Here is a 144,179-nt window from a genome sequence, read left to right as displayed (position 1 = left end):
CCAAACAGGAGGGTTAGTTTGGGTTAGATCCAACTAACCCACCCAAGAGGTGCTTATTTGAGTTAGTTCTTCTTGGGACCATTAAAAACACATTTTTCTCTCGCTCTTCCCGTGGCAGATCCTGTTGGGGAACGTAGCAGAAATTCAAAATTTTCTACGCATCACCAAGATTAATCTATGGAGTAATCTAGCAACGAGGGGAAGGAGAGTGCATCTACATACCCTTGTAGATCGCTAAGCGGAAGCGTTCAAGTGAACGGGATTGATGGAGTCGTACTCGTCGTGATTCAAATCACCGATGATCCTAGTGCCGAACGGACGACACCTCCGTGTTCAACACACGTACAGCCCGGTGACGTCTCCTACGCCCTGATCCAGCAAGGGGAGAAGGAGAGGTTGGGGAAGACTCCATCCAGCAGCAGCACGATGGCGTGGTGGTGGTGGAGGAGCGTGGTACTCTAGCAGGGCTTCGCCAAGCACCGCAAGAGACGAGGAGGGAGAGGGGTAGGGCTGCGCCAAGAAGGAGATTGAATCGTGTGTCTTGGGCAGCCCAAACCTCAAGTATATATAGGGGAAGGGGAGGAGCTGCGCCCCCACCTAGGGTTCCCTCCCTAGGGGTGGCGGCAGCCCCCATATCCCATCTGGGTGGCGGCCACAAGGGTGAGAGGGGGAGGCGCACCTGGGGTGGGCCTTAGGGCCCATTTGCCCTAGGGTTTGCCCCCTTCCCCTCTTGGAGGCGCCTTGGGCCTTGGTGGGGGGCGCACCAGCCCACCTGGGGCTGGTCCCCTCCCACACTTGGCCCATGCAGCCCTCCGGGGCTGGTGGCCCCACTTGGTGGACCCCCGGACCCCTCCGGTGGTCCCGGTACACTACTGGTGATGCCCGGAACACTTCCGGTGGCCAAAACCATACTTCCTATATATCAATCTTTACCTCCGGACCATTCCGGAACTCCTCGTGACGTCCGGGATCTCATCCGGGACTCCGAACAACATTCGGTAACCGCGTACATACTTTCCCTGTAACCCTAGCATCATCGAACCGTAAGTGTGTAGACCCTACGGGTTCGGAAGTCATGTAGACATGGCCGAGACAACTCTTCGGTCAATAACCAACAACAGGATCTGGATACCCATGTTGGCTCCCACATGCTCCACGATGATCTCACCGGATGAACCACGATGTCAAGGACTTAATCAATCCCGTATACAATTCCCTTTGTCTAGCGGTACGATACTTGCCCGAGATTTGATCGTCGGTATCCCGATACCTTGTTCAGCCTCATTACCGGCAAGTCTCTTTTACTCTTTCCGTAACACATCATCTCGTGATCAACTCCTTGATCACATTGTGCACATTATGATGATGTCCTACCGAGTGGGCCCAGAGATACCTCTCCGTTTACACGTAGTGACAAATCCCAGTCTCGATTCATGCCAAACCAACAGACACTTTTGGAGATACCTGTAGTGTACCTTTATAGCCACCCAGTTACGTTGTGACGTTTGGCACACCCAAAGCACCCCTACGGTATCCGGGAGTTGCACAATCTCATGGTCTAAGGAAATGATACTTGACATTAGAAAAGCTTTAGCATACGAACTACATGATCTTGTGCTAGGCTTAGGATTGGGTCTTGTCCATCACATCATTCTCCTAATGATGTGATCATGTTATCAACGACATCCAATGTCCATGGTCAGGAAACCGTAACCATCTATTGATCAACGAGCTAGTCAACTAGAGGCTTACTAGGGGCATGGTGTTGTCTGTGTATCCACACATGTATCTGAGTTTCCTATCAATACAATTCTAGCATGGATAATAAACGATTATCATGAACAAGGAAATATAATAATAACCAATTTATTATTGCCTCTAGGGCATATTTCCAACACTCTCCACTTGCACTAGAGTCAATAATCTAGTTCACATCGCCATGTGATTAACACTCACATGTCACATCGCCATGTGACCAACATCCAAAGAGTTTACTAGAGTCAATAATCTAGTTCACATCACTATGTGATTAACACTCAATGAGTTCTGGGTTTGATCATGTTATGCTTGTGAGAGAGGTTTTAGTCAACGGGTCTGCAACATTCAGATCCGTATGTACTTCGCAAATCTCTACGCTATATTTGGAGCCATTTCAAATAACTGTTCTACTTGGAGCTATTCTAAATTGTTGCTCCATTATACGTATCTGGTATCTCTACTCAGAGCTATCCGGATAGGTGTTAAGCTTGCATTGATGTAACTCTTTACGTCGAACTCTTTATCACCTCCATAACCGAGAAACATATCCTTATTCCTCTAAGGATAATTTTGACCGCTATCTGGTGATCTACTCCTAGATCACCTTTGTACCCTCTTGCCAGATATGTGGCAAGGCACACATCAGGTGCGGTACTCAGCATGGCATACCGTATAGAGCCTATGACAAAAGCATAGGGGATGACCTTCGTCCTTCCTCTTTCTTCTGCCATGGTCGAGCTTTAAGTCTTAACTTCATACCTTACCACTCAGGCAAGAACTCCTTCTTTGACTGATCCATCTTGAACACCTTCAAGATCATGTCAAGGTATGTGCTCATTTGAAAGTACCATTAAGCGTTTTGATCTATCCTTATAGATCTTGATGCTCAATGTTCAAGTAGCTTAATCCAGGCTTTCCATTGAAAAACACTTTCCAAATAACCCTATATGCTTTCCAGAAATTCTACGTCATTTCTGATCAACAATATGTCAACAACATATATTCATCAGAAATTCTATAGTGCTCCCACTCACTTCTTTGGAAATACAAGTTTCTCATAAACTTTGTATACACCCAAAAATCTTTGATCATCTCATCAAAGCATACATTCCAACTCTGAGATGCATACTCCAGTCCTTAGAAGGATTGCTGGAGCTTTGCATACTTATCAGCATCTTTCAGGATTGACAAAACCTTCCGGTTGTATCACATACGACCTTTCCTCAAGAAAATCGTCGAGGAAACAATGTTTTGACATCCTATCTGCAAGATTTCATAAATAATGCAGTAATCGCTAATATAATTCCAACAGACTCTTAGCATCGCTACGAGTGAGAAAGTCTCATCGTAGTCAACTCCTTGAACTTGTTGGAAAAAAACATCTTAATGACAAGTCGAGCTTTCTTAATGGTGATACTTACCATCATTGTCCGTCTTCCTTTTAAAATCCATATGTACCTAACAGCCTTATGACCATCAAGTAGTTCTTCCAAAGTCTACACTTTGTTCTCTCGAATTATATGGCCTCGAGCCATTTTGGAATCCAGGCCCACCATCGCTTCTCCATAGCTCGTAGGTTCATTGTTGTCTAGCAACATGACTTCCAAGACAGGATTACGTACCATTCTGAAGTAGTACGCATCCTTGTCATCCCATGAGGTTTGGTAGTGACTTGATCTGAAGTTTCATGATCACTATCATAAGCTTCCACTTCAATTGGTGTAGGTGCCACAGGAACAACTCCTTGTGCCCTGCCACACACTAGTTGAAGAGACGGTTCAATAACCTCATCAAGTCTCCACCATCCTCCCACTCAATTCTTTCGAGAGAAACTTTTCCTCGAGAAAGGACCCAATTCTAGAAACAATCCCTTATTGCTTTCGGATCTAAGACAGGAGGTATACCCAACTGTTTTGGGTGTCCTATGAAGATGCATTTATCCGCTTTAGGTTCGAGCTTATCAGCCTGAAACTTTTTCACATAAGCGTCGCACGCCCAAACTTTTAAGAAATGACATCTTAGGTTTCTCTAAACCATAGTTTATACGGTGTCATCTCATCGGAATTACGTGGTGCCCTATTTGAAGTGAATGTGGTTGTCTCTAATGCCTAACCCATAAACTATCGTGGTAATTCGATAAGAGACATCATGGTATGCATCATATCCAATAGGGTGCAGTTATGATGTTCGGACACACCATCACACTATGGTGTTCCAGGCTGTATTAGTTGTGAAACAATTTCCACAATGTCTTAATACTGTGCCAAACTCGTAATTCAGATATTCATCTCTATGATCATATCATAGATATTTTATCCTCTTGTCACGATGATCTCTCACCTTCACCCTGAAATTACTTGAACCTTTCAATAATTCAGACTCGTGATTCATCAAGTAAATGTACTCAACATCTACTCAAATCATCTGTGAAGTAAGAACATAACGATATCCACTACACGCCTCAGCACTCATTGGACTGCACACATCAAAATGTATTACTTCCAACAAGTTGCTTTCTAGTTCCATTTTACTGAAAACGAGGCTTTCAATCATCTTGCCCATGTGGTATGATTTGCATGTCTCAAGTGATTCAAAATCAAGTGAGTCCAAACGGTCCATTTGCATGGAGTTTCTTCATGCATATACACCAATAGACATGGTTCGCATGTCTCAAACTTTTCAAAATGAGTGAGCCCAAAGATCCATCAACATGGAGCTTCTTCATGCATTTTATACCAATATGACTTACGTGGCAGTGCCACAAGTAGGTGGTACTATCATTACTATCTTATATCTTTTGGCATGAACATGTGTATCACTACGATCGAGATTCAATAAACCATTCATTTTAGGTGCAAGACCATTGAAGGTATTATTCAAATAAACAGAGTAACCATTATTCTCCTTAAATGAATAACCGTATTGCGATAGACATAATCCAATCATGTCTATGCTCAACTCAAACAGCAATCTCGATGGTAGAGGGAGCGTGCGATGCTTGATCACATCAAGCTTGGAAAAACTTCCAACACATATTGCCAGCTCACCTTTAGCTAGTCTCTGTTTACTCCGTAGCCTTTTATTTCGAGTTTACTAACATTTAGCAACCGAACCGGTATCTAATACCATGGTGCTACTAGGAGTACTAGTAAAGTACACATTAACACAATGTATATCCAATATACTTCTATCGACCTTGCCAGCCTTCTCATCTACCAAGTATCTAGGGTAATTCTGCTCCAGTGGCTGTTTCCCTTATTACAGAAGCACTTAGTCTCGGGTTTGGGTTCAACCTTGGGTTTCTTCACTAGAGCAGCAGCTGATTTGCCGTTTCATGAAGTATCCCTTTTTTTCCTTGCCCTTCTTGAAACTAGTGGTTTCACCAACCATCAACAATTGATGCTCCTTCTTGATTTCTACTTTTGTGGTGTCAAACATCGCGAATATCTCAAGGATCATCATATATGTCCCTGATATATTATAGTTCATCACGAAGCTCTAGCAGCTTGGTGGTAATGACTTTGGAGAAACATCACTATCTCATCTGGAAGATCAACTCCCACTCGATTCAAATGATTGTTGTACTCAGACAATCTGAGCACAAGCTCAACAATTGAGCTTTTCTCCCTTAGTTTACAGGCTAAGAAAATCGTCGGAGGTCTTATACCTCTTGACGTGGGCACGAGCCTGAAATCCCAATTTCAGCCCTCGAAACATCTCATATGTTTCGCGACGTTTCAAAACGTCTTCGGTACCTCAACTCTAAACCGTTTAACTGAACTATCACGTAGTTATCAAAATGTGTATGTCAGATGTTCGCAACATCCACAGACGACGTTCGAGGTCCAGAACACTGAGCGGTGCATTAAGGACATAAGCCTTCTATGAAGCAATGAGGACAATCCTCAGTTTACGGACCTAGTCCATTGCTACTATCATCTTTCAACTAAATTTTCTCTAGGAACATATCTAAACAGTAGAACTGAAGCGCGAGCTACGACATAATTTGCGAAGACCTTTTGACTATGTTCAGGATAATTAAGTTCATCTTATGAACTCCCACTCAGATAGACATCCCTCTAATCATCTAAGTGATTACATGATCCGAGTTAACTAGGCCGTGTCCGATCATCACGTGAGACGGACTAGTCATCATCGGTGAACATCTTCATGTTGATCGTATCTACCATACGACTCATGCTCGACCTTTTGGTCTCTTGTGTTCCGAGGCCATGTCTGTACATGCTAGGCTCATCAAGTCAACCTAAGTGTTTCGCGTGTGTAAATCTGGCTTACACCCGTTGTATGTGAACGTAAGAATCTATCACACCCGATCATCACGTGGTGCTTCGAAACGACGAACTTTCGCAATGGTGCACAGTTAGGGGGAACACTTTCTTGAAATTTTAATGAGGGATCATCTTATTTACTACCGTCGTTCTAAGCAAATAAGATGTATAAACATGATAAACATCTCATGCAATCAAATAGTGACATGATATGGCCAATATCATATTGCTCCTTTTGATCTCCATCTTCGGGGCTCCATGATCATCATTGTCGTCGGCATGACACCATGATCTCCATCATCATGATCCCCATCATTGTGTCTCCATGAAGTTGTCTCGCCAACTTATTACTTCTACTACTATGGCTACCGGTTAGCAATAAAGTAAAGTAATTACATGGCGTTGATATTGACATGCAGGTCATAAATAAATTAAGACAACTCCTATGGCTCCTGCCGGTTGTCATACTCATCGACATGCAAGTCATGATTCCTATTACAAGAACATGATCATCTCATACATCACATATATCATTCATCACATCCTTTTGGCCATATCACATCACAAGGCATATGCTGCAATAACAAGTTAGACGTCCTCTAATTGTTGTTGCAAGTTTTTTACGTGGCTGCTATAGGTTGCTAGCAAGAACGTTTCTTACCTACGCCAAAACCACAACGTGAATTGCCAATTTCTATTTACCCTTCATAAGGACCCTGTTCATCGAATCCGATCTGACTAAAGTGGGAGAGATAGACACCCGCCAGCCACCTTATGCAACTAGTGCATGTCAGTCGGTGGAACTGGTCTCACGTAAGCGTACGTGTAAGGTTGGTCCGGGCCGCTTCATCCCACAATGCTGCCGAATCAAGATAAGACTAGTAACGACAAGATAATTGACAATATCGACGCCCACAACTACTTTGTGTTCTACTCGTGCATAGTAACTACGCATAGACCTAGCTCATGATGCCACTGTTGGGGAACGTAGCAGAAATTCAAAATTTTCTACGCATCACCAAGATCAATCTATGGAGTAATCTAGCAACGAGGGGAAGGAGAGTGCATCTACATACCCTTGTAGATCGCTAAGCGGAAGCGTTCAAGTGAACGGGGTTGATGGAGTCATACTCATCGTGATTCAAATCACCGACGATCCTAGTGCCGAACGGACGGCACCTCCGTGTTCAACACACGTACAACCCGGTGACGTCTCCTATGCCTTGATCCAGCAAGGGGAGAAGGAGAGGTTGGGGAAGACTCCATCCAGCAGCAGCACGACGGCGTGGTGGTGGTGGAGGAGCGCGGTACTCCAGCAGGGCTTTGCCAAGCACCGCAAGAGACGAGGAGGGAGAGGGGTAGGGCTGCGCCAAGAAGGAGATTGAATCGTGTGTCTTGGGCAGCCCAAACCTCAAGTATATATAGGGGAAGGGGAGGAGCTGCGCCCCCACCTAGGGTTCCCTCCCTAGGGGTGGCGGCAGCCCCCAGATCCCATCTGGGTGGCGGCCACAAGGGGGAGAGGGGGAGGCACACCTGGGGTGGGCCTTAGGGCCCATCTTCCCTAGGGTTTGCCCCCTACCCCTCTTGGAGGCGCCTTGGGCCTTGGTGGGGGGGTGCAACAGCCCACCTGGGGCTGGTCCCCTCCCACACTTGGCCCATGCAGCCCTCCGGGGCTGGTGGCCCCACTTGGTGGACCCCCGGACCCCTCCGGTGGTCCCGGTACACTACCGGTGATGCCCGGAACACTTCCGGTGGCCAAAACCATACTTCCTATATATCAATCTTTACCTCCGGACCATTCCGGAACTCCTCATGATGTCCGAGATCTCATCCGGGACTCCGAACAACATTCGGTAACCGCGTGCATACTTTCCCTATAGCCCTAGCATCATCGAACCTTAAGTGTGTAGACCCTACGGGTTCGGAAGTCATGTAGACATGGCCGAGACAACTCTCCGGTCAATAACCAACAGCGGGATCTGGATACCCATGTTGGCTCCCACATGCTCCACGATGATCTCATCGGATGAACCACGATGTCAAGGACTTAATCAATCCCGTATACAATTCCCTTTGTCTAGCGGTACGATACTTGCCCGAGATTCGATCGTCGGTATCCCGATACCTTGTTCAGTCTCGTTATCGGCAAGTCTCTTTTACTCGTTCCATAACACATCATCCCGTGATCAACTCCTTGATCACATTGTGCACATTATGATGATGTCCTACCGAGTGGGCCCAGAGATACCTCTCCGTTTACACGGAGTGACAAATCCCAGTCTCGATTCGTGCCAACCCAACAGACACTTTCGGAGATACCTGTAGTGTAACTTTATAGCCACCCAGTTACGTTGTGACGTTTGCACACCCAAAGCACCCCTACGGTATCCGGGAGTTGCACAATCTCATGGTCTAAGGAAATGATACTTGACATTAGAAAAGCTTTAGCATACGAACTACATGATCTTGTGCTAGGCTTAGGATTGGGTCTTGTCCATCACATCATTCTCCTAATGATGTGATCCCGTTATCAACGACATCCAATGTCCATGGTCAGGAAACCGTAACCATCTATTGATCAACGAGCTAGTCAACTAGAGGCTTACTAGGGACATGGTGTTGTCTATGTATACACACATGTATCTGAGTTTCCTATCAATACAATTCTAGCATGGATAATAAACGATTATCATGAACAAGGAAATATAATAATAACCAATTTATTATTGCCTCTAGGGCATATTTCCAACAAATCCTACCCCACTTCCTCGAAGCTTCTCGTCCTCTTCCTCCCTCCCTCTCGCACCGCTCATGAAGGCGCCTCGTCGTATCTGCGCTCCATCTAACCCTGCCATCCAAACATCTTTTTGGTTAGAGTTAGTTCAGAGCTAGTTCAAGGTTAGAATCTAACTCTAACCTCTAACTGAGTTAGAGTATCCAAACAGGGCCCGTGTCTACGTGGTGTTTGGACATGGGCGACAACCTCAACGCCAACGGTGCTGCTCCCGTTGCACCGTATGTGTTTTTGTTCTTCCTGTTCGAAATCATGGTAGAATTCATGTTTCTACTCTGTATCCTACTACTATGCTAGTCCACACAATTAGTTTCATCTCTATTATAACCGTCATGATTTCTTTTGTGCTTATTCGGATTAAATCTCGTAGTAACTTGCTCATATATTCAACCGGCGCAACGTCCCCTACAGCCACTCCCGTTTCATGGACGGCCTGGTCGATGCCTCCAAGGAGCCCTTCATCCACTACTATGAGTGCCCGATGCCGGTTTTTGGCTCGCCGGCGGACATGGTGCATCACCTCACAGATGCCTGCAGCGGTCACTGCTGGCCCTTGGCGGAGAACATCAAGTACGAGATGTGCTACCCGTTCACCATGCTGGAGTCGCTGGAGGATCACCGCCGCCTGCTAGTCTCGGAGGAGGACGGCAGCGTCTTCCTCTTGATCATGGGCACCAGCGAGGCCCGCGCAGGCCACCGCCCCGTCTTCGTAATGTGCGTCAGGGGCGACGTCGCTGACGCTGACACTTACACGAGGCCGATGTATGGGTGCATGGTCAGTGTTACTACCCCTCCGGGTCGCGTGGGCGGCGACACCGGCCTCGTCAAACGGACTTGGACTCTGGGGAGCTGGGACTATCCCGCCAATGTGGACTTGGAAAACCCATGGCATCCTTTACCCGCTGACGCGGTGCGGGGACTCCAAGGAGGTTCATCTGGACATACGCATTATCAAGTTAAATGTTGATCATTAGTCTTCGCTCAATGTAATCCGTTGTCTAAGCATGTGGAGACTTCCATGCAGGACCTTGCTCTATTGGAGTATCGCGCATGAATAAAAGTGTATCCATTTATGGTTTAGTCCAGAATCTTCCATGTATGAATTTTTACTACAGTACTGGTGAAAGACTTACGATGAACCATTTCTTACATCTCCTCTGCCCGCTTGCAAGTCATCCTGATTTAATCCCTCCGTCTAGGTGTATAAGGGCATGGTTAATATTACTTAATAGTATAGCCAACTGTTGACTGTAAGAAAGTGTCATGTCATCTGTAGCCAACATGTATAACAATCAATACTCAAAAACTAATTCTTACTAGTGTGTATGCACATGCAATGCACATCTTAACAGTATGGTGTGATTCCACCCAAAAAATACTTTGAAAAATGAATTCCGAGCAAAAAAAATATTGTTGATGCACACGAAATAGAGTTTAGAAATTTACTAATTGGTAGTACAAAATGCAACTACTGCCTGCGGTCATCCAGAAATTTTCGAAGAATATATAAAAAAAGTACGTGGTGGAACCCACAAATTGTTTACTTCAACTTTAGTTTCTCCTCCAGACCATCTCACATCGGCTCACAACCAAGTCTTTTTTTACTCGTCACAACCTGACAATTGCAGCATAGTAGAGGAGGCATAGGTCTTCTTTTCAGGAAGGTATGACACGGTGCAGCGATGGTTCCAGAACCAAGTAGATTCAGCTGCAGGCACTGTTCACTGCGAATCCCTCCAATATCAGCCGTTAGATTTAGGAGATGAGTGACTAGGATTGATGCTCTAGGTGCAATCCAGGACTCGTATACTATATGGTAGAATATATAGTATAGAAAAGGTCATTTCTTGCAAAGCACAATAAGTGTTATTTCTTCACAAGTTTTGGATGCAGGTTGAACAGTTGAACGCTTTTGTTTGCAAAAGATACCTTTTTATCTATTTCACCCTGATGTTTGTGAGCTCTAGAGATGAAATAATATCCGAAGAAACCTATCGATACCCGTTACACATGAGATGACCCCCACATCCTTTGTCAAAATAAACAACTCCCCGATCAATGCATTTCACTCTTCGGTGCAACGCACGAGCACCTTACTACTATAGATTAGTACGACCAAAAATTGAACTAACATTATATATAGTACGATAAATGCTGATGCGTGTCACCTAAAATTATATCATTCAAAACTATGTTCAAATACGAATCCAAATATAGTTTTTGTTGACATGCACTAACATTTTGCCAGTTAAATCTTTAGTCAAATTCAATGGGGGACTAATAAACCACGACCGATGTAGTTCAAGTGTAGAGGGCGGTGCTGCACGGGAGTCTCACCTCTCACCTCGCTCGTGGTGCCGCAGTAAAGCCGTCATATCACAAAACCCAACCACTCCCAGTAATAAGTGGCTTGGTAAATAAACGGACAAGCAACCATCACATCCCTCCGTCTTTTTTGCATTTCATCTCTCTGCATTTACTTTCTTCGGTTCATCTCGCACACTCGATCCCTAGCTACTACTCCTAGGGCCAGTTCTTTTGGCGGCTTCCTCAACTTTTCCCACAAGACTAGTCATAGTGGAGAGTAACAATAAGGCCCTCACTCATTTATTTGGGCTTCTAAACTACTACTCTATCCTGGTTTATTCCTCACCATTGTAATTTGTGCTAACTTTTGACCAAAGATTTAACTGGTTTATTCCTCACCATTGTAATCCCTTCGTCTAGGTGTGTAAGTCATCTTACGAAAACCAAATAATCCCAAAACACTTAGGCATGGTGCATTAAATTCTACCTCGTTTCTTGTTTCTTGACATATCAACCAATAAGAGATAAAGAGTGTGCATGCTTTTAATGACTTGAGATATCAAACACGACATGCAGTGGTTAGTTCATTGCATGCAATACTATTGATTAGCAAATAAACATTAATGTTTCTCGTTTTTTCCTCCTCCTTGGTCACGGTGCACAACCTAAGAGCAAGTACAATAGAGACTAGTCAGCAGGCTATATCATCTTCCACATCAGCAAAATCATAGCTAGAGGAGAGAGAAGTGAGAAGAAAGGACCAAGCGGGTGCTTCGCGAGTCACCGGGCGATAGCACAAGCAACGAGGAAAAGGAGCCTGCATGCAGCCCATGCGAGCGCTACGGTCAGTGTTCAGCTCCCCCAGCCAATCCTGTCACTTTCCTTTGCCTAGCACAACATGCATGCATTAAATGTATAGCCAACACTACAACCATTCTACTATATGAACTTTTTCAAATACAGGCTACAGGTGACATGGCTCTACTATAGAGCCGGCAGTAGGCTTTACTATTAACCTTGCTCTAAGATGACTTACTCACCTAGACGGATGGGTAGTGCATGTGACATGCACTAACATTTCATTAGTTAAATTTATGATCAAAATTTGACACAGATTACAATGGGGACCAATAAACCAGGACGAAGGTAGTAGTTATGGGATTACTAATCTAGAAGCCTAAAAGAACTGGCGCCTGGTACTCCTACTTGTAGTAGTACTCAAGTTGGAATTCGAATTGCACGGCACAACTTGTTAGGCAAAAAATTTGATATAGGGTGTAGGAAGCGGTTTTGGAATTTGCATGCCTTTCCAACCAGTGAGATAGTCCGTACAAAGTACGACAGAGAAATAACCACAGAGAAGGAAGCTAAAAGTAAACAATCAAATGAGCATTTTTGCATTTGTTTTGCATTGAATCGTTTCACAAGCTTGACTAGTGCTGTTTTTCTACTTTTACAAAAACCGCATCGTAATGTTAAAACATGCATTTGCACGTACATAAGTAATAGTAGTACTCCCTCCGTCTAGGTGTATAAGTCTTCCCTCCTTCTTGGTCACGGTGCACAACCAAAGATGACTTATTGACCTGGATGGAGGGAGTAGCACAGTCTGCAAGCATATATCGAGAGAGACGTGTAGTGCGACAGTATATAGTAAGGTTTGTGCTATATGCACGTACTTGCAAAATGCGCACGAATACACAATGTTTCCAAACTTTCCCTTTTACATACTTAATTAAGGACGCTAAAAATTCCTGAACGTTTGAGATTTATCATTTGCGTTCCAAAACTAATGAGATCGCCTTACGAAACAAAGATTATACTCCTCCTAAAAGCCACGACGCTCGCAGGAGCGCTTGCGGCGCGCCACGAGTGCCCTGGTGCGCGGCCGTTTCCCAGCGCGCCGACACAACGCCTCTTCCTCAGCCTCGCAACTCGCGAGGTGCTGATTGGCGGCTTGTCGGCGGGCGAGCGCGATCTCACTGGTGTGGTGATCCGGCGCCAACAGGTACTCCTCCTCACTGGAAGCATACACCCGGTCCACGTACCGCCAAGCGTAGATGAGGCGCTTGGGCCCGACTGCACTCAGGGCGTCGGCACAGGCGTCCTCCGCCACCCTCACGGCCCTCGCACGAGACTTCTGCCAAAGAGCCAATTGCCTGACTCTCTCGGACGCGACATAGGCCTCCCAGGCAGCTTGTTCCGCGGTGCGCTTCTCTTCCTCGGCCTTCTTCTCCGTCTCTATTTTGGCGCGCTCTGCTGGAGGCAAAGCCTCCCACAAGGCGACATCCATTTCTTTCCAAAGCTCCTCAAGGCTGGGGGGCTCGGCGGGCGGCGTGGCATTCTCCTCATAGCGGGGAGCCGACGCGTCCTCCAGCGCGCGTGCTGGCGAGATTGGAAACACTGACGCGTCCACCTCGACGCGTCGCGGTGAGGAGCGGAACGCCGACGTGTCCTCCTCGACTAGTGGCGGCGAGGAACGGAACGGCGACGCGTCGCGTCGCGGTGAGGAGCGGAACGCCGACGCGTCCTCCTCGACTAGTGGCGGCGAGGAACAGAACGGCGACGCGTCGCGTAGCGGCGAGGAGCGGAACACCAACGCGTCCTCCTCGACTAGTGGCGGCGAGGAATGGAACGGCGACGCGTGACCGTCCTCGCGGTGCAGCGAGGGGCTCCTAGGGCTTGGGAGGGGCGATGCCATGGTGGTCGACGTGAGAGGGAGGGGGAGGAGATAGCGATGAACGTGAACGTGAGTGGGAGGAGACAGCGATGTCATGGGAGGCGCAGTATTTATAGCGAGCAATGGCACACCTACATAAGATATGGACTGAGCTGCACTGACTTAACTGCAGGTCCAGTTGCATCACTGTCAGTGACCCAATGCACCTGCAGTTAAGTAACAGCTACGTGGGCATATTTGTTGGAGTAAATTACGGGGGAGCGAAGGGGTGGGAATATTGCTGGTCACAACGAATTGGACGAGCGTGGGGGGAGGAGAGTCATGCATGCAGATTTTTTCACACGGGGTGGAGTGGTGGGACCGCCGGAGGGAGAAGGGGAGTTTGGCAGGCATATTGTTTCCACAGATGGAGAGGAAAAGATTTGGAGACGAACGGGCTTCCTATAGGTATGGGGAACGATGCATAATAAGTCATCTTGCATGCCAGGCTAGGTATAGTCTCAAGTCATTAAAAACATACACGCCCCACACATGTTCATATTTCAAGGTGCACTAAATTATTGCATGCGATGATTAAGGCTCGCCATAATGGTGGTATCTTAGCTGGTATCATGCACACGGGAATAGCAAACATGCTGATGTGGCAAAGAATTAAAGAAGAGAGGGGGGTTAGAGTAACTAGTGTTCATGCATGCATCTCGTTTTCCAATCACATTTTACAAGTAAAGTTCGTGGACAAACTTTGACCCAAATTACGATGGGGACTAGTAAACCAGAATGGAGGTAGTAGTTTTTTTAATCGAAGAAGGGTTTCCCCTTCTGATTTTCATTACTGAAAACCAACATCTAAATCTAAACCATAGTATTTGCCCTAGAACTACCAGGTTCAACATCTCGCAACATAAACCCACACAACCTCCATCGCAAAAAAACCATACAACCATACGCCAAGGAGGTACGTAGTACTATGAATTCCATTTTCGCTCCATACCAATCGTTCTAAAAACTACTTACTACTTATAACGCGACATTGAAAATCGGAACTCTTAACCCCGCTAAAAACGATATTTTAAACGTGGCTACTCGATCTGTGGCAACTGGTGAGCCACCGCGCTCCAAGTTGTTCACATGTGGTCCCGACCATCAACTCCTACGGATCAAATTATCACGCGAGCTGACTATTCCTACAAAGGTGCTCCACCACGTACCCAGTACCCGCGAATGCAGCAATCGTGCACCGAGGGTTTTAGGGTTTATTTGTTAACGTCGCCTTTACGTAACACTCATGTGTGCGAGACAGCGAGAGGCTGACTGCATGCGTGCGCCTCTTCTCTTCGTATATGTACTCCACCATTTCTCTGGTGTCCAAAAAATTATAATAACTACTAGCAATGTGCCAATGTGTTGCCACACGATCAAAGTAGATTAATACATATTCACCGATTTGATATAAAAAAGTCTAGTTTTGAAATACGTATATCACTAAAAATATGTTATGTTTCACTTAAAATATATTCCTTTGGCGGTTTTGATGAGATAAGGGAGGAATGTTGTTGGTTTCAAGATTCGAGAAGTGGTATATGTCTAATTTCTACTCTTACTAGCAAGATGCCCGTGCGTTGCACGGAACATCAAGATCTTGCGGGAGAAAAGGATGAACGAGGGAAGGCCCTATCTGCAAATGTGGTGAAGAGTGCGGGTAAATTTCCATATTTTCCTTCCTATCCATCAGATATAAATCGGACGACCTACATTGCAGGATGGCAGGCCCACCATCATCACCAACTCTATTTTTTATCCCTACTCTTATAAAAAGCATTGTCGGTGATGATCGTGTGCCTGCCATCCTACAATATAGGCCGTCCGATCTATATCTGACGGATAGGAAGGAAACTATGGCAATTTTGCAAAAATATACCCACACCCCTCTCCACATTTGCAAATAAGGCCTTCCCTCGTTCATCCTTTTCCCCCACAAGATAAACTACTCATACAAATGCATCTTGATGTTCCGTGCAACGCATGGGCATCTTGCTAGTTGTTGCAAAAAGCCCATGTGTGTGTGAGAGAGAGAGGGAGAGTGGAGGAGGACGGAGTGCATGTGTGACAAAGACACAAGGAGTGTGTGTGCGATAGGTATCAGCTTAAAATGAGGCGATAGTGTGTGTGTGCACGATCGAGAGGGCGTGTCTCAAGAAGGGAAGAAAAATCTACATAGATACAAGGAGCGGGAGAGAGACATGTATGCGATGGTGGAAGCACGAGTGTGCGGGTGTATAAACCTATCTAGAGGCTATCTAGTCGATAAATGTTTGTGAGAGAAATACGAGTCGGGGTGCGAAAGCGGGAGTTTTGTGTGTGAGAGAGAGAGACGGTAGTCGGGAAGGGGAGTGGAAGCAGGAGTTGTGTGTGTGTGTGTCTGAGAGAGAGAGGAGACGGTAGTCGGGGTTGTCTGATCGGTAAATAAATGAATAATGTTAGTCTGGGATGGAGACGAAAAGGAGACCACAACAAATATTGTGTCTACAGGAGAGAGAGAGAGAGAGAGAGAGAGAGAGTAATTTTAGTGGTATGAGTCATATGTAGAGACATATAGGGTGTCTGAGAGAATCTCATAGAGAGAAAGACAAAGTGAAAGACGAGTGGAGACTGTGTGTGTGGCGGTGAAAAAGAAAGCTTAGGTGCCGAGTGATACCAGAGAACAGTAGAGACATGAGAGATAATGAAAACCGTGTAATGTATAATGATAGGGAGAGTGTGACACTTCTCAAGGGAGACGTCGAGAGACCATGTTTGCGAGGATAGGAGAAACATGAAGTGAGCGTGCGAGTGAGCTAGGGAAAAGAGAGTGATAGCTACCTGAAGGAGCATGCATGCGAGAGAGATGGGCGTGAAAGGAGTGAACAAAAAAGGAATTCAAATATTTGAATTCGAGATGATGATACATCTAATCCATACTCGAACCAAAATTGATCTATCAAACATACATACTCATATGAATTCACACACATCTATGTTATTTAATATGTAGATATTACTGATCCATACATTTTAGTAAAACATAATTTGGTTATTTTTTTTTGAATTCAACCTTAAGATTTCGAGATCGTTGTATTTGTAAATCATATTATACATATAAAGGAGCAGAATTCTTTGTTGTGCTTTTGAAAGTATATATAGAAAAATGATGTATATAGAATGTAATTCCAATTGAAAATGGATCCCGCCCGAAAAAAATAGAATACAAACGGGATTCGAATTGAGTTGGCACGGTAAACATGCACTCTGCAAAATTTGAACGAAGCAGGGAAGGTCGCAGTAACCTCCCAAAACCAAAATCTGCGAGATGGAAATCATTATTGCCTATCCCTGCCACGCAAAGCCTATCTGCTGGATTTCTATAGGTTTCGATAGGGGTAGGTTTGTAATTTCACCCAAACGTGACGTAACCGCCTCTCACCCGGATTCATACACGGTGGGTGCCAAAACACAGTGTGTCCTCAGCCGAAATCGACTCCCTCCCCGATTCATATTCATACACGGTAGGCACTAAAAACAAACTCTCGTCGGCAAATATTCGGTGTATGTGAGATTACCGTCCTATCCCCAACCGACTAATGTTGCTGTGATGTAGTAGAAATTTGAAACGGGGGCTAAGTTTGTAAATTTCCTCGCATTTGAGACAAGCACGTCCTGAATACATGGCTCCCCCTTCCTCTCTACCTCCCTTTTCCCCATTCGTACTCCGTGGGCACCAAAACACCCTATCCACCCCACCCTCCTCCGTCCGCCGCCATCCGCCACCCCATCCACCGCCGTCCTCCTCCACCATGTTGGAGCTGATACCCTGATGCCACCGTCCATTACAAGAGATCGACCTCTCTCATCCACGGCTTCGGACCGGGATCCTTGCATCCCGTCCTCTCGCTTCATCCCCGCCGTCGTCCACCTTGCCGGCACCGCTCCTACGACTGTCTTGTCCACCGCGCCCTGCCGCCACCGTCTACCCTCCTAGATCTGCTTCCACACTGCCGACAGCCATTGCTATCGCAGCACCGTCAAATTCTCAGCAGATGCGTACAGGGCGCCGCACCAGAGGCGGTACTCTTTCGTATCTGCTCAACTTATTTATCATAGCAAGAAAATATATCGTCACTGCTTTACTCTGATTTCTTATCTTGGTTGCGAAGTTGCCTTTGTCCGGTTTGCACCTTCAGACCCACCATGGCACGCTCAACACTATACTCCCAATGCTTATGGTTTTCCCCTTTTATATTCCACACTAGTTAAATTACAGTAGACTAAATTTCAAAATTGGGTCAGTTGATTTTTCAGAGCTCGTCGGAGTTCGCCGGTGCGATCGAAGGGGCTCGGGTGGTTGTGGGGCCTCGCCGAATGAAGAAAACTCGACGCGGGTGGGGGTTGGGGCGGGGGTGGGGGAACACAGGTGGTGGGGGCCGGTGGTCCGGCCGGCGGCCCGTGCGGTGTTCTGTATGGGAAGAATCAGAGACGAGGAAGAAGAAGGGTTAGGAGACGTAGGATCTTCATCCAACCGCCTGAAATGGTCGAGAGACAGCTGGGAGTTGCATTCTTAATGCGCTCTGGTTCTGTAACGCCCCGGATATAACTTTCCCAATTTGTACTCCAACTCTTGCCGTTTCCGGCGTTAAGTTATATTTATTTCCTTGGGTTTGGGTCTTTGTCTTCGTGTGTTGTTGTCGTTGTCATGCATCTCATAACATGTCATCATGTGCATTGCATTTGCATACGTGTTCATCTCATGCATCCGAGCATTTTCCCCGTTGTCCGTTTTGCATTCCGGCGCTTCGTTCTCCTCCGGTGGTCATTTCAACCTTTCTTTCGTGTGTGGGGATTAAACATTTCCAAATTGGACCGAGACTTGTCAAGCGGCCTTGGTTTACTACCGGTAGACCACCTGTCAAGTTTCGTACCATTTGGACTTCGTTTGATACTCCAACGGTTATACGAGGGACTGAAAAGGCCTCGCGTGTGTTTCAGCCCAACACCCCTCCAATTTGGCCCAAAACCCACCTAACTCTGCTCCATCACCTAGAGCGTTCGATCACGATCGCGTGGCCGAAAACTGCACCTCATTTGGACTCTCCTAGCTCCCCCTATGCCTATATATACACCCCCATTCCAAATTCGCGGGTCCTCTCCCCCCTAACCCTAACAAAATCCGTCTCCGCCGCCGCCGGACGTGTCCGGACGGAGCTGGACAACGTCTGGATCCCACCGCCACCAACCACGCAGTGCCACGTGGCACCCCGGCGAACCGCCGCCGCCTGAGGCCCGCAAGCCCGCCGCGGGCCCTCCCCGGCCCGAAGCCGCCTCGCCGCCCGCGCCCGAGTTCCTCGCCGCGCCGCCTTCTACCTCGTCGCCGGGCCACGCGCGCCGCCGCCGGCGACATCGCCTCCCGCGCGCCTCCCGGTCCCGGCACCGCCGCCGCGCCTTCCCGCGCCCAGAGCCGCCGCCTCCTCGACGCCGGCGTTCGCCGCCGGCCACCGCCGCCCCACGCCCGGTCCTCTCCCGGCGGCGCTCCCGCCTGTCCTCCTCTAGCCGCAGTCTTCTTCCCCGTCAAGTCCGGTGACAAGCTCCGGCCGTCAAACCTCGATCCTCGCGCCGCACAGTAACGACGATCTGGATCTAGATGACGGTGACTTTTTCTTCCGAAACCCTAGCTCCCATGTGCCCTTCTTCATCATGCTATGATCTCCGCATCCGTAGCTCCGTTTTGGGCATATAGCATATCCAAAATGTTTGTCTCAGAGAGTTACATCATTTCATTTCCATTGCATCATTTCATTAGAGTTCATCTTGATGCCCGAAATGCTGTTAGAAGAGGGCTACTTGAGTTAATTGTCAGATCTGCTACTTCATCTTAGACATTCGTCTTTTTTGCCATGATTAACGTGTGCATGCTATGACCTGATGCTCTACATATGTTTTGTTAAGGGTTTTGTCATCTTTCCAGAGGTGCAACCCATGTATTTTTGTGATGTGTGTGGTAACTAGTGCAAGCTTGCAAAGTGAGGCACCCGGTAATTCTGTTTTCAGGGACTTAGTAATTTCACTGTCCTGGGATTGTTTAGTTCACGATGCCATATGTTCATGCTGTTTCCTAGTGATCCGTGCCTCTTTTGAGGATGATCGGTAAAGGAGTTTTGTTAATATTGTAGTGCTCTATCCATCCATGTCTTTGCTTGCAATTATGGAGCACCCTAGCTTGAGTCAATAGAGCTCTACTTTTGCTTCGTTGTGAATCTGGGCAGATTGTCAACTCGTTTGCAATTTTGCCGGTGATGTTGTAGTTGATCCGTGCATGCTATGCTATTGTTCTTGCCATGTCTAGCTTGCATTTTGTGCCTTCTTGATGGGTGTATGCTTAGTTTGTCCATGACTTTCACCTGTAGTGAGTGCATCGAGCTTGTAACAATGCCTACTTGATATCTGTTCAGCATGCTCCAGATTTCACTAAGTCTGAAAACTGATTATGTTTTTGCCATGTTCACATGCTTGCAATATATTTTCTGATCCCTTTTTGGCTCAAGGTCACTAAGGGACTTTTGTTAAGATCTTTGAGTAGCTCCATGCCATGCTTTACTTTGCCATGTTCAGGTCCTGTAGCATGTAGTTTTCATTGCTCCAAGAGTGGCTACCTGATCTGAAATTCCAGACAAGTGTTGATTTCACTAAGTCTGAGAATCTGTTTACCATTGCATTTTTGCCATGCTTGTTGAACCTGTTAATGGATGAATTGGTCCGTAGCGCACTGCTAGACTTTTGTTAAGCATCTTGAATGGCTCCCTGCCATGTATTTTGTTGCCATGTTTGAGTGCTGTAGCATGTTCATTTCATTGCATTTAGATGCCTACTTGCTGTAAATCGCAGACCGGTGCCAATTTTGAATCGCTTGCCATTTCCAAACCGTAACTCCGATTCCGGCGATCTTTATATCGTTTTCAAGCGATTTCATCTCATCTTTCCAGTGGCACACTTGGTTTCCAAGTTGAGGCCAGGTTCATGCATTTCCTGTCATATCTTGCATTTGCATCCCGCATCGCATCCCGCATAGCATACCATCATCGCATCTATTGTTTGAGCTTGCGCGTGGTTGATTCTATCCTTGTTGCTTGTTTGTCTTGTTTGGGTAGAGCCGGGAGACGAGTTCGCTAACGAGGAGCCCGTTGAGTTTGCTTTCGAGGATCCAGTCAACTCTGACAGCTTTGCAGGCAAGATGATCATACCCTCGAAATCACTACTATCTTTGCTATGCTAGTTTGCTCGCTCTTTTGCTATGCCAATGCTACGATGCCTACCATTTGCTTGTCAGCCTCCCAATTGCCATGTCAAACCTCTAACCCACCATGTCCTAGCAAACCGTTGATTGGCTATGTTACCGCTTTGCTCAGCCCCTCTTATAGCGTTGCTAGTTGCAGGTGAAGATTGGAGCCGTTCCTTGTTGGAACATTTATTTACTTGTTGGGATATCATTATATTGCTATGTTATCTTAATGCATCTATATACTTGGTAAAGGGTGGAAGGCTCGGCCTCTCGCCTAGTGTTTTGTTCCACTCTTGCCGCCCTAGTTTCCGTCATATCGGTGTTATGTTCCCGGATTTTGCGTTCCTTACGCGGTTGGGTTATAATGGGAACCCCTTGATAGTTCGCCTTGATTAAAACTTTTCCAGCAATGCCCAACCTTGGTTTTACCATTCGCCACCTAGCCCCTTTTCCCTTGGGTTTCCGGAGCCCGAGGGTCATCTTATTTTAGCCCCCCCCCTGGGCCAGTGCTCCTCTGAGTGTTGGTCCGAACCAGGCAGCCTGCGGGGCCACCTCGAGGAAACTCGAGGGTTGGTTTTACTTGTAGCTTGACCTATCTGAGTGTGCCCTGAGAACGAGATATGTGCAGCTCCTATCGGGATTTGTCGGCACATTCGGGCGGTGTTGCTGGTCTTGTTTTAACCTTTCAAAATGTCTTGTCGTACCGGGATACCGAGTCTGATCGGAATGTCTCGGGTGGAGGTCTATTCCTTCGTTGACCGTGAGAGCTTGTCATAGGCTAAGTTGGGACTCCCCTGCAGGGATTGAACTTTTGAAAGCCGTGCCCGTGGTTATGGGCAGATGGGAATTTGTTAATGTCCGGTTGTAGATAACTTGAACCTTAATTTAATTAAAATGAATCAACCGTGTGTGTTACCGTGACGGCCTCTTCTCGGCGGGGTCCGGGAACTGGACACGGTGTTGGAGTAATATTTGCGCAGGTTGCTCTCTAGTTTCTCACTCGCGCTTTGCCTCCTCTTCTCGCTCTCTTTTGCGAATAAGTTAGCCACCATATATGCTAGTCGCTTGCTACAGCTCCACATATATTTACCTTACCCTACCTAGAAGCTTAAATAGTCTTGATCGCGAGGGTGCGAGATTGCTGAGTCCCTGTGGCTCACAGATTACTATTACACCAGATGCAGGTCCAGGTGATTCCGCTCCAGGTGACGCGTACGAGCTCAAGTGGGAGTTCGACGAGGACTCTCAGCGATACTATGTGTCCTTTCCTGATGATCAGTAGTGGTGCCCAGTTGGGGGTGATTGGGACTGTGTCGCATGTTGGGTTTTCTCTATTTTGGCGCCGTAGTCGGGCCATGAGTGTTTGGTTGATGTATGTTATTTATGTACTTGATTGACGTAGCGAGTGTAAGCCAACTATGTTATCCCTTTCCTTTATCTATATTACATGGGATGTTTGTGATGATTACCTGACTTGCGACATATGCCTTCAATGCGATTATGCCTCTAAGTCGTGCCTCGACACGTGGGAGATATAGTCGCATCGAGGGTGTTACAAGTTGGTAATCAGAGCCTTCCCCGACCTTAGGAGCCCCATTGCTTGATCGTTTTTAGCGGCCGAGTTGTGTCTAGAAAAATGTTTTGAGTCATTTAGGAATTATATATCGGAGAGTTTAGGAATTCTTTTTACTTCCCACTCTCCTCATCACTCTAGTAAGGCATCCTGACGTAGAGTTTTGACTCTTCTCTTCTCAAATTTCACTAAAAAAAATTTAGGATCACGCGGGTATCTTGGAATCGTTTCGATGGTTTTATGATGAGAACATTGTCTTGGTGCCTCCTGTCAGGGGTTTAGTGGAAGTGTCCCGGGGAGTTGAGCTCTGAGGTGTTGTCATCATAATTTTATCGTTGCAGTTCTGGAATACCTGAGTTTAGTACGCCGACATCGAAAATCTCTTTATGCAGTTCGTTGGTGAGATAACCTCGACGCCACCCAGTACTGGGGCGGGAGTTCGGGAGTATCGCCATAACTTGTATAACGGATGCTTTTCGAAGGTTGAGGTAGATGGTTTCCGAAGGTTTCTTGGTTATGTGTTGAAGGATGGATACAACTGGATGTAGGATTTGCTAGTTTGGGTGAGATATTATGCTTCCCCTGTATCCCCAACACCTGATTGCATAACCAGAAAGGTTCGAGAGTTTCATAGGTGGGAATTCTTGTAGCTCTAGTTCTTCTTCCACGGATATTGGTTTGAGATTGGGATTTCTTACCGATTATTCGTTCTTGATCCGTACCTTGTTGATTTATTTCTCTACCTTAATTCTACGTGGCTTCACAATTTATGGATATGTGACCATTTCAAGAGAAATGCATTCGTTCATTTTGTTCGGATGTGAAGACTTTATGTTGCAATTTTCATTTCGTTGGTTTCAGCTTCATTTATCTGTCTATGTGCTAACGGTGGTCAACCACTTTAGGATGGCTCCCGCTAAGAGCACCAGTCAGAATCAAAATCAAGATCCGCCACCACCTCCACCTCCTCCGGAGGCATGGCAAGCTGTGATGGCCGCAACCAATGCAAACACACAGTTGATCATGCAAATCCTCCAAGAGCGCAATCAAGGCAGTCAAGGGAATCAAGGCAGCAATCAGAATCATTTTTCTACACTGAACCAGTTCCTTGCTAATGGGCCAAAGACGTTCAGCAATTGTGTTGAGGCATCCGATGATGACGATTGGCTTGTGGATCTGTGTAAGCATTTTGAGTGCAGCAACGTCAGGCCTGAAGATTTCATCAAGTTCGCTTCCTTCCAACTCAAAGATCAAGCTGCAGAATGGTTCCAGCAATACAAGGATTCCAGAGGTGGACGTGTGATCACTTGGGATGATTTCCGTCAAGATTTCCGAGCTCATCACATCCCTTAAAGTGTGGTTGAAAGTAAGCGTCAGGAATTCCGCAACTTGAAGCAAGGCTCTTTGTCTGTCTATGACTACAACAAGTTGTTTCAGAAGCTCGCCCGCTTTGCCAAGCAGGACGTGCCTGATGAGAAGAGCATGATATACCAGTTCAGGGGTGGTCTCAGAGAAGAAATTCAGCTCGCTCTTGTCCTCTTTGAGCCGTTGAGATACGATGAGTTCTACAACATGGCACTGAAGCAAGAGGCTACTCAGTTGAGGTGTGATGCTTCCAAGAAGCGAGTCAGAGATGCTACTCCTTCTTCCTCTACTCAAGTGGCCAAGCAGCAGAAGTATTGGCTTCCTCCTCCTCCGTTCCGTCAGCCGTATCAGCAGAAGAGCAAAGGTGGCAGTGGTTCTTCCCACCCACCCAACCCTGGCTTTCAGAACAAGTCTTCGTATCAACCTCCAAGATCGAGTGCTCCGTACCACCGTCCGCTTTCAGAGGTCACGTGCAACAAGTGCCAAGAAAAGGGTCACTATGCCAACAAGTGTTTCAACCAGAGGCATCTTCCTCCTCCTCCTGTGAGATCGGCAAGTACAGCTGTGGCAAGCATAACCCCAAGCACGCCAAGGTCAACTTGATGAATGCAGCTCAGGCAGAGGACTCATCAGATGTCATCATGGGTAACCTTCCTGTTAATGATATTCCTGCAAAAGTTCTTTTTGACACTGGTGCATCGCATTGTTTCATGTCAAAGCCATTTTTTACCAAGCATGAGTTTGTTTCTTCTCATTTGGGTAAACAAATGGATATCGTTTCTCCTGGCAAACGTTTGAGTGCAAGTCTGGAGGTGCCAGATGTTACTATCACATTGGGCGACTACAAGTTTCTTTCTTCCCCAATGGTTCTTGGTAACTCGGATATTGATCTTATTCTCGGAATGGATTGGCTTTCTAAGCACAAGGCTCAGCTTGATTGTGCAGCCAGGCAGATTCAATTGACTCATTCGTCTGAGGATGTAATTGTCTTTGCCGCTCGTGATGATACCATCCGTCTGTTTTCTCTTAATGAGAAGGGTGAACTGGATGCTATCTCGCAAATTCCAGTCGTTTGCGAATATCAAGACGTCTTTCCAGAAGAGCTTCCAGGAATGCCTCCGCACCGGCCAGTTGAATTCGTTATTGATCTTGAGCCTGGTACGGAACCTGTGTGCAAACGTCCTTACAAGCTCGGACCTGAAGAGTTGAAGGAGCTGAAGAAGCAACTCGATGAGCAAGAAAGAATGGGTCTCATCCTGCCTAGTTCTTCTCCGTGGGGTTGTGGTGTTCTTTTTGTGAAGAAGAAGGATGGAACGGACCGACTTTGTGTTGATTACCGTCCATTGAACAAGAAGACCATAAAGAACAAATACCCACTTCCCAACATCAATGAGCTGTTCGAACAACTCAAAGGTGCTCAAGTATTCTCCAAGCTTGATCTCCTTATGGGTTATCATCAGATTCGTATCCGTGAGCAAAATATTCCCAAGACGGCTTTCAGGACTAGCTTTGGTTCATATGAATACACTGTCATGTCTTTTGGTCTCGTCAACGCTCCTCCGACGTTCTGTCGCATGATGAATTTCATCTTCAACGCCTACACCAATGACTTCGTTTTGGTCTATCTCGACGACATTCTGGTTTTCTCGAAGAACAAGGAAGATCATGCCAAACACTTGCGTTTGGTGCTTGATAAGCTCAGAGAACATCAGTTCTACGCCAAGTTCTCCAAGTGTGAATTTTGGCTCGATGAGGTTCTTTATCTTGGTCATATCATCTCTGCCAAGGGCATTGCCGTGAATCCTGAGAAGGTGTCTGCAATTGTGAATTGGGAACCTCCTCATAATGTGAAGCAACTCCGTAGCTTCCTCGGTCTCGCAAGCTATTGCCGAAGATTCCTTGAAAACTTTTCTAAGATCGCGAAGCCTCTCTCAAATCTTCTTCAGAAGCACGTCAAGTACGTTTGGTCTTCGGAGTGTGATATTGCTTTCAACACTTTGAAAGAGAAATTGATCACTGCTCCAGTTTTGACTCCGCCTGATGAATCCAAGCCGTATGAGGTCTTTTGTGATGCCTCTCTCCAAGGTCTTGGCGCAGTATTGATGCAAGAGAAGAAAGTTGTTGCTTATACATCTCGCCAGTTGAAGCCTAATGAGAAGAACTACCCCACTCATGATCTCGAGTTGGCGGCAGTTGTGCATGCTCTTTTGACTTCTAGACATCTTCTATTGGGAAGAAAAGTGGACATTTTCACTGATCATAAGAGTCTCAAGTACATCTTCACTCAGCCTAATCTCAACCTCAGGCAAACTCGATGGGTCGAAATGATTCAAGAGTATAATCCGAGTATCGAGTATACTCCAGGCAAGGCCAATGTGATTGCTGACGCATTGAGCAGAAAAGCGTATTGCAATAGTTTGATTCTTAAGCCTTATCAACCCGAGCTTTGTGAAGCTTTCCGCAAACTTAATCTGCAAATTGTTCCTCAAGGTGTCCTCGCCAACCTTCAAGTCTCTCCTACCTTGGAAGACCAGATTCACCAAGCCCAGCTTCTTGATGCTATGGTGAAGAAGGTGAAGATTGGGATTGCCAAGAGTCAACCCAAGTACAAGTGCTACCGCCTTGATGACAAGGACACTCTCTTCTTTGAGGATCGAATTGTTGTACCCAAAGGTGAACTTCGTAAAGTGATCATGAACGAGGCTCACAATTCTCTCCTCTCCATCCACCCTGGGAGCACGAAGATGTATCAGGACCTCAAGCAAGCTTATTGGTGGACTCGAATGAAGCGCGAGATCGCTCAATTCGTGAATGAATGTGATGTCTGCAGAAGGGTGAAGGTAGAACACCAAAGGCCAGCTGGTCTCCTCCAACCTCTTGCCATTCCAGAATGGAAGTTTGACCACATTGAAATGGACTTCGTGACTGGGTTTCCAAAGTCCAAGCGTGGCAATGATGCTATATTCGTTGGCATTGACAAACTCACCAAAGTGGCTCACTTTCTGCCTATCAAAGAGTCGATCACTGCAGCTCAATTAGCGGAACTCTATACCTCTCGAATTGTCTCTCTGCACGGCATCCCTCTGTTGGGTTTCGTAGTAATTTCAAAAAATTTCCTACGCACACGCAAGATCATGTGATGCATAGCAACGAGGGGAGAGTGTTGTCTACGTACCCAACGCAGACCGACTGCGGAAGCGATGACACGACGTAGAGGAAGTAGTCGTACGTCTTCACGATCCAACCGATCAAGCACCGGAACTACGGCACCTCCGAGTTTGAGCACACGTTCAGCTCGATGACGATCCCCGGACTCCGATCCAGCAAAGTGTCGGGGAAGAGTTCCGTCAGCACGACGGCGTGGTGACGATCTTGATGAACTACAGCAGCAGGGCTTCGCCTAAACTCCGCTACAGTATTATCGAGGAATATGGTGGCAGGGGGCACCGCACACGGCTAAGGAATCGATCACGTGGATCAACTTGTGTCAACTTGTGTGTTTAGAGGTGCCCCTGCCTCCGTATATAAAGGAGGAGAGGAGGGGAGGCTGGCCGGCCAAGGGGGGAGGCGCAGGAGAGTCCTACTCCCTCTGGGAGTAGGATTCCCCCTCCAATCCTAGTCCAACTAGGATTCCTCGGAGGGGAAAAGAGGAGGAGGGGGCCGGCCACCTCTCCTAGTCCTAATAGGACTAGGGGAAGGGGGTGGCGCGCAGCCCATCTAGGGCAGCCCCTTCTCTTTTCCACTAAGGCCCACTATGGCCCAAATAGCTCCCGGGGGGTTCCGGTAACCCTCTCGGTATTCCGGTAAAATCCCGATTTCACCCGGAACACTTCCGATATCCAAATATAGGCTTCCAATATATCAATCTTTACGTCTCGACCATTTCGAGACTCCTCGTCATGTCCGTGATCACATCCGGGACTCCGAACAACCTTCGGTACATCAAAATGCATAAACTCATAATATAACTGTCATCGTAACCTTAAGCGTGCGGACCCTACGGGTTCGAGAACAATGTAGACATGACCGAGACACGTCTCTGGTCAATAACCAATAGCGGGACCTGGATGCCCATATTGGCTCCTACATATTCTACGAAGATCTTTATCGGTCAGACCGCATAACAACATACGTTGTTCCCTTTGTCATCGGTATGTTACTTGCCCGAGATTCGATCGTCGGTATCCAATACCTAGTTCAATCTCGTTACCGGCAAGTCTCTTTACTCGTTCCGTAATACATCATCTCACAACTAACATATTAGTTGTAATGCTTGCAAGGCTTATGTGATGTGTATTACCGAGAGGGCCCAGAGATACCTCTCCGACAATCGGAGTGACAAATCCTAATCTCGAAATACGCCAACCCAACATCGACCATTGGAGACACCTGTAGTACTCCTTTATAATCACCCAGTTACGTTGTGACGTTTGGTAGTACCCAAAGTGTTCCTCCGGTAAACGGGAGTTGCATAATCTCATAGTCATAGGAACATGTATAAGTCATGAAGAAAGCAATAGCAACATACTAAACGATCGGGTGCTAAGCTAATGGAATGGGTCATGTCAATCAGATCATTCTACTAATGATGTGACCTCGTTAATCAAATAACAACTCATTGTTCATGGTTAGGAAACATAACCATCTTTGATTAACGAGCTAGTCAAGTAGAGGCATACTAGTGACACTCTGTTTGTCTATGTATTCACACATGTATTATGTTTCCGGTAAATACAATTCTAGCATGAATAATAAACATTTATCATGATTATAAGGAAATAAATAATAACTTTATTATTGCCTCTAGGGCATATTTCCTTCAGTCTCCCACTTGCACTAGAGTCAATAATCTAGATTACACTGTAATGATTCTAACACCCATGGAGCCTTGGTGCTGATCATGTTTTGCTCGTGGAAGAGGCTTAGTCAACGGGTCTGCAACATTCAGATCCGTATGTATCTTGCAAATCTCTATGTCTCCCACCTGGACTAGATCCCGGATGGAGTTGAAGCGTCTCTTGATGTGTTTGGTCCTTTTGTGAAATCTGGATTCCTTTGCTAAGGCAATTGCACCAGTATTGTCACAAAAGATTTTCATTGGACCCGATGCACTAGGTATGACACCTAGATCGGATATGAACTCCTTCATCCAGACTCCTTCATTTGCTGCTTCCGAAGCAGCTATGTATTCCGCTTCACATGTAGATCCCGCTACAACGCTTTGTTTAGAACTGCACCAACTGACAGCTCCACCGTTTAATGTAAACACGTATCCGGTTTGCGATTTAGAATCGTCCGGATCAGTGTCAAAGCTTGCATCAACGTAACCTTTTACGGTGAGCTCTTTGTCACCTCCATATACGAGAAACATATCCTTAGTCCTTTTCAGGTATTTCAGGATGTTCTTGACCGCTGTCCAGTGATCCACTCCTGGATTACTTTGGTACCTCCCTGCTAAACTTATAGCAAGGCACACATCAGGTCTGGTACACAGCATTGCATACATGATAGAGCCTATGGCAGATGCATAGGGAACATCTTTCATATTCTCTCTATCTTCTGCAGTGGTCGGGCATTGAGTCTTACTCAATTTCACACCTTGTAACACAGGCAAGAACCCTTTCTTCGCTTGATCCATTTTGAATTTCTTCAAAATTTTGTCAAGGTATGTGCTTTGTGAAAGTCCAATTAAGCGTCTTGATCTATCTCTATAGATCTTAATGCCTAATATGTAAGCAGCTTCACCGAGGTCTTTCATTGAAAAACTTTTATTCAAGTATCCCTTTATGCTATCCAGAAATTCTATATCATTTCCAATCAGTAATATGTCATCCACATATAATATCAGAAATGCTACAGAGCTCCCACTCACTTTCTTGTAAATACAGGCTTCTCCGAAAGTCTGTATAAAACCAAATGCTTTGATCACACTATCAAAACGTTTATTCCAACTCCGAGAGGCTTGCACCAGTCCATAAATGGATCGCTGGAGCTTGCACACTTTGTTAGCTCCCTTTGGATCGACAAAACCTTCTGGTTGCATCATATACAACTCTTCTTCCAGAAATCCATTCAGGAATGCAGTTTTGACATCCATCTGCCAAATTTCATAATCATAAAATGCGGCAATCGCTAACATGATTCGGACGGACTTAAGCATCGCTACGGGTGAGAAGGTCTCATCGTAGTCAATCCCTTGAACTTGTCGAAAACCTTTTGCGACAAGTCGAGCTTTGTAGACAGTAACATTACCATCAGCGTCAGTCTTCTTCTTAAAGATCCATTTATTCTCAATTGCTTGCCGATCATCGGGCAAGTCAACCAAAGTCCATACTTTGTTCTCATACATGGATCCCATCTCAGATTTCATGGCTTCAAGCCACTTTGCGGAATCTGGGCTCACCATCGCTTCTTCATAGTTCGTAGGTTCATCATGATCTAGTAGCATGACTTCCAGAACAGGATTTCCGTACCACTCTGGCGCGGATCTTACTCTGGTTGATCTACGTGGTTCAGTAGTATCTTGATCTGAAGTTTCATGATCATTATCATTGGCTTCCTCACTAACCGGTGTAGGTGTCACTGAAACAGTTTTCTGTGATGAACTACTCTCCAGTAAGGGAGCAGGTACAGTTACCTCGTCAAGTTCTACTTTCCTCCCACTCACTTCTTTCGAGAGAAACTCCTTCTCTAGAAATGATCCATTCTTAGCAACGAATGTTTTGCCTTCGGATCTGTGATAGAAGGTGTACCCAACAGTTTCCTTTGGGTATCCTATGAATACACATTTCTCCGATTTGGGTTCGAGCTTATCAGGTTGAAGCTTTTTCACATAAGCATCGCAGCCCCAAACTTTAAGAAACGACAACTTTGGTTTCTTGCCAAACCATAGTTCATAAGGCGTCGTCTCAACGGATTTTGATGGTGCCCTATTTAACGTGAATGCGGCCGTCTCTAAAGCATAACCCCAAAATGATAGCGGTAAATCTGTAAGAGACATCATAGATCGCACCATATCTAGTAAAGTACGATTACGACGTTCGGACACACCATTGCGCTGTGGTGTTCCGGGTGGCGTGAGTTGTGAAACTATTCCACAGTTTTTCAAATGTACACCAAACTCGTAACTCAAATATTCTCCTCCACGATCAGATCGTAGAAACTTTATTTTCTTGTTACGATGATTTTCAACTTCACTCTGAAATTCTTTGAACTTTTCAAATGTTTCAGACTTATGCTTCATTAAGTAGATATATCCATATCTGCTCAAATCATCTGTGAAGGTGAGAAAATAACGATATCCGCCACGAGCCTCAATATTCATCGGACCACATACATCGGTATGTATGATTTCCAACAAATCTGTTGCTCTCTCCATAGTACCGGAGAACGGTGTTTTAGTCATCTTGCCCATGAGGCACGGTTCGCAAGTACCAAGTGATTCATAATCAAGTGGTTCCAAAAGTCCATTAGTATGGAGTTTCTTCATGCGTTTTACACCGATATGACCTAAACGACAGTGCCACAAATAAGTTGCACTTTCATTATCAACTCTGCATCTTTTGGTTTCAACATTATGAATATGTGTATTACTACTATCGAGATTCAGTAAGAATAGACCACTCTTCAAGGGTGCATGACCATAAAAGATATTACTCATATAAATAGAACAACCATTATTCTCTGATTTAAATGAATAACCGTCTCGCATTAAACAAGATCCAGATATAATGTTCATGCTCAACGCTGGCACCAAATAACAATTATTTAGGTCTAATATTAATCCCGAAGGTAGATGTAGAGGTAGCGTGCCGACCGCGATCACATCGACTTTGGAACCGTTTCCCACGCGCATCGTCACCTCGTCCTTTGCCAGTGCCCGCTTATTCTGTAGTCCCTGTTTCGAGTTGCAAATATTAGCAACAGAACCAGTATCAAATACCCAGGTGCTACTGCGAGCTCTAGTAAGGTACACATCAATAACATGTATATCATATATACCTTTGTTCACCTTGCCATCCTTCTTATCCGCCAAATACTTGGGGCAGTTCCGCTTCCAGTGACCAGTCTGCTTGCAGTAGAAGCACTCAGTTTCAGGCTTAGGTCCAGACTTGGGTTTCTTATCTTGAGCAGCAACTTGCTTGCTGTTCTTCTTGAAGTTCCCTTTCTTCTTTCCTTTGCCCTTTTTCTTGAAACTAGTGGTTTTGTTAACCATCAACACTTGATGCTCCTTTTTGATTTCTACCTCCGCAGCTTTCAGCATTGCGAAGAGCTCGGGAATAGTCTTGTTCATCCCTTGCATATTATAGTTCATCACGAAGCTCTTGTAGCTTGGTGGCAGTGATTGGAGAATTCTGTCGATGACGCAATCATCCGGAAGATTAACTCCCAATTGAATCAAGTGATTATTATACCCAGACATTTTGAGTATATGCTCACTGACAGAACTGTTCTCCTCCATCTTGCAGCTATAGAACTTATTGGAGACTTCATATCTCTCAATCCGGGCATTTGCTTGAAATATTAACTTCAACTCCTGGAACATCTCATATGCTCCATGACGTTCAAAACGTCGTTGAAGTCCCGATTCTAAGCCGTAAAGCATGGCACACTGAACTATTGAGTAGTCATCAGCTTTGCTCTGCCAGACGTTCATAACATCTGGCGTTGCTCCAGCAGCAGGCCTGGCACCCAGCGGTGCTTCCAGGACGTAATTCTTCTGTGCAGCAATGAGGATAATCCTCAAGTTACGGACCCAGTCCGTGTAATTGCTACCATCATCTTTCAACTTTGCTTTCTCAAGGAACGCATTAAAATTTAACGGAACAACAGCACGAGCCATCTATCTACAATCAACATAAACAAGCAAGATACTATCAGGGACTAAGTTCATGATAAATTTTAAGTTCAATTAATCATATTACTAAAGAACTCCCACTTAGATAGACATCCCTCTAATCCTCTAAGTGATCACGTGATCCAAATCAACTAAACCATAACCGATCATCACGTGAGATGGAGTAGTTTTCAATGGTGAACATCGTTATGTTGATCATATCTACTATATGATTCACGCTCGACCTTTCGGTCTCCGTGTTCCGAGGCCATATCTGCATATGCTAGGCTCGTCAAGTTTAACCTGAGTATTCTGCGTGTGCAAAACTGGCTTGCACCCGTTGTAGATGGACGTAGAGCTTATCACACCCGATCATCACGTGGTGTCTGGGCACGACGAACTTTGGCAACGGTGCATACTCAGGGAGAACACTTCTTGATAATTTAGTGAGAGATCATCTTATAATGCTACCGTCAATCAAAGCAAGATAAGATGCATAAAAAGATAAACATCACATGCAATCAATATAAGTGATATGATATGGCCATCATCATCTTGTGCTTGTGATCTCCATCTCCGAAGCACCGTCATGATCACCATCGTCACCGGCGCGACACCTTGATCTCCATCGTAGCATCGTTGTCGTCTCGCCAATCTTATGCTTCCACGACTATCACTACCGTTTAGTAATAAAGTAAAGCATTACATCGCGATTGCATTGCATACAATAAAGCGACAACCATATGGCTCCTGCCAGTTGCCGATAACTTGGTTACAAAACATGATCATCTCATACAATAAAATTCAGCATCATGCCTTGACCATATCACATCACAACATGCCCTGCAAAAACAAGTTAGACGTCCTCTACTTTGTTGTTGCATGTTTTTACGTGGCTGCTACGGGCTTAAGTAAGAACCAATCTCACCTACGCATCAAAACCACAACGATAGTTTGTCAAATAGACTCCGTTTTAACCTTCGCAAGGACCGGGCGTAGCCATACTTGGTTCAACTAAAGTTGGAGAGGCAGTCGCCCGCAAGCCATCTCTGTGCAAAGCACGTCGAGGGAACCGGTCTCGCGTAAGCGTACGCGTAAGGTTGGTCCGGGTCGTCTCGTCCAACAATACCGCCGAACCAAAGTATGACATGCTGGTAGGCAGTATGACTTGTATCGTCCACAACTTACTTGTGTTCTACTCGTGCATATAACATCAACATCAATAACCTAGGCTCTGATACCACTGTTGGGTTTCGTAGTAATTTCAAAAAATTTCCTACGCACACGCAAGATCATGTGATGCATAGCAACGAGGGGAGAGTATTGTCTACGTACCCTACGCAGACCGACTGCGGAAGCGATGACACGACGTAGAGGAAGTAGTCGTACGTCTTCACGATCCAACCGATCAAGCACCGAAACTACGGCACCTCCGAGTTCGAGCACACGTTCAGCTCGATGACGATCCCCGGACTCCGATCCAGCAAAGTGTCGGGGAAGAGTTCCGTCAGCACGACGGCGTGGTGACGATCTTGATGAACTACAGCAGCAGGGCTTCGCCTAAACTCCGCTACAGTATTATCGAGGAATATGGTGGCAGGGGGCACCGCACACGGCTAAGGAATCGATCACGTGGATCAACTTGTGTCAACTTGTGTGTTTAGAGGTGCCCCTGCCTCCGTATATAAAGGAGGAGAGGAGGGGAGGCTGGCCGGCCAAGGGGGGAGGCGCAGGAGAGTCCTACTCCCTCTGGGAGTAGGATTCCCCCTCCAATCCTAGTCCAACTAGGATTCCTCGGAGGGGAAAAGAGGAGGAGGGGGCCGGCCACCTCTCCTAGTCCTAATAGGACTAGGGGAAGGGGGTGGCGCGCAGCCCATCTAGGGCAGCCCCTTCTCTTTTCCACTAAGGCCCACTATGGCCCAAATAGCTCCCGGGGGGTTCCGGTAACCCTCTCGGTATTCCGGTAAAATCCCGATTTCACCCGGAACACTTCCGACATCCAAATATAGGCTTCCAATATATCAATCTTTACGTCTCGACCATTTCGAGACTCCTCGTCATGTCCGTGATCACATCCGGGACTCCGAACAACCTTCGGTACATCAAAATGCATAAACTCATAATATAACTGTCATCGTAACCTTAAGCGTGCGGACCCTACGGGTTCGAGAACAATGTAGACATGACCGAGACACGTCTCTGGTCAATAACCAATAGCGGGACCTGGATGCCCATATTGGCTCCTACATATTCTACGAAGATCTTTATCGGTCAGACCGCATAACAACATACGTTGTTCCCTTTGTCATCGGTATGTTACTTGCCCGAGATTCGATCGTCGGTATCCAATACCTAGTTCAATCTCGTTACCGGCAAGTCTCTTTACTCGTTCCGTAATACATCATCTCACAACTAACATATTAGTTGTAATGCTTGCAAGGCTTATGTGATGTGTATTACCGAGAGGGCCCAGAGATACCTCTCCGACAATCGGAGTGACAAATCCTAATCTCGAAATACGCCAACCCAACATCGACCATTGGAGACACCTGTAGTACTCCTTTATAATCACCCAGTTACGTTGTGACGTTTGGTAGTACCCAAAGTGTTCCTCCGGTAAACGGGAGTTGCATAATCTCATAGTCATAGGAACATGTATAAGTCATGAAGAAAGCAATAGCAACATACTAAACGATCGGGTGCTAAGCTAATGGAATGGGTCATGTCAATCAGATCATTCTACTAATGATGTGACCTCGTTAATCAAATAACAACTCATTGTTCATGGTTAGGAAACATAACCATCTTTGATTAACGAGCTAGTCAAGTAGAGGCATACTAGTGACACTCTGTTTGTCCATGTATTCACACATGTATTATGTTTCCGGTAAATACAATTCTAGCATGAATAATAAACATTTATCATGATTATAAGGAAATAAATAATAACTTTATTATTGCCTCTAGGGCATATTTCCTTCACCCTCAAGTGATATCTTCAGACCGTGGCAGCATCTTTACCTCCAAGTTTTGGGATTCTTTTCAGAAGGCCATGGGCACCAACATCTGCTTAAGCACTGCTTTCCATCCACAAACAAGCGGTCAAGTCGAGCGTGTCAACCATATCCTTGAAGATATGCTCAGGGCTTGTGTGATCTCCTTCGGCATGAAGTGGGAGGATTGTCTTCCTTATGCTGAATTCTCCTACAACAACAGTTTTCAAGCAAGTTCGGGCAAGGCCCCATTTGAAATTCTGTATGGCAGGAAGTGTCGTACCCCTCTCAACTGGTCTGAAACCGGTGAACGTCAGCTGCTGGGTAATGACTTAATCACAGAGGCAGAAGAAATGTGCAAAGTCATTCGTGATAATCTCAAAGCAGCCCAATCCCGCCAGAAGAGCTACTATGATAGTACGCACCGTGATTTGGCTTTCGAGATCGGAGATCATGTTTACCTCTGCGTCTCTCCTATGAAAGGTACTCGTCGCTTCGGTATCAAAGGGAAGCTTGCCCCCAGATACGTGGGACCTTTCAAGATTGTCAGCAAGAGAGGCGACCTCGCCTATCAACTCGAGCTTCCTTCAAACTTTGCAAATGTTCATGACGTGTTCCATGTCTCTCAGCTTCGAAAGTGCTTCAAGACTCCTGACCGCACAGTCAACTTCGAGGACATTGAGCTCCAAGAAGATCTTTCCTATCGTGAGCACCCAGTTGCTATTCTTGAAGAGACTGAACGCAAGACTCGCAACAAGTCGATCAAATTTCTCAAAGTCAAGTGGTCACACCATTCCGACCGTGAAGCTACCTGGGAACGCGAGGATCACCTCCGCTCTGAGTACCCGGCGTTCTTTCAGTCCTAGATCTCGGGACGAGATCGTTTCGTAGTGGTGGAGTGTTGTAACGCCCCGGATATAACTTTCCCAATTTGTACTCCAACTCTTGCCGTTTTCGGCGTTAAGTTATATTTATTTCCTCGGGTTCGGGTCTTTGTCTTCGTGTGTTGTTGTCGTTGTCATGCATCTCATATCATGTCATCATGTGCATTGCATTTGCATACGTGTTCATCTCATGCATCCGAGCATTTTCCTCGTTGTTTGTTTTGCATTCCGGCGCTTCGTTCTCCTCCGGTGGTCATTTCTACCTTTCTTTCATGTGTGGGGATTAAACATTTCCGGATTGGACCGAGACTTGTCAAGCGGCCTTGGTTTACTACCGGTAGACCGCCTGTCAAGTTTCGTACCATTTGGACTTCGTTTGATACTCCAACGGTTAACCAAGGGACCGAAAAGGCCTCGCGTGTGTTGCAGCCCAACACCCCTCCAATCTGGCCCAAAACCCACCTAACTCTGCTGCATCACCTAGAGCGTTCGATCACGATCGCGTGGCCGAAAACCGCACCTCATTTGGACTCTCCTAGCTCCCCCTATGCCTATATATACACCCCCATTCCAAATTCGCGGGTCCTCTCCCCCCTAACCCTAAAAAAAATCCGTCTCCGCCGCCGCCGGACGGAGCCGGACAACGTCCGGATACCACCGCCGCCAACCGCGCAGTGCCACGTGGCACCCCGGCGAACCGCCGCCGCCCGAGGCCCGCAAGCCCGCCGCGGGCCCTCCCCGGCCCGAAGCCGCCTCGCCACCCGCGCCCGAAGTTCCCTCGCCGCGCCGCCCTTCTACCTCGTCGCCGGGCCACCGCGCCGCCGCGGCCGACATCGCCGCCCGGCACCGCCTCCCCGGTCCGGCAACGCCCCGCCGCGCCGTTCCTGCCGCCCGAGGCCGCCGCCTCCTCGACGCCGGCGTTCGCCGCCCGGCCACCGCCGCCCCACGCCCGGTCCTCTCCGACGAGCCTCCCCGCCGTCCTCCTCCAGCCGCAGTCTTCTTCCCCGTCAAGTCCGGCGACAAGCTTCGGCCGTCGAACCTCGATCCCCGCACCGCTACAGTAACCGCCCGATCTGGATCTAGATCTGACGGTTGACTTTTTCTTCCGAAACCCTAGCTCATGTGCCCTTCTTCATCATGCTATATCTCCGCATCCGTAGCTCCGATTTGGGCATATAGCATATCAAAATGTTCGTCTCAGAGAGTACATCACTTCATTCCATTGCATCATTTTCATTAGAGTTCATCTTGATGCCAGAAATGCTGTTAGAAGAGGGCTACTTGAGTTAATTGTCAGATCTGCTACTTCATCTTAGACATTTGTCTTTTTTGCCATGATTAATGTGTGCATGCTATGACCTGATGCTCTACATATGTTTTGTTAAGGGTTTTGTCATCTTTCCAGAGGTGCAACCCATGTATTTTTGTGATGTGTGTGGTGACTAGTGCAAGCTTGCAAAGTGAGGCACCCGATAATTCTGTTTTCAGGGACAGTAATTTCACTAAGTCCTGGGATTGTTTAGTTCACGATGCCATATGTTCATGCTGTTTGCTAGTGATCTGTGCCTCTTTTGAGGATGATCAGTAAAGGAGTTTTGTTAATATTGTAGTGCTATATCCATCCATGTCTTTGCTTGCAATTATGGAGCAACCTAGCTTGAGTCAATCGAGCTCTACTTTTGCTTTGTTGTGAATCTGGGTAGATTGTCAACTCGTTTGCAATTTTGCCGGTGATGTTGTAGTTGATCCGTGCATGCTATGCCATTGTTCTTGCCATGTCTAGCTTGAATTTTGTGCCTTTTTAAAGGATGTATGCTTGTCTTGCCATGACTTGCACCGTAGTGAGTGCATCGAGCTCGTTAACATGCCTACGTGAGTTATATTTCAGCATGTGTCAGTTTTCACTAAGTCTAAAAACTGATTATGTTTTTGCTATGTTCGTGGGCTTGTTAGTATATTTTCGGATCCCTTTTGGCTCAAGGGCACTAAGGGACTTTTGTTAAGCTTGTTGAGTAGCTCCATGCCATGTTCTTCTTTGTCAAATTCAGGCCCTGTAGCATGTTGTTTTGTTGCTCCGAAGAGGGCTATATGATCTGAAATTTCAGACAAGTGTTAATTTCACTAAGTCTAAGATCTGTTTACCATTTGCATTTTTGCCATGCTTGTTTGAACCTGTTAATGGATGAATTGGCCATAGCTCAGTGCTAGACTTTTGTTAAGCATCTTGAATGCTTCCCTGCCATGTATTTTGTTGCCATGTTTGAGTGTTGTAGCATGCTCATTTCATTGCATTTAGATGCCTACTTGCTGTAAATCGCAGACCGGTGCCAATTTTGAATCGCTTGCCATTTCCAAACCGTAACTCCGATTCCGGCGATCTTTATATCGTTTTCAAGCGAGTTCATCTCATCTTTCCAGTGGCACACTTGGTTTTCCAAGTTGAGGCCAGGTTCATGCATTTCCTATCATATCTTGCATTTTGCATCCCGCATCGCATCCCGCATAGCATACCATCATTGCATCTTATTGTTTGAGCTTGCGCGTGGTTGATTGTATCCTTGTTGCTTGTTTGTCTTGTTTGGGTAGAGCCAGGAGACGAGTTCGCTAACGAGGAGCCCGTTGAGTTTGCTTTCGAGGATCCAGTCAACTCTGACAGCTTTGCAGGCAAGATGATCATACCCTCGAAATCACTACTATCTTTGCTATGCTAGTTTGCTCGCTCTTTGCTATGCCAATGCTACGATGCCTACCATTTGCTTGTCAGCCTCCCAATTGCCATGTCAAACCTCTAACCCACCATGTCCTAGCAAACCGTTGATTGGCTATGTTACCACTTTGCTCAGCCCCTCTTATAGCGTTGCTAGTTGCAGGTGAAGATTGGAGTCGTTCCTTGTTGGAACATTTATTTACTTGTTGGGATATCATTATATTGCTATGTTATCTTAATGCATCTATACACTTGGTAAAGGGTGGAAGGCTCGGCCTCTCGCCTAGTGTTTTGTTCCACTCTTGCTGCCCTAGTTTCCTTCTTATCGGTGTTATGTTCCCGGATTTTTGCGTTCCTTACGCGGTTGGGTTATAATGGGAACCCCTTGATAGTTCGCCTTGATTAAAAAATTTCCAGCAATGCCCAACCTTGGTTTTACCATTCGCCACCTAGCCTCTTTTCCCTTGGGTTTCCGGAGCCCGAGGGTCATCTTATTTTAGCCCCCCCCCCCGGGCCAGTGCTCCTCTGAGTGTTGGTCTGAACCAGGCAGCCTGCGGGGCCACCTCGGGGAAACTCGAGGGTTGGTTTTACTCGTAGCTTGACCTATCTGAGTGTGCCCTGAGAACGAGATATGTGCAGCTCCTATCAGGATTTGTCGGCACATTCGGGCGGTGTTGTTGGTCTTGTTTTAACCTGTCGAAATGTCTTGTCGTACCGGGATACCGAGTCTGATCGGAATGTCTCGGGTGGAGGCCTATTCCTTCGTTGACCATGAGAGCTTGTCATGGGCTAAGTTGGGACTCCCCTGCAGGGATTGAACTTTCGAAAGCCGTGCCCATGGTTATGGGCAGATGGGAATTTGTTAATGTCCGGTTGTAGATAACTTGAACCTTAATTTAATTAAAATGAATCAACCGTGTGTGTTACCGTGACGGCCTCTTCTCGGCGGGGTCCGGGAAGTGGACACAGTGTTGGAGTAATATTTGCGCAGGTTGCTCTCTAGTTTCTCGCTCGCGCTTTGCCTCCTCTTCTCGCTCTCTTTTGCGAATAAGTTAGCCACCATATATGCTAGTCGCTTGCTACAGCTCCACATATATTTACCTTACCCTACATATAAGCTTAAATAGTCTTGATCGCGAGGGTGCGAGATTGCTGAGTCCCTGTGGCTCACAGATTACTATTACACCAGATGCAGGTCCAGGTGATTCTGCCCCAGGTGACGCATACGAGCTCAAGTGGGAGTTCGACGAGGACTCTCAGCGATACTATGTGTCCTTTCCTGATGATCAGTAGTGGTGCCCAGTTGGGGGTGATTGGGACCGTGTCGCATGTTGGGTTTTCTTCTATTTTGGCGCCGTAGTCGGGCCATGAGTGTTTGGTTGATGTATGTTATTTATGTACTTGATTGACGTGGCGAGTGTAAGCCAACTATGTTATCCCTTTCCTTTATCTATATTACATGGGATGTTTGTGATGATTACCTGACTTGCGACATATGCCTTCAATGCGATTATGCCTCTAAGTCGTGCCTCGACACGTGGGAGATATAGTCGCATCGAGGGTGTTACAGGTTCATCATGTGTGGGCACTGCGCAACCAACATTTTATTATCCAAAATCTGCTTGCTCTTCTTTACCATGTTCCTCTTCCGTTCTTCTTTAATAGGTACTCTCTCCGTTCCTAAATACAAGTCTTTGTATAGATTCCACCATGGACTATATATGGAGCAAAATGAGTGAATCTACACTCTAAAATGTATCTGGATACATCTGTATGTGATCCATAGTGGAAATCTCTACCAAGACTTATATTTTGGAACGAAGGGAGTATGATAGTAGTACAGTATGTTCCTTGTACTGAAGATGAGCAGGGACATTTGCAGTGTAGAGGTCTATACGGTCGGTTGTGATGGACACTTTGAGCCTCTTTGATTCGTAGGATCTTGTAAACATATGAATAGGATTTGTAGTGGCCTGCCCACTTGAATCCTATAAGAATAGCAAGGAAATGCGAGGAGCTGTGTCGCCTTTGAGAGTTGCACTGATATTAACAGTACCGCACCTTCACTTGAAGAGAGCTGGTATCCGAAGCCTTTCTAGCCGTACTGGCAATACTAGCACATATATTCCAGCAAGTTCCACTTTGCTGATTTTACTCTGATGCTTAAGGTTTTCCCGTTATATCTACACTATGATCTGTGTAGCTGCTTTGTGTCGCACTAGCAGCAGTCCACTCTTGAAGCTAAACAATGCAATGACTTACAAAATTGGCACCAAGGCATTGAGTGCCATTCTGGATGCAATGAAACTCATACGCTCCCCACCTATTGATTCTTGTTCAGAATATGATCCTAGTGACTATTCTAACCTCGAGGAGTCAAAGGCAGATGGCCTGTCCTGTTCACCCATCAAGGTGCCTGTTCTAATTTGGCAATGTTTTATTGATTGCGGGTATCTTGCATATGTTATCTTGCATTTCTTCTACTTTGTTGCACCGCCATCTGCTTAGTTTACTCATCATATATGTCGCTATGCCATGCCCATCCATTATCGATACATATTCCATCTGTCATCATACCATGTTTTTCCACTCAAATGTTGTTCTTGTGCATCAGACATCAAAAAGGAAGAGGGTGATTGCCGAACCTGAAGGAGCACTAGCAAAGTCCTTGAAAAACGTGGTGGTGCCGGAGAAATCAGACAACACCCTACTTATATTGGCTGTACAACTAGTGACACAAAACGTAGGACCGACTCCAGCAGACTGTACCCATCCTTCACTGGCCACACCACTAGCCCCACCACACAGGACCTGCACTCCAGCAAAATGTATACCGATTTCATTTGCCATAGCACCAGCTGTACCACAGAAAAATCCCACTCCAGCAAAAAGTACAGCAAGTCCACCGGCCGAAGACCTATCCCAACTGCAGAGACGACCAATTCCTGCTGATTGGAACCCCATTCCATTTATTCCCAGCTTAAAAGACAATGCTTTCAATATTGTTAGGGACTACGTGCATATATTCCCATCATGGGAAGATTATTGTGAAGAGAAACACCATTTTCACATCTTCCTGTCCAACTTACGTGTAAGTGCTATTATTCATGGTTATTATTTTCCTGTTTTCTGCTGATTGAACACATCAATGATTTACATTACACTGTTGTAACTAGGCGAGGGTCAATCTGGATAGTCATGACGAGAAAAGCTTGCTTGTGCTTTTCAAGGAAGCATTGCAGCAGTATCGGTGTTACCTGAGGAAATCACACTTTGATGGCAAGTCTATAAACGAATTTCTGGTGAAGTCTCATGTGCTAAATTTAGAAGACATTGAATGGGAAAACCTTGTTATGCACTGGTCTCATTCCCAGGATGAGGTATCGTCTATGAAATCACATGACAATTTGAACTTCTACTTTTCCGCATGTGCCTTATGGATTTTTTTTGCAAGAAATCTGCTCGAAGAAGAATCCCGGTTTTGACAAGAACGACAGGATATCGCAAATATGATGCCCGCTGCTTTGCTCTTATTAGTACTTGTTGTCCCGTATCACTGTACTTGCATACATACCTGGTTCATTATGTGACAACAGTATGCATGATAGCTTGCTTATCAATTGTTCGCTCCAAATTATCAGATCTGTATGAATGGTTACATTAGTGTAGAATATATCCAATGCCAATGTTTTTTAGCTCTGCATTGTTCTTGTAAGTACATGCTGTCCTTTATCAGTGTACTTATAATGACAGGTAGTTGTTCATGTACCATCGCTCTGCGGCTTATTTTCCTTTGCCCTCCATTTTCTACACATCAGATCTATATTTACTCTTACCATAAGGTTGGTACTGAAGAAGTTTAGCTGTGCATTGCTCTTGGTTGTACCTTTTGCCTGTATCATTGCACTTACATTTATAGCTACTAGGTTATGTAGCACCACTCTTCATCTTATCTTAAATATTCTCCATTTTTTCGTATATTATCACATCTATATTTACTCTTAACAAAATATAAAATAAAGGCAATGCTTTTGAAGAAGATTTTGTGGTAAAGTTCTTGAATTGCCCCCCCCCCCCCCATCAGCATGGACAAGGCCTTTATAGAGCTTGTCTTCACCAATAATGTAAGTTTGTCCATCTCAAGCCTTCAAACTTTGTTATATATATTTGGTTAGGCATGACTGCAACAACTGTTTATTTTTGGTGTTTACATCGAATTGCTTGTTTAAAGTTTATTATGTAGTTCATAAACAAAAGTTTGTCCTTTCTCAATTTAAGTTTTCAGTTGTACAACCAAGTTCCTTCTTCATACCATGTAAATTAAACTATACAGAGCAAGTGATCTTCTTTTGCACTACATGTATGCTTCTGTTCTTCATCTGTAATCCAGTGGTGTGGTGAACCTACCCACTACAGCACAATGTCATATTCTGCAATGTCTTAACTATGAACAATATCATATCATTCTACTATTATTTAAACCGTCTCTTTATTTGCCAATCTGAAATGGTATAAATTGACAGCACACTAACCATTGATACTTATGAGTTCTTGATCTGTAATCCAGTGGTGTTGTGAAGCTGCCAACTCCTTCACAATGTCATTTCCTGCCATGTCTTGACCTGAACAATACCATGTTGTGTTAATGCAATTTTAAACTGTGTCACTTTATTCGTCGGTAAGAAATGTGATGAATTGTCAGCACTGATATTTTTATGTGCAAAACCTGTCATCTATCTGCTTGTTTATCTTTCAGAGTGAGGAAGATATAAGTGTTGAACAAGCGCAGTCTCATCATCTTGCTCAGCTGCTTGCGCTGCAGCTCCCCAGCAGGGCTAACCTTTCTTGAACTCTATTGAAGTGCTGTTGGTTTTGTATATTATTTTGTCGGCGTGTTTATTTGCACTGGTGGCGATCTTTGATGCCCATTGTATGTAATCTGCTGTCTGCTTGTGCTTTATTATCATAGTGGCGAACTTTGATGCCCAGTGGATATAATATGTCATAATTTCTTTATTGTATAGTCTAGGTTTTTTCTTATTCACGATGCTGCAGTTATTTTACTGTATATATATCCTGAATTCGCAGTAAACCGGCCAAACCATAAAATTATGGTACATAATCGGGCCGTCATGCAATCACAATGTAGGTTGGGCCTGAAACGTGTTGAACAGCTCACGGGCCGGCAGCAGCCCGAAATGAACCCCAACCCATGATTGTGCGAATCAAATCACGGGCTTTTAATAGGCCAAAATTGTCTCGATCCTTGTTTGGCCCAATCAGATATCGGATGCAAACCGGGCCGTAGTTAGGCCCAACTATATGACGGGCTTTTAACATGCCAAAATTAATATAGGGCCGAAATGTTAAACGGCCCCTTAACAGGCCAAAACTAATATCAGGCCGAATTACTAAGTGGGCCTTTAGCAAGTGGGCCCAAAAGCATAGTGTCCAGTTGACGGGCCGAATCTGATATGGGCCATAATTAAGCCCAAAGCCTCTTAAAGGGCCGGACCTGATCTGGGCCGTAATTTGGCCCAGAACATGGTAGGCTTTTAACGGGCCGGATCTCATATGGGCCACTATTAGGCCCGGAGCATGGCAGGCCATTAATGGATCGGGTCAAATATGGGCCGGCATTTGGCCCAAAACATGGCAGCCAGTTAATGGGCCGGTCTACTAGGGTCCTCAAAATCTTGTGGGCCTACAGCTGGGCCGGCCCATTAATATTGGTGAAATCTTGTGGGCCTTTAGTTGGACCGGCCCATTATGATCCGCAAGAATCTTGTGGGCCTTTACCTAGGCCAGCCCATTATGGCACACAAGAATCTTGTGGGCCTTTACCTGGGCTGGCCCATTATGGCACACAAAAATCTTGTGGGCCTTTACCTGGGCCGGCCCATTATGGCCCACAAAATCTTATGGGCCTTTAGCTGGGCCAGCCCATTATGGTCCGCAAAATCTCGTGGGCCTTTAGCTGGGCCAGCCCATTATGGTCCACAAAATCTTGTGGGCCTTCAGTTGGGCCGGCCCATTTAAACTTGATGGGTCGGTCCACGTGTTAACATATCATAGGCGCGTCTCGCCCATTGGATGAGTGACACCTGTGCCAACACGGACCTGACGCATGTCTCCTCCAGCCAATGATGATTTTACATGTGGAAAATCCCCATTAGTCGGGGCTGTTAACGAGTTATCGGATCCAAAACCCGACCTGATAGCTTAACAGCATTCCGTTACGGTGGATGCCACGTGTTAGTCACCCTTGACGAAAGCACTTCTGTGACGCGCAATTTATTGTCATGGAAGTGGACACTTCCGTGATGATAATTTTGGTAATGTTCCTGGAACACTTCTACGACAACACAGGTATGACTATCTTGATTCTGTCATAAATTTGTCATGGATGTACATGCATGACAAAAAACGCGACCTACTGTGACAAACACGTATCATCACGGAAGTGTATTTTTTTTGTAGTGACACCACGTGATGATCGGGTGTGATAGGCTCTACGTTCAAATACAACGGGTGCAAAACAGTTGCACACGCGGAATACTCAGGTTAAACTTGATGAGCCTAGCATATAACAGATATGGCCTCGGAACACGGAGACCGAAAGGTTGAGCGTGAATCATATAGTATATATGATCAACATAGTGATGTTCACCGTTGAAACTACTCCATCTCACGTGATGATCAGACATGGTTTAGTTGATATGGATCACATGATCACTTAGAGGATTAGAGGGATGTCTATCTAAGTGGGAGTTCTTAAGTAATATGATTAATTGAACTTAAATTTATCATGAACTTAGTACATGATAGTATCTTGCTTGTCTTTGTTTGATTGTAGATAGATGGCTCGTGCTATTGTTCCGTTGAATTTTAATGCGTTCCTTGAGAAAGCAAAGTTGAAAGATGATGGTAGCAATTACACGGATTGGGTCCGTAACTTGAGGATTATCCTCATTGCTACACAGAAGAGTTACGTCCTAGAAGCACCACTAGGTGTACCACCTGCGCCAGCAACTGCAGACATTGTGAATGCCTGGCAGTCACGTGTTGATGACTACTCAATAGTTCAATGTGCCATGCTTTATGGCTTAGAACCGGGACTTCAACGACGTTTTGAATGTCATGGAGCATATGAGATGTTCCAGGAGTTGAAGTTAATATTTCAAAAGAATGCCCGGATTGAGAGATATGAAGTCTCCAATAAGTTCTACAACTGCAAGATGGAGGAGAATAGTTCTGTCAGTGAGCATATACTCAAGATGTCTGGGTACTACAATCACTTGATTCAACTGGGAGTTAATCTTCCGGATGATAGCATCATTGACAGAATTCTTCAATCACTGCCACCAAGCTACAAGAGCTTCGTGATGAACTATAACATGCAAGGGATGGATAAAACGATTCCTGAGCTCTTCGCAATGCTAAAGGCTGCGGAGGTAGAAATCAAAAAGGAGCATCAAGTGTTGATGGTCCATAAGACCACCAGTTTCAAGGAAAAGGGCAAAGGGAAGAAGAAGGGGAACTTCAAGAAGAACAACAAGCAAGTTGATGCTCAGGAGAAGAAACCCAAGTCTGGACCTAAGCCTGAGACTGAGTGCTTCTAGTGCAAGCAGACTGGTCACTGGAAGCGGAACCGCCCCAAGTATTTGGCGGATAAGAAGGATGGCAAGGTGAACATGTTGGGGAACGTAGTAATTTCAAAAAAAATCCTACGCACACGCAAGATCATGGTGATGCATAGCAACGAGAGGGGGAGAGTTTTGTCTATGTACCCTTGTAGACCGAAAGCGGAAGCGTTAGCACAACGTGGTTGATGTAGTCGTACGTCTTCACGGCCCGACCGATCAAGTACCGAACGCATGGCACCTCCGAGTTCTGCACACGTTCAACTCGATGACGTCCCTCGAACTCTGATCCAGCCGAGTGTTGAGGGAGAGTTTCGTCAGCACGACGGCATGGTGACGATGATGATGTTCTACCGACGTGGGGCTTCGCCTAAGCACCGCTACGATATGATCAAGGTGGATTATGGTGGAGGGGGCACCGCACACGGCTAAGAGATCAAGAGATCAATTGTTGTGTCTTCGGGGTGCCCCCTGCCCCCGTATATAAAGGAGTGGAGGAGGGGGAGGGCCGACCCTCTCTATGGCGCGCCCTAGGGGAGTCCTACTCCCACCGGGAATAGGACTCCCCCTTTCCTAGTAGAACTAGGAGCCCTTCCAAGTAGTAGGAGTTGGAGGGAAGGAAAGGGAAGGGAAAAGGAGAAGGAAGGAAGGGGGCGCCCCTTTCCCTAGTCCAATTCGGACCAGCCCATGGGGAGGGGTGCAGCCACCCTTTGAGGCATTTCTCTCCTTTCCCGTATGGCCCATTAAGGCCCAATACGAATTCCCGTAACTCACCGGTACTCCCAAAAATACCCGAATCACTCGGAACCTTTCCGATGTGCGAATATAGTCGTCCAATATATCGATCTTTACGTCTCGACCATTTCGAGACTCCTCGTCATGTCCCCGATCTCATCCGGGACACCGAACTCCTTCGGTACATCAAAACACATAAACTCATAATATAACCGTCATCGAACTTTAAGTGTGCGGACCCTACGGGTTCGAGAACTATGTAGACATGACCGAGACACGTCTTCGGTCAATAACCAATAGCGGAACCTGGATGCTCATATTGGCTCCTACATATTCTACGAAGATCTTTATCGGTCAAACCGCATAACAACATACGTTGTTCCCTTTGTCATCGGTATGTTACTTGCCCGAGATCCGATCGTCGGTATCTCAATACCTAGTTCAATCTCGTTACCGGCAAGTCTCTTTACTCGTTCCGTAACACATCATCCCGCAACTAACTCATTAGTTGCATGCTTGCAAGGCTTATAGTGATGTGCATTACCGAGTGGGCCTAGAGATACCTCTCCGACAATCGAAGTGACAAATCCTAATCTCGAAATACGCCAACCCAACAAGTAACTTCGGAGACACCTGTAGAGCACCTTTATAATCACCCAGTTACGTTGTGATGTTTGGTAGCACACAAAGTGTTCCTCCGGTAAACGGGAGTTGCATAATCTCATAGTCATAGGAACATGTATAAGTCATGAAGAAAGCAATAGCAACAAACTAAACGATCAAGTGCTATGCTAACGGAATGGGTCAAGTCAATCACATCATTCTCTAATGATGTGACCCCGTTAATCAAATGACAACTCATGTGTATGGCTAGGAAACTTAACCATCTTTGATTCAACGAGCTAGTCAAGTAGAGGCATACTAGTGACATACTGTTTGTCTATGTATTCACACACGTATTATTTTTCCGGTTAATACAATTCTAGCATGAATAATAAACATTTATCATGATATAAGGAAATAAATAATAACTTTATTATTGCCTCTAGGGCATATTTACTTCAGTCTCCCACTTGCACTAGAGTCAATAATCTAGTTCACATTGCCATGTGATTTAACATCAATAGTTCGCATTACCATGTGATTAACACCCATAGTTCACATCGTCATGTGACCAACACCCAAAGGGTTTACTAGAGTCAATAATCTAGTTCACATTGCTATGTGATTAATACCCAAAGAGTACTAAGGTGTGATCATGTTTTGCTTGTGAGGGAAGTTTAGTCAATGTGTCTGCCACATTCAGATCTGTATGTATTTTGCAAATTTCTATGTGAACAATGCTCTGCACGGAGCTACTCTAGCTAATTGCTCCCACTTTCAATATGTATCCAGATTGAGATTTAGAGTCATCTGGATCAGTGTCAAAATTTGCATCGACGTAACCCTTTACGACGAACCTTTTTGTCACCTCCATAATCGAGAAACATATCCTTATTCCACTAAGGATAATTTTGACCGCTGTCTAGTGATCTACTCCTAGATAACTATTGTACTCCCTTGCCAAAAACAATGTAGGGTATACAATAGATTTGGTACATAGCATGGCATACTTTATAGAACCTATGGCCAAGGCATAGGGAATGACTTTCATTCTCTTTCTATCTTCTGCCGTGGTCGGGTTTTGAGTCTTACTCAACTTCACACCTTGTAACACAAGCAAGAACTCCTTCTTTGACCGTTCCATTTTGAACTACTTCAAAAACTTGTCAAGGTATGTACTTATTGAAAAACTTATCAAGCGTCTTGATCTATCTCTATAGATCTTGATGCTCAATATGTAAGCAGCTTCACCGAGGTCTTTCTTTGAAAAAAAATCCTTTCAAACACTCCTTTATGCTTTGCAGAATAATTCTACATTATTTCTGATCAACAATATGTCATTCACATATACTTATCAGAAATGCTGTAGTGCTCCCTCTCACTTTCTTGTAAATACAGACTTCACCGCAAGTCTGTATAAAACTATATGCTTTGATCAACTTATCAAAGCGTGTATTCCAACTCCGAGATGCTTGCACCAGTCCATAGATGGATCGCTGGAGCTTGCATATTTTGTTAGTATCTTTAGGATTGACAAAACCTTCTGGTTGCATCATATACAACTCTTCTTTAACAAATGCATTAAGGAATGCATTTTTGTTTATCCATTTGCCAGGTTTCATAAAATGCGGCAATTGCTAACATGATTTGGACAGACTTAAGCATAGATATGAGTGAGAAACTCTCATCATAGTCAACACCTTGAACTTGTCGAAAACCTTTTTGCGACCATTCTAGCTTTGTAGATAGTAACACTACTATCAGCGTCCGTTTTCCTCTTGAAGATTCATTTAATCTCAATGGCTCGCCGATCAATGGGCAAGTCAATCAAAGTCCATACTTTGTTTTCATACATGGATCTCATCTCAGATTTCATGGCCTCAAGCCATTTCGTGGAATCTGGGCTCATCATCGCTTCCTCATAGTTTGTAGGCTCGTCATGGTCAAGTAACATGACCACCAGAACATGATTACCGTACCACTCTAGTGCGGATCTCACTCTGGTTTACCTACGAGGTTCGGTAGTAACTTGATTTGAAGTTACATGATCATCATCATTAGCTTCCTCACTAATTGGTGTAGTAGTCACAGGAACAGATTTCTGTGATGAACTACTTTCCAATAAGGGAGCAGGTACAGTTACCTCATCAAGTTCTACTTTCCTCCCACTCACTTCTTTCTAGAGAAACTCCTTCTCTAGAAAGGATCCATTCTCAGCAATGAATATCTTGCCTTCTGATCTGTGATAGAAGGTGTACCCAACATTTTCTTTTGGGTATCCTATGAAGATGCACTTCTCCGATTTGGGTTTGAGCTTATCAGGTTGAAACTTTTTCACATAAGCATTGCAACCTCAAACTTTAAGAAACGCCAGCTTAGGTTTCTTGCCAAACCATAGTTCATACGGTGTCGTCTCAACGGATTTAGATGGTGCTCTATTTAATGTGAATGTAGCTGTCTCTAATGCATAACCCCAAAACGATAGTGGTAAATCGGAAAGATACATCATAGATCGCACCATATCTAATAAAGTACGGTTACGACGTTTGGACACACCATTACACTGTGGTGTTCCAGGTGGTGTGAGTAGTGAAACTATTTCACATTGTTTTTAACTGAAGGACAAACTCATAACTCAAATATTTTACTTCTGCGATCATATCGTAGAAACTTTTATTTTTGTTACGATGATTCTCCACTTCACTCTGAAATTCTTTGAACTTTTCAAATGTTTCAGACTTGTGTTTCATCAAGTAGATATACTCATGTCTGCTCAAATCATCTGTGAAGATCAGAAAATAATGATACCTGCCGCGAGCCTCAATATTCATCGGACCACATACATCAGTATGTATGATTTCCAACAAATCTGTTGCTCACTCCATTGTTCCGGAGAATGGAGTCTTAGTCATCTTGCCCATGAGGCATGGTTCACAAGCATCAACTGATTCATAATCAAGTGATTCCAAAAGCCCATTAGCATGGATTTTCTTCATGCGCTTTACACCAATATGACCTAAACGGCATTGCCACAAATAAGTTGCACTATCATTATTAACTTTGCATATTTTGGTTTTAATATTATGAATATGTGTATCACTACGATCGAGATCCAACGAACCATTTTCATTGGGTGTGTAACCATATAAGGTTTTATTCATGTAAACAGAACAACAATTTGTTCTCTTACTTAAATGAATAACCGTATTGCAATAAACATGATCAAATCATATTAATGCTCAATGCAAACACCAAATAACACTTATTTAGGTTCAACACTAATCCCGAAAGTATAGGGAGTGTGCGATGATGATCATATCAATCTTGGAACCACTTCCAGCACACATCGTCACTTCACCCTTAACTAGTCTCTGTTCATTCTGCAACTCCCGTTTCGAGTTACTACTCTTAGCAACTGAACCAGTATCAAATACCGAGGGGTTTCTACGAACACTAGTAAAATACACATCAATAATCTGTATATCAAATATACCTTTGTTCACTTTGCCATCCTTCTTATCCGCCAAATACTTGGGGCAGTTACGCTTCTAGTGACCAGTCCCTTTGCAGTAGAAGCACTCAGTCTCAGGCTTAGGTCCAGACTTGGGCTTCTTCACTTGAGCAGCAACTTGCTTGCCATTCTTCTTGAAGTTCCCTTTCTTCCCTTTGCCCTTTTTGAAACTAGTGGTCTTTGTCAACCATCAACACTTGATGCTTTTCTTGATTTCTACCTTCGTCGATTTTAGCATCACGAAGAGCTTGGGAATTACTTTTGTCATCCCTTGCATATTATAGTTCATCACTAAGTTCTAGTAACTCGGTGATAGTGACTAGAGAACTTTGTCAATTACTCTCTTATCTGGAAGATTAACTCCCACTTGATTCAAGCAATTGTAGTACTCAGACAATCTGAGCACATGCTCACTGGTTGAGCTATTCTCCTCCATCTTGTAGGCAAAGTACTGTCAGAGGTCTCATACCTCTCGACACGGGCATGAGTATGAAATACCAATTTCAATTCTTGGAACATCTTATATGCTCCATGGCGTTCAAAACGTCTTTGAAGTCCCAATTCTAAGCCCTTAAGCATGGTGCACTAAACTGTCAAGTAGTCATCATATTGAGCTAGCCAAACGTTCATAATGTCTGCATATGCTCCTGCAATAGGTCTGTCACCTAGCAGTGCATCAAGGACATGATTCTTCTGTGCAGCAATGAGGATAATCCTCAGATCATGGATCCAATCCGCATCATTGCTACTAACATTTTTCAACTTAGTCTTCTCTAGGAACATATAAAAATTAAACGGGGAGCAACATCGCAAGCTATTGATCTACAACATAGATATGCTAATACTACCAGGACTAAGTACATGATAAATTAAAGTTTAATTAATCATATTACTTAAGAACTCCCACTTAGATAGACATCCCTCTAATCATCTAAGTGATCACGTGATCCAAATCAACTAAACCATAACCGATCATCACGTGAAATGGAGTAGTTTTCAATGGTGAACATCACTATGTTGATCATATCTACTATATGATTCACGCTCGACCTTTCGGTCTTAGTGTTCCGAGGCCATATCTGCATATGCTAGGCTCGTCAAGTTTAACCTGAGTATTCTGCGTGTGCAAAACTGGCTTGCACCCGTTGTAGATGGACGTAGAGCTTATCACACCCGATCATCATGTGGTGTCTGGCCACGACGAACTTTGGCAACGGTGCATACTCAGGGAGAACACTTTTATCTTGAAATTTAGTGAGAGATCATATTATAATGCTACCGTCAATCAAAGCAAGATAAGATGCATAAAAGATAAACATCACATGCAATCAATATAAGTGATATGATATGGCCATCATCATCTTGTGCTTGTGATCTCCATCTCTCAAGCACCGTCATGATCACCATCGTCATCGGCGCGACACCTTGATCACCATCGTAGCATCGTTGTCGTCTCGCCAATCTTATGCTTCCATGACTATCGCTACCGCTTAGTGATAAAGTAAAGCATTACAGCGCAATTGCATTGCATACAATAAAGCGACAACCATATGGCTCTTGCCACTTGCCGATAACTCGGTTACAAAACATGATCATCCCATACAATAAAATTAAGCATCATATCTTGACCATATTACATCACAACATGCCCTACAAAAACAAGTTAGACGTCCTCTACTTTGTTGTTGTAAGTTTTACGTGGCTGCTACGGGCTTTAGCAAGAACCGTTCTTACCTACGCATCAAAACCACAACGATAGTTTGTCAAGTTGGTGTTGTTTTAACCTTCGCAAGGACCGGGCATAGCGACACTCGGTTCAACTAAAGTTGGAGAAACTGACACCCGCCAGCCACCTGTGTGCAAAGCACATCGGTAGAACCAGTCTCGCGTAAGCGTACGCGTAATGTCGGTCCAGGCCGCTTCATCCAACAATACCTCCGAACCAAAGTATGACATGCTGGTAAGCAGTATGACTTATATCGCCCACAACTAACTTGTGTTCTACTCGTGCATATGACATCTACGCATAAAACCTGGCTCGGATGCCACTGTTGAGGAACGTAGTAATTTCAAAAAAAATCCTACGCACACGCAAGATCATGGTGATGCATAGCAACGAGAGGGGAGAGTGTTGTCTACGTACCCTTGTAGACCGAAAGCGGAAGCATTAGCACAACATGGTTGATGTAGTCGTACGTATTGACGGCCCGACCGATCAAGTACCGAACGCATGGCACCTCCGAGTTCTGCACACGTTCAACTCGATGACGTCCCTCGGACTCCGATCCAGCCGAGTGTTGAGGGAGAGTCTCGTCAGCACGACAGCGTGGTCACGATGATGATGTTCTACCGACGCAGGGCTTCGCCTAAGCACCGCTACGATATGATCGAGGTGGATTATGGTGGAGGGGGGCACCGCACACGGCTAAGAGATCAAGAGATCAATTGTTGTGTCTTTGGGGTACCCCCTGCCCCCGTATATAAAGGAGTGGAGGAGGGGGAGGGCCGACCCTCTCTATGGCGCACCCTAGGGGAGTCCTACTCCCACCGGGAATAGGATTCCCCCTTTCCTAGTAGAACTAGGAGCCCTTCCAAGTAGTAGGAGTAGGAGGGAAGGAAAGGGAAGGGAAAAGGAGAAGGAAGGAAGCCCCCCCCTCCCTAGTCCAATTCGGACCAGCCCATGGGGAGGGGTGCGGCCACCCTTTGAGGCCTTTCTCTCCTTTCCCGTATGGCCCATTAAGGCCCAATACGAATTCCCGTAACTCCCCGGTACTCCCAAAAATACCCAAATCACTCGGAACCTTTCCAATGTGCGAATATAGTCGTCCAATATATCGATCTTTACATCTCGACCATTTCGAGACTCCTCATCATGTCCCCGGTCTCATCCGGGACACCAAACTCCTTCGGTACATCAAAACACATAAACTCATAATATAACCGTCATCGAACTTTAAGCGTGCGGACCCTACGGGTTCGAGAACTATGTAGACATGACCGAGACACGTCTCCGGTCAATAACCAATAGCGGAACCTGGATGCTCATATTGGCTCCTACATATTCTACGAAGATCTTTATCGGTCAAACCGAATAACAACATACGTTGTTCCCTTTGTCATCGGTATGTTACTTGCCCGAGATTCGATCGTTGGTATCTCAATACCTAGTTCAATCTCGTTACCGGCAAGTCTCTTTACTCGTTCCATAACACATCATCCCGCAACTAACTCATTAGTTGCAATGCTTGCAAGTTGCAAGGCTTATAGTGATGTGCATTACCGAGTGGGCCCAGAGATACCTCTCCGACAATCGAAGTGACAAATCCTAATCTCGAAATACGCCAACCCAACAAGTACCTTCGGAGACACCTGTAGAGCACCTTTATAATCACCCAGTTACGTTGTGATGTTTGGTAGCACACAAAGTGTTCCTCCGGTAAATGGGAGTTGCATAATCTCATAGTCATAGGAACATGTAAGTCATGAAGAAAGCAATAGCAACAAACTAAATGATCAAGTGCTATGCTAACGGAATGGGTCAAGACAATCACATCATTCTCTAATGATGTGACCCCGTTAATCAAATGACAACTCATGTCTATGGCTAGGAAACTTAACCATCTTTGATTCAACGAGCTAGTCAAGTAGAGGCATACTAGTGACATATTGTTTGTATATGTATTCACACATGTATTATGTTTCCGGTTAATACAATTCTAGCATGAATAATAAACATTTATCATGATATAAGGAAATAAATAATAACTTTATTATTGCCTCTAGGGCATATTTCCTTCAGAACAAAGGTATATGTGATATACATGTTATTGATGTGTATCTTACTAATGCTCGCAGTAGCACCTGGGTATTTGATATTGGTTCTGTTGCTAATATTTGCAACTCGAAACAGGGGCTACGGATTAAGCGAAGATTGGCTAAGGACGAGGTGACGATGCGCGTGGGAAATGGTTCCAAAGTCGATGTGATTGCAGTTGGCACGCTACCTCTACATCTACCTTCAGGATTAGTATTAGACCTAAATAATAGTTATTTGGTGCCAGCGTTGAGCATGAACATTATATTTGGATCTTGTTTGATGGGAGATGGTTATTCATTTGAATCAGAGAATAATGGTTGTTCTATTTATATGAGTAATATCTTTTATGGCCATGCACCCTTGAAGAGTGGTCTATTTTTGTTGAATCTCGATAGTAGTGATACACATATTCATAATATTGAGGCCAAAATATGCAGAGTTGATAATGATAGTGCAACTTATTTGCGGCACTGCCGTTTAGGTCATATCGGTGTAAAGCGTATGAAGAAGCTCCATACTGATGGACTTTTGGAATCACTTGATTATGAATCACTTGGTACTTGCGAACCATGCCTCATGGGCAAGATGACTAAAACGCCGTTCTCCGGAACTATGGAGAGAGCAACAGATTTGTTGGAAATCATATATACAGATGTATGTGGTCCGATGAATGTTGCGGCTCATGGCGGATATCGTTATTTTCTCACCTTCATAGATGATTTAAGCAGATATGGGTATATCTACTTAATGAAACATAGGTCTGAAATGTTTGAAAAGTTCAAAGAATTTTAGAGTGAAGTTGAAAATCATCATAACAAGAAAATAAAGTTTCTACGATCTGATCGTGGAGGAGAATATTTGAGTTATGAGTTTGGTCTTCATTTGAAACAATGCGGAATAGTTTCGCAACTCACGCCACCTGGAACACCATAGCGTAATGGTGTGTCCGAACGTCGTAATCGTACTTTACTAGATATGGTACGATCTATGATGTCTCTTACTGATTTACCGCTATCGTTTTGGGGTTATGCTTTAGAGACGGTCGCATTCACGTTAAATAGGGCACCATCGAAATCCGTTGAGACGACGCCTTATGAAATGTGGTTTGGCAAGAAACCAAAGTTGTCGTTTCTGAAAGTTTGGGGCTACGATGCTTATGTGAAAAAGCTTCAACCTGATAAGCTCGAACCCAAATCGGAGAAATGTGTCTTCATAGGATACCCAAAGGAGACTGTTGGGCACACCTTCTATCATAGATCCGAAGGCAAGACTTTTGTTGCTAAATTCGGAATCTTTCTGGAGAAGGAGTTTCTCTCGAAAGAAGTGAGTCGGAGGAAAGTAGAACTTGATGAGTTAACTATACCTGCTCCCCTATTGGAAAGTAGTTCATCGCAGAAACCGGTTTCTGCGACACCTACACCAATTAGTGAAGAAGTTAATGATGATGATCATGAAACTTCAGATCAAGTTGTTGCTGAACCTGTAGGTCAACCAGAGTAAGATCCACACCAGAGTGGTACGGTAATCCTGTTCTGGAAGTTATGTTACTAGACCATGACGAACCTACGAACTATGAAGAAGCGATGGTGAGCCCAGATTCCGCGAAATGGCTTGAGGCCATGAAATCTGAGATGGGATCCATGTATGAGAACAAAGTATGGACTTTGTTGACTTGCCCAATGATCGGCAAGCAATTGAGAATTAATGGATCTTCAAGAAGAAGACTGACGCTGACGGTAATGTTACTGTCTATAAAGCTCGACTTGTTGCGAAAGGTTTTCGACAAGTTCAAGGGATTGACTACGATGAGACCTTCTCACCCGTAGCAATGCTTAAGTCTGTCCGAATCATGTTAGCAATTGCCGCATTTTATGATTATGAAATTTGGCAAATGGATGTCAAAACTGCATTCCTGAATGGATTTCTGGAAGAAGAGTTGTATATGATGCAACCGGAAGGTTTTGTTGATCCAAAGGGAGCTAACAAAGTATGCAAGCTCCAGCGATCCATTTATGGACTGGTGCAAGCTTCTCGGAGTTGGAATAAATGCTTTGATATTGGGATCAAAGCATTTGGTTTTGTACAGACTTTTGGAGAAGCTTGTATTTACAAGAAAGTGAGTGGGAGCTCTATAGCATTTCTGATATTGTATGTGGATGACATATTGTTGATTGGAAATGATATAGAATTTCTGGATAGCATAAAGGGACACTTGAATAAGAGTTTTTCAATGAAAGACCTCGGTGAAGCTGCTTATATATTGGGCATCAAGATCTATAGAGATAGATCAAGACGCTTAATTGGACTTTCACAAAGCACATACCTTGACAAAGTTTTGAAGAAGTTCAAAATGGATCAAGCAAAGAAAGGGTTCTTGCTTGTGTTACAAGGTGTGAAGTTGAGTAAGACTCAATGCTCGACCACTGCAGAAGATAGAGAGAAAATGAAAGATGTTCCCTATGCTTCAGCCATAGGCTCTATCATGTATGCAATGCTGCGTACCAGACCTGATGTGTGCCTTGCTATAAGTCTAGCAGGGAGGTACCAAAGTAATCCAGGAGTGGATCACTTGACAACGGTCAAGAACATCCTGAAATACCTGAAAAGGACTAAGGATATGTTTCTCGTTTATGGAGGTGACAAAGAGCTCATCGTAAATGGTTATGTTGATGCAAGCTTTGACACTGATCTGGACGATTCTAAATCACAAACTGGATACGTATTTACATTGAACGGTGGAGCTGTCAGTTGGTGCAGTTCTAAACAAAGTGTCGTGGCAGGATCTACGTGTGAAGTGGAGTACATAGCTGCTTCGAAAGCAGCAAATGAAGGAGTTCATATCTGATCTAGGTGTCATACCTAGTGCATCGGGTCCAATGAAAATCTTTTGTGACAATACTGGTGCAATTGCCTTGGCGAAGGAATCCAGATTTCATAAGAGAACTAAGCACATCAAGAGACGCTTTAATTCCATCCGGGATTTAGTCCAGGTGGGAGACATAGAAATTTGCAAGATACATACGGATCTGAATGTTGCAGACCCGTTGACTAAGCCTCTTCCATGAGCAAAACATGATCAGCACCAAGGCTCCATGGGTGTTAGAATCATTACTGTGTAATCTAGATTATTGACTCTAGTGCAAGTGGGAGACTGAAGGAAATATGCCCTATAGGCAATAATAAAGTTATTATTTATTTCCTTATATCATGATAAATGTTTATTATTCATGCTAGAATTGTATTAAGCGAAAACATAATACATGTGTGAATACATAGACAAAAAGAATGTCACTAGTATGCCTCTACTTGACTAGCTCGTTGATCAAAGATGGTTAAGTTTCCTAGCCATTGGCATGGGTTGTCATTTGATTAACGGGATCACATCATTAGGTGAATGATGTGATTGACTTGACCCATTCTGTTAGCTTAGCACTTGATTGTTTAGTATGTTGCAATTGCTTTCTTCATGACTTATACATGTTCCTATGACTATGAGATTATGCAACTCCCGTTTACCGGAGGAACACTTTGTGTGCTACCAAACGTCACAACGTAACTGGGTGATTATAAAGGTGCTCTACAGGTGTCTCCCAAGGTACTTGTTGGGTTGGCGTATTTCGAGATTAGGATTTGTCACTCCGATTGTCGGAGAGGTATCTCTGGGCCCTCTCGGTAATGCACATCACTTAAGCCTTGCAAGCATTGCAACTAATGAGTTAGTTGCGGGATGATGTATTAAAAAACGAGTAAAGAGACTTGCCGGTAACGATATTGAACTTGGTATTGAGATACCGATGATTGAATCTCGGGCAAGTAACATACCGATGACAAAGGGAACAACGTATGTTGTTATGCGGTCTGACCGATAAAGATCTTTGTAGAATATGTGGGAGCCAATATGAGCATCCAGGTTCCGCTACTGGTTATTGACCGGAGACGTGTCTCGGTCATGTCTACATAGTTCTCGAACCCGTAGGGTCCACACGCTTAACGTTTCGATGACAGTTATATTATGAGTTTATATGTTTTGATGTACCGAAGGTTGTTCGGAGTCCCGGATGCGATCACGGACATGACGAGGAGTCTCAAAATGGTCGAGACATGAAGATTGATATATTGGAAGCCTATGTTTGTGAAGGAAATATGCCCTAGAGGCAATAATAAAGTTATTATTTATTTCCTTATTTCATGATAAATGTTTATTATTCATGCTAGAATTGTATTAACCGGAAACATAATACATGTGTGAATACATAGACAAACAGAGTGTCACTAGTATGCCTCTACTTGACTAGCTCGTTAATCAAAGATGGTTATGTTTCCTAACCATAGACAAAGAGTTGTTATTTGATTAACGAGATCACATCATTAGGAGAATGATGTGATTGACTTGACCCATTCCGTTAGCTTAGCACTCGATCGTTTAGTATGTTGCCATTGCTTTCTTCATGACTTATACATGTTCCTATGACCATGAGATTATGCAACTCCCATTTACCGGAGGAACACTTTGTGTGCTACCAAACGTCACAACGTAACTGGGTGATTATAAAGGAGCTCTACAGGTGTCTCCAAAGGTACATGTTGGGTTGGCGTCAATGTTGGGGATATCGCTTATCGGGAACTTATCGGTCGACCCATGATAAGGGGTAAATCGGCTAGTTTATCGGCATATCGGCCGATTTATCGCCATATCGGCTGATTTATCGGCCGATTTATCTTATCGGTCTGATAGTGGTAAGCGATAAATCGGCCGATTTATCAGCATATCGGAAGATATCTTGAACAGTGGTTGGCGTATTTCGAGATTAGGATTTGTCACTCCGATTGTCCGAGAGGTATCTCTGGGCCCTCTCGGTAATGCACATCACATAAGCCTTGCAAGCATTGCAACTAATGAGTTAGTTGCGAGATGATGTATTACGAAACGAGTAAAGAGACTTGCCGGTAACGAGATTGAACTAGGTATTGAGATACCGACGATCAAATCTCGGGCAAGTAACATACCGATGACAAAGGAAACAACGTATGTTGTTATGCGGTCTGACCGATAAAGATCTTCGTAGAATATGTGGGAGCCAATATGAGCATCCAGGTTCCGCTATTGGTTATTGACCGGAGACGTGTCTCGGTCATGTCTACATTGTTCTCGAACCCGTAGGGTCCGCACGCTTAAGGTTTCGATGACAGTTATATTATGAGTTTATGAGTTTTGATGTACCGAAGTTAGTTCGGAGTCCCGGATGTGATCACGGACATGACGAGGAGTCTCAAAATGGTCGAGACATAAAGATTGATATATTGGAAGCCTATGTTTGGACATCAGAAGTGTTCCGGGTGAAATCGGCATTTTACCGGAGTACCGGGGGGTTACCGGAACCCCCCGGTAACCTAATGGGCCTTAATGGGCCTAGTGGAGGAAGAGAAGAGGAGGCCTAGGGGCTGCCGCGTGCCCCTCCCCCCCCCCCCAAGTCCGAATTGGACAAGGAGGGGGGGGGCGGCGCCCCCCCTTTCCTTTCTTCCCTCTCCTCCTTCCCCCCAAGTCCTAATCCAACTAGGGAAAGGGAGCGGAGTCCTACTCCCGGTAGGAGTAGGACTCCTCCTGCGCGCCTCCTCCTAGGGCCGGCCGCACCCCCCCTTGGCTCCTTTATATACGGAGGCAGGGGGCACCCCTAGACACACAAGTTGATCTTTAAGATCGTTCTCTTAGCCGTGTGCGGTGCCCCCTTCCACCATAGTCCTCGATAATATTGTAGTGGTGCTTAGGCAAAGCCCTGCGATAGTTGAACATCAAGATTGTCACCATGCCATCATGCTGACGGAACTCTTCCCCGACACTTTGCTGGATCGGAGTCTGGGGATCATCATCGAGCTGAACGTGTGCTAGAACTCGAAGGTGCCATAGTTTCGGTGCTTGATCGGTCGGGCCGTGAAGACATACGACTACATCAACCGCGTTGTCATAACGCTTCCGCTGTCGGTCTACGAGGGTACGTAGATCACACTCTCCCCTCTCGTTGCTATGCATCACCATGATCTTGTGTGTGCGTAGGAATTTTTTTGAAATTACTACGTTCCCCAACAGTGGTATCAGAGCCTAGGTTTTATGCGTAGGTGTTATATGCACGAGTAGAACACAAGTGAGTTGTGGGTGATATAAGTCATACTGCTTACCAGCATGTCATACTTTGGTTCAGCGGTATTCTGGGATGAAGCAGCCCGGACCGACATTACGCGTACGCTTACGCGAGACTGGTTCTACCGACGTGCTTTGCACATAGGTGGCTGGCGGGTGTCAGTTTCTCCAACTTTAGTTGAACTGAGTGTGGCTACGCCCGGTCCTTGCGAAGGTTAAAACAGCACCAACTTGACAAACTATCGTTGTGGTTTTGATGCGTAGGTAAGAACGGTTCTTGCTAAGCCCGTAGCAACCACGCGAAACTTGCAACAACAAAGTAGAGGACATCTAACTTGTTTTTGCAGGGCATGTTGTGATATGATATGGTCAAGACGTGATGAAATATAAGTTGTTGTATGAGATGATCATGTTTTGTTGAAGTTATCGGCAACTGGCAAAATCCTTATGGTTGTCTCTGTATTGCATAAGATGCAAGCGCCCAATAATTGCTTTACTTTATCGCTATGTGATAGCAATAGTTGCAAGAGCAATTGTTGGCGAGACGACGACATGACGACACATTGATATAGATCAAGATGATGGAGATCATGGTGTCATCCCGGTGATGATAGAGATCATGACAGTACTTTGGAGATGGAAATCAAAGGCGCAAGATGATGATGGCCATATCATGTCACATATTTTGATTGCATATGATGTTTATCTTTTATACATCTTATTTTGCTTAGTTTGATGGTAGCATTTTAAGATGATCTCTCACTAATTATCAAGAAGTGTTCTCCCTGAGTATGCATCGTTGCGAAAGTTCTTCGTGCTGAGACACCACGTGATGATCGGGTGTGATAGGCTCTACGTTCAAATACAACGGGTGCAAAACAGTTGCAGACGCGGAATACTCAGGTTATACTTGACGAGCCAAGCATATACAGATATGGCCTCGGAACACGGAGACCGAAAGGTCGAGCGTGGATCATATAGTAGATATGATCAACATAGTGATGTTCACCATTGAAAACTACTCCATCTCACGTGATGATCGGACATGGTTTAGTTGATTTGGATCACGTGATCACTTAGATGACTAGAGAGATGTCTGTCTAAGTGGGAGTTCTTAAGTAATATGATTAATTGAACTTAAATTTATCATGAACTTAGTCCTGGTAGTATTTTGCAAATCATGTTGTAGATCAATAGCTCGCGTTGTTGCTTCCCTGTGTTTATTTTGATATGTTCCTAGAGAAAATTGTGTTGAAAGATGTTAGTAGCAATGATGCGGATTGGATCCGTAATCTGAGGTTTATCCTCATTGCTGCCCAGAAGAATTATGTCCTTGATGCACCGCTAGGTGACAGGCCTATTGCAGGAGCAGATGCAGACGTTATGAACGTTTGGCTAGCTAAATATGATGACTACTTGATAGTTTAGTGCACCATGCTTAACGGCTTAGAATCGGGACTTCAAAGATGTTTTGAACGTCATGGACCATATGAGATGTTCCAGGAATTGAAGTTAATATTTCAAGCAAATACCCGAGTTGAGAGATATGAAGTCTCCAACAAGTTCTATAGCTAAAAGATGGAGGAGAATCGCTCAACTAGTGAGCATGTGCTCAGATTGTCTGGGTACTACAATCGCTTGAATCAAGTGGGATTTAATCTTCCAGATAAGATAGTGATTGACAGAATTCTCTAGTCACCATCACCAAGTTAGTAGATATTCGTGATGAACTATAGTATGCAAGGGATGACGAAAACGAATCCCGAGCTTTTCATGATGATGAAATCAATGAAGGTAGAAATCAAGAAAGAGCATCAAGTGTTGATGGTTGAAAAGATCACTAGTTTCAAGAAAAGGGCAAAGGGAAAAGGGGAACTTCAAGAAAAACAGCAAGCAAGTTGCTGCTCAAGTGAAGAAGCCCAAGTCTGGTCCTAAGCCTGAGACTAAGTGCTTCTACTGCAAAGGGACTGGTCACTGGAAGCGGAACTACCCCAAGTGATTGGTGGATAAGAAGGATGGCAAAGTGAACATAAGTATATTTGATATACATGTTATTGATGTGTACTTTACTAGTGTTTATAGCAACCCCTCAGTATTTGATACTAGTTCAGTTGCTAAGAGTAGTAACTCGAAACGGGAGTTGCAGAATGAACAGAGACTAGTTAAGGGTGAAGTGACAATGTGTGTTGGAAGTGGTTCCAAGATTGATATGATCATCATCGCACACTCCCTATACTTTCGGGATTAGTGTTGAACCTAAATAAGTGTTATTTGGTGTTTGCGTTGAGCATAAATATGATTTGATCATGTTTATTGCAATACGGTTATTCATTTAAGTAAGAGAATAAATTGTTGTTCTGTTTACATGAATAAAACCTTATATGGTTACACACCCAATGAAAATGGTTCGTTGGATCTCGATCATAGTGATACACATATTCATAATATTGAAACCAAAAGATGCAAAGTTAATAATGATAGTGCAACTTATTTGTGGCACTGCCGTTTAGGTCATATTGGTGTAAAGCGCATGAAGAAACTCCATGCTGATGGACTTTTGAAATAACTTGATTATGAATCAGTTGATGCTTACGAACCATGCCTCATGGGCAAGATGACTAAGACTCCGTTCTCCGGAACAATGCAGCAAGCAACAGATTTGTTGGAAATCATGCATACTGATGTATGAGGACCGATGAATATTGAAGCTCGCAGCAGGTATCATTATTTTCTGATCTTCACAGATGACTTGAGCAGATATGAGTATATCTACTTGATGAAACACAAGTCTGAAATATTTGAAAAGTTCAAAGAATTTCAGAATGAAGTGGAGAATCATCGTAACAAAAATAAAAGTTTCTATGATATGATCCCAGAAGTAAAATATTTGAGTTACGAATTTGGCCTTCAGTTAAAACAATGTGAAATAGTTTCACTACTCACGCCACGTGGAACACCACAGTGTAATGCTGTGTCCGAATGTCGTAATCGTACTTTACTTGATATGGTGCGATCTATGATGTCTCTTACAGATTTACCGCTATCGTTTTGGGGTTATGCATTAGAGACAACTACATTCATGTTAAATAGGGCACCATCTAAATCCATTGAGACGACACCGTATGAACTATGGTTTGGCAAGAAACCTAAGCTATCGTTTCTTAAAGTTTGAGGTTGCAATGCTTATGTGAAAAAGTTTCAACCTGATAAGCTCTAACCCAAATCGAAAAAGTGCGTCTTCATAGGATACCCAAAAGAAAATGTTGGGTACACCTTCTATCACAGATCCGAAGGCAATATATTCGTTGCTCAGAATGGATCCTTTCTAGAGAAGGAGTTTCTCTCGAAAGAAGTGAGTGGGAGGAAAGTAGAACTTGATGAGGTAACTGTACCTGCTCCCTTATTGGAAAGTAGTTCATCACAGAAATCTGTTCCTGTGACTACTACACCGATTAGTGAGGAAGCTAATGATGATGATCATGTAACTTCAGATCAAGTTACTACCGAAACTCGTAGGTAAACCAGAGTGAGATCCGCACCAGAGTGGTACGATAATCCTGTTCTGGAGGTCATGTTACTTGACCATGACGAGCCTACGAACTATGAGGAAGCGATGATGAGCCCAGATTCCGCGAAATGGCTTGAGGCCATGAAATCTGAGATGAGGTCCATGTATGAGAACAAAGTATGGACTTTGATTGACTTGCCCAATGATCGGCGAGCCATTGAGATTAAATGGATCTTCAAGAGGAAGACGGACGCTGATAGTAGTGTTACTATCTACAAAGCTAGAATTGTCACAAAAAGGGTTTTTTGACAAGTTCAAGGTGTTGACTACGATGAGAGTTTCTCACTCGTATCTATGCTTAAGTCTGTCTGAATCATGTTAGCAATTGCCACATTTTATGAAATCTGGCAAATGGATAAACAAAATTGCATTCCTTAATGGATTTATTAAAGAAAAGTTGTATACGATGCAACTAGAAGGTTTTGTCGATCCTAAAGGTGTTAACTAAATATGCAAGCTCCAGCGATCCATCTATGGACTGGTGCAAGCATCTCGGAGTTGGAATATACGCTTTGATAAGTTGATGAAAGCATATAGTTTTATACAGACTTGCGGTGAAGCCTGTATTTACAAGAAAGTGAGTGGGAGCACTACAGCATTTCTAATAAGTATATGTGAACGACATATTGTTGATTGGAAATAATGTATAATTTTCTGGAAAGCATAAAGGAATATTTGAAAGGAGTTTTTCAAAGAAAGACCTCGGTGAAGCTGCTTACATATTGAGCATCAAGATCTATAGAGATAGATCAAGACGCTTGATAAGTTTTTTCAATGAGTACATACCTTGACAAGATTTTGAAGTAGTTCAAAATGGAACAGTCAAACAAAGAGTTCTTCCCTGTGTTGCAAGGTGTGAAATTGAATAAGACTCATAGCCCGACCACGGCAGAAGATAGAAAGAGAATGAAAGTCATTCCCTATGCCTCAGCCATAGATTCTATAAAGTATGCCATGCTGTGTACCAGATCTGTTGTATACCCTACACTGTGTTAAGGGAGGGAATACAATAGTGATCTAGGAAGTAGATCACTGGACAGCGGTCAAAATTATCCTTAGTGGAATAAGGATATGTTTCTCGATTATGGAGGTGACAAAAGGTTCATTATAAAGGGTTACATTGATGCAAACTTTGACACTGATCCAGATGATTCTAAGTCTCAGTCTGTATGCATATTGAAAGTGGGAGCAATTAGCTAGAGTAGCTCCGTGCAGAGCATTGTTGACATAGAAATTTGCAAAATACATACGGATCTGAATATGGCAGACCCGTTGACTAAACTTCTCTCACAAGAAAAACATAATCACACCTAAGTACTCTTTGGGTGTTCATCACATAGCGATGTGAACTAGATTATTGACTCTAGTAAACCCTTTGAGTGTTGGTCACATAATGATGTGAACTATTGGTGTTAAATCACATGGCAATGTGGACTAGATTATTGACGCTAATGCAAGTGGGAGACTGAAGGAAATATGCCCTAGAGGCAATAATAAAGTTATTATTTATTTCCTTATTTCATGATAAATGTTTATTATTCATGCTAGAATTGTATTAACCGGAAACATAATACATGTGTGAATACATAGACAAACAGAGTGTCACTAGTATGCCTCTACTTGACTAGCTCGTTAATCAAAGATGGTTATGTTTCCTAACCATAGACAAAGAGTTGTTATTTGATTAACGGGATCACATCATTAGGAGAATGATGTGATTGACTTGACCCATTCCGTTAGCTTAGCACTCGATCGTTTAGTATGTTGCTATTGCTTTTTTCATGACTTATACATGTTCCTATGACCATGAGATTATGCAACTCCCGTTTACCAGAGGAACACTTTGTGTGCTACCAAACGTCACAACGTAACTGGGTGATTATAAAGGAGCTCTACAGGTGTCTCCAAAGGTACATGTTGGGTTGGCGTATTTCGAGATTAGGATTTGTCATTTCGATTGTCGGAGAGGTATCTCTGGGCCCTCTCGGTAATGCACATCACATACGCCTTGCAAGCATTGCAACTAATGAGTTAGTTGCGAGATGATGTATTACGGAACGAGTAAAGAGACTTGCCGGTAACGAGATTGAACTAGGTATTGAGATACCGACGATCAAATCTCGGGCAAGTAACATACCGATGACAAAGGGAACAACGTATGTTGTTATGCGGTCTGACCGATAAAGATCTTCGTAGAATATGTGGGAGCCAATATGAGCATCCAGGTTCCGCTATTGGTTATTGACCGGAGACGTGTCTCGGTCATGTCTACATTGTTCTCAAACCCGTAGGGTCCGCACGCTTAAGGTTTCGATGACAGTTATATTATGAGTTTATGAGTTTTGATGTATCGAAGTTAGTTCAGAGTCCCGGATGTGATCACGGACATGACGAGGAGTCTCGAAATGGTCGAGACATAAAGATTGATATATTGGAAGCCTATGTTTGGACATCGGAAGTGTTCCGGGTGAAATCGGCATTTTACCGGAGTACCGGGAGGTTACCGGAACCCCCCGGTAACCTAATGGGCCTTAATGGGCCTAGTGGAGGAAGAGGAGAGGAGGCCTAGGGGCTGCCGCGCGCCTCTCCCCCCCCCCCCCAAGTCCGAATTGGACAACGAGGGGGGCGCCCCCCCCCCCTTTCCTTTCTTCCCTCTCCTCCTCCCCCCAAGTCCTAATCCAACTAGGGAAAGGGAGGGGAGTCCTACTCCCGGTAGGAGTAGGACTCCTCCTGCGCGCCTCCTCCTAGGGCCGGCCGCACCCCCCTTGGATCCTTTATATACGGAGGCAGGGGCACCCCTAGACACACCAGTTGATCTCTAAGATCGTTCTCTTGGCCGTGTGCAGTGCCCCCTTCCACCATAGTCCTCGATAATATTGTAGTGGTGCTTAGGCGAAGCCCTGCGACAGTTGAACATCAAGATTGTCACCACGCCGTCGTGCTAACGGAACTCTTCCCCGACACTTTGCTGGATCGGAGTCCAGGGATTGTCATCGAGCTGAACGTGTGCTAGAACTCGGAGGTGCCGTTGTTTCGGTGCTTGATCGGTCGGGCCATGAAGACGTACGACTACATCAACCGCGTTGTCATAACGCTTCCGCTGTCGGTCTACGAGGGTACGTAGATCACACTCTCCCCTCTCGTTGCTATGCATCACCATGATCTTGTGTGTGTGTGTAGGATTTTTTTTGAAATTACTACGTTCCCCAACAGTTTGGATATCGGAAGTGTTCCGGGTGAAATCGGGATTTACCGGAGTACCGAGAGGTTACCGGAACCCCCCGGGAGCTTAATGGGCCATAGTGGGCCTTGTGGAGAAGAGGAGAGGCGGCCAGGGCAGGGCCGCGCGCCCCTCCCCCCCTTTCCTTCCTCTCTCCCTCCTCTTTCCCCCTCCACTCCTAGTCCAACAAGAAAAAGGGAGGGAGTCCTACTCCCGGTAGGAGTAGGACTCCTCCTGGCACGCCCCCTCTAGGCCGGCTGCACCTCCCCCCTTGCTCCTTTATATACGAGGGCAGGGGGCACCCTAGAGACACAACAATTGATCGTTTGATCTTTTAGCCGTGTGCGGTGCCCACCTCCACCATAGTCCACCTCGATAATACTGTAGCGGTGCTTAGGCGAAGCCCTGTGTCGGTAGAACATCATCATCGTCACCACACCGTCGTGCTGACGAAACTCTCCCTTAACACTCGGCTGGATCGGAGTTCGAGGGACGTTGTCGGTGTCAAAACCGGCGGGTCTCGGGTAGGGGGTCCCGAACTGTGCGTCTAGGCCGGATGATAACATGAGGCAGGGGACACGATGTTTTACCCAGGTTCGGGCCCTGTTGATGGAGGTAAAACCCTACGTCCTGCTTGATTAATATTGATGATATGGGTAGTACAAGAGTAGATCTACCACGAGATCAGAGAGGCTAAACCCTAGAAGCTAGCCTATGGTATGATTGTTGTTCGTCCTATGGACTAAAACCCTCCGGTTTATATAGACACTGGAGAGGGCTAGGGTTACACATAGTCGGTTACAATGGTAGGAGATCTACATATCCATATCGCCAAGCTTGCCTTCCACGCCAAGGAAAGTCCCTTCCGGACACGGGACGAAGTCTTCAATCTTGTGTCTTCATAGTCCAGGAGTCCGGCCGAAGGTATAGTCCAGCTATCCGGACACCCCCTAATCCACGACTCCCTTAGTAGCCCCTGAACCAGGCTTCAATGACGACGAGTCCGGCGCGCAGATTGTCTTCGGCATTGCAAGGCGGGTTCCTCCTCCAAATACTTCATAGAAGATTTTGAACACAAAGGTAGTGTCCGGCTCTACAAAATAAGTTTCCACATATTGCCATAGAGAGAATAATATTTACACAAATCTAATCTGCTGACGTATTCCGTAACGTGACATCACACCACGGCCAAGTCTTTATTCGAATCGTTTTACTGTCCCACGTCGGTGCGTTTAGCGAGACGGTTTCCTTGGCATGTCTTGTTAAAGCAGAGATCGTGTCCCCTTATTCCGGGATTCTCATCAATACAGGTGTGGGTAACCCAACCGTGCCATTGACTACGGCGCTTGGGAGATAAGCGAGTTTTACCAGGCTGGTGGGGGCTAGGGCTGGAATTCGAGCCGAGTCAAGCCAGCTTGGCTCGACTCGCTAGAGCCCGTTTTGTTAACGAGCTAGCTCGACTCGGCTCGTTATTATAACGAGCTCAAATCCAAGATTGGCTCGACTCGTATAACTCGCGAGCTAGCTCGTTTAGCTTGTTAAGCTCGTTAAAGATATGAACATAAAACCCTCAAATATTATAAAAATAATTATGTATATATTAAACATATATATATCACTAAACAATAGTAATTTCCTTGTAACACATGAGTCTCCTAGGCGGCTGGGCCTTCAACGGCTAGGCCTTGTGTTGTGCGTCTGGGACATAGGGTGTTGAGTGGCTGATCTTTTTTTGTATTGGAAGTGGCTGATATTTTGTACCGAGTCTAACGAGTTACACAAGTACTCGTGAGATTGGCTCGTTTAACTTGGTCAATAAACGATCTTAAACTAAAGCTCGGCTCGACTCGTTATTCTTCGAGTTCGAGTCGATTCGAGCCGAGTCACGAGCTACTCATTTAGCTCGCGAGCTTCGAGCTTTCTTTCCAACCCTAGTGGGGGCGCATAGTCGCGTCCGCCCATATAAGGGGATAAGGATCCACCTTTTCATCCACGCCTTCTTCCTCCTTTGCCTATCCATTTCCGCGCACTCGAGCTCCAGCGCCCAAGTCCGCACACCCCACCTCAACCTTCTCCAGCCATGTCCGGAGCGGGAGGCAAGTGGATGGTCTCCTCCGTCACGGAGGGACACATCAAAAGACAGAGGAAGGCCGGATACTTATCTAACGACATTGCGCACCGGCTTCCCGAAGAGGGGCAGCTCATCCCCACCCCTAGGCCCCATGAGAGGGTGGTGTTCCAACCCCATTTCCTCCGCGGACTAGGCTTCCCTCTCCACCCATTTGTTCGGGGGCTCATGTTCTACTATGGCCTGGATTTCCACGATCTGGCCTCGAACTTTGTCCTCAATATCTTGGCGTTTATCGTCGTGTGCGAGGCTTTCTTCTGCATCCGCCCCCATTTCAGCCTATGGCTCAAGACTTTCAATGTCAAGCCGAAGGTGGTGTGCGGCACCCAGGCGGAGTGCGGAGGCGCCATGGTGGGCAAGATGCCCAACGTCCTATGGCCCGAGGGCTCCTTCATGGAGTCCCTAAAGGGGTGGCAATCGGGGTGGTTTTACATCACCGAGCCGCACGACCCTGAATGGGTCGCAGCCCCTGAGTTCCGATCCGGACCCCCTACGCGGCTCACCTCCTGGAAAGAGACGGGCCTGTTGTGGGGTAAAGAAGGAGAGCTGACCGGACTCCAAACATGCGTCCCAACCCTGGTGGACAAGAAGCTCAAACTTGTCAACGTAGTCCAGGTTATGCTCATCCGCCGGATCCTCCCATGTCAACAACGGGCTTTCAACCTGTGGGAGTTCGACTCGGCGCAGCATCGAACTCTGAGCAGACTCTTCGACACGACATACGAATATGCCTGGAAGGTGCTTTTCAAGGGTGCCGAGGCCCCCGCATCCGCTACCGAGGATCGCGGATTCAGCACGCAGCGTCGCGCTCGTGCGGTAAGCTGTTTTAACCTTTTACAAGGTATTAGTTTTTCATAGTTTGACTCCATGCGGGATCTAAGCTCCCTTACCTTTGATAGGATTGGCAGGAGACGTCCGGACAGATCAACTGTTCGGCTCCTTTGCCCGAAGGCCTAGCGAACTCGCTTGGCGAAGCTGCTGGTTCCGGCACCCTATGTGGTGCCGGAGAAGAAGGCCAAGAAGAAGGCCACGGGGACTCGAAAGAGTGCTCGGCGCCTGGGGGTGTCAGATTCATCATCCGATGACTCCAAGACGCACTCCTCCCGTGAAGACGAGGAGGAGGAAGAAGAGACCTCTCCCCCTCCAGCGGGGGGAGAGAAGAAAAGGAAGGTCGCCCCAACTGAGGAGGCCGAAGGGTCCAAGAAGGGGAAAACCCTTCCTCCGGACGGCTCCACCAACGCCGACAACGGTGAAGAGGAGTGGCCGCATAGGGCCAAGCCCCTGGCGAGATCGTAAGCGTCCAGATACCAGAGTGATTCATAGTATTCCTCCATTGCACAGCTTTTCCTTATGTCGAACATGTTTATGCAGTCCACCCAAAGACCGGCTCGACATGTTGTCGAGCGGTTCCCTGGATTCGTCGGTTATGAATTCGCTTCCGACGGCTACCTCCCTCCACCCTACGAACGACGCCGAGGTGCTGTCTCGACAGGTTCCAAGCCAGGAGGAGGTGGCCCTGGAGGCGCCGCAAGGCGACCTCCCGGACTCCAGGCGTGAAGGGGGTAGAACCCCCAAGGGCTCTAATTCCGGCTTTGAGCCGGACACTGCGCCGGAACCTTCAACGGTTCCAGACTCCGGTAGGCAGCCTCCTTCCAAGAGGAGCAAGCCTACCGAGCCGGTGACCTCCATCCAACCGGAGGCACCGGACAATTTGCTGGAGACTCTTAACGGCGCCTCCATCGACGAGGAGCACCGCACTATTATGAGTGCTGTGATCCAGAAGGTTCAGTCCGCCAAGAGTGGACTGACTGAAGCCTGTGCCAGCCTTCTAACAGGCTTTGAGGTAAGTAAATAATATGTAAAAATATTACCGCATAGACAGTAGCCCCTGATGCTCTGTTCGGCGTTCGGAAAGAAAAGCCGAACAGAGGATCTAATAACATTCGCAGTAGTCTAACATAATCAAGTCAATATGCGTATGCAGGCTTCGCTGCTGGCCTCCGCCGCACTGACTGCGGAGGTGGATACGCTGAAGCAGAACCTCGAGCGGTCCGAGCAAGAGCTCGGCCTAGCCAAGCAGCAGCTCGAGGAGAAGGAAGATAAGAAATACCTTATTGAAATATGTGAAAGGTGCAATTGCAAAAAGTGACAGGATTAACGCGGCTATTATAGGGGCCACAACTGAGGTGGCGACCCTTAAGCAAACGCTATCCGAGGCCAAAAAGAGGGCGGCCACGGAGCGCACCGAGCGGGAGAAGCATGAGATGCAGGTTGGCGAGGTGCGGCAAGAGCTCCAGGCTCTCATGAAAAAACATGAGAGTTTGGAGCTTGACTCAAAGACGCGAGAGTCTGAGCTCGCGGCGGCCATTGAAGATGCCAAGTCTGCCAAGGCCGAAGCCCAGAAGGCCCTCCAGGAGGTTGAGGCAATAAAAAGATAGCGGCGGGTAAGGCATTCTTTATGCAAAGCAAGTATGTAAAAGTGAATTACTTGTCACTTACCCGAATCCAGAGCTCTTCAGGAGCATTCGCAGACTTGCCCCGTAGCGTGTCGGATGCCGCCGCCTTCTACCGAGCCGAGGAGGGAAGCTCGACGGAGAAGGTGTTCTGGTCTCAGTATGCTGAGGCCGAACACCCGGTGCCCTTAAGCGACCAGCTGAAACAGCTGGTCGAGCTCCATAAGGTGGCCGAACAGGCCATGAAGGGCCTCATAGTCCGGTTGTGGCCTGGAGAGGCCATGCCTGGTAGCTACTTCGGGCTGGTGAGGCGGCTAGTGGAGGCCTGTCCATGGCTCGAAGTCATCAAGCGCTCTGTATGCATCGAGGGTGCCCGTAGGGCGCTTGCCCGTGCGAAGGTGCACTGGGGCAAGCTGGATGCTGAGAAGCTTGTGAAGGACGGGCCACCGCCGGGCAAGGAGCATCGCAAGCCCGAGATGTATTATGAGGGCGTTCTGAAGGGTGCCCGCCTTGTGGCGGATGAATGTTCCATGATGTAATTTTTCAGTAAACTCGCTCGTTTTGTCATGTGCGCTGAAAACTTGTTCATGTGCACTAAGCAATGCTTTTTGAATTTAAAATATTACCTTCTGTGCGGCCGTTTATCAAATTTGAGAGATGGCGAGTCGTCGGCTTCTGCCCCCATGGCACGAGTGCTAGGGTGTTCGGGATAAACATGAGCGCTCTTTTTCCCATTCTTGGGTCCTTCGAGGGAGGCGCTCAACACAACGAACAAGGCAATCGGACTATAATGCTTGAACACTCTCACTTAGCCATAGAATTCTATAATTTTAAATTTCGGCGAAGCCCCTAGTGTTCGGAAGACCGAGTTCGGGGCGCTATCCACGCCTAGGCCGGACAAAGCCGACTCCTCGCTCTAAGCGGCATAAGTCTTTAGGGACTCGAAAACCTCTCGAACAGCGACCAGCTCTCGCCTCATCATGACGGTCAGTTTTAGCTTTCTCTACTGAGGTGCTTAGCCCAGCTCAACTGGGGCACAATCGCAGTAGTTCTCCTAGTGCTACCTTAGCCGATATAACGGAACGTAAGGTACCAAAACATAGGAGCCGGGCAAACCCAACTATTGACCCAAGACATGATTCGGAGCCGATGCATATAATGCTATAAGTTCGGGGTGCCGCACTTGTGAAAGTGTTCGGACTTCTCACACCATGTTGTGGGGTACTTAAGCCCCGGGCGTATTGGCCGTACCAAAGTGTACGGGTGCAACATGTCATTAATGAACATATATTTGTGAAAAAGTGTAATGCAATAATAGACGGAAGCTATGCATTGTTTATTTAAAAAAGGCTGCGATCAAAGCAGGACGATACAAATAGTGCGATAAGCAAAAGATGGGACTATCAAATATTTCCTTTCCAGGGGCGAGCTGCGGAATGTTATGCGAAACAGGTATACTGCTCGTTATAGAGACCACCTTAGAGTTCCGTAGTGCGGCGTAGCTTTCTGCTTCCCTGGTTGTATCGTTTGTGCGGCAATTATACTGCCAGACAAGCCTTCCGAAGAATGGAGTCCTGAAAATAAGAGAAAATTAAGAAATCGGCAGCCCCTAGTGCGGTTTAAGCCGTGTTTCGGGCGTGCCGTGATGGTGCCCCTCCCCCTGTGCCCATGGTATTTCCAGAGCGTAGTTATGTACGCGCAACACTGGTTTCGCAAGTTCGCGAGGGCTGGGGTTGGGGCCGCATTGCTACGCTTGCTCGGAACGTGCCAGGCAGTCTTGTTGTAGGTTACTCCGGGCACGCTTGATGGTGTCCAGACGTTTAATGGCCGGACTGGAGAATTGCCTTGAGAGGCTGCTTTGTACCTCCGCTGCGATAGCCGCCGTATGCTCCTCCGTTCGGAGAGGGCGTTTGGTGTTCCCATTGACCTTGATGACTCCTCGAGGGCCTGGCATCTTGAGCTTGAGGTATGCTTAGTGCGGCACCGCATTGAACTTAGCAAATGCAGTTCGCCCAAGTAGTGCGTGATAGCCACTGCGGAACGGGACTATGTCGAAGATTAACTCCTCGCTTCGGAAATTATCCGGAGATCCGAAAACCACTTCAAGTGTAACTGAGCCTGTACAATTGGCCTCTACACCTGGTATGACGCCTTTAAAGGTCGTTCTAGTGGGTTTAATCCTCGAGGGATCGACGCCCATTTTCTGCACTGTATCCTGGTAAAGCAGGTTCGGGCTGCTGCCGCCGTCCATAAGGACTCTGGTGAGGTGAAATCCGTCAATATTTGGGTCTAGAACCAATGCGGCGAATCCGCCATGACGGATGCTAGTGGGATGGTCCCTTCGTTCAAAAATGATCGGGCAGGAAGACCATGGGTTGAACTTTGGGGCGACTGGCTCCATCGCGTATACGTCCCTTAGCGCACACTTCCGCTCCCTCTTGGGGACGTGGGTTGCGTATATCATGTTCACCGTCCGCACTTGTGTGGGAAAACCTTTCTGTCCACTGTTGTTCGGCGGCCGGGGCTCCTCCTCGTCATCGCTATGCAGCCCCTTGTCTCTGCTTTCGGCATTTAACTTGCCTGCCTGCTTGAACACCCAACAATCCCTGTTGGTGTGATTGGCTGGTTTTTCGGGGGTGCCATGTATCTGGCATGAGCGGTCGAGTATTCGGTCCAAACTGGACGGGCCCGGAGTATTTCTTTTGAATGGCTTTTTCCGCTGACCGGGTTTAGAGCCTCTGAATCCGGCATTAACTGTCGTATCCTCAGCATTGTCGCCGTTAATGCGGCGCTTTTGCTTGTTGCGACGCGACCTGCCACTGCTGTCCTTGGTATCCGAATTACCAGGGCTCTTGGTCATGTTATTGCTGCGAGCTAGCCAGCTGTCTTCTCCCGCGCAAAAGCGGGTCATAAGTGTCGTGAGGGCTGCCATAGATTTCGGCTTTTCCTGTCCTAGGTGCCGTGCAAGCCACTCGTCGCGGATGTTATGCTTGAAGGCTGCTAGGGCCTCTGCGTCCGGACAGTCGACGATTTGATTTTTCTTGGTTAGGAACCGTGTCCAGAATTGTCTGGCCGATTCCTCTGGCTGCTGAATTATGTGGCTTAGGTCATCGGCGTCTGGTGGTCGCACATAAGTGCCCTGGAAATTGTCGAGGAATGCGGCTTCCAGGTCCTCCCAACAACCAATTGATTCTGCTGGCAAGCTGTTAAGCCAATGCCGAGCTGGTCCTTTAAGCTTGAGTGGGAGGTATTTGATGGCGTGTAGGTCATCACCGCGGGCCATGTGGATATGAAGGAGATAGTCCTCGATCCATACCGCAGGATCTGTTGTGCCATCGTATGATTCGATGTTCACGGGTTTGAAACCCTCGGGGATTTGATGATCCATTACTTCATCTGTGAAGCATAGTGGGTGTGCGGCGCCTCTGTATTGGGCTATATCACGACGCAGCTCAAACGAGCTTTGTCTACTGTGTTCGGCCCGGCCGGATTTACTGTATCCGGCGTGACGAGTACCGTCTCGTGCCGTGGGGCGCCCACGTGATCCGTAGATCGATCTTGTTTGCCTTGCCTTGTCCTCCAATATATCTCGCAGGTCTGGCGCATTTTCCCATGCCTTGGTATTTTTTGAGCGGCGCCGGGGTGCGGCTTGAGTGGAGGGCCGAGAGGCCTCTCTGTCGCGGCCACGGGGTGGCCGGTCGGCCGCATCATGCGCTGGTGATGTAGGTTTAGGTGCTTCCTCCTCTAATTGGGGTAGCAACCTGCGCTTTGGGTAGCTCTTGGAGGGGCGTTCGAGTTCATACTCTTCGGCCGCAAGGACTTCAGTCCATCTGTTGGCTAGCAAATCTTGATCAGCTCTAAGCTGTTGCTGTTTTTTCTTGAGGCTGCTCGCCGTGGCCATAAGCCTGCGTTTGAAACGCTCTTGTTCGACGGGATCCTCCGGCACGACAAATTCGTCGTCGTCGAGGCTTGCCTCGTCTTCGGAGGGAGGCATATAATTATCGTCCTCGACCTCTCTGTCTGCCGCTCTCTCATGAGGGCTGGCTTCTCTATCCTCCTGTGCTGAATCTTGCTGGAGGTGGTTGTCTTCGGCACTGTCCGGGGTGTTATTATCTCCCGTGCCGGAATCACTGTTTTTGTTTTGGCGGGATTTAGAGCGGCGCCGCTGACGCCGGCGCTTAGGCTGCTTCTTGGAGGGGTCATCCTCCGCTGTTCCATCGCCATTGCCTTCTTTTGGGGTGTCCACCATGTATATATCATACGACGAGGTGGCTTTCCAGTGCCCTATAGGCGCTGGTTCTTGATCGTCTCCTGCATCGGCGTCCATACCGTCGATGTCTTCGGAGTCGAAGTCGAGCATGTCGGTTAAATCATCGACAGTGGCTACGAAGTGGGTGGTGGGTGGGCTTTGAATTTCTTCATCATCCGCATCCCAACCTTGCTGACCATAGTCCGGCCAGGGCTCTCCTGACAAAGAGAGAGACTTTAGTGAATTCAGAATATCGCCGAAGGGCGAGTGCTGAAAGATGTCCGCGGCGGTGAACTCCATGATCGGCGCCCAATCGGGTTCGATCGGTCGGGGCGCGGAGGGCTCGGAGTCTGGAGAGGAGTCCGGCTCCTTGGAGTCACGGGCTTCGCAGAGAATAGGGCTGGTGTTCGGCTCGATCGCCGTAGAGATTGCAGCCCCCGAGGCGGTGTCTAACCACCCATCCTCGATTGGTGTGATCGGCTCCGAGCTAGGGGTCGGAGCGGACACAGGTGCGGCCTCCAGGGCACTGTTCGGCGGCAGAGCTAAATCATGCCCATCGTGACAGTGCGGCGCGCTCGGCTGTGGCTCGAATCCGTCGAAGATCAAGTCTCCGCGGATGTCGGCCGTGTAGTTCAAACTTCCAAATCTGACCTGATGGCCAGGGGCGTAGCTTTCGATCTGCTCCAGATGACCAAGCGAATTGACCCGCAGTGCAAAGCCGCCGAATACGAAGATCTGTCCGGGGAGAAAAGTCTCACCCTGGATCGCATCGCTGTTGATGATTGGAGAAGACATCGGGCCTAAAAGTGACGACATAGAGGAACTCTCAATGAAAGCACCAATGTCGGTGTCAAAACCGGCGGATCTTGGGTAGGGGATCCCGAACTGTGCGTCTAGGCCGGATGGTAACAGGAGGCAGGGGACATGATGTTTTACCCAGGTTCGGGCCCTCTTGATGGAGGTAAAACCCTACGTCCTGCTTGATTAATATTGATGATATGGGTGGTACAAGAGTAGATCTACCACGAGATCAGAGAGGCTAAACCCTAGAAGCTAGCCTATGGTATGATTGTTGTTCGTCCTATGGACTAAAACCCTCCGGTTTATATAGACATCGGAGAGGGCTAGGGTTACACAGAGTCGGTTACAATGGTAGGAGATCTACATATCCGTATCCCCAAGCTTGCCTTCCACGCCAAGGAAAGTCCCTTCCGGACACGGGACGAAGTCTTCAATCTTGTGTCTTCATAGTCCAGGAGTCCGGCCGAAGGTATAGTCCGGCTATCCGGACACCCCCTAATCCAGGACTCCCTCAGACGTCATCGGGCTGAACGTGTGCTGAACTCGGAGGTGTCGTGCGTTCGGTACTTGATCGGTCGGATCGTGAAGACGTACGACTACATCAACCGCGTTGTGCTAACGCTTTCGCTTTTGGTCTACAAGGGTACGTGGACAACACTCTCCCCTCTCGTTGCTATGCATCACCATGATCTTGCATGTGCGTAGGAATTTTTTTTGAAATTACTATGTTCCCCAACAACAACTAGTTAGAGCCAAGGCATCGGGTCTGAGTAGCAAGCAGAGGGGAGATGGATCCACAAGCTCGAATGAATGTCCTATCTGCTAGTCACATATCTACCGGTCACCGGCCATCTTAGTAGTAAGCGTAGTGAGGTGGATCCAGTGGCTATCTGAGTAGCAAGCGGAGGGGAGGTGGATCCAGTGAATAAAAATGAATGTTTTTTTGTAAATCAAAACAAACATTTCAAGGTACCCGCTCATTTTTTTTAAATACATGTTGGATATTATTAAAATGCACAATGTACATTTTGTAGATATATAGTGAGAAGTTTTAAACACATGTTGAACATTTTTTAAAAGTGACATGAATGTTTTCTTAAACGTGCATGCATATGTTGAAGTGCTAGAATATTTTTTGAAAATGTCATGAACATCTTTTTATATGTTATGAATTTTCTCTTAGGGGATGTACCTAAGGGGTGTGCCATGACACACCTAGAATTTTAGGAAATATTTTTTTACCATGTAGTAATAATTAGCTGCTTGTTTTGAGGGCATCTCCCTTGCTTCCCAGTGGTCTGTGTTGCTAATTGCGATTTAAACATATTGCCTTGAAGTGGTAAAGCTGATCAAGGAAGGAGTAGATGACTGGTTGGAGCATATGATGATGGTTAGAGACATTATTGCTCTTCTTCAGGATCGTGGTGAATTCTTAATCAAGCATGTGAGGAGAGAACAAAACGTTGTTATTCATTTTTTAGCAAACTTTGGTCGAATTAAGAAGAGCACTACATAATGGTTTCGATCGGGTCCAGACGAGGTCCCGAAACTATGTAATGCAGACTTGGTTGTTGCTTGATGACTCAATTCACCTTTTCCTTGCAAAAAAACTGATTTTCAAGGCCCATCCAAACCAATTGAAATAAACCTCTTTTTAAAACAAAGTGTGCACACACTCCATTTTTTTCTGGATCCGTCCCTGCTTTGGATCATAACACTTTAACTACCAGAAACTAAGCCCACACCCACAACAAATGATGCAAATCCCAATTTGGTATATGGTGCAATATCATGCAAATCTTCTTTACAAGTTAAACTTTGCACGTTGGCATTGGAAATCCAAGCTTGGAATTTAGTACTGCTAATCAGTTGTGTGATCTTAAGAAAACACCATGCTTCTAAATTACTCTAAACAACAAAAAGGTCACAAGACGTGTAGCAAACCCCACATAAATGGGATGTTCTAGGGGAACTAGCAAAAGTGATGAAAACCAAATATTATTAGTTTGTCATCTTCTAGGGGTAGCGTTGGATATGCCGCAGTTTCATGTGTTGGATCATAAACTTTAATTACACCACAAGTTAAGCCCACACCCCATGGCAAGTGATGCAAATCCCAATTAGGATTTGTCATGCAATATCATGCAAAACATCTTTTCTAGTTAAAACTTTACACATTGGTATGGCTATCTCAAACTTGGAATTTAGTACTACTAATTAGTTGTATGGTGAAAATCCTAATTATGCTATGCCATGCACATCTTCTTTACTAGTTAAAACTTTACAGGTTGGCACCACTATCTTAAGCTTGGAATTCAGTATTGATAATCAGTTGTGTGATCTTAAGAAAACAACATGCTTCTAAATTACTCTAAACAACAAAAAGGTCACGAGACGTGTAGCAAACTCCACATAAATCGGATGTTCTAGGGGAACTAGCAAAAGTGATGAAAAGCACATATTATCAGTTTTATCATCTTCTAGGGGTAGCGTCGGATCTGCAGCAGTGTCATTCGTTGGATCATAAACTTTAATTTGACCACGAGTTAAGCCCACACCCCACGGAAAATGATGCAAATCCCAATTAGGATTTGTCATGCAATCTCATGCAAATCCTCTTTTCTAGTTAAAACTTTACACATTGGTATAGCTATCTCAAGCTTGGAATTTAGTACTACTAATTAGTTGTATGGTGAAAATCCTAATTATGATATGCCATGCGCATCTTCTTTACTAGTTAAAACTTTACAGGTTGGCACCGCTATCTTAAGCTTGGAATTCGGTATTGCTAATCAATTGTGTGATCTTAAGAAAACACCATGCTTCTAAACTACTGTAAACAACAAAAAGGTCACGAGACGCCACATAAATCGGATGTTTCAAGGAAACTAGCAAAAGTGATGAAAAGCACATATTATCAGTTTGTCATGTTCTACGGGTAGCGTCGTATATGCCACAGTGTCATCTGTTGGATCATAAACTTTAATTTGACTATAAGTTAAGCCCACACCCCACGGCAAGTGATGCAAATCCCAATTAGGCTTTGTCATGCAATATTGTGCAAATCCTCTTTTCTAGTTAAAACTTTACACACAGGGATAGCTATCTCAAGCTTGGAATTCAGTACTACTAATCAGTTGTGTGATGCAAATCCTAATTATGCAATGTCATGCACATCTTCTTTACTAGTTACAACTTTACAGGTTGGCACCACTATCTCAAGCTTGGAAATAGTATTGCTAATCGGTTGTGTGATTTTGAGAAAACAAACAATGCTTCTAAAACGATCAGTTAAAAGGTTACGAGGGGCGTAGTGATCTCCCACAAATCCAATGTTCTACAAAACTCAGACGTACGGGAATAACAAACCACAAGCACCAGCTAACTCGAGATAGGATAAGTTCAGGTTTCTTACATATATACGAATGACACAACGATGACTAATTAAACAAGAGACAACAAACCACTTATCTTGCTTTATGGCGCAGATGCTTCGAACCTGCTTTGCATATCTTGGGCTTGTTGCTCCCGTTAAATAGCCACAAATCAGCCATGAAAACAACACTTCCCAGTCATCCGATTTCCTCTCAACTCTAACAAAAGCCCAGCGAACCTCCACCCCAGCCATGGCAACCACCCTCGCCACTGACGTTCGCCTCTCCATTGCGCACCAAACCCGCTTTGCCTTCCGCCTCGCCTCCGCTATCTCATCCAACCCCGAGTCTACTATCAACAATGCCGCATTCTCTCCGGTCTCCCTCCATGTCGCGCTTAGCCTCATCACCGCTGGCGCGGGGGGCGCCACCCGCAACCAACTCGCCACGACACTGGGAGAAGGCGAGGTTGAGGGACTCCACGCGCTTGCTGAGCAGGTGGTGCAGTTCGTGCTCGCCGACGCGTCCAGTGTCGGTGGTCCGCGCGTCGCCTTCGCCAACGGCGTTTTCGTGGACGCGTCGCTGCAGCTCAAGCCATCGTTCCAGGAGCTCGCAGTGTGCAAGTACAAGGCCGAGGCCCAGTCCGTGGACTTCCAAACTAAGGTGATCCCCCTTCCTTGTCTAGCTCCTTCTCGAAATGATGGCAAGGTTTTTACCAGTAAACAAATACAGAGTAAAATAATTTGTCCGTTATCTATGGCATAATTATGTACAGTGTAAAATCACTTTGAGGCTTAAGTATGTCATGCAATTGTTTCTCCCAAAGGTACCGTGTTCATGTTGACATTTAGCTAAACCTCATAACTGTTCAAGATTTGTTATAGTCCTTTCCATTGAAATTTAGCAGTTATTTCTACACCACTGTTTTTAACACTAGAAGTTTAGAACAGTTTCCAACTTTCTATAGGTACATACATATAGTATTTCGGCCGGTTGGGTAAAATAAAATAGATTCGACTTAATATATCCTACTTTTAAACCGTGTCCAACTTAATTATTGAATCGAAACTGCTGTGCACACGATGTTTTCTGGCCAATATGCACCCGACACTTGAATCCAGCGGGGTAGAATTGATGGCCAACTGCATCCAATGGTGGCCGCTGTGTGTCGGTCGTCAATCGGGCACAACTTTGTCGTTCGCATAGCAGCGTTCTTATGGAATTGTAGTTGTTGTTTACATAAATTTATGATACTTTGGTAACGTTCATCGTTGTGCTGTCATATTGCTTATTGTACTCCAGAGTAGCATACATATAGGAATATGTATAATCGATGTCTATGAGCTGAACTCCCTTAGGTATTGCATAATATTGCTTCGAGATGTTGTGATGACCATTTAATCAATTTCATGTGCACATATGAAAAAAAAAGCTGTCCATGGTTGCATGTGATGATTTTACTATGTGTGGGAGAAACCTTACTATATATAAAAATGCTTTACAAAACATTAGTATTCCGCTTTGCATACTCGGCACAACTATAGTATTTCATACGTTGAGAGGATTTGTTTTTCAAACTTTGGTGGCGCAACAGTATTTTCAATTTATTTTCATTACATAATTGACCTTTCTTTATTTTGCCTTGGTCTAGGCCGCAGAAGTTACTGCTCAAGTGAACTCATGGGTAGAGAAAGTCACAACCGGTCTCATCAAAGATATTCTCCCCGCAGGATCTATTGACAATAACACTAGACTTGTTCTTGGCAATGCCCTTTATTTCAAAGGAGCTTGGACAGATCAATTTGATCCACGTGGAACAGAAATTGACTACTTCTACCTTCTTGATGGGAGCTCAATTCAAACACCATTCATGTACAGCTCAGAAAAACAATACATTTCTTCTTCTGATGGCTTGAAGGTACTGAAGCTTCCTTACAAGCAAGGTGGGGACAAGAGGCAGTTCTCCATGTACATCCTTCTTCCAGAAGCACGAAGTGGTATCTGGAGCTTGGCAGAAAAGTTGAGTGCCGAACCAGAGTTCCTGGAGCAGCATATCCCAAGGCAGAAGGTTGCACTCAGGCAATTCAAGCTCCCCAAGTTCAAGATATCATTTGGAATTGAGGCATCTGATTTGCTCAAAGGTTTGGGTCTGCAACTGCCATTCGGTGCTGAAGCAGATCTTTCAGAGATGGTGGATTCCCCAATGGCACAGAACCTCTACATCTCATCCATTTTCCACAAAGCATTTGTCGAAGTGAACGAAACAGGAACCGAGGCTGCAGCAACAACTATTGCTAAAGCAGTCCTGCGACAAGCACGACCGCCCTCGGTCTTGGATTTCATCGCGGATCATCCTTTCCTCTTCCTTATCCGGGAAGACACTTCCGGTGTGGTTCTATTCATCGGTCATGTGGTCAATCCCCTCCTATCATCGTAATGTGCTTGCTCTGAAGTGTCTTGTCATTTGCCTCAGCTATTACATGTAAGGGGAGGGTTTGGACAATCAAGCATGCTGCCCATGCAATAAATCCAATAAAATGTTCTATGCTTTTGATGAATATTAAGCTCGTCTGTCGGCATATTATTTTTGTGGGAATTTTCTGTATCGAGGATTGGACCACCTTGACCCAGAATATAGCTATGCCACTACCTGCGAGATTGGGAGGTAGAGGCGGTTCAACACACTCATTTTCACCTTTTTTTTTGTTTGAAAGGAATAGAAAAAACACAATCAAGTCAAAGTCAAAACACATGAAATTGTAACTAGATTCTTGTCAAACATTGCAAAAAAGTGGTCCAAGTGGATGGTAAAGTTCCTTTTTCTTTAAAAGTGAGATTAAAGGAATTCCCACCACTTTTTCTTTGCTCAATTCACTGAACCAAATACATAAATAGTGCTGCTGAATGAAAGAAAAAAAATCCATTTTCCAAGCATGGGCCAAGGCTCGCCAATTACTGAACCACCAATCGTCCTACAACCGGAGCCGGACGCCATTCAGCTGTTGATAGGAGTGGAGATCAAGCCTTAGAACAAGCAGGCAGCAAAAGGCGGTGGCCGCTGCCATGGGTTGCTGTGCAACCAAAGACATTTCCAAGCTCGTCCTCAAGCCAAGCAATCCAACAACATTTTGGTACTACCAGCAGCAGAGATTCGAGATTGAAGTCTCCGCATAGCATACAACATGGAAACACGGAGCATAAGCACTCTGTACCAATCAGTTGCATGAAAGACACAGAGAGAATGAAACTGGAGGCGGCAATGAGCTGACAGAGGCAAAGCCTATGCCACTGCCTTATTCATGAGGCCAAGCAAGTTGCTGCTTGTCCTACAATTATTCAGGTACGCAAGGAAGTTACCAAACTGGACAAATAAATAAATCTATCCTACAAGTCTACATCGCAGTTGACAGAACATGCTTGCTGCCTAGAAGATGGACGGAGCCTGCACCGCACCGGTAAGCCATTCCGCTGCCCAGCAACCCGAATAAGAGCTCTAGATACCTGCAGAACAGTCTCATTTGTCAAACCAATTGTACCACTGATTGATTAGGCAAAAGCCATTAAAGTAATAATATGTCAAAGCATTTGCATTACTTAAAAGCATAAACATCAACTTCATCATTACAAGCCGGCAACAAAATCAGAAACCGGACGAGAACTCTAGATACCTGCGGAAACAGTCACTTGTCAAACCAATTTGTACCACTGGTTGATAAGGCAAAAGCCATTAAAAGTCAAAGTTTGTATTGCTTGCGGAACTTATATCAAACCTCCAAAGGTGGAACAAAACCGACACCAAATCAGAAAAGATTCAAAAAAAGATAGAAAAAGACTGCCTCATGGGCATACGAGGGATTCATGGAGTTGAAAGCAGATACATCTGCCTTCTAGCCCAAAGTCACATGTTTTTGAAGTGTAAGAAATAGCCAGTTACTAATTAAAAATTTTAAATCAACCAAATCATGCAGTAGAAGCCTCAAACAAGGGATCATGCATCGTACTACACACTGATACTTCCATCGGTCCAAAATAGACATTACCTTTTCAAACACTCTACAGCATTAAAAATATAACAACTGCCAAAAGGTCCTCTGGAAGGCGAAGTCACCCGCTTCTTCATTTGGTGGACCTTCAGCATCGCTGTTGTACTGCCAACCACCTCGAGCACCAGAAGCTGAAAAACCTGGGCTGCGCAGCATCAGGAGATGGCCAAGCATCTTTCTGTGTGATGCACGTAGATCTGCCAGATTTGGCTGAGCAATCCTCACTGGTCTGGCCATGGCAGCAACGCTGCGATCTTGTGTACTGGACACTATGCAGTATGGTGGCTATCAAGGAAGAAGAAGGCGCACAAGGACCAGCGCAGGGATTTCTGTGAGGAAGAGCAGCGCATTCTAAGGCGAGAGCACATACATGGACACGGTGTTGGCCAAGAATAAATTGGAGGCAGATAGACGTCATCATGCTTTCAACAATAATTCGCATTAACCACAGTGGAGGCAGTAGAGCCTTCGTTCCATGTTGTTTTGGTTCTTATTGTGATCTCCCTCTCCTTAAGAGTGAATTAGCCACACATGGCTTTCTTGTATCGAATCAAAACCTTCTTCTCTTCTTATAATGAAACATGCGCAGAGTTTTTGGAACTTCGCTCAGAAAAGTAAGTATCATAACTATCCAAAATGAGCATCAATGTGGAAGGGCGTAGTTATAAGCGTGTATATTGCTACTTATCAAATATTTACATCAAGGTGACAACTTTAGAATCACAATAGGACGTGATACATCCCACGAGCTATAGGGAGGAAAGGGGGTTGTGTTCCATTCTATTACATACTGCATAGCACGACAGCATTCTCATCTATGTGCAATTAAGAACATATGCACAAATTGGGAATGGGAAATGTCCAAAGCTATCAGCCATCCGAGGAGCCACAAGGAGGAAACAACCAAACATTAGAGCAGTAGCACTAGGGACGAGGCAAACCGGTAGCAAGGCAGCTGGATGGAATGTAGGCTAAGCAAAAGAGTTCGTCCAGGAGAGAGGATAGGAGGTATGAGAGAGCAGCTGAGGAAAGGAATGGAGCTGCAGGGTAAGCCTCATAAAAGGTGAATAGAAGAAGCAGCATCAGGATAAAAGAGCCCAGTGGCAGCTTGCCATAATAGCATTACGGAAGGAGGGAACAGCTGAGCAAAGGGTCGTCGGGAATTAGTCCTCACTCAAAATTTAATTATTCAAAAATGGTCGTAAAGGGAACATTTCTGTAACAAAAACAAAAGGTAACGGTTATGATCCCTAAACTGAAATACGAAGATAAGCTTCCATTACCTGTAAACCAATGTTATAAAGTCACCTTATGCATTGCATTGCTCAGAAATTTGGCTTCATCAGGTTCACCACCAATGCCCATGTCTACAAGCATAAGCCAAACAACCAATGATATTTAGACCAAAGATATGATGGGATAACAACGAGATATTTACACAAGACAAAATTGAGAGAGGAAAAACACATTTTTCAACATTGGAATAGATAAACACAAAAGCACATCTATTGCCTTGCAAAGAATATTTCTGAGAACGGTATATATACTAAGTAACCTCCTAAAACACAATGGCATGCACATAATATTAGCTGATTAGAAAGAGTTATTCTAATCTTGCCCTGTGTTATCTGAAGTTGACAAAATATAATGTATTCAAACCAAAAAAAATTAAGAACAAAGAAATAACGACAATTCAGAGTTAAATAACTTTAGCTTGAAAAGATGAAACAAACTCAATTCACTTATCCTCTAGTACAAATATACTGTGGCACTTGCGAATCTTCAATAAGTGGTAAAAATGAACAATTATCTTGTCAAGATCAAACTAAGCCTTCATTATGGATTTAAGTTAGCAAGATTACTATAAACAAAAAATGGACCAGAGGATATAACTAGTTTTAAGCCTTTACATGTGACAATTGAGCTACCCATTTGGGCATTTCACTGTTGCAGTTGGTTCAAGCTTAGTTTTCCTGTTTCCAGCTGGTATTAATCTCGAGGGAAAGTAAATCACTGGCATCATATGGCTTTTGCATAACAATATATTTCTTGTTCATCAAATAGACTTAACATATAGTGCTTGCTACCTCTGGGTTGAACCACATAGTTTGACAATCATCATCATCATCATAACAATAATAATATGATAAACATTATGATTATCTATTCAAATAACCCATCAAGCAGCAAAATAACAGTTGACAGATATTCAATTTATATTATTAGTCTAACAACAAGGGGTTAAAAAATTCATCAATCAATTATAGAAAATTACTTGGGCATTTACCTGCAGTGTAGACACTTGTGAATGGATGAACCAAACAGTAAAATGTCTGTATGGGAGGCTTGTACACTTCCAGTGACTCAAGCTGGACCATGAAAATGCCGTGATATGTCCATATAAACACCACATTATTGTCCTCGCAATACCCGAGCATCATTGGGCCCATTTTCCTTTTATCTATATAAAGAAGTTCCTCCAATCCAATAGTCTTCCCCAGCACCCATGAAACAACACCATCACGGTCGATCTTCCTTTTCCACAAATGGAGGTTGGCGTCTAACAGCTCAAGGACGCCAAGCTCACCACCGTCCACGGGCATAGCCCGGAAGGTCCGGCTGCCATTCCTACTACACTTACCCAAGCAGGGTAAGTGTATGACAGCCAGGTGTTGTGTATCCAAATCAAATTGAAGGATGGCAGCTACCTCCCAAGCAATTGAGCAAAGGGACCAGTAGAGGGAATTCCCGACCAGGGTACTGGAAACACGCATCTCAATCATGGTGGTTACGCCGCTCGTAAAATCCGCGGATACCCAGATTGGATCGCCCCATTTGCCGGTCTCGGACGAGTAAACGCAGGCGAACAGCCGCTTGTTCTGCCTGTCGACGCCGGTCAACACCGCCTGGAACCGGAAGGGGCGATCGTCGAGGATTCCGGCGGTGCGAAGGACCGCCCCGTTTAAGATCTCGGTGCCCTGGCCGTCGTCGATCACCCAGGGGATGAGGAAGCGGTGCTGGTCGCCCGTGACGGGGTCCCACACGAGGACCTCGATGTCGAAGCCCGCCGGGTCGATGAGGAGCACGAGGCCGTCGCGGCAGCCGATGTTGGAGCGGCCGCTGCCGTCGTGGAGGCGCAGGGAGAAGCGCTCGACCGGGACGCGGTCGGGGTGATCCAGGATAGGGGTGAAGGAGAGGACTTCGGGGGCGTCCGGGGCGGGGTTCGGGGCGTCGGGTTTGCGGCTCACCTCCTCGAAGAAGCCGATCAGGGGAGGTGGGCTGCGGAGGTGGTGCGCGCGGAAGCGGCGGACGAAGCGGCGGTCGGTGACGAGGCGGCGCCAGCTTTTGCAGACGAGAGAGGCGCGAGGGAGGGCGGACGGCAGCGGGGCTAGCCGGACGAGGATCTCCGGGAGGAGGTTCTCGTCCTCCAGCGGGGCCGCCACCTCCGGCGCCGGCGAGCTGGGGAGGTCGCCGCAGGTCATCTCGCCCAACAAACTCCTCTGGGAAACCGATCAGAACAGACCAAGTCGAGCAGTCATCTCATCTTACGTGGGCGTGGGCCTAGGAGTCGGTTCGAAGGCCCATTAGGCCCACCAACCAGAGACGCGACCGGATCACTGCGTGCAGCGGCCGATCTGATCAGAGCCGTCCACCTCCGCAGCACCCAAGCCCTATAAGAACGAGGCGAGAGCCCCCGCCGCCAATCTTCCACACGCTTCCGCCGCCGCCGCTGCCGACGACGACGCTAACCGACCGAGCGCGAGCACCGCCGCCGCCGCCGCCGCCATGGTCTGTCCCTCGCCTGTGCTCCTCCCCCGTCCACCTACCTTAGGATGCGATTTCCTGCTAGAGGATCACTTTGCGACTGCGGTAGATGCGCTCGTGTTTACCAATTGTTGCCTCTTTTTCTCCGCGGCTCACGCGCTGGTGCTTGTGGGTTCTCTGTGATGATCAACACCGATTAGATGTCCGACCCAACCCATTCCGCTAAAACATGGGGACAAAACGAGGCATTTGTCTGAGAGAACACTGGTTCTGTTTTTCTTTTCCCTGTCATGCTGCTGCTTGAATTCCATGTGCTTATTGTGTACTAGTAATTTGTACGTGCTTTGCACGTTAGATTATTATGTGTGACCATAATACTAAATCATGTAAATTAAAAATTGAATATTCTGTGCTATAATCAAATGGTAACTTCTGGATTTTTTTACAATTCGTCTTGAATCACGGTAGCACAACGGATTTCTATATGAAGAATGTTTTGAAAAACATACTTTTATTCCAAAAGAAATGTTATTGACGTGTTTGTGAAATCTTTTAGCTTTTTCATGTTCCAACTTGAAAATACAAATAAAGTTAGTTTGATGTTAATTTTCACCATTTCAAACAGTAAACTTTAAATAATTTAACATCCGATGAAGAAAAATAAATTAAAATCTAAATCTGAATTTTCTATAAGTTGTTTGAATAATTCTCTTAACAAACAGCAATACTCGTTTCGTTCCATAATATAGTGCGTATATATTTTTTGAAAAAAGTCAATCCTCACAAACTTTGACCAAGTTTGTAAAGAAAAACATTTATATCTAGAATTCCAAGCATATATCATTAGCTTCATCGTAAGATGTATTCCATATTTTTATATTTTTGGTATTGTAGATATAAATATTTTTTCTATAAACTTGGTCAAAGTTTAAAAAATTTGACTTTTAAAAAAACTATCCACGCTCCATTATGAAATGAATGAAATATTGACATGCGTACAATTTTTTCAACAGCATACTAATTCTTTAGAAAAAATGCTTCCGTGCATGCATTCAACAGTATTCATGCGAGGAGCAAATTCCTATAGACCGGTACCCTCAAAGTGCACACTTGTAGGCTTCTAGGCTACACTCCAGTAGTACTACATTTTGTCTAATAGGGCCGGTTCCCAATGTAAAGCTAGCTCGGTTGCTGCTCACGTGAAAGTTTTCGAGCAAGTGTCAGGTTGGTCAGACGCCAGCTGCGTTTATAACTCTAGAAAGATCCATCGAACTCGTTTTGGCGCGCGGTTGTGCGAAGCGAATCCCAGAAACCATGACCGTCAGATAAGTTGGCTTCAACATTGATAAGTGGCACGGATTCATCCCGTGGAAGAATCAACGGCTAACAGATGCTTCTGCATCACTGTGGGCAGCTAATCTAAATTTGAAAATTGGTGTACTATAGTAGTAGAGAAGAGTAGAGTGCTATTTTGATAGTTCTCTGTGATGATGAAAATAGATGACGAGTCTGATATAATCCATTCAGTTACACCATGTGGAAATCTAGGCATTTGTCTGAGAGAGCATTGATTGCTTAGCCATTTCCTTTGCTCACTTTTTCCACCATTTTTGTATAATTGCGTTGGTGGCATGATGAGGAAGGCAATTCTTGTCTGATCTATTTGATGATTAAATCCTCCTACTCATTCTGAATGTCAAACCGACTGCAGATCTCTACTTTGCTGAACTAGTTGTGTAGATATCATAGAATAGTTGTTTCCTCTTTGCCTTTGAAATTAACTTCAGTTTGGGAAATGATGAAGAACAATTGGCCCGTGTTTCTGAAAACCATGTGATGATGTCTAAAAGCACAGAATTGAATTATATTCTCTCTGTGCACGCTGGATTTTTGTGCACTGATGAGCTGTATTTTAGCTTACTTTAGTACTGCTCTAGGTTTCTAGTTACTGTGTATGAGATGTGCTTTAGATATGTATAAGCTGGTACTAGTTTATATCAGGCAGCTGGTCTTTTTTCAAAGATGGAATGGACTGATCGTCGTGTCAGAAACAAGTCTGATTTAGTTTTTAGTATGTGTTTAGATCGACTATAGTTTGTATTTATGCATCTTTCATTCTGTCATATTATGAACGTGCTTCATGCAACTTCACATTACGTGATACATCTAAAACCCACTGCAGTTGGCCATATTGTGGAGTATTAGTGATTTTGTTTGGTGTGTTTGACATCCGAGCTTTTTATTCTTAGCTAACCTAAAACTAAACTTACAGCCATTGTTTGCATGTATTGCCCCAAGCAGACCATCTGCCATTAATTACTTCTTTCTTACCATGTGATAATATGATTTTGTTATGCAAGTAATGCTGCAATTTCAATTCTTACTGTTTAATGTTTGCTATTTTAATTATGGGGTCCTGTGATGGCATGAAATCTTTGAGACCTGATTATCCTTGTGATGACAACCATAAGCATGTTTCTGAGGAGCTAATTGTTTATTGTACTAGTGGCTTTTTTAGTATTTCTTGAACATTTACTGAACTTGTTTCTAGAGCTACTTTTTTAGCTATTGCAGTGTCATCTGAAACTGTATGCAGTTTCATGCAAACCCTGTTTTAACATTAGTTATGTTGCGAATGCTAAATAGGTGAACGTTCCGAAGACCAAGAAAACCTACTGCAAAAACAAGGAGTGCAAGAAGCACACCCTTCACAAGGTCACTCAATACAAGAAGGGTAAGGACAGCCTGTCTGCCCAGGGAAAGCGTCGTTATGACAGGAAGCAGTCGGGATATGGTGGTCAGACCAAGCCCGTTTTCCACAAGAAGGTATGGCAACATCTTTGCGTGTGATTGTCAATCGATCTGATTTGTCTATCAATTTCATTGCCATCTACTTATGGTGTGTCTGGTTAGTGTAAAATCAGATAAAGATTAAAGCCAGTTGGGAAATGCTAATTACGTGACCTTTTCTTCAGGCAAAAACCACCAAGAAGATTGTGCTGAAGCTGCAGTGCCAGAGCTGCAAGCACTACTCCCAGCGCGCCATCAAGGTCTGTTCCTTTTTTTCTTGAACTGAACATTTATTTTTGTTCCGTTATGCTTTGCTCAGTCTGTCTTTATTCCTTTGCAGAGGTGCAAGCATTTTGAGATCGGTGGAGACAAGAAGGGCAAGGGAACATCCCTCTTCTAGATTGCTTTCACCTATCTGTAGTCATTGTGTTCAAGAACTATTACTACTTGTCGTAATGTTTTGATGTTATGAGTTGAATCAATCATGTATCCAAACCCCTTTATCTGGCATTTGAGCAACGATCGACTTGGCAGAATGATCTTTTGTAGCTTGAATCCTCTTTTAATCTCAGGCATTGCCGTAACGTGGATATGGATGTCCTGTGCCCCGATCGGTATAATTTGAGCTTTGCTCCCGCTGTTTATATGCTGTTGGAGGACAGATGTATGATAACTGTTCCAGGCAGGAGTAGAAAAATCCTAGTGTGGACAGTGTCAGCGAGATGATTTGTGATTAATCCTGAGGGAATGAATCCTAAGGCGTGGGCTGTTTATATGCTTGCTGTCTGGGAGTTTCAGATATGTGAGGTTTTCTTTTGGCGAGTTCTTATGTCTATATGTTTGTCCGAGTTATTTTTTCTGAAACGGAGGCAGAGATTGCCTCATCTATTAATTAAACAGAAGAGAATTGCTCATGTTAATTACGGAAAACCGGGCAAAAACAGGAACAACAAGGACCAAGCCCACTCCCAGAGACAAGCACATTCAGGGCAAATCCCATCCTAATCGACAACATGTCGACCTGTGGCCGCTCCGACTTTAACGGAGAACTTAGAAGAACAAAACTAGACGAAAGTTGTTGCCGAACGGGCCACTTGCAACCAGTCATCGTATACCATAGGGTCTCGCCGCCGCAGCTTCGACTCCACAGCAACAAACAAACCGAGGCAAAACCGCGGACACGGCGGAGAAGAGCCGACTACCGCAACCATTGTCGCGTCACCAACATCGCTCCCACCATCATCGTTGCCACAAAAGCCTGGTCGCCACAGAGATCCTCTCGGGGTCGCCGCCCCGACATCCAGTGCACTCCACCGGCACCGCCTTCCGAGGTCGCCGCCCCGACATACCACCGCTCTACTCGAGCAGCAACGCCGCACAGCCCAGCTGCCCGCAGCCCACGCTGCTCAGGGCAACCGCTCGCAGACCACGAATATCGCACCATATCCGGGGCCACCGCCCCGACATAGAGTCAGACCGCCCCCTCTGGGGCGCATCGACCGAGCCGACACCCCCACCGCCCAAGCGGGACAAGGATGCCACCCAACCAATGTCGAGAGCGAGCCACACCTCTGTTGAGGCATATCTCTCTCGATATAGTTTTGGTGATTGATGATAACATGTTTGCGGACTAATCGTGTGCTTTGAGTATTTCACAGATTCATCCTTGGCACGAGACGATTTCTTCCCTTCGGAGTGTCATTCAAGACGATGTAGCTCTTTTGTTTCTCTTTCGGTGGTCTAGTTGCGTAGAGGGCACCGTACTATCAAGAGGGGGTCCGCTGGGGTATTGCTTGGGTGGAATCAACACGTACACATCAGCTTCTCACTCTCAGAGCTCTTCCACTTAGTTGGAGAGATCTCTTCTCTTTTGTGTCCTGTCTGGGTTCCAGCGGTAGTACCGTGCAACCTAGCGGTAGTACCGTCGAGGAGTCACAAGCGGCAGTACCGCTCCGCAGCGGTAGTACCGTCGGTGACTCCACAGCAGTACTACCGCTGGCCTGCCTGGCACCACCGCCTCGTCCTCAGCCTCGACGGAGAGATCCTCTCTCTCTTGTCTGTGTCCCAGCGGTAGTACCGCACTACCCAGCGGTAGTACCGCCGAAGGGTCACAAGCAGCAGTACCGCTCTGCAGCGGTAGTACCGCCCGTGACTCCGCAGCTGTACTACCGCTGGTCTGTCTGTCTCCTACCGCCTCGACTCGAGGGCTCCTTTTCTCGTGTCGGGTTTTGCGGCACTAGTTGCGGCAGTAGAGGCGGTAGTACCGTTTCGGAGCAGTAGTACCGCCCTTACCACCGCGGTAGTACCGCTCTGGGTCCAGATCCCTGTTGCTCTCCTCTGCGCGGCAGTACCGCCAGCTGGAGCGGCAGTACCGCTGGCTCTAGCCAATCAAACTTGTTGATTTGCTCGGGTGTGGTTGAGAAGGCCCCGATCTACACTTCCACCAAGGGATTTTCAATTCCCCCACTCATCCCTAGCGGATCTTGTTACTCTTGGGTGTTTGAGCACCCTAAACGGTTGAGGTCACCACGGAGCCATAGTCCATTGTGGTGAAGCTTCGTGGTATTGTTGGGAGCCTCCGATTAAGTTGTGGAGATTGCCCAACCTTGTTTGTAAAGGTCCGGTTGCCGCCTTCAAGGGCACCAATAGTGGAATCATGACATCTCGCATTGTGTGAGGGCGTGAGGAGAATACGGTGACCCTAGTGGCTTTTTGGGGAGCATTGTGCCTCCACACCGCTCTAACGGAGACGTACTTCCCCTCAAAGGAAGGAACTTCGGTAACACATCCTCGTCTTCACCGGATCCACTCTTGGTTATCTCTTACCCTTACTTGTGCAATCTCTTTAGTGTTACTTCTCTTGCTTGCTTGTTTGCTTGTTGTTATTGCATCATATAGGTTGCTCACCTAGTTGCACTTCTAGACAACCTACTTTGATGCAAAGTTTAATTTGGTAAAGAAAAGTTAAAAATTGTTAGTTGCCTATTTACCCCCTTCTAGTCAACCATATCGATCCTTTCAACCTTCGAATCCGAGCAGATCCGAAGCACTGCGCAACACACAATCTCCAGTCGACGTCCACCGACTCCTCATCGTGGTGCAGCAGCCGCCGCACCTCTCAAACATGCGCGGACCCTGCCAGATCCGCGGCCTCTCCTGTCGTAACCACGCCGTGCACGCCTCCCCGCGACCGAACGCGGCCGCACAGCGCCAGATCCGCCGCGACCGCTCGCTGCACATCCGGCCGTCCCTGGGCTAGCGCCCCACGCCGCGGGACCCCACACCCGACCGCGTCAGCCCGCGCACCAAGCGTCGCTGCTCAGCCGCCACACTGCGCCGCCTTGTCGCCTCGCCGCGCCGCCCGCAGCGACCACGAGTCGGAGCTCCCCCGATGTGACGCGCCGCGCTGCGCGACCACGAGGAGGAGGAAGAGGGCCCTGCCGTCGGCGAGCCGCGCGGGCTTCGCCCGGCGACCCCTGCCGGCGGCGGCGAGGGGAGGGAGCGCCGGTGAGAGGCGCTGGCGGCTGGGCGGGGTTCACTCCCTGGTCGCCCGCGGGAGCGACCGAGGGGAGTGCTCGGTTCGTGGTAGTTGTTGTTTGTCCGAGTTAATCTTATGCGATTTATGAATTCTGAGGTGCGCAGCTGTGATCATCTTTTTGAAGTTATTACCGTCATGTTTGTGCATTTTCATCAATTCTTTTGTCTCCATGACGTGTGTATAAACGAGCTGTTGAAGTCGGCAAGTTGCTATTCATCTAGCTCCAAAAAGAGCTTCCCTCCAGTGCATGCTTGCCTCCCCTGTTTCACTCTCTGAAAGATCTTCTCATGAAGTGCGACAAGCGGTCTCCTAAAAACCTTGCCAGTGGTGGAACATGATACATGATCTGCATCCTGCAAGTCGTTCAACTAGCTCCTCATCAACACATGGAGAACATCTTGTTTTTTAGTTCTGAGATGAGAAATTCTTGTTTCTTTTTAGCAGAACCGATCAGGCCGAGTCAAGCAAGCGAGGAGGAGGCCCAGTTTAAGAACAGGTGAAGGGAAGCCCATCATCTTAGATGTGACCGTGGGCCGAGACGTTGGTTTGAAGGCCCATTAGGGCTGCGAACCAGAGACCGACCAAATCGGATCAGAACGCCGCTCAGCGGCTGATCCGAGCCGTCCACCCGCTAGGGTTTCCCCCCTTCCCAGCACCCCACCCCTATAAAGTACGAGTCCAGAGCCCCCGCCGCCAACAATCTACGGAGATCGGGATCGTCCACACCCTTCCGCCGCCGCCGCCGCGAAAAGGAGAGCGAGGCCGACTCCGCCGCCGCGATGAGGGCCAAGGTTCGTACTGCCCTTCGTCTACCTTCTCTCCTATTAGCTGCTTCGCGACCGCGGTAGATCTGGGCATGTGCTAGTGTTTATCGAGCTTTCGTTCCTGCTGTTGCTGTTGCTCGATGTCGTAATTAGTGGTTCTCTGTGATGATCAACACTGATTAGATGTCCGATCCAATCCATTCCATTCAACCGTGGGGACAAAAATGAGGCAAATTTGTCTGAGAGAACCTGCTATTATAGTTCGATTTGCCTGTTCTCAGAGATTCTAGGATGTAGTTTCTGTTGACTGAGTTGATATTTTTTGCGCATGTTTGTTTATAGTTCTCTGTGATGATGAAAACATATGACGAGTCCGATGTAATCCATTCTATAAAACCATGTGGACAATCGAGGCATTTGTCTGAGAGAATAGTGTTTTCTTTGCCAGTGTTTCTTTCTAGATTTGTTCTTTCTTTCGTTCAATTGCGTCGGTTGGCATGATGAGGATGACTATTGGCGTCTGATCCATTTGATGATAAAATCCTCCTACTCATTCTGAATGTCAAACCGACTGCAGATCTCTACTTTGCTTAGCTAGTTCTTTAGATATCTTAGTTTGGTTGTTTCCTATTTGCCTTTTCAACATTGTCAGTCTTTGGGAAATGATGAAGAACAATTGGTCCGTGTTTCTGAAAATCACGTGATGATATCCAATGAAACACTCAAATCTTCTGATTCCAAAACAAATTGTACTTTCTTGTTATTTGGCCATGCATCTACTAGAGTAGTACTACGCAATTTGTGCTGATGAACTGTGCGGTTACTTAAATTTGCAGTGGAAGAAGAAGAGGATGAGGAGGCTCAAGAGGAAGCGCCGAAAGATGAGGCAGCGATCCAAGTAGGCGCCTTGGAGCAGGGGAAGCATCATCCTACATCCAGGCTGCCAGGCATCGAGGGAGGACGGCATGGTCTAGTGATTCCTGGCGTGTTTGCTGCTATGGCTGTGGAAGCTGTCTTACCTGTGTTCTGTCCAATTTAGCTGTTTAATGCTAGTCTGGTTTTGTTCCAAGACTGAGTTTTATGTAATGTGGGATTATATGTGTTTGTGACTGAATTTTATGCAGCTATTAATTTTGCAGTACTCTTGATATATGTAATTCTGCCCTGCGTCCATCTTTTTTTTTTGATGTGATGCTGTTCTATTTCTTTCTCATAAATGTTTCTGAAATTTTAGTTAGCCTTCTGAGTAGTTGAAAAGAACAGTCTATAGTTCCAAATGTCACATTCTGTAAAAAACTACTGCCTCCGTTCCGAAATACATGCATGTCTGAGATTTAAATGTGTAGCTTCTCCAACCATTGTTAGAGATACTGTGGAACTAAGTAATATTCCTCATTGTACCTGAGCTGATCGACTTGGATACCAAATTCAGCATGCACATTTAACTTGTATGAGCTTCTCCATGCAACATGCACCCAATGTATACGAGCTTCTCCAACAGATCTAGAAATGTTACCTTGGATATATGTAAAGCCAAGCAAATTGCTTCCGTTTGTGTGGGTGTAAGACGTTAATCTGCCTGACAGATTTTGTGTGTTTATTTAGGGCCTGAAACAACCGTTGTAAGACTTGTGATTTGGAGTGTGTGTAAACACCTAAACTCCCCATCAACTCAGAGAATCTCCCCATAACGTATTTAGGGCATTTGGGGCCAGAAACACTGCTCCAATACCTGCCCTTAATGTAAAATTTGCTCCAAAATTTCCAGCGCTGCCCAAAAATACAGCATAAAGTACTGTCGCAAAACCGCCGGTCGGGCGTTTTCCACGCACCCTTCCTGCCTCTACACCTGCAAATCACCGTCGGCTGATCCAACTCTACACTTGGGCCGCTGTCGCAAAATCGTCGGTCGGGTGTTTTCCCACGTGCCCTTCCTGCCTCTACTCTTGCGAGCATCACTGCGGTTGATGCCTCCCCCAACTCTAGCGCCCCTCACCTCGTCCCCTCTTCCCTAGGTCCGATTTGATCTCTATCCCTGCGAGATTCGGCTCCGGCCACCCATCCAAGCTGAGCGAGCTCCATGGGTGGTGGCGGAGCTTTGCTAGCACATCCAGACAAAGGGCTTTGGCTCCGACGCCTTCTTCAATGTTGTTGTCGAGGCCATGGCTAAGTTCTCAAATGCAATTGCGGTGACCCGGGGCTAGTGCGGCTCGGAGCTTCCGTTGTTGTGGGTTGAGCATGTAGGATTGTTTCATTTCTACTGGGTTGCGTGGTGAGGATGTTTCGATTCCTTTAAAGTGGAAATTTCTCGTGCTATGACTTGAAGTTTTTTAATAGAGTGAATTGAGCTGAATTGCATGGCATGGGTAGTGACCAATTCTGTTGCTGATTGTAGCACGATAGTGCAGTTATTTTGTTTTGCCAAGAAAAAAGGAAGTTAGATTCACCTTGGCGATTCCAAATAAAGCAAGTTAGCCCTCTTCCAAACACATTTATCATATTTTTTTTTTTTGCGAAAGCAAACACATTTATCATATATTCCCTCTAGTGACCTAAATAATCTTATATTAGTTTACAGAGAGAGTACAAAGCTAAATGAAAGCCTGATGGCTAGTTAGTGGTTTGTGTGGTGGTGCTGCAGAATGGGTTGTTGGAGTTTGTACGGGTCGTGGAGGTGCTGCTTGAATGCGCCGCTGCTAGTCCCGATGTAATTCATTAGTAAAGTTCAGTTTCCAGCTTTCCTTTTTCTGACGAAAGTGTAAGAGGCCAAGATGCAGGTGTTAGTTTTCAGAAAGTTCAGACTTTCACTGTTCCTTTTACTGAAGAAAGTTACAAAGGAACTTCTTGTCAATTTCGTTTGTTATTCGCTGAAATTGTATCCCATGCCATTTTGGTGTGTAGTTCTGTGCAATACAAAGAAATTAAAAGAAGACACTCAAATTTAGTATCTACTTTGATTTTGTCGGTCTTCCTGTTAGATTTGGTTTTAGTAGTTGAATTTTTTGAGCAGCTGTTGGTGGAGAAGACACTCAAGTTCAGTAATTGAATTTTGTGAGCAGCTGTTGGTGGAGAAGACACTCAAGGAAATCTTGCAAAGTTTAATTTCTATCCATATGTGGAGAAGAAAGATGTGGTGCGGTTGCCCTATTTTTATGGCAGTTGTTGGAGCAATGGTGCCCTATTCAATACCCCATTTTAGGGCAACTTTTGGAGACACTCACTTTCTCGTGCCCTAAAAACACTTTTTTGTATCCCAAATTTTACTTCAAGCAAATTTTGGTGCCCTATTATAGGGCAGTTATTGGAGATGCTCTGCTCTCAGCACAACTTGATATAGTAGGCTGGTTGTATGCTTTAATTCTTCGTGAATGTTTATAGTTGGGAGGCGTGGAATCGGTGAGAGCCTATGACGCGACAAATATGTGGTTTGACACACATAAATGTCATGATGCCCAAACTGAGCTCATTTATAGGTGCTGAAATATTATGGGCCCACACAAAACCATGCAATGCGGTGGGCAGCGGGGCACCTTCATGTCATCAATTCTCAACTGATAAACATCAATCTCTTCCGTGCCTCTCAATTTCAAATTATTTTCCTCTAGAAACGATGAGACAATCCATACATCAAGAGAGTAGAAAGTGTGTTCCATACGAGTTGCATAGGCTTGAAAGGCACCGGGAATTATTTTATGGGCTGCACTAGGTGTTGGCCGGTTTAAGCAATGGAAAAGATCGTCCACCTCCATAGCCGTCGGACTAAGACAAAGAAAGTCACTACATCTTCTTCACATGAGCAAATGAAGTTGCAACAAGCATGTTGTTGCACCCGTCTCTCTACAACAGAGGATTTGTTGCAAAAGGCTTCGAACTACGGACTAACCGTAAAAAGCCTCAAACCATTTTTCTCTTCCTCCGATCTATCTAACATGAGCCTTATTGTGCTTTGCCTTCTGCAACAAGAGAGTTGTTGCAAATTGTTTAATCTTTTGTTCTTTTTCTTTATTGCCTATCATTGCAACATAGGTCATGTTGTAGAATCCTTTTTTTTTTTGCAAAAATAGAGGTCTTCTGCATATATAAACTTTTGCAACAGAGGTCTTGTTGTAGCTTTTTCTTCAACAAAGGTCAACCATGGGTGGGAATAAGAAAAAATATAGAGCGACGCATAGGGTCCACATAGGACACGCGTCTGCACACTAGAGGCGGCGGATGCCCCGCGATGGATAGGCCAGGTGAAGAAAATCATTTCCTTTTATTTTATCACGGTGTAGAAAGTTAAAACTATGCATCGTGTGACCAGTTTATCCACCCCCACCCCCCATTAACTGACACGATAATTGCCCCGGATGGAAAGAAACCTTTCAGGTCATGCGGCTATTATAGAAACAAAAAAATACAAGCTCCACAATCTGCTATCCGGTCATCATGACCCCAAATTGTACATAGCAATACCAATCTGTGGTTGAATGGTTAGGTGGACAGTGGTATCCCCAGTCCACCAGAGTTCATATCCTTTTGCTCACATTTATTGCTGAATTTATTTCAGGATTTTCTGCGATGCGCGTTTAATGGGAGGAGACGTTCCCGTCGACTACGAGACGCCTTTGGTGACTTCGTCCATCTCAAGATGATATGCCGCCTCAGTTTGTCGGAGGTACTCATAGTGGTAAGGTATGCGTGTGTGGGAGGGGCAATGACGACTGCGCGCATTCGGCTCGCTTCAGTGCTTGTAGTCGTCGCTAGGTGGTCTACATATCTCGATGTAATTTTTATTATTTCTGGTGTTTGTTGTACCACCATGATTGACGATAAATAGATTGGAAGTTTCTTGAAAAAAAAAGAGTGATGGTCGCTCGGGGAACCTTGTCCTTTTTTATAACCAATCTAATAAAGTGGTGTTGAACTATTCTTTAGAAAAATTTATTGATGCAATTGTTATGGGTGAAAATGATGCTTCATGGCGCTTGACAGGATATTATGGACAACCAACTTGGGATAGGAAGCACCTGTCCTGGACATACTCGCGCAACGGAATGCGGCTGGTCCATGGTTAGTTACTGTGATTTTAATGAGAGATTGGTTGCAAGTGAGAAGGAGGGTGGTAATGTTCGACCTCAACAATTGATGCATAATTTCAGAGGTTGTGTGGACTTCAACAGACCACTGTTATTGGTGATCAGTTTACCTGGAGCCAGGGCATCACCAAGTAATGAGGCGTGTGCGGATAAATTGCCATATGCGTTGGTTCATGAGCACCGTGTCCATTCAGACCATTGATCTATTTTCCTTCATATTTTTTTAAAATTTGTTTTGTCTCAACAATCGAAGGCCCGAAAATAGTTTGAAGCCCGTTGGTTGTGTGAAGAAACCGTCAATGCGGTAGTCCAATTGGCTTGGGATCCAGCAAGCTAGGCCACCCTTGCCTGATTGTACCAAGGCTGTTCATAAAGATCTACACCAGAGGGATCTGGAGGTTCTGAAAGGCCCAAATAAGAGGATATCGAAGCTAAAAAAAGACCTTCAGAAATGGAGACAAAGTGATCTGACGGGGAGATTAGGGATAAAAAAGATCTTCAAATATTGATAACCTTCTTTTTGTTAGGCTAGATATTGAGAATCTTCGGTATCATGAAGAATTGTTTTTATAGAGAGGACGAGCTAATTGGTTGCTTCATGGAGATCAGAATACATCATTCTTTTCTTCATAAACTTGCTTCAAAGAAGAAAAAGGAAAAGTACATTAAGAGGCTACTTGATTATACATGGGTACGGAGAGAAGGTACAAATTATCTCAGTAGTTTGATTACAAGGTACTTTATTGATTTGTTCTCATCAGAAGTACTCCCTCCGTTCCAAAATAGATGACTCAACTTTATACTAACTTTGTATAAAGTTGAGTCATCTATTTCAAAACGGAAGAAGTAGTTGATTACAAGTTACTTTAGAAACAAATGAGTAGCAACTACATCAGACCGCAACAGCGTGTTGTTTAGGGGTGGAAATTGATAGCGGATAATCCGAAATATCCGATATTCGTATTCGAGAAAATGCCTATTTGTATCCGAAACATCCGCATCCGAACCAAAATGGAAATGGAAATTATCCGTATCCGAATTTATTAAACAAATAAAAAATAAAATATGGTAGGAGATTTTGAGACAAACATGGATATGAAAGTGGATATATCCGTATCCGAATAAGATTATGGGAGGTAATTTTCAAATTTCTAGACTCAATATTCCAATTATCCAACATAAAAGCCAAATAAGTGGTCAAATTTTACTCTTTATATGATTAAACTTATAAATTATTATGCATTACAATAGTATTTATTCATAAACCTATTTATCATTGACTTATTGTATGTCACAAGTTGATTATTTCAGTTCACATAGCTATCGACTGATTTACTTAAGCAATATGTTGATATTATTCGTATCCGTTCCGAATCAAGAAAATATCCGATACGTATCCGTATTTGAATAATATCCGAGCCGCATCCGTATCCGATAACATCCGTATTCGAATTCGTATTCGTTTTGAAAATATGAAAATGGAAGTGGCAAGAGCACTATCCGATCCGCATCCGATCCGTTTCTACCCCTAGTGTTGTTCAACTATATGGGATGAAGTTTGGTCCATAGTTTTTAAATAAGACTTGGCTACACCGGTATGATTAGTCCCGGTGAACCAATATGTGGTTGAATGGTTAGGAGCACAGTGATATCCCCAGCCCATCAGAATTCAAGTCATGATGCTTGCATTTATCCCGGATAGGCGCCTATGGTGACTTTGTAAAATTTAGATAATATACTAACTCAGTCTTTCAGAGGTGCTCATAGGGATAGAGTGTGCGTACGTGCATTCACAAGGGGTGAATATATGCGCGTATAAATATATGAGCACTTACGTTTATACTGTGTTAAAAACAATATAATTAATGGTGAATGTGCTGCACCAACAGTTGCGCACCAGCGCCATCACGCTGTACTAGATCATAAAGGCGCGCGTTGCGGCGCCCGCCCATCTTAGACACATCTTAACAAAGGAAAAAAGATGTCTTAACGAAAGAAATATAGAAACATCTGACCAATTTCAGTTATATGTACCACATGGAACCATCACAAGTTGGTTCTATCTTCAGCCAGAATATTTATATATTCACAAATTCCGTGCATCTGATTAATGACAATAGAGGGCCAAGTGATGGTTTGTATAGCATATAAACAATTGATGCAAATTGGTAGAACTGTTATTGACATCCCAAATAAAATGATCTTCAAAGAACTTATGTGTGTTCCATGTCTAAAGGACTCACTTCTCATCCTTTTCATTATAGTAATGATTTCGAAGGAGCTCAAAGCCTTAGGCATAGGAGAGAAAATAAAGAGCAAATCATGTTCTATGGTCAACGAAACGAAACAATGTGTGTGCATAATCCTGCAAACTTCCGCATGAGAAATAATGATTTACCTTGTTAGACCCAGCCTGCTGAACCTTATGCAGTACATGTTCTACTATGTTGGCATTCAATTCAAAGAGGGAAAGGACCACCAAAAGAAATTAAATGCCATACAACATACATATGAGCATGCAAGAAATTGGCAGTATAGCAGAGTTATAACTTATACTAGTAGAATGCCCGTGCGTTGCTACGGGCTACAACACACATAAATGAATTAAATAAATGATTAAAGTCGTCTTTAAATTCGAAACTCATTTCTTCCTCATACGTCCGGTGCCCAATGGGCTCCCCAAAATTCAACCGTCTGGACAGTCCAGACTTTCCGAAATCCAGATCATATGTGGGGGAGAAATGTCATTGTCCGGACTATCCGCCATTTGTTATCTCCAACCCAAGGGCGCAACACAAAACCCCCATCCCACGACAAAAACTTCGGTTTTCCTATCTGACTCTCCCCTTCCCGCTCGGTTTCCCATTGTAGTGAAGGAAATATGCCCTAGAGGCAATAATAAAGTTATTATTTATTTCCTTATATCATGATAAATGTTTATTATTCATGCTAGAATTGTATTAACCGGAAACATAATACATGTGTGAATACATAGACAAACAGAGTGTCACTAGTATGCCTCTACTTGACTAGCTCGTTAATCAAAGATGGTTATGTTTGCTAACCATGAACAAAGAGTTGTTATTTGATTAACGAGGTCACATCATTAGTTGAATGATCTGATTGACATGACCCATTCCATTAGCTTAGCACCCGATCGTTTAGTATGTTGCTATTGCTTTCTTCATGAATTATACATGTTCCTATGACTATGAGATTATGCAACTCCCGTTTGCCGGAGGAATACTTTCTGTGCTACCAAACGTCACAACGTAAATGGGTGATTATAAAGAAGCTCTACAGGTGTCTCCAAAGGTAGATGTTGGGTTGGCGTATTTCAAGATTAGGATTTGTCACTCCGATTGTCGGAGAGGTATCTCTGGGCCCTCTCGGTAATGCACATCACACAAGCCTTGCAAGCATTGCAACTAATGAGTTAGTTGCGGGATGATGTATTACAGAACGAGTAAAGAGACTTGCCGGTAACGAGATTGAACTAGGTATTGGATACCGACGATCGAATCTCGGGCAAGTAACATACCGATGACAAAGGGAACAACGCATGTTGTTATGCGGTCTGACCGATAAAGATCTTCGTAGAATATGTAGGAGCCAATATGGGCATCCAGGTCCCACTATTGGTTATTGACCGGAGATGTGTCTCAGTCATGTCTACATTATTCTTGAACCGTAGGGTCCGCACGCTTAACGTTACGATGACAGTTATTATGAGTTTATGCATTTTGATGTACCGAAGTTAGTTCGGAGTCCCGGATGTGATCACGGACATGACGACGAGTCTCAAAATGGTCGAGACATAAAGATTGATATATTGGAAGCCTATGTTTGGATATCGGAAGTGTTCCGGATGAAATCGGGATTTTACCGGAGTACCGGGAGGTTACCGGAACCCCCCGGGAGCTATATGGGCCTTAGTGGGCTTTAGTGGAAAGAAGAAAGGGGCAGCCCAAGGTGGCCGCGCGCCTCCCCCCTCCCCTAGTCCTATTAGGACTAGGAGAGGTGGCCGGCCCCCCTCTCTCTCTTCCCCCCCCCTTAAGGAATCCTATTCCAACTAGGATTGGGGGGGGGGGGGAATCCTACTCCCAGAGGGAGTAGGACTCTCCTGGCGCACCCTCCTTGGCCAGCCAGCCCCTCCCCCTTGGCTCCTTTATATACAGGGGCAGGGGGGCACCTCTAGATACACAAGTTGATCCTTGAGATCGTTCCTTAGCTGTGTGCGGTGCCTCCTGCCACCATATTCCACCTCGATCATATCGTTGTAGTGCTTAGGCGAAGCCCTGCGTCGGTAGAACATCAAGATCGTCACCACGCCGTCGTGCTGACGGAACTCTTCCCCGACGCTTTGCTGGATCGGAGCCCGGGAATCGTCATCGAGCTGTACGTGTGCTAAGAACTCGGAGGTGCCGGAGTAACGGTGCTTGGATCGGTCGGATCGGGAAGACGTACGACTACTTCCTCTATGTTGTGTCAATGCTTCCGCAGTCGGTCTGCGTGGGTACGTAGACAACACTCTCCCTTCTCGTTGCTATGCATCACCATGATCTTGCGTGTGCATAGGAATTTTTTTGAAATTACTATGTTCCCCAATAGTGGCATCCGAGCCTAGGTTTTATGGTTTGATGTTATTTGCACGAGTAGAACACAAGTGAGTTGTGGGCGATATAAGTCATACTGCCATGTCATACTTTGGTTCAACGGTATTGTTGGACGAGACGACCCGGACCAACATTACGCGTACGCTTACGCGAGACCGGTTTCCCCGACGTGCTTTGCACATAGGTGGCTTGCGGGCGACTGTCTCTCCAACTTTAGTTGAACCGAGTGTGGCTACGCCCGGTCCTTGCGAAGGTTAAAACGGAGTCTATTTGACAAACTATCGTTGTGGTTTTGATGCGTAGGTGAGATTGGTTCTTGCTTAAGCCCGTAGCAGCCACGTAAAACTTGCAACAACAAAGTAGAGGACGTCTAACTTGTTTTTGCAGGGCATGTTGTGATGTGATATGGCCAAGACATGATGCTAAATTTTATTGTATGAGATGATCATGTTTTGTAACCAAGTTATCGGCAACTGGCAGGAGCCATATGGTTGTCGCTTTATTGTATGCAATGCAATCGCGATGTAATGCTTTACTTTATCACTAAACGGTAGCGATAGTCGTAGAAGCATAAGATTGGCGAGACGACAACGATGCTACGATGGAGATCAAGGTGTCGCGCCGGTGACGATGGTGATCATGACGATGCTTCGGAGATGGAGATCACAAGCACAAGATGATGATGGCCATATCATATCACTTATATTGATTGCATGTGATGTTTATCTTTTTATGCATCTTATCTTGCTTTGATTGACGGTAGCATTATAAGATGATCTCTCACTAAATTATCAAGAAGTGTTCTCCCTGAGTATGCACCGTTGCCAAAGTTCGTCGTGCCCAGACACCACGTGATGATTGGGTATGATAAGCTCTACGTCCATCTACAACGGGTGCAAGCCAGTTTTTGCACACGCAGAATACTAAGGTTAAACTTGACGAGCCTAGCATATGCAGATATGGCCTCGGAACACGGAGACCGAAAGGTCTAACGTGAATCATATAGTAGATATGATCAACATAACGATGTTCACCATTGAAAACTACTCCATCTCACGTGATGATCGGTTATGGTTTAGTTGATTTGGATCACGTGATCACTTAGAGGATTAGAGGGATGTCTATCTAAGTGGGAGTTCTTAAGTAATTTGATTAATTGAACTTAAACTTATCATGAACTTAGTACCTGATAGTATCTTGCTTGTTTATGTTGATTGTAGATAGATGGCTCGTGCTGTTGTCCCGTTGAATTTTAATGCATTCCTTGAGAAAGCAAAGTTGAAAGATGATGGTAGCAATTACACGGACTGGGTCCGTAACTTGAGGATTATCCTCATTGCTGCTCAGAAGAATTACGTCCTGGAAGCACCGCTGGGTGCCAGGCCTGCTGCTGGAGCAATACCTGATGTTATGAACGTCTGGCAGAGCAAAGCTGATGACTACTCGATAGTTCAGTGTGCCATGCTTTACGGCTTAGAATCGGGACTTCAACGACGTTTTGAACGTCATGGAGCATATGAGATGTTCCAGGAGTTGAAGTTAATATTTCAAGCAAATGCCCGGATTGAGAGATATGAAGTCTCCAATAAGTTCTATAGCTGCAAGATGGAGGAGAACAGTTCTGTCAGTGAGCATATACTCAAAATGTCTGGGTATAATAATCACTTGATTCAGATGGGAGTTAATCTTCCAGATGATTGCATCATTGACAGAATTCTCCAATCACTGCCACCAAGCTACAAGAGCTTTGTGATGAACTATAATATGCAAGGGATGAACAAGACTACTCCCGAGATCTTCGCAATGCTGAAAGCTGCGGAGGTAGAAATCAAGAAGGAGCATCAAGTGTTGATGGTTAACAAGACCACTAGTTTCAAGAAAAAGGGTAAAGGGAAGAAGAAGGGGAACTTCAAGAAGAACAGTAAGCAAGTTGCTGCTCAGGAGAAGAAACCCAAGTCTGGACCTAAGCCTGAAACTGAGTGTTTCTACTGCAAGCAGACTGGTCACTGGAAGCGGAACTACCCCAAGTATTTGGCGGATAAGAAGGATGGCAAGGTGAACAAAGGTATATGTGATATATATGTTATTGATGTGTACCTTACTAGAGCTTGCAGTAGCACCTGGGTATTTGATACTGGTTCTGTTGCTAATATTTGCAACTCGAAACAGGGACTACGGATTAAGCAAACACTGACAAAGGACGAGGTGACGATGCGCGTGGGAAACGGTTCCAAAGTCGATGTGATCGCGGTCGGCACGCTACCTCTACATCTACCTTCGGGATTAATATTAGACCTAAATAATTGTTATTTGGTGCCAGCATTGAGCATGAACATTATATCTGGATCTTGTTTGATGCGAGACGGTTATTCATTTAAATCAAAGAATAATGGTTGTTCTATTTATATGAGTAATATCTTTTATGGTCATGCACCTTTGAAGAGTGGTCTATTTTTGATGAATCTCGATAGTAGTAACACACATATTCATAATGTTGAAGCCAAAAGATGCAGAGTTGATAATGATAGTGCAACTTATTTGTGGCACTGCCGTTTTAGGTCATATCGGTATAAAGCGCATGAAGAAACTCCATACTGATGGACTTTTGGAACCACTTGATTATGAATCACTTGGTACTTGCGAACCATGCCTCATAGGCAAGATGACTAAAACACCGTTCTCCGGTACTATGGAGAGAGCAACAGATTTGTTGGAAATCATACATACCGATGTATGTGGTCCGATGAATATTGAGGCTCGTGGCGGATATCGTTATTTTCTCACCTTCACAGATGATTTAAGCAGATATGGGTATATCTACTTGATGAAACACAAGTCTGAAACATTTGAAAAGTTCAAAGAATTTCAGAGTGAAGTTGAAAATCATCGTAACAAGAAAATAAAGTTTCTACGATCTGATCGTGGAGGAGAATATTTGAGTTACGAGTTTGGTGTACATTTGAAAAATTGTGGAATAGTTTCGCAACTCATGCCACCCGGAACACCACAGCGTAATGGTGTGTCCGAACGTCGTAATCGTACTTTACTAGATATGGTGCGATCTATGATGTCTCTTACTGATTTACCACTATCGTTTTGGGGTTATGCTTTAGAGACGGCCGCATTCACGTTAAATAGGGCACCATCAAAATCCGTTGAGACGACGCCTTATGAACTGTGGTTTGGCAAGAAACCAAAGTTGTCGTTTCTTAAAGTTTGGGGCTGCGATGCTTATGTGAAAAAGCTTCAACCTGATAAGCTCGAACCCAAATTGGAGAAATGTGTCTTCATAGGATACCCAAAGGAGACTGTTGGGTACACCTTCTATCACAGATCCGAAGGCAAGATATTCGTTGCTAAGAATGGATCCTTTCTATAGAAAGAGTTTCTCTCGAAAGAAGTGAGTGGGAGGAAAGTAGAACTTGACGAGGTAACTGTACCTGCTCCCTTATTGGAAAGTAGTACATCACAGAAAACTGTTTCTGCGACACCTATACCAATTAGTGAGGAAGCTAATGATGATGATCATGAAACTTCAGGACAAGATACTACTGAACCTCGTAGATAAACCAGAGCGAGATCCGCACCAGAGTGGTACGGTAATCCTGTTCTGGAAATCATGCTGCTAGATCATGATGAACCTACAAACTATGAAGAAGCGATGGTAAGCCCAGATTCCGCAAAGTGGCTTGAAGCCATGAAATCTGAGATGGGATCCATGTATGAGAATAAAGTATGGACTTTGGTTGACTTGCCCGATGATCGGCAAGCAATTGGGAATAAATGGATCTTCAAGAAGAAGACTGACGCTGATGGTAATGTTACTGTCTACAAAGCTCGACTTGTCGCAAAAGGTTTTCGACAAGTTCAAGGGGTTGACTACGATGAGACCTTCTCACCCGTAGCGATGCTTAAGTCTGTCCGAATCATGTTAGCAATTGCCGCATTTTATGATTATGAAATTTGGCAGATGGATGTCAAAACTGCATTCCTGAATGGATTTCTGGAAGAAGAGTTGTATATGATGCAACTGGAAGGTTTTGTCAATCCAAAAGGAGCTAACAAAGTGTGCAAGCTCCAGCGATCCATTTATGGACTGGTGCAAGCCTCTCGGAGTTGGAATAAACGCTTTGATAGTGTGATCAAAGCATTTGGTTTTATACAGACTTTCGGAGAAGCCTGTATTTACAAGAAAGTGGGTGGGAGCTCTGTAGCATTTCTGATATTATATGTGGATGACATATTACTGATTGGAAATGATATAGAATTTCTGGATAGCATAAAGGGATACTTGAATAAGAGTTTTTCAATGAAAGACCTCGGTGAAGCTGCTTACATATTAGGCATAAAGATCTATAAAGATAGATCAAGACGCTTAATTGGACTTTCACAAAGCACATACCTTGACAAGATTTTGAAGAAGTTCAAAATGGATCAAGCAAAGAAAGGGTTCTTGCCTATGTTACAAGGTGTGAAGTTGAGTCAGACTCAATGCCCGACCACTGCAGAAGATAGAGAGAAAATGAAAGATGTTCCCTATGCTTCAGCCATAGGCTCTATCATGTATGCAATGCTGTGTACCAGACCTGATGTGTGCCTTGCTATAAGTCTAGGAGGAAGGTATCAAAGTAATCTAGGAGTGGATCACTGGACAGCGGTCAAGAACATCCTGAAATACCTGAAAAGGACTAAGGATATGTTTATCGTATATGGAGGTGACAAAGAGCTCACCGTAAAAGGTTACGTTGATGCAAGCTTTGACACTAATCCGGACGATTCTAAATCGCAAACCGGATACGTGTTTACATTAAACGGTGGAGCTGTCAGTTGGTGCAGTTCTAAACAAAGCGTCATAGCGGGATCTACATGTGAAGCGGAGTACATAGCTGCTTCGGAAGCAGCGAACGAAGGAGTCTGGATGAAGGAGTTCATATCCGATCTAGGTGTCATACCTAGTGCATCGGGTCCAATGAAAATCTTTTGTGACAATACTGGTGCAATTGCCTTGGCAAAGGAATCCAGATTTCACAAAAGGACCAAGCACATCAAGAGACGCTTCAATTCCATCCGGAATCTAGTCCAGGTGGGAGACATAGAGATTTGCAAGATACATACAGATCTGAATGTTGCAGACTCGTTGACTAAGCCTCTTCCACGAGCAAAACATGATCAACACCAAGACTCCATGGGTGTTAGAATCATTACAGTGTAATCTAGATTATTGACTCTAGTGCAAGTGGGAGACTGACGGAAATATGCCCTAGAGGCAATAATAAAGTTATTATTTATTTCCTTATATCATGATAAATGTTTATTATTCATGCTAGAATTGTATTAACCGAAAACATAATACATGTGTGAATACATAGACAAACAGAGTGTCACTAGTATGCCTCTACTTGACTAGCTCGTTAATCAAAGATGGTTATGTTTGCTAACCATGAACAAAGAGTTGTTATTTGATTAACGAGGTCACATCATTAGTTGAATGATCTGATTGACATGACCCATTCCATTAGCTTAGCACCCGATCGTTTAGTATGTTGCTATTGCTTTCTTCATGACTTATACATGTTCCTATGACTATGAGATTATGCAACTCCCGTTTGCCGGAGGAATACTTTCTGTGCTACCAAACGTCACAACGTAAATGGGTGATTATAAAGGAGCTCTACAGGTGTCTCCAAAGGTAGATGTTGGGTTGGCGTATTTCGAGATTAGGATTTGTCACTCCGATTGTCGGAGAGGTATCTCTGGGCCCTCTCGGTAATGCACATCACATAAGCCTTGCAAGCATTGCAACTAATGAGTTAGTTGCGGGATGATGTATTACAGAACGAGTAAAGGGACTTGCCGGTAACGAGATTGAACTAGGTATTGGATACCGACGATCGAATCTCGGGCAAGTAACATATCGATGACAAAGGGAACAACGTATGTTGTTATGCGGTCTGACCGATAAAGATCTTCGTAGAATATGTAGGAGCCAATATGGGCATCCAGGTCCCGCTATTGGTTATTGACTGGAGATGTGTCTCAGTCATGTCTACATTATTCTCGAACTGTAGGGTCCGCACGCTTAACGTTACGATGACAGTTATTATGAGTTTATGCATTTTGATGTACCGAAGTTAGTTCGGAGTCCCGAATGTGATCACGGACATGACGAGGAGTCTTGAAATGGTCGAGACATAAAGATTGATATATTGAAAGCCTATGTTTGGATATCGGAAGTGTTCCGGGTGAAATCAGGATTTTACCGGAGTACCGGGAGGTTACCGGAACCCCCCGGGAGCTATATGGGCCTTAATGGGCTTTAGTGGAAAGAAGAAAGGGGCAGCCCAAGGTGGCCGCGCGCCTCCCCCCTCCCCTAGTCCTATTAGGACTAGAAGAGGTGGCCGGCCCCCCCTCTCCTTTCCCCCCCTTAAGGAATCCTATTCCAACTAGGATTGGGGGGGAATCCTATTCCCAGAGGGAGTAGGACTCTCCTGGCGCACCCTCCTTGGCCAGCCAGCCCCTCCTCCTTGGCTCCTTTATATACAGGGGCAGGGGGGCACCTCTAGACACACAAGTTGATCCTTGAGATCATTTCTTAGCCGTGTGCGGTGCCCCCTGCCACCATATTCCACCTCGATCATATCGTTGTAGTGCTTAGGCGAAGCCCTGCGTCGGTAGAACATCAAGATCATCACCACGCCGTCGTGCTGACGGAACTCTTCCCCGACGCTTTGCTGGATCGGAGCCCGGGGATCGTCATCGAGCTGTACGTGTGCTAAGAACTCGGAGGTGCCGGAGTAACGGTGCTTGGATCGGTCGGATCGGGAAGACGTACGACTACTTCCTCTATGTTGTGTCAATGCTTCCGCAGTCGGTCTGCGTGGGTACGTAGACAACACTCTCCCTTCTCGTTGCTATGCATCACCATGATCTTGCGTGTGCGTAGGAAATTTTTTGAAATTACTACATTCCCCAACATGTAGTGGGATGTTTCTCGCTGGACATCTCTTGCTCTCCAACACAGCTAGCCAGCCGTTGCGCGTTTGCCACATCGTACCCCCAAGCTATCAAACAGTATTGCTAACACCTGCATATTTGGCTTCACACAAAACTTTAGATCTCATGTTGAATCTAACATCATATACTGAGTATGAAAACATTTAGAAACATGTTGATACTAATAATGATATAATATATGATTCTGTCTACACCCGAGCATCCTTTCTAGCAGAATGCTCGGGTGTTGCCATAGAACAATATAATAGAAATGCATTCAACGAAGTGTTTCATCTTAATATTAATATGTATAATGCAAGGGAGGGTGATATGCCCCAATAGCAACATGTGTCATTAGTTGGTCGATGTGGGAAGTGTGATACTCTTGTTCTTATCTATGTCTTTGATAATGTGGATCGAGGTCCTCGCTTCCTCCTTCTATGTGCATGACATCTCTTTATCCTCGTGGGTTTACTCTTCTATGTCCATCACGTCTCTTTCACCTCATTGTGTCTCCTACATCATCACCTCATAAGGTGACTCGTGCTTGTCTCCTAGTTTTTTTGTACTTTTTGCGAACCCCTTGGTGTGTACTCTCATATATTCATAGTAAAATTAAGGAATAAATACGAATGGCGAAAAATACCTCATAATTGCCACAGATGATTGTGGAGTAAAGTAAGAAACCACACATAGTTGCATGAGACCAAGAAAATATCAAGTCTGTATGATTTATTAACTAATTTAAAATATTCTTAGATGAAATGACAAAAGTTTTTGTAGTCATTCCATTCCATGGAGGGCAAGTCAGCTTACATGTTTTGAGACATCAAATCGCTCCGCTGTTGTTCGCTAAAAAAATGTATCCAGTAATTATCCTTCCACATGTTGTTGCCCAACCACTGGACCTTCCTTGTCGCGAAGTAAGTTCCTAATTGTAGATGAATTCCTTAATCGTCATCTTAAAAATCCAGTTAATACAAGATATATAGTGTAATTGCAGAAACAATGTTAAGGCAAAAAACTGGTGCATAACAGGGTAGATTCTTTTGAGCACATATCACCTAGCTTCTGGTCAAATAGCTTTAATTGGACCTGCAAGGGCTCACGTTAAATTACTAAATATTATATTTGCAACAAAAAAATCAACAACTTCGAATATGTTAAGGCATGTACACTGTCATCGGAAAATTCAAGAAAGGAAGCAGCCAAAGATGACACTAATACTATGACACAACTTATATGTTAAGTACTGTATGCCGTAAACTTGAATAGCATGTGAAACTACGAGATAGCAGTGACATTAAGCCATGCATGTGCACTTAAGATTACATCAGAGACGGTGATGGACGCTGTTTTATTTCATGAAATTCATTGCATAAAAAGGGGATATCTATCTACTGTTATTATTCATTGTGCGATATGATGGAGAAATAAACATAGTGGAATCTTTGATAAAGCCAGATGTCAGGACTTCGTGCAAGATACTGATTTAAATAATTGTAGTTATAAATTATAAATCATGTGACCTTGAGCAGCAGTAAGACATGCTTCTGCAGATCAGATAATAATTCAACATTGAGCATGAATCCATGAACCACAAAAAAACAACATGTTTCTTTTACTAACAAGAAAACACAAGTTGATCAACACCTAGAAAGTTGTGGTAAGTATACTTCATACCCAAGTGGTTTGCATTAGCCTGATAGTATGTGTTTCTAATAGATATTGCTTATCACTCATGTCAATTGATGCTCTCCTTCAGCTTAGGGCCTTCCATTTTCTCGTGCCACCACACATGTCACCTAAATCCAAATGGATGAAATACTGTTCAAGGAAATACATTCTTCATAAGCTTGACAAAGGAAGTAACACTAATATAAAATAATTGTAAGCCTAATTGGGAACTATTTCAGAAATAAAATAAAATAAAATAAAATAAAATAAAATAAAGTCAGCACTCTTGTATTCTTGGTATGCAATATGGCATGTAAACAGTCGATGAGATATTAGAAGTGATAAAAATATATGTGTAGATCTAGTCAAGTTTGTCCTATTTGCGTGCCATGCATGTGCAGTTTATTAATCTTGAAAGAGATTAAAAGCGATTATATTGACATTGTAAGCAAGATCCGACCTTGAATTAAGGCTTTGAATTAACACTGTAAGCAAGATAATGTTTATGTAAGAGCATATCATTTTGCTATGCTCCGAGGAGCAAACACACCTACATGTGATAGATAGTTTCATGTCGGCAAATAAATGTGCATTCAGTAGTACAATAGTTGGTATTCTGACTTGGATTCCAAGTTTTGCTTGCTTTATTGAATCTCTAAAATGAAGGGATGAATGTGTTCTCTTTTTGAATAGTATGTTATCTGATTTAGCAATGCCCGTCACTTTGGAACCTGTTGTTACCCAGAAATACTACAGAAATCTAGAAACTGCCATTTTCTTTGCACCCACCAGATTCCAAAATATAGTTAGCTATAGAATAATAAGATAGTAGGAGGAAACACACACTAAAAATAAATTAGCAAACATAAGTACATTTGATTAAGCCAAGGGAGCATGATTTCTTTGATCGATGCAAGCCTCATAATAAGTTAAGAAACTAAACATTTAAAACTGGAAAAAATACTACAGAAAATAATCCAAGCAATCCTACTTTACTATTGAGGCACACATATAAGCGGTTGTTCTCATGCAAACTGAAGCACTCCCTCTGTCCGGAAATACTTGTTATCAAAATGGATAAAAAGAGATGTATCTAAACATATTTTAGTTCTAGATACATCCCTTTATATTCATTTTGATGACAAGTATTTTCGGACGGAGGGAGTAGTATATATATCCACTTCACCATCTACTATTACAAGATGGCCAAGCCTTTGTCAATCGGATGAACATGATCCAGGCAAGGAGGGCATTAACTAAGAAGATTAGTCAGATGAACATGCTCTAGGATAGGAGGACATTAGCCGAAAAACAAACAAGGAGGATCATGCAAATTGATTTGGTTTTTAGTCGGACGGAGAAAACCCAGCGTGGAGGGGATGCTGGGAGGTGAGGGAGAATAAATCGGTGAGGCGAAAATAAACCTGCGCACCGGGCTACCAACTCCCCCTTTAGGAGTAGAGATAGAGATTAACTACTCTACAACTTTCGTGTTGTAACCATAATTTAATTGTGGTATCCTTATGCTTAAATATTCAAAACAAATAGCAATCACTATTAAATAAATATCATATCACGAAAATAAGTGATTCTCTCCGTTTCCTTTTTCTATTTTCCATCTAGTGGCTAAAACATAACGTGGTTAAATAAAAATATGCAGGGAACAAAGAATAAACCTGAGTATGGCTGCAATTTACATCATCCTTATGAAGGTGGGCCTATTTTTTTAACACAACTTTTGGCAACCGTTGCAAGTAGTTCTTCAACTCAGTAGTGAGGCTCGGCGCCAGCCAGCATATTGAACCTGAAAAATGACGCAACAAACCATAAGCATCTATCCAAGAACCCAAAGAATTTTTTTCTAATTCGTGATTGGGACTCAACTAAACAGCACTTGCCTGTGGTGCCCAGCACCGATGACATGTCAGCCTATATATATCCCTTCCGCCAGGATGGACTGAGTTGCTTTCCACTCCTACTATCTCCACTCCCCCTTCCACCAGATGGACCAAACCGCCTCTCGTCTCTACCATATCTTCCAAGGTTGAATCGGCAAGATGAGAGATGACATCTGATTTGTTATTACCGCAGTTTACCTGTCATAAATTCAGAGAAACATCACTTAATAGATCGCATGGCTGTGTTGTAAATGAACAGGAACCGGTGCGCTAAACATCTGTAAAACCAGGCCTGGTCTTGAGAGCTTAACAATAATACATCAAATCTACCCGGTACCAATATGTAACGATGACATCAATATTAATCAAAAAAATTCACGGCTACGTGTTCCTGACTGAAAATTAAGACAACCCAATAATGCACAAGGAACCAGAGGAGGAGACATGGAGCATCTACCAGTGGGGCCCAACAAAACTAACCAGGTCTCTTCACGCACCTCTCTAGGGTCTTCGGCAGCGACAAGCTTGAACTGCCGCCACTTCCATCTTCGTCGCGCCCCCTGCCTGCTCTGCAGTCTCACCATCCAGCTCGTAGTTGGTTCCGAGATCGAATTGCGTCTCGTCGAGCTCGAGCACGAGCCCCTCGCCATGGTCAAGCTTAGCAGCCTCATACACGTCGCGGGGTGTTCTGGAACCTGCCAAGCATACGAACGACGCGGCGTACCCACCGATGCCATACTCGTCGGAGATGAGTCGGGCGATGGGGGAATCGCCCCCGCCAAGATGGGCGGGGTCGTTGACGCAGGCGAGGGCAAGGGCCGGCTCGAGGGGCTCCTCAACCTCCTCGGCATGGCTGACGCAGGCGTGGATGCGCCGGCGGCGCTTGAGCGCGAGGACGTCACGAAAGCGGGTGCAATCATCAAGGCCGTAGAGGCGAACGCGCAGGGCGTTGGTGGCGGCGGCGAGGGGTGCGCGGGGGCATCAAAGAAGAGGTTGCGTTGGGCGTCGTTGCAGAGCAGGCGGTGCGCGACGGATGAGTCCCAGCCCACGGTCGAGGCTGGGCCTATATTTTTGTGCGTGTAGGAGAGGACGCGAGAAAATCGATCGTGATGGTAGAAAACGGCAGGTGGGATTGGTGGAGCGAGGTGGTCATAGGAAGAAGTTAATTATGCGATGTAGATTATGATTGTGATTGATTTTGGAGTAATTATTTATGCGATGGAGATTATTAATGCGATTGATTCTGGAGTAAATGGTATGCGATGGAGATTACCATCCTTATGTATAGGAACATTCCCCCACCCTTCCTTTTGAATTTATTCTGTTACCAAATCTCTTGGCAGGTTTGAGATTAACTGCCGACCGTGATATGATTTATTCCCGTATGACTTTTATTGCATTACCAAAAATTGATAACCGGCTTAAACCAGTGGGAGGGGAGATTTGTAGATAGATAAAAAACCAGTAGTACGGAGTGGTGGGAGGTGGGACGAAATAAAACCGGACGAAAATAAAACCGGAGTACCAGGCTACCAACTGCTTCATTAGGAGTAGAGATATTAGAAAAAAAATTCAAACATATAGACTGATAGATAGTACCCATTCTTCAGACTTGAACGGATGAAAACATAGCATGTTGTGGTAATCAATTGCAGTTCACGACAGAAGAGCACGTAATACAGAAAAACCAATCTATTTAACTAGGATGTATTATTACCATATTAGCGGATCTTCTTCTTTTGTGAAACATGCTTCTCTTCCCCATGTTCCAGTATTTCTTCGTCATTTAAACTGCAGATCAGAGCCTCTTTGCCAACTGAATCATAGTAAATTATCCTCTTACCAACAATGGTTTGATAATATACTTGGCCCTATTCAGCACAATAAAATTTCTACTGGGTCGTTGTTGACTTGTTGCCCATTTGTTGATCAATATTGTACATCTATTACTTTGTTTAGGAAAGCAATTTCAACCAGTCATTTTCTTGCAACCTAATGAAATTGAGCAGAAACAAAATTTCAGTTACCTTTCTTAGCGAGTAAAATGGGAAAACCAAAGCTAATCCTTGAACACACCTAACTCGACTAAAACTGTCCAACAAAAATTGAAAAACCACGTACTCCAAACCTCATGCAAGGATACGGATTACATCAGGTAACCTGGTAGGTGCTGTTCCTAGAATTCAGAGTTCCAGGATCCTACGGCAAAAGCCTAATGCCAATCTTATCAGGCCAGCTTAGCATCTTTTTTCAGAAGCGTATTTCCAGCAAGAAGGTTGCATGTAATCCTAATCAGTACTCAGAAGGACAACGTTTTGATCAACAAGTGGTGGCGTTACCGGGCTGTTTTGAGCATTTGCATGAGCCTGGGTGTGGTGCCTGGGTGTCCATATTGGAGTCGATCGGGATCACACCATGTAACACATATCAACAATGAATATCCATATATAAGGCAGTGCCGGAATACTAACAACCAATCAAAACAGTTACTAACGACTCACTGAATTATACGGCTGGTAAAAGGAGGCGAAAAGGTACTGCCATATAGGATGTTGCCACCGAGGGAAAGGAACAAATCCTTTAGTCCATAGGCCATACTCGTGCCTTCAGTCAGCTATATGTTTGTCGCCCATCGGGACAGATCAAACTCCAACAAACTGACAGTTGGTCAATCCCCACGAGCTTCCTAGCACGAAAGGAACATGAGAAATTAGACACCCTGCACCGTGGGTATGAACAAGAGGAGAAGGATGAATTGTTCTTTTCTTTTCTCTGTCGATGTGGAAAGGAAACCTAGCATGGGCTGACGTACACAACCAATTGGGCTGCTTCTGGGCCCAATTAACTACATGACCCACAGGTTGCTTTCCGGAGCAGCAGCCCTTTTACATTGGGTGAGGCACGGTGAAAATGACCAAGCGACCGCCAGTGGACAATTGGAAGATCTGGGGCGTCTAACAAATGATCGGACGGCCAAAAGCGGTGAATCGCTGTGGTGGCGTGTAGCTAGCTCAGTTTTATTGTTTTGTAATTAGTCTTTTTGCTAGCAGAACTAGATATTTGCCCGTGTCGCTATGGGGCATAAATATTATATATTATATTACAATACATTATCCCATAATTTACATCTTTATGTTATGTGATTGTGTAAAAAAATACTTAACAAATCTTACCCATGATTTTATTTTGTAATCACTTATTTTGACTTATGAAAGAAAATATAATTTATTTGATAAGTCAATAAAAGATGAGACGATTTTTTTGAACCAAAAAGATGAGATGATTAAGGCGGTTCCCAAGAAAAACATGTTGGACAAATCACTCCGTCTGGCAGAAAAAGGAACGCTACTTTTTTTTAAGGGCCAGCACTAGGCGCCGGCGGACCGGCCCAAAATTTCGGCCGGTTCCTCATGCAACGCTCGATTGAAGTGACCTTAACCGCTCCATCTGCCGGTCCCTCCTTGCTGTTTCGTTTGTCACGAGAGTCTACGAAGGCCCAGATCGGCTCTCCCTTGCGGGCGGCCGCAGCCGCGCGCAATTCTGCTCACCGTCCCGCACGAGTACCTTCGCTGCCGGCCGTCGGCGGCGAAGCTCGCCATGGCATCTTCTCGTTGTAGCTGGTGGCAGCGTCAACGTGGCCGGATGCAACAACTAGTGGTCGACTCCTCGTTGTAGTAGAACGCGCAGCACCGACCGTGTTGTCGGCCGCAGCACCCCGGCGTCACCCCTCACGCCATCGACAACTCGCCCGATGGTTGAAGCTTTTCCATCACTGGTCGCAGCAAAACACCATCAGCGTCGAATCAGCCATTCAGCCGCCGCCTGCCTTCACACGGTTCCAGCATGTCGAGATGCCGGCTCCAGCAAAATTGGGCGCCGGTTCCAGCTCGCCAACATCGTAGCTCCCCTGTGCGGCGAACGATGCAGCAACCCGGGACTCCTGTTCCAGCAAATTTGGGCGCCCATCCCAGCAAAAATGGACGCCCGTTCCAGCTCTTCGCCCTGCTGATCATAGTAGCTTGCGGCTCATTGCAGCAAAGCAAGCTCGCCGGTTCCAGCTCATCACCATGCTCTGGTTTCGGCTCGCCGTGGGCGTCGGTTTGCACTGAAGTATCTAGCAAAAAGATCTGAAAGCAACAATCCTTCATTGATCGGTTGAATAAAAAAATACTAGGTTCCAGCAAAACGAAACATCGGATGCAGCAGAAAAACAACTAAACACGTAGAATTCCTGTTGTCGATTTGTACCAAAAAAGATGGTTGTTTCCAGCAAAACAAGACATTGGATACAGCAGAAACAACAAAACAGGGAGAACTCGTGTGGTCGATTTGTAGCAAAAAGGATAGCTACTTCCAGCAAAATCAAACACCCAACTCTAGCAAAAGAAAAAAAACGCCGGCGACGAGTGCGCGTTTGGTTCCAGCATATCGCGTGACTGATGGCAGCAATTACCGATGCTGGTTCCAGCAAAATGGCTGGCCGGTTGTAGCAGAGGCTATCGTGGGTTTCAGCACAAAAATCGCCGCATCCGTCGTCCATCTTCACGGCACAGCCACCTCGTTGGTCGTAGTAGTAGGGGCCACTGGTTGCAGCAAACCACCCTCCACTCGTCGTATCAGGTTGCAAAGTGGAAATACCAAGTTGCCGATGTAGCTTTGGCGTCGCGCCTCTTCGCTCGCCGAGAGTCGTGCTCACGCACCTCCGCGGCTTCATGTGTGCAGCCCCGGACTGCCAGCTCGCCACACACGTCTTCCATCGCCGGCAAGCTATTGATTGAAGGTAGGCCAGGGGGAGAGAGAGGTGCATGGGATGAATGGTGGGCATGGAGGGATAAGCAAGAAAAATGAGTGGTGCTTGAGGGGATAAGGAAAAGAAAACATATGGGGATAAGGAAGAGGGAGCATGTGGGGCCGAGGGGGTGAGGCCACACGTGGGCCGCATGATCGCTTTCGATCGAACGAAGCGTACGCGACTGGCCAAGCGTTCCGCCGGCACGCCGCAGGAAACGTTTCCCTTTTTTAAGTAATAAAATAAAGAGAATAAAAGTAAAGACTGGTCAAGTTTCTTTTTCCCCCTTCAGGAAATCAAGTCCAGTCAAATGTTAGCATGGGCCTAGGCGTTGTTTGGAGGCCCAACATGCCCACAAACCAGATTACTAATCGGATCAGAACACCGTCCACTGGCTGATCCGAGCCGTCCACCCATCGAGCAATGGAATTCCAACTTGATCCTTTCATAGGCAAATTGTTTGTGTTGACTCGACTGTGTACTAAGAGTATATATACAAACTAAATTTGTTAGTTTTTTATAGGTGAATTTATGTTTTCATCAATACAAGGGAATTTGTATGTACGAAAGCTTGCTATGCATTGTTCATGTTTTCAAACTTACTATCCACTTCTTAAACCTGCTTTGTCAGAGGTATCATTTACTTTATATGCTCCAGGGCTTCTCTACTCCACTATATCCCTTGATTTGTATTCAACTTTTTTTTGGGTTTAACTCTGCTACAAGCTTGCCCCCCAAGCAAATGATGCATATGAGTCAAGGAGAAGGAGAAATAAGCTATGCTCACAACTTCACTATTCAGGCATATTATCTCCTCTCGATTATTTCACTAGCAATTAACAATAGAAGGAGATATTTCAGTTTGATGTGCACAATCAGTGTTGAAATACTAAAATATCAATGGCCCGTTGTAACACACGGGCCTTTTGCTAGTGATTATAAAAAAATGTTGGACGAATCACTCCGTCTGGCAGAAAAAGGAACACTACTCTTTTTAAAGTAATATAAAATAAAGAGAATAAAAGTAAAGACTGGTCAAGTTTCTTTTTCCCCCCTTCAGGAAATCAAGTCCAGTCAAATGTTAGCGTGGGCCTAGGCGTTGTTTGGAGGCCCAACAGGCCCACAAACCAGATTACTAATCGGATCAGAACGCCGTTCACTGGCTGATCCGAGCCGTCCACCCGTCCAACCCCGCTAGGGTTTCCCCCCCCCTTCAGCACCCAGCCCGTATAAGTACGAGGCGAGAGCCCCCGCCGTCAACAATCTAAGTTCGTCCACACACCGCCGCCGCCGCCGCCGCCGCGAACAGGAGAGCGAGACCGACTCCGCCGCCGCGATGAGGGCCAAGGTTCGTACTGCCCGTCATCTCCCTTCCCTGTTGTTAGCTGCTCCGCGACCGAGGTAGATCTGGACATGTGCTAGTGTTTAGCGAGGGTTTGTTCTCGCCGTTGCTACCGCTCGCTTGCGTAATTAGTGGTTCTCTGTGATGATCAACACTGATTAGATGTCCGATCCAATCCATTCCATTCAACCGTGGGGACAAAAGTGAGGCAAATTTGTCTGAGAGAACCGCTGCTATTTCGACCAGATTTGCTTGCTCTATGAGATCTAATTACTGCCTCTAGTTATGTTAGCCAGATTTATGTTTTTTTTTTGCTGTTTTCGTTTGTCCATTGTTCTCTGTGATGATGAAAACAGATGACGAGTCTGATGTAATCCATTCTATTACACCGTGTGGACAATCGAGGCATTTGTCTGAGAGAACAACGTTTGCTTATCCATTTCTTTAGCTCATTTTCCACTGTTTTTATTTTGTATAATTGCGTCGGTTGGCATGATGAGGAAGACAATTGGCGTCTGATCTATTTGATGATAAAATCCTCCTACTCATTCTGAATGTCAAACTGACTGCAGATCTACTTTGCTTTGCCTAACCTGTTTGTAGATAGCTACGACCTTCTTAGAATAGTTCTCTTTTTGCAATGCCAAATTGGCAGTTTGGGAAATGATGAAGGACAATTGGTCCGTGTTTCTGAAAATCACGTGATGATATCCAATGAAACACTCAATCTTCTGATTCTGAAGTACATACTACTTTCTCGTTTCATGTGGAATTATCTCATGTTCCTGCGCATCTAGCACTATGCAATTTGTACTGATGATCTGCATTTCGTCTTAATGTGCAGTGGAAGAAGAAGAGGATGAGGAGGCTCAAGAGGAAGCGCCGAAAGATGAGGCAGCGATCCAAGTAGGCGCCTTGGAGGGAGGGGAAGCATCATCTGACATCCAGGCAGCGAAACTCTGAGGGATGATGGCATTGTCCCAGTGATTCCTGATTTGTTATGCGGTTGTGGCTGTGGAAGTTGCCTTACCTGTGTTTGGTCAAATTTAGCTGTTTAATACTAGTCTGGCTATGTTCCAGGACTGAGTTTTATGTAATGTGAGGATTATATGTGTTTGTGACTGAATTTTATGCACCTATTATCCTTGAGGTACTCCGAATTGTGCCTTTTGGCCCTGCATTTGTTGTGTCAGTTATTTTATCTTTTTGCGGTGTGACAGCTCCTTTTCTTTGCTCCTAGATGAACGAATACCAGGAACACTAAAGATATTTGCAGGTTCATTAAGGCCTCCTTTGGTTTGCAGGAATTTTCTAGGAATTTCATAGGATAGGATTTTTATAGGAATTTTTCCTTTAGAGCCCTTTGGCTACACAGGATTGGTTCCTACCCTCCACATTTTATAGGAAAATAAAAAGAACCTAAACTCAATGGAAAAATTCCTTTGATGTTAACCAAATGACATCTCCTTTCCTATTCCTACTCATAGGATTTGACATACATGCCATCTCATTTCCTACAAAATTCCTATTTCTATGATAATCTTATCCTATGAACCAAAAGAGGCCTAATTTTCTTTTTACCTCACAAGGGAAACAAAAGTTGAACCAGTGACACTTCCAGCATTGGTAGCTGCCAGTGAATTGAAGCCTCAGTTGAACAACTGAACTTGATTTATTGCTTAAGCTCCATGCGGTAATTTGATCTTAGACATGGGAATGAATTGGATGAGATTAACAATGGTGGTCGGTTTGAATGAAACACTAATGAACATCATGGCTCCAAGAACTGATGGCAACAATGTATTCGTTTAGTTATTGTCATTTTCAGCTTTTCTGTATTTGCTGCTATTTCACTGACGATGAGTCTGATTTAATCCATTCTATTACACCCATGTGGACGATTGAAGCAATTCTCAGGGAACATGCTTAGGGCTAGTTTTTTTGGGCCTATGGCTGAGTGTGGAAATAAGCTGCCAAGCTCAACCTAAAATTTCATTTTATAAGCCTAACTATAAGTAAGGAGGGGGCAACTTGTTTCCACAGCCAGCCATAAGCTCCAAAAGAACAGGCCCTTAGTCTTCTGAGGGAATTCCTTATTTAACACTCTCTTAAAATTTATTGCCTTATTTGACACTGGATTTATTTTGCTTCCTTATTTAGCACGGTGTCTAAATTTTATGCCTTTTATAACACTTTTGTCCATTTTAAACCTTAAAGTTGTCACATGACACCTAAAAAGACCTATTTGCCCCTCAGATGATGTGTGACAAATTTTTATGTGTATGTGTGTATTCAATTCCCAAGCAAAATCAACCGACCCTCGTTGGTCTTGCTGCACCTATGAACCACCGCCGGCACCGGACAGAAAATTATAGCTTAGACCACCGATTGCACGTCGGACACGTGCTATATCTTCACGTTCACCGCTGATGTTAGCGCCTCTTCGTATGCCTCGCCAGTGCATGTACGTAAGCCGCTCATGCCCTTACCACTGTTGAGCAATAAATAATATATACACCCAAAGCTAGCGAAAAAAAAGAGCTTTGATCGATTCTACACAAGTACTTGTACGTGAACATGGCCTGGGCTAGCTCTAGCTGTGCACTGCCCACAAACTTGCATGCGTACGTAAACATGGTCTGTTGATCTGTTCCAGCCCTCACGCGCGCCGCACACGCGCCATGGTTGATGGAAATTTTATATAAAATCTGGCCCCAATTTCCATGAAGTGCTAGTATCGGTGGTGGTTAACAATTCGTACTGCATATTGGAGGACCGGCGCATCAATTTTGACGACCGTATTGAGACTGTATTTGTAAGTTTCGGAACCATATTGAGACAGTTCATGAGTTAGAGGACAGTTCTGAACATCGTCAACTACTTTAGAGACCACATAATGCATTTTACTTGAAATTTTTGGTCACATGCCCACGAGGGGCAAATAGGTCTTTTCATGTGTCATTTAACACTGTTAAGGCTTAAAATGGACAGAAGTGTTATAAAGGGCATAAAATTTAGACAAGGTGTTATATAAGGAAGAAATAGTTTTACAGTGTTAAATAGGGAAACAAAATTTAAAATAGTGTTATATAAGGAATTTTCTCTAGTCTTTTAACTTTACTATTCCATTTTTGGTTTACTAACTCATATTCTTGAATGTCAAATGCATATATAAGTAGTCCTTTTTGTTACAATCTTGTCATTTGCCAAATACTAGATTGCAGGACATGTCCTTATTTAACAAAACTGATCACACACAATGAGAATTAAATCCAGACACCCAATACTCTTGTTTCCAACAAATAAAGTACATTGCATTTGGTGTCCTGCCTTGCACTCTACATGTAAATTATATTGTACATTGCGTTTGAAATAATGTGCAGTGGAAGAACAAGAGAATGACGAGGCTCAAGAGGAAGTGCCAAAAGATGAGGCAACGATCAAAGTAGGTGAGCAACCAGGATGCGAAGCTTTGATTAAGTCTTGGTCAATTCCTGATGCCGCGTCCTCTTGAATCCTAATATGTTTTGGTGATTCTGGTTGTGGCAAATGTGGATCTTTTGTAATCACTCATTAAATATCCTGAACTTTAAAAATATAATTTGCCACTACCTTGCTCTCTTAACGAATTGATTGGTTGCGGTCGGCTTGCAAGTCTTTCCTGACACGACAGTTTCTTCAATCATTTGATTGGTTCAAACCACAAATAACGAGGTGTATCTACCTCTTGTGCCATGTTTACTCACGCGCAACGGCTATTCAACAAAAGTATTGCTAGTTAGTTGTCGGATTGCTAATTAGTTATCTCTTATGTTGTTTTTGTTTCTAATTGCATTTGTGAAGATGCTGGATGCTCCGCTAAAGATAACAATCAGTTCACCCTTGCACGCAGTTTGGTCAGGGATTCTCCCATTCTTCGCATGCACGGAATTCGGAGCAGTTAACTAAGATAGTGCAGACTATTCAGATATGTGAATTATATCATTGGCAGTGCTATTGAAAATAGTTTGCCCATCCAGAATTAAATAAGTTTGAGTCTACATGGAATTATTATTTATATAAAATACACATGGGCTGAAAAAAGTGGAAGGAATCTTTTTAATTGACTTCACATGAGGATGGCAGTCAAGTTAAAGGAGTCATTTATACTTTTCTAGAGTGGCATGGCCTTCTCTCTGTGATATGACCCCATGTAATATAAATACCGGGGTCGTCGATGTTTCGCGTGAAGTTGGTGTTGTCCAAAAATATGCTGCATATACATTAGAGTACGTGCGGCCAAGCTACAATGACGAACAGCTATAAAAAAGGTAGTTTTTGTTGTTCAAAATACAAAGCGTGCGGGTCAAACAGAGACTGGTGCATTTATTTCAGGAGATAAACAAACGAGTAATAACACTAATCCTTGTGAAGAAGCTAAGGCTCTACACATACATGTTTGGAGGAAAGAGTACAATAAGTAAACTATGAAAACTTTCATGTGCATGGCTACATGAGAGATAGCTGGATGGAGATACTATTATCAAGGAGACCAAGTAATTAAGGGTCTGTATAGGTCTTAGTCGAAGTCTCAGTCAGATGACATCATCCAACAATAGCCCAGCCCATTTTTAATTTATCATTTAGTCTGCTACTTTTCTAGCGCTGTTGGGCCGGCCCTGCTATTGCGTCTAATGCCTTTTGTCATTTTCTTGGTTGCTCTGTGCTTTTCAGCCAGCCATTTTTTGACTCTATCGAGAGTTTTTGGAGATGCTGCTTGTTCTTGCACAATGACCGGGCCATTAGTAATTACTAAGTTTGCATGATTTTCCTTCCATCCATTTTTTGCTGTTTTTGTTTGGTTTTTCTGTTTTTCCTATTGCCTGTTAAATGTTTAATGTTCATTTCCTTTGAAAATTAGTTATTGGCTCACTGTAAAAAAGAAATGGTAGCATTTTGTTTACATTTATCATATTTTTTTGGAAAAAGTGCTTGTTTATTCTTAAAATTATTCATCGTGTGTTGGAAAAAATGTTCCTAGAAAACATCATGTATTTTAAAAAATGTTCACCATGCGTTTACAAAAGAAAAGATATGAAACGGTGACCCTAGTGGCATATATGCAACTGCCCCCCCTCCTAACAAAAACATCACTGGGTTGTAGTCATGTTGAAGACATGCAATTGCAGTAGGGAGCGGCACTTGCAATTGTGTGTCTAGGGGCAGACATGCAGCTATCCCGTACCCAACAGAATACCTCATAGTTGTGTGGACGACACTTGCAGTTGCATGCCTAGTGCAGACATGCCACTGCTTCCCCACTATCGGCCAAAATATCTCTGAGTTGCAGCCAGGGACGACACTTGCAGTTGTGTGACTACTGGTAGACATGCAATTAGCCCCCTCCATCAAACAAAACACCGCCCAGTTGCAGACGCATTAAAGTCATGCATTTGCAGTCGGGGGCTACACTTGCAGTTGCATGCCTACACATGCAAACAGCTCTCCTCCCCCAACAAAACATCACCGCGTTGTAGTCGTGTTGAAGACATGCAGTTGCAATCAGGATCTTCACTTGCAGCTGTCTACCTAGTGGCAGACATGCAACTACCCCCTCCCCGACAAAAACACCATAGAGTTGCAGTCGTGTTGAAGACATGCAATTGCAATCGAGGGCAACACTTGCAGTTGCGTGTGTAGTACAAGGCATGCAATTGTTTTCCTCTCTCTGTCAAAACAACACTAATTTGAAATCGCGTTGAAGACAATGCAATTGCAGTCGAGGGCAACACTTGCAGTTGCGTGTGTAGTACAAGGCATGCAATTGTTTTCCTCTCTGTGACAAAACAACACTAAGTTGCAATCGCGTTGAAGACATGCAGTTGCAGTCGGAGACGACACTTGCAGTTGCGTGCCTAGTGTGCTAGACATGCAACTTCCCTCTCCCACAAAACACTAGTAAGTTGTGGCTGCTTTGAAGACATGCAATTGCAATCGAGGCGACATTTCCAGTTGATCGGCAAGAAAATATTTTTAGAAAGGAAAAAAAAGGAAGTTGCACACGGATGACATAGATACAATAGTGTGTGGCTGATGCACATGGAACTCCCTATGATCGATGGATGTGACCGATGACAATACTCTTGAAAAGAAAAGGAAAAATTGCACACCGATAGTTGATATGTAATTACACACGATTTAATGTACATGCAATTGTGTGCGATCGATCAATGTGCAAACAGGTGGTACTATTTATGTAAAAACAAAAAATAATTGAAAACAGAAAAAATAATGGGGAAAGACAAATGGGAGCGAAGCAGGCTAAAATCCAGAGCGAAAGCAGCAGAAAGCAACGACAAAAAAACAAAAAGAAAAAAAGAAGAAAAAAAGGGCCCGCCTGAACACCCGCCCAGCACAAAATCAACGCACACACGCTACAAAAAGGCCCAATAAAACAAGGAAACGGCTGGTCGCCTTATACAGGCCGAAACAAAGGACAAACCCACCTATCACGAATCTTAAAGCGAACAAAACATCCAACAGATAACTGAGATTTAGCAGCTCCGATTAATTAAAGTTGAGGATCTATGTATTGCATGTAAGTGTTTAGATGGCGGAAATCGTTTAAAATAAACCGGCTGATCAACACGCTCCGTAAGTCGCCTTTAACGCTTGCCACGTGTCTGGTGGGCCCAACGAGCTGCTTATCCTTTCATTCTCTTATCTCTTTCCTGCACGCGTTGAGCTGCTTGTTTCTTCTCCTCGTTTTTCTTCTTCCTGCGGCACAACACAGCCATGGCAGTGCCATCGGCACCAGTGCCGGCCCGCCACCACTCGCGTTTCTGCTATGCCTGCTCCTACACGCCATGCTCTTCGCCGCTGCTGCAAACCGCCGTCGCCTCGCGTCGCTGCACCGCTGCTCCACTGCAGCTCCGGTGAAGCAGCCTGCGCCGTCTTCGTCGTGCGCTGCATCGCAACTTCCGCCATGGCCGCCGCGTGCTGCATCGCAGCATCCGCTGTCATCGCCGGCGCTGCAATGAAGCGTGGCCGGGGCTGCAATGGAGCGCCGCCGGGGTAGTTGGAGCTCCGCCGCGGCTGCATTGGAGCTTCGACGACGGCTCAGTGCAGCACCGCAGCGGCTCGATGCAACATCGCTGGCGGCTCTCGAGGGAAGCTTTTGGTGTTGCATTGGAGCGCTCGCCGTCGGCTCCATTGCAGCTCCGCCGGAGCGCTCGCCAGCCGCTAGACGTAGCGTTTTGGTGTTGCTATGGAGCTCTGGTCATGGCGGCTCTCCGGTGCTGCGGCGACATGCGGTGCTGTGAGATCGAAGCACGGGGGCTGGTTGAACGCGACGCGAGAGAGAAGGGTCAGCGACTCGGCGTGCGTTGATGTATCAAGGGTTGGAAAGAATGGATCGCACGACTGGCAACCCGACTGATTTCGCTAGGAAATAAGTCGGATGATTTGTAGTAGTCACCTTAGATGCAGGGGTGGAGCCCAATGGGCCAACCCTGTAGCACAGGCTACAGGGTCTGATTTTATTTTACGTATTAAATATCAGGTATTTAGCTCAGGGCATCAGGGTGGACCGAATATTGTGCTACAGGGCCCATTATTCCAGGCGCACCAGGCCTCCTTTGGTCCGCTTCCAGCGGCCCATTGAACACAATAAACTATCCATCTGGTGCTCTGTAGCGAACAAAACAATCGATCTGACTAAAACAACCACGTCTCCTCGTCTCCTAATCTATCCCGACCCCCGATTCATCGACTTGTGCAGCGGCCGGTGGCGATCGATCGATTCACAGATTGAGAACTTGTGCAGCGGCGGCAACCATCGAGCCAAGAGGCAAAATCTAGCTAGCTAGTACTTCTAATCTTCTACTGTAGTACTCTAGTCGGTAGGCTGTAGCTAATCTTTCTACAGATTTAAAGATTGGAATTGATATGTTCCCTAGTCCAGACGAATTGACGATTTGTGGCAGCCGGCAGCATGGATCCGTTCCTGTCTTCTGGGTTGATCTGATCATCCGAATGTCCACACAGCTACGGCAGCGGCAGGCGGCACCGGCGGCGGCGTAATTTTCTCTTCTTCTGTTACAATATGAGTATGGCTAACCCTCAGGATTTTGATTCCAGGGATTTGAGGGATCTTGATAAGGATCTACGGCTCTATATTGCTGATGTGCGCACAGATGATAGCTTTTCCAACATAGCAACAATCACCGAGCTTTCAAAAAATATGGTGCAGACGAGGAGGCATATTATGTACCTTTTGTTTTATCGGTTGTTGAAACTAGTAATTGTATGGCCTATTGCTACTGCTACAGTTGACAGGTGCTTCTCAGCAATGAAATTGGTCAAAACTTGCTTGCGCAATCGCCTCAACGATGACAGCTTGAGTGATGATGTTATTTGTTATGTGGAGAAGGAACAAATGAAAAAGGTCACCAATGATCAAGTGGTTGAGTATTTCATGGCTCGAAGGAAGAGAATGTACTAAAGGTAATTTATAACATTTTAAGTACTTTTATAGCAAATTTAAGTACTTTGATTTAGGCATTTTATTATATTCTACTCAAAATTTTAATTCTAGTTTTTTAATTGTAGGTTAATAAACCTTTGTGTCTGATGATGTGTTTTCAAATTTCAGAATGCAAGACATGTTTTCAAGTAATTTTTTTGTTTGATTTGGCATTATATTAAACAATTTGAGTGTAGCATTTTGTTTTTAATTTTTTACAATATGACTTCTCTTATGTTTGGTAATCCGTGTTACAAGCTATGAAACACGTCTTTATTTAATGCATCGGTTGCTTGCAAAATTTATGCCATGGTTAAGTAGTGCATCAGGGTAAGATTAGCTCCAGATCCGCCCCTGCTTAGATGGCAGATGCAAGAAATCGTATTTTTGTTCCTATTTTTGCCCTGTAACATGCATCGAAAGGACATGTATGTTATCTTAAACATAAGCACAAATTAAAGTAACATTTGTATTACTTTCATATTGTGGCACTTTGCCTATTTCTTCCTAGTTGTACAATTCCAGATGTGCTAATCTCCCAACTAGTTCCTAGTTGTTACTAATTTTGCTTGTATATGTTATTATAGCTTATTAAGCTTAATGGATATAGATTTTTTTAAAGAGGAATATATTAATATGAAGTAGATACCAATTACGCCCAACCTATGCACCAACAAGACGCGTAAGAACATCCATGATGTACACGGCCAAAAAAGAAAATAATAAGAGAAAAAAAACATGACACGGTGATCAATCACCTCGTAGTAGCAGCGCTCTTAACACCACCAAAGACAACACCCGGACTAGAAAGAAGGTTCTCACCAACAATGCACAAGTGTTATCATTGCCCGATCAAAGATCATAGGTTTTCACTCTGGAGAAAGACCGCGTTCCCAAAACAATGACTTCAACAGGGCCACTGCCAGGCACAACTAATAAAGGCTAGACCTTGGGTTTTCACCCTGGAAATCACAACTCGGTACTCAAAAGAGCACCACCAAGAAAGAAGTCCTCCAATGTTGCCGCCCCACTCGCGGAGGCTACTACTAAATGTCACTTACCACCAGGCTCACAGGAACTCGTGCCAGGTATGGGCGAGAACATACCCTGAAGCAGAGTCTTCATCGCATCCAAGACCCCGCCTTCGCCACTTGCAGGTCCTCCAATCACGCCATGGCATTCTCCTCATGTGTCGATCCCTTGGAAATCTTGGAGCAGACATGTCCCAAGGTGTCAACAAAAACAGAGCTTTGCGATACCCTGGTGAAGTTGGTTATACGAATATTGCGGGTGGACACGACGGGCCCTTATCCAATCAAGGTGTCCAAAAAAGCGTCATATATGCTAGTCCTTGTTTTCCTTCGAAGGAGATGTCCGGAACTCACTGATGGTCAGATCAAAGAGGATTTATCACATGTAGAACGGGGACTTCACACGAAGAGCACGGGGGGCCACTGCCTGGCCGATTTATATTAGGAGACATGAGGTCCCCCGACAACCAGGCTCGTCCCCCTGGACGGGCAGTACCGGCCAGCCCCCCTAGTCGTAGCCTCTTTGGATCAACGACCCGACCTCCAGTTGGATATGGGCAGAGACGAGTTCAAGGGATGGTAGCCCCGCACCATGGGCGTGGCCAGATGCGAGCCTACCTCACCGCTGACAGCGAACTCCAGGCCGGCCACCCAAGCTGGACGACGGAGAGCAGGGATAACCGATGACGGCGCATCTGAGGCAATGGGGTTCGGGAGAAGCAGCATGAGGAGCGATGAAGGGGAAGGAGAAGTGGGGCAGCCTCGCCGCTGCCAACCCACGTCAGGGCTTTGTCCGATAGGGACTATCGGCGGCGGCGAGGGAAGGGGCGAAGGAGGAGGGGTCGGTCGCGGCGAGACTGGGGATCCGCCCGTGTCGCCCTGGGGGGCGACGCGGAGGCAACTTCATTTTTCTTTCTAGATGCATTTATTGACGCTACCAATGGCACACCAACAACTTGGCAAGAGACGGGGCATGCCATCATGTTTATTGACATTATTCAGTCATTATGCACGTCACGGTAATCTTTTTTTGACACATGTAAGGCGTCAAGCAAGATTCATGGGCTAGCATGTTGTACTTGGGCAGTGGGGGAGGGTAGGCGCTAGGGAACATGCAGAGCACTGGTACAACGACGTCCTAAACAAACGGTTTGAAACCCCTTTCCACGACGGCATTCGAAACCGTCGCCAAGTGAGTGTGGGCGATAGGGGGGGGGGGTCCTTCCCACACGACCCAGAAATCGTCGGGGATAGGCCCTCCCGGGACCCAGGCTGGGGCCGTGTGCGATCGGGTGAGGCATGAAAACCCAATCATTTTCGTAGGTATGTACATCCCACACGGCGAATCCCAGAAATCATTTCCGTAGGTATGTACATCCCACACGGTGAATCCCAGAAATCATTTCCGTAGGTATGTACATCCCACACAGTGAATCCCAGAAAATCATTTCCGTAGGTATGTACATCCCACACAGTTCTTTGTGTGCAAACGTTTGTGCAAGGTGGCCTAATGCAAACAGTTCTCTGCCGGAAGCCGTGTGTGATTGTTAGTTGATCGAACACACCGACTGATACGTCTCCGTCGTATCTACTTTTCCAAACACTTTTGCCCTTTTTTTGGACTCTAACTTGCATGATTTGAATGGTACTAACCCGACTGACGCTGTTTTCAGCAGAATTGCCATGATGTTATTTTTGTGCAGAAATAAAAGTTCTCGGAATGACATGAAAATCTACGGAGAATTATTTTGGAATATATAAAAAATACTGGAAGAAGAATCCACGTCAGGGGGGCCTCCACCTGTCCACGGGGGTGGGGGGCGCGCCCTACCCCCTGGGCACGCCCCCTGCCTCGTGGGCCCCTTGACGCTCCACCGACCTCAACCTTGACTCCATATATTCACTTTCGGGGAGAAAAAAAATCAGAGAGAAGGGTTCATCACGTTTTACGATATGGAGCTGCCAGCATACCCTAAACTCTCTCGGGAGGGCTGATCTGGAGTCCATTCGGGGCTTCGGAGAGGGGAATCCGTCGCCATCATCATCATCAACCATCCTCCATCACCAATTTTATGATGCTCACTGCCGTGCGTGAGTAATTCCATCGTAGGCTTGCTGGACAATGATGGGTTGGATGAGATTTATCATGTAATCGAGTTAGTTTTGTTAGGGTTTGATCCCTAGTATCCACTATGTTCTGAGATTGATGTTGCTATGACTTTGCTATGCTTAATGCTTGTCACTAGGGCCCGAGTGCCATGATTTCAGATCTAGACCTATTATGTTTTCATGAATATATGTGAGTTCTTGATCCTATCTTGCAAGTCTATAGTCACCTACTATGTGTTATGATCTAGCAACCCCGAAGTGAAAATAATCGAGACCACTCCCGGTGATGACCGTAGTTTGAGGAGTTCATGTATTCACTATGTGTTAATGCTTTGGTCCGGTACTCTATTAAAAGGAGGCCTTAATATCCCTTAGTTTCCAATAGGACCCCGCTGCCACAGGAGGGTAGGACAAAAGATGTCATGCAAGTTCTTTTCCATAAGCACGCATGACTATATTCGAAATACATGCCTACATTATATCGATGAACTGGAGCTAGTTCTGTGTCACCCTAGGTTATGACTGTTACATGATCGATCGCATCCGGCATAACTCTCCATCACTGATCCATTGCCTACAAGCTTTCCATATATTGTTCTTCGCTTATTTACTTTTCTGTTGCTATTGTTACAATCACTATAAAACCCAAAAATATCACTTTTGCTACCGTTACCTTTTGCCACCGTTACCACTACTATCATATTACTTTGCTATTAAATACTTTGCTACAGATATTAAGTTTCCAGGTGTGGTTGAATTGACAACTCAGCTGGTAATACTTGAGAATACTCTTTGGCTCCCCTTGTGTCGAATCAATAAATTTGGGTTGAATACTCTACCCACGAAAACTGTTGCGATCCCCTATACTTGTGGGTTATCAATACACACATTGAAACATAACATATAAGAATGGAAAACAGAGTACACACATTGAAACAGAGTAATAAACAGAGCAATACTACGATTGCTGTGAATACATAGCTATCCACGTCGAAACGACTTTTCAAAATAAAACGTGTCCATGAGAACATGACCAGTAGCCCTTGCCTAGGGTAGCTCTTGGCTCTGCCTGAACTCGTGCAGGCATTCGTCTAAGCGGTCGACATGCTCGCGGTACATATGGAGCGCGATCTCGAGCTCCAAGTTGGCTATTTCATCAGAGATCACCAGCTCGAGGATGCGATGGCCATGTTCCTCTACTGCGCCTAGGTGGACACCTGGGCCAAGGAGGCAGTCGAGCCTACGGACCAGCGCGTTGGCATCCAGCGGGCCGGGGACAAGGCGAACGACGGCACCCATGCGAACGGCGCGGCGGGCGTCCGGTGCAAGTACGCCGCGGCCGGACTTTGGTGCAAGTACGGCGCTGGGGGCCTCTGCCCACTCCTGGCGAGAAATGGGGGTACTGACAGGATGTGTACCCAGCTGCGACACCGTGTCGACAGCAGGCAAGCGCCGCTTGATCCGCTCTTAATGTGCGGCGCGCTGCGCCTCTCGCTCTGCGATGCTCCAACGGTCTCGCCGTGCGGCTAGCCGCGGCCTATCGGCATGGACGCTCCTAGCTTGCTCTGCGCCGCGCCATCGATCAGGTTGTGCGGCAAGCTGCAACCTGTTGGTGCTGACATGCCTACCTTGATCCACGACGCTCAAGCGCCATGCGCAAAAGGTCTGATCAACCCTGGCGATGACGCGCATCACGGCGTCATCAATCGCGTTGCCGGGGAGCGCCTCGGCCTCGACGGGTCGTGGCGCCTTCTTGTTTTCCTCGTCGACGAGGTTGATGGCAGAGGCGGCGCTTTGGTGGGTTGGCATGCTTGGAAAAGGTGGATGTGCTACAGGCTGCGCTTGTCACCTCCATGCGTTGCATGCCCCCTATGCGCAATATAGCAGGGTGGCGGGAAACATGTGAGGAAATGGCGGAAAACGGTGGCGTGTTCATAAAACACCATCAATTAATGGAAACTTAGCATCGAGCTAGCACAAGAAGTAGATGATGATCAGATGAACACGAACCACACTAGGGAACCCGTTGGTGTTGAATTCATCAATCCCAAACAGCTGAATACTAGCAAGTGTTTGCCCACAACACACACGGCCTATTCCATCACAAATAGGTCGGATGGATCAACTGTATGCCATGTATCGCACATTGTCAAAAAGTAATGCGGTAGACCTTCTTTAACATGTGTTAAAAAACAAGGTCCTCGAGGTTAAATTACTGAGGGAATGGGGCATTTCGGTCATTTGACTGAAATGACCCATCCCATCACCTAATTTAACATCGACACAACTTCCCATCCAGTCACCCATCCGATGGCTGCTCCAGCCTGAGCACACTTAACTTGATAGTTTCTTACATGAGCTACTGGTGGAACAACTAGTCCTTGCTGATAGGAATGCCTCTTCACATCCTTATGGCATATCCGGATGACCGCCCTTCCCACAATGGCCAATAGATGTTGTGTAGATAGAGCACATCACATACGTCTTATTAGAAGCAATCGTCTACGTTATTATCGGTCTTTGCACACATTTCTGATTACAGACTTGTTTGCCGCGTATCACACACATCTTGTTATATTGAACCATTTCAGTTCTATTGCCTAATCACAAACAGTTCATCCGGGTGAACCGTATGCTGTACATCACACACACCTTGATCGGGCTGACCGTTTCTTTTGTGTTGCCTAATCACAAATAGTTCATCCGAGTGAACCGTATACTGTGTATTGCACACGCCTTCATCTGGCTGCTCGTTTCTTTTGTTCCTACTCATCACAAACAGTTAGTTGAACTGAACCATATGCCCTTCATCACACACGCAACTAAAAACTGAATCGTGTTTGATGCATCCGTCATCGCAAACGTTTTACACATTTCTGACGGTTTTCACCTAGCACCGTTTGCGATTATTGCATCGCACACAGTTTCTCGAAGGGTCTTTGATCGTAGTGTCGCATTAGCAGCATCCTGCAGTAGTGCTCATGGGTCCCTTGTATCTCCACCGACCTACTTCTTTCGCCTATATATACTCTTATACCCTGAAAACATCCAGGGGAGCCATGAAACCACTTTTCCACCACCGCAACCTTCTGTACCCGTGAGATCCCATCTAGGGACCTTTTCCAGCGATCTGCCGGAGGGGCATTCGATCACAGAGGGCTTCTACATCAACACCATAGCCTCTCCGATGATGTGTGAGTAGTTTACCATAGACCTTCGGGTCAATAGTTATTAGCTAGATGGCTTCTTCTCTCTCTTTGGTTTTGTATACAAAGTTCTCCTCGATGTTCTTAGAGATCTATTCGATATAATTCTTTTATGGTGTGTTTGCTAAGATCCGATGAATTGTGAGTTTATGAATTTGATTATCTATGAACAATATTTGATTCTTCTCTGAATTCTTATATGCATGATTTGATATCTTTGCAAGTCTCTTCGAATTATCGGTTTAGTTTGGCCTACTAGATTGATCTTTCTTGTGATGTGAGAAGTGCTTAGCTTTGGGTTCAATCTTGCAGTGTCCTTTCCCAGTGACAGTAGGGGCAACAAGGCACGTATTGTATTGTTGCCATCGAGGATAAAAAGATGGGGTTTATATCATATTGCTTGAGTTTATCCCTCTACATCATGTCATCTTGCCTAATGCGTTACTCTGTTCTTATGAACTTAATACTCTAGATGCATGCTGGATAGCGGTCGATGTGTGGAGTAATAGTAGTAGATGCAGAATTGTTTCGGTCTACTTGACACGGACGTGATGCCTATATTCATGATCATGCCTAGATATCATCATAACTATGCGCTTTTCTATCAATTGCTCGACAGTAATTTATTCACCCACCGTAATATATGTTATCTTGAGAGAAGCCACTAGTGAAACCTATGCCCCCCGGGTCTACTTTACATCATATAAGTTTCCGATCTACAATTCTAGTTTACTATTTATTTTGCAATCTTTATTTTTCAATCTATACAAAAAATACAAATTTTTTTTATCTTATTATCTTTATCAGATCTCACTTTTGCAAGTGGCCGTGAAGGGATTGACAACCCCTTTATCGCGTTGGTTGCAAGGTTCTTGATTGTTTGTGCATGTACTAGGCGACTTGCGTGTAGTCTCCTACTGGATTGATACATTGGTTCTCAAAAACTAAGGGAAATACTTACGCTACTTTGTTGCATCACCCTTTCCTCTTCAAGCGAAAACCAACACATGCTCAAGAGGTAGCACTGTACTAGTGCGGAAAGATTGAGAAACTTGGTTTTTTAATTCCTGTAATTCCAAAATACGCCTGAAAATCATGAAACTTGGCATGGTCTCATGACATGGCACCAACATGCTGCGGTAAGTTTTTTGCCGAATTGGGACAAGCTTTGGTGTAAACTTCTTACAAATCGGAGCTTCCCTCAAGAAGGCTCATGGTTCCAAGAGGGAACGTGTCACCTCCGTGTGCGAAACGACATACGTACACTGCCTTCTCCCACCTTAATTTTTTTACACAGCCAGATTAGACCAAATAGAAGTACCGTGCTAAATTTTGGAATTATTCCGGGTTTGTTTCACCTTTTTTATACATTAATTGAGTTTCTAGGAATTTAATGTGGATAATTCAAATTTAAACTACAAGCACATGGTCGAGTGCACCAAAGTTGTTTGAGAAATCACATGTGTGTCCTTGGGTGAATTTCTAGGTCCCATGCAAGAGATCGGAGTGAAATTCAAATATCTGGGCGTCGTGGCTCGGCCGGAAAGATTGAGAAACTTGGTTCTTTAATTCCTGTAATTCCAAAACACGCCTAAAAATCATGAAACTTGGCATGGTGTTATGACATGGCACCAACATGCTGTGGTAATTTTTTTGGCCGAATTGGGACAAGCTTTGGTGTAAGCTTCTTGCAAACCGGAGCTTCCCTCAAAAAGGCTCGTGGTTCCGAGAGGGAACATGTCACCTCCCACTACTAGGAAAGTGCCTATAGATAGAAGTTTACCAGTAGCGCATGTTTATGACCCCACGCTACTGGTATTTACCAGTAGTGCTGGGTAGAAAACACGCTTCTACTACTAAATAACAACAACGTTTGTTAGCTTTGGCTGCGTTGTTGTTACATGGGCCGCAGGGCAAAAAGGTAGCCCACTTACCTGTAGCGTTTGTTTCGAACGGGCGCTACAACTGCTGGGATTAGCAGTAGCGCCGGCCTCTACCCAACGCTACTACTAGAGGAAAATAAAACCGGCCTGAGCGCCCCCACCCCCTCTCTCTCACACTATCGATCACCTCCGCCTGACAACGCCGACGCCATGGTTAGGGTTCCTCCTCGGCCACCTCACCCCCGTCGACGGCGCAGTGCGCCGCCGCCACGCGCGGTCGCCTCTCGCCTCCTCCGATGCTCCATGCTACCTCTTGAGCATTGTGTTGGTTTTCCCCAAAGAGGAAGGGATGATGCAGCAAAGTAGCGTAAGTATTTCCCTCAGTTTTTGAGAACCAAGGTATCAATCCAGTAGGAGGCTACACGCGAGTCCCTCGCACCTGCACAAAACAAATAAATCCTCGCAACCAACGCAAATAGGGGTTATCAGTCCCTATAAGGCCACCTACGAGAGTGAGATCTGATAGATATGATAAGATAATATTTTTGGTATTTTTATGATAAAGATGCAAAGTAAAATAAAGGCAAAGTAAATAGCAAAGGAAATAACTAAGTAGTAGGAGATTAATATGATAAAGATAGACCCGGGGGCCATAGGTTTCACTAGTGGCTTCTCTCGAGAGCATAAGTATTCTACGGTGGGTGAACAAATTACTGTTGAGCAATTGATAGAATTGAGCATAGTTATGAGAATATCTAGGTATGATCATGTATATAGGCATCACGTCCGAGACAAGTAGACCGACTCCTGCCTACATCTACTACTATTACTCCACTCATCGACCGCTATCCAACATGCATCTAGAGTATTAAGTTAAAAACAGAGTAACGCCTTAAGCAAGATGACATGATGTAGAGGGATAGACTCATGCAATATGAAGAAAACCCCATCTTGTTATCCTCGATGGCAACAATACAATACGTGCCTTGCTGCCCCTACTGTCACTGGGAAAGGACACCGCAAGATTGAACCCAAAGCTAAGCACTTCTCCCATTGCAAGAAAGATCAATCTAGTAGGCCAAACCAAACTGATAATTCGAAGAGACTTGCAAAGATAACCAATCATACATAAAAGAATTCAGAGAAGATTCAAATATTATTCATAGATAGACTTGATCATAAACCCACAATTCATCGGTCTCAACAAACACACCGCAAAAACAAGATTCATCGAATAGATCTCCACAAGAGAGGGGGAGAACATTGTATTGAGATCCAAAAAGAGAGAAGAAGCCATCTAGATACTAACTATGGACCCGTAGGTCTGAGGTAAACTACTCACACTTCATCGGAGGGGCTATGGTGTTGATGTAGAAGCCCTCCGTGATCGATGCCCCCTCCGGCGGAGCTCCGGAACAGGCCCCAAGATGGGATCTCGTGGATACAGAAAGTTGCGGCGGTGGAATTAGGTTTTTGGCTCCGTATCTGATCGTTTGGGGGTACGTAGGTATATATAGGAGGAAGGAGTACGTCGGTGGAGCAACAGGGGGCCCACGAGGGTGGAGGGCGTGCCTGGGGGGGGGGGGTAGGCGCGCCCCCTACCTCGTGGCCTCCTCTTTTCTTTCTTGACGTAGGGTCCAAGTCTCCCTGGTCTTGTTCGTTGAGAAAGTCACGTTCCCGAAGGTTTCATTCCGTTTGGACTCCCTTTGATATTTCTTTTCTTTGAAACCCTAAAATAGGAAAAAACAACAATTCTGGGCTAGACCTCCGGTTAATAGGTTAGTCCCAAAAATAATATAAAAGTGGATAATAAAGCCCAATAATGTTCAAAACAGTAGATAATATAGCATGGAGCAATCAGAAATTATAGATATGTTGGAGACGTATCAAGCATTCCCAAGCTTAATTCCTGCTCGTCCTCGAGTAGGTAAATGATAAAAACAGAATTTTTGATGCGGAGTGCTACTGGGCATAATTTTAATGTAATTCTTCTTAATTGTGGTATGAATATTCAGATCCGAAAGATTCATGACAAAAGTTCATATTGACATAAAAAATAATAATACTTCAATCATACTAACAAAGCAATTATGTCTTCTCAAAATAACATGGCAAAAGAAAGTTATCCCTACAAAATCATATAGTTTGGCTATGCTCTATCTTCACCACACAAAATATTTAAATCATGCACAACCCCAATGACAAGCCAAGCAATTGTTTCATACTTTTGACATTCTCAAACTTTTTCAATCTTCATGCAATACATGAGCGTGAGCCATGGATATAGCACTATAGGTGGAATAGAGTGGTGGTTGTGGAGAAGACAAAAAGGAGAAGATAGTCTCACATCAACTAGGCGTATCAATGGGCTATGGAGATGCCCATAAATAGATATCAATGTGAGTGAGTAGGGATTGCCATGCAACGGATGCACTAGAGCTATAAGTATATGAAAGCTCAAAAAGAAACTAAGTGGGTGTGCATCCAACTTGCTTGCTCATGAAGACCTAGGGCAATTTGAGGAAGCCCATCATTGGAATATACAAGCCAAGTTCTATAATGAAAGATTCCCACTACTATATGAAAGTGATAACATGAGAGACTCTCTACCATGAAGATCATGGTGCTACTTTGAAGCACAAGTGTGGTAAAAGGATAGTAACATTGTCCCTTCTCTCTTTTTCTCTCATATTTTTTTATTTGGGCCTTTTCTCTTTTTTATGGCCTCTTTTCTTTCTCTTTTTTTTATTTGGGCTTCTTTGGCCTCTTTTATTTATTTTTCGTCCGGAGTCTCATCCTAACTTGTGGGGGAATCATAGTCTCCATCATCCTTTCCTCACTGGGACAATGCTCTAATAATGATGATCATCACACTTTTATTTTTCTTACAACTCAACATTTACAACTCGATAACGGAACGGTGGAAAGTTGCATGGCAATATATCTCGGAATGGCTATGGAAATGCCATAATAGGTAGGTATGGTGGCTGTTTTGAGGAAGGTATATGGTGGGTGTATGATACCGGCAAAAGGTGCGCGGTATTAGAGAGGCTAGCCAAGGTGGAAGGGTGAGAGTGCGTATAATCCATGGACTCAACATTAGTCATAAAGAACTCATATACTTTTTGCAAAAATCTACAAGTTATCAAAGCAAAGTATTACGCGCATGCTCCTAGGGGGATAGATTGGTAGGAAAAGACCATCGCTCGTCCCCGACCGCCACTCATAAGGAAGACAATCAATAAATAAATCATGCTCCGACTTCATCACATAACGGTTCACCATATGTGCATGCTACGGGAATCACAAGCTTCAACACAAGTATTTCTTAAATTCACAACTACTCAACTAGCATGACTTTAATATCACCATCTCCATATCTCAAAACAATTTTCAAGTATCAAACTTATCATAGTATTCGACACACTCATAAGAGAATTTTTTTATTCTTGAATACCTAGCATATTAGGATTTTAAGCAAATTACCATGCTATCAAGACTCTCAAAATAATCTAAGTGAAGCATGAGAGATCAATAGTTTCTATAAAACAAATCCACCACCGTGCTCTAAAAGATATAAGTGAAGTACTAGAGCAAAATTATATAACTCAAAAGATATAAGCGAAGCACATAGAGTATTCTAACAAATTCCAAATCATGCATGGCTCTCTCAAAAGGTGTTTACAGCAAGGATGATTGTGGTAAACTAAAAATCAAAGACTCAAATAATACAAGACGCTCCAAGCAAAACACATATCATGTGGCGAATAAAAATATAGCTCCAAGTAAATTTACCGATAGAAGTAGACGAAAGAGGGGATGCCTTCCGGGGCATCCCCAAGCTTTGGCTTTTAGGTGTCCTTAGATTATCTTGGGGGTGCCATCGGCATCCCCAAGCTTAGGCTCTTGCCACTACTTGTTCCATAATCCATCAAATCTTTACCCAAAACTTGAAAACTTCACAACACAAAACTTAAAGTAGAAAATCTCGTGAGCTCCGTTAGCGAAAGAAAATAAAATACCAATTCAAGGTACTGTAATGAACTCATTATTTATTTATATTGGTGTGATACCTACTGTATTCCAACTTCTATATGGTTTATAAACTATTTTACTAGCCATAGATTCATCAAAATAAGCAAACAACACAAGAAAAACAGAATCTGTCAAAAACAGAACAGTCTGTAGTAATCTGTAGCTAGCGCAAGATATGGAACCCCAAAAGTTCTAAAATAAATTTCTGGACGTGAGGAATTTATCTATTAATCATCTTCAAAAAGAATTAACTAAATAGCACTTTCCAAAAAAAAATGACAGCAGTTCTCGTGAGTGCTAAAGTTTCTGTTTTTTACAGCAAGTTCAACAAGACTTTCCCCAAGTCTTCCCAACGGTTCTACTTGGCACAAACACTAATTAAACACAAA

The 144,179-nt window shown here is 44.9% G+C and overlaps 5 protein-coding genes, 1 long non-coding RNA gene and 12 other non-coding genes across 19 annotated transcripts; 16 read left to right on the top strand and 2 right to left on the bottom strand.

The window, feature by feature from the left end:
• The first annotated feature begins 81,853 nt into the window (after positions 1-81,853).
• LOC123105269 (serpin-Z2B-like) lies at positions 81,854-84,288 on the top strand. The gene is made up of 2 exons (XM_044527310.1): positions 81,854-82,393; positions 83,382-84,288. The coding sequence occupies exons 1-2, from the start codon at positions 81,983-81,985 to the stop codon at positions 84,165-84,167; spliced, it is 1,197 nt and encodes a 398-aa protein (XP_044383245.1). The 5' UTR covers positions 81,854-81,982; the 3' UTR covers positions 84,168-84,288.
• Positions 84,289-84,954: 666 nt separating this feature from the next.
• Positions 84,955-89,305, bottom strand: LOC123105268 (uncharacterized). Of its 2 annotated transcripts, XR_006450755.1 has the most exons (4): positions 88,061-89,305; positions 87,057-87,140; positions 85,325-85,398; positions 84,955-85,231 (listed from the first exon to the last, which is right to left on the bottom strand). XR_006450755.1 is itself a non-coding variant. In XM_044527308.1 (3 exons), exons 1-2 carry the CDS (start codon positions 89,253-89,255, stop codon positions 87,070-87,072), a joined length of 1,266 nt encoding a protein of 421 aa, XP_044383243.1. In that variant the 5' UTR covers positions 89,256-89,305; the 3' UTR covers positions 84,955-85,231; positions 87,057-87,069. The 2 variants fall into 2 exon arrangements, 1 of the variants encoding a protein (XP_044383243.1); XM_044527308.1 differs by lacking the exon at positions 85,325-85,398.
• Positions 89,306-89,384: 79 nt separating this feature from the next.
• Positions 89,385-92,918, top strand: LOC123105270 (60S ribosomal protein L36a). Its single transcript, XM_044527311.1, has 4 exons — positions 89,385-89,562; positions 92,185-92,364; positions 92,514-92,588; positions 92,669-92,918. The coding sequence occupies exons 1-4, from the start codon at positions 89,560-89,562 to the stop codon at positions 92,726-92,728; spliced, it is 318 nt and encodes a 105-aa protein (XP_044383246.1). The 5' UTR covers positions 89,385-89,559; the 3' UTR covers positions 92,729-92,918.
• Positions 89,713-89,800, top strand: LOC123109428 (small nucleolar RNA SNOR75). Its single transcript, XR_006452657.1, has one exon. It is a non-coding gene; the product is annotated as a small nucleolar RNA SNOR75 (small nucleolar RNA).
• On the top strand, positions 91,018-91,103 carry LOC123109425 (small nucleolar RNA SNOR75). Its single transcript, XR_006452654.1, has one exon. It is a non-coding gene; the product is annotated as a small nucleolar RNA SNOR75 (small nucleolar RNA).
• Positions 91,165-91,231, top strand: LOC123109182 (small nucleolar RNA Z105). The gene has a single exon (XR_006452479.1). It is a non-coding gene; the product is annotated as a small nucleolar RNA Z105 (small nucleolar RNA).
• On the top strand, positions 91,953-92,024 carry LOC123109210 (small nucleolar RNA R66). The gene has a single exon (XR_006452503.1). It is a non-coding gene; the product is annotated as a small nucleolar RNA R66 (small nucleolar RNA).
• A 2,534-nt stretch (positions 92,919-95,452) lies between the features above and the next one.
• Positions 95,453-97,775, top strand: LOC123101625 (uncharacterized). Its single transcript, XM_044522990.1, has 4 exons — positions 95,453-95,582; positions 96,308-96,362; positions 96,419-96,657; positions 97,467-97,775. Exons 1-4 carry the CDS (start codon positions 95,453-95,455, stop codon positions 97,667-97,669), a joined length of 627 nt encoding a protein of 208 aa, XP_044378925.1. The 3' UTR covers positions 97,670-97,775.
• Positions 96,788-96,878, top strand: LOC123109429 (small nucleolar RNA SNOR75). The gene has a single exon (XR_006452658.1). It is a non-coding gene; the product is annotated as a small nucleolar RNA SNOR75 (small nucleolar RNA).
• On the top strand, positions 96,974-97,060 carry LOC123109420 (small nucleolar RNA SNOR75). The gene has a single exon (XR_006452649.1). It is a non-coding gene; the product is annotated as a small nucleolar RNA SNOR75 (small nucleolar RNA).
• On the top strand, positions 97,123-97,189 carry LOC123109187 (small nucleolar RNA Z105). The gene has a single exon (XR_006452485.1). It is a non-coding gene; the product is annotated as a small nucleolar RNA Z105 (small nucleolar RNA).
• Positions 97,288-97,369, top strand: LOC123109160 (small nucleolar RNA SNORD18). Its single transcript, XR_006452453.1, has one exon. It is a non-coding gene; the product is annotated as a small nucleolar RNA SNORD18 (small nucleolar RNA).
• Positions 97,776-120,098: 22,323 nt separating the features above from the next.
• LOC123105267 (uncharacterized) lies at positions 120,099-121,744 on the bottom strand. The gene is made up of 2 exons (XM_044527307.1): positions 121,346-121,744; positions 120,099-121,019 (listed from the first exon to the last, which is right to left on the bottom strand). The coding sequence occupies exons 1-2, from the start codon at positions 121,715-121,717 to the stop codon at positions 120,696-120,698; spliced, it is 696 nt and encodes a 231-aa protein (XP_044383242.1). The 5' UTR covers positions 121,718-121,744; the 3' UTR covers positions 120,099-120,695.
• Positions 121,745-122,859: 1,115 nt separating this feature from the next.
• On the top strand, positions 122,860-124,203 carry LOC123105266 (uncharacterized). Its single transcript, XR_006450754.1, has 2 exons — positions 122,860-123,029; positions 123,868-124,203. It is a non-coding gene; the product is annotated as an uncharacterized lncRNA (long non-coding RNA).
• LOC123109430 (small nucleolar RNA SNOR75) lies at positions 123,160-123,250 on the top strand. The gene has a single exon (XR_006452659.1). It is a non-coding gene; the product is annotated as a small nucleolar RNA SNOR75 (small nucleolar RNA).
• On the top strand, positions 123,359-123,445 carry LOC123109423 (small nucleolar RNA SNOR75). The gene has a single exon (XR_006452652.1). It is a non-coding gene; the product is annotated as a small nucleolar RNA SNOR75 (small nucleolar RNA).
• Positions 123,511-123,577, top strand: LOC123109185 (small nucleolar RNA Z105). Its single transcript, XR_006452482.1, has one exon. It is a non-coding gene; the product is annotated as a small nucleolar RNA Z105 (small nucleolar RNA).
• LOC123109163 (small nucleolar RNA SNORD18) lies at positions 123,682-123,762 on the top strand. Its single transcript, XR_006452457.1, has one exon. It is a non-coding gene; the product is annotated as a small nucleolar RNA SNORD18 (small nucleolar RNA).
• Positions 124,204-144,179: the final 19,976 nt, after the last annotated feature.

This window comes from Triticum aestivum, chromosome 5A, assembly GCF_018294505.1.
Source record: "Triticum aestivum cultivar Chinese Spring chromosome 5A, IWGSC CS RefSeq v2.1, whole genome shotgun sequence".
Taxonomy (NCBI): domain Eukaryota; kingdom Viridiplantae; phylum Streptophyta; class Magnoliopsida; order Poales; family Poaceae; genus Triticum; species Triticum aestivum.
The sequence above is the reverse complement of the archived record's forward strand: the minus strand, read 5'-3'. Positions and strand labels throughout refer to the sequence as shown.

What these genes read in the sequence shown, in the direction of transcription:
- LOC123105269 (XM_044527310.1), top strand. Translation starts at nt 81,983, where the DNA reads ATGGCAACCACCCTCGCCACTGACGTTCGCCTCTCCATTGCGCACCAA. An exon ending in CCGTGGACTTCCAAACTAAG is followed by an intron (nt 82,394 to 83,381) that starts GTGATCCCCCTT and finishes GCCTTGGTCTAG; the next exon opens with GCCGCAGAAGTTACTGCTCA.
- LOC123105268 (XM_044527308.1), bottom strand. Translation starts at nt 89,255, where the DNA reads ATGACCTGCGGCGACCTCCCCAGCTCGCCGGCGCCGGAGGTGGCGGCC. An exon ending in CACAAGTGTCTACACTGCAG is followed by an intron (nt 87,141 to 88,060) that starts GTAAATGCCCAA and finishes TTATGCTTGTAG; the next exon opens with ACATGGGCATTGGTGGTGAA.
- LOC123105270 (XM_044527311.1), top strand. An exon ending in AGCCCGTTTTCCACAAGAAG is followed by an intron (nt 92,365 to 92,513) that starts GTATGGCAACAT and finishes CCTTTTCTTCAG; the next exon opens with GCAAAAACCACCAAGAAGAT. An exon ending in ACTCCCAGCGCGCCATCAAG is followed by an intron (nt 92,589 to 92,668) that starts GTCTGTTCCTTT and finishes ATTCCTTTGCAG; the next exon opens with AGGTGCAAGCATTTTGAGAT.
- LOC123101625 (XM_044522990.1), top strand. Translation starts at nt 95,453, where the DNA reads ATGCGCGGACCCTGCCAGATCCGCGGCCTCTCCTGTCGTAACCACGCC. An exon ending in GCACATCCGGCCGTCCCTGG is followed by an intron (nt 95,583 to 96,307) that starts GCTAGCGCCCCA and finishes GTTTCTTTTTAG; the next exon opens with CAGAACCGATCAGGCCGAGT. An exon ending in CCGCCGCGATGAGGGCCAAG is followed by an intron (nt 96,658 to 97,466) that starts GTTCGTACTGCC and finishes TTAAATTTGCAG; the next exon opens with TGGAAGAAGAAGAGGATGAG.
- LOC123105267 (XM_044527307.1), bottom strand. Translation starts at nt 121,717, where the DNA reads ATGCCCACCATTCATCCCATGCACCTCTCTCTCCCCCTGGCCTACCTT. An exon ending in TTTTGCTGGAACCAGCATCG is followed by an intron (nt 121,020 to 121,345) that starts GTAATTGCTGCC and finishes TGTTGCTTTCAG; the next exon opens with ATCTTTTTGCTAGATACTTC.